This window comes from Engystomops pustulosus, chromosome 3 (assembly GCF_040894005.1).
Source record: "Engystomops pustulosus chromosome 3, aEngPut4.maternal, whole genome shotgun sequence".
Classification (NCBI taxonomy): domain Eukaryota; kingdom Metazoa; phylum Chordata; class Amphibia; order Anura; family Leptodactylidae; genus Engystomops; species Engystomops pustulosus.
In genome coordinates this window covers 236,411,675-236,555,853 of record NC_092413.1, presented here as the reverse complement: position 1 = coordinate 236,555,853, position 144,179 = coordinate 236,411,675, and the positions used below count along the sequence as shown (strand labels likewise).

Here is a 144,179-nt window from a genome sequence, read left to right as displayed (position 1 = left end):
TGGAGATCTCAGGTCCACATCTCCAGGACATGACAGGTCCTGTATTCATAGTAGAGCTGGAGGGCTGTGGAGATCTCAGGACCACATCTCCAGGACATGACAGGTCCTATATTCATAGTAGAGCGGGAGGGTTGTGGAGATCTCAGGTCCACATCTCCAGGACATGACAGGTCCTGTATTTATAGTAGAGCTGGAGGGTTGTGGAGATCTCAGGACCACATCTCCAGGACATGACAGGTCCTGTATTCATAGTAGAGCTGGAGGGCTGTGGAGATCTTAGGTCCATATATCCAGGACATGACAGGTCCTGTATTTATAGTAGAGCTGGAGGGCTGTGGAGATCTCAGGTCCACATCTCCAGGACATGACAGGTCCTGTATTTATAGTAGAGCTGGAGGGCTGTGGAGATCTCAGGTCCACATCTCCAGGACATGACAGGTTCTGTATTTATAGTAGAGCTGGAGGACTGTGGAGATCTCAGGTCCACATCTCCAGGACATGACGGGTCCTGTATTCATAGTAGAGCTGGAGGGTTGTGGAGATCTCAGGTCCACATCTCCAGGACATGCCGGGTCCTGTATTCATAGTAGAGCTGGAGGGCTGTGGAGATCTCAGGTCCACATCTCCAGGACATGACAGGTTCTGTATTTATAGTAGAGCTGGAGGGCTGTGGAGATCTCAGGTCCACATCTCCAGGACATGACAGGTTCTGTATTTATAGTAGAGCTGGAGGGTTGTGGAGATCTCAGGTCCACATCTCCAGGACATGCCGGGTCCTGTATTCATAGTAGAGCTGGAGGGCTGTGGAGATCTCAGGTCCACATCTCCAGGACATGACAGGTTCTGTATTTATAGTAGAGCTGGAGGGCTGTGGAGATCTCAGGTCCACATCTCCAGGACATGACAGGTCCCGTATTTATAGTAGAGCTGGAGGGCTGTGGATATCTCAGGTCCACATCTCCAGGACATGACGGGTCCTGTATTCATAGTAGAGCGGGAGGGCTGTGGAGATCTCAGGTCCACATCTCCAGGACATGACAGGTCCTGTATTCATAGTAGAGCTGGAGGGTTCTGGTGATCTCAGGTCCACATCTCCAGGACATGACGGGTCCTGTATTTATAGTAGAGCTGGAGGGTTGTGGAGATCTCAGGTCCACATCTCCAGGACATGACAGGTCCTGTATTCATAGTAGAGCTGGAGGGCTGTGGAGATCTCAGGTCCACATCTCCAGGACATGACAGGTCCTGTATTTATAGTAGAGCTGGAGGGTTGTGGAGATCTCAGGTCCACATCTCCAGGACATGACAGGTCCTGTATTCATAGTAGAGCTGGAGGGCTGTGGAGATCTCAGGTCCACATCTCCAGGACATGACAGGTCCTGTATTCATAGTAGAGCTGGAGGGTTGTGGAGATCTCAGGTCCACATCTCCAGGACATGACGGGTCCTGTATTTATAGTAGAGCTGGAGGGCTGTGGAGATCTCAGGTCCTGTATTATAGTAGAGCTGGAGGGTTGTGGAGATCTCAGGTCCTGTATTATAGTAGAGCTGGAGGGTTGTGCAGATCTCAGGTCCACATCTCCAGGACATGACAGGTCCTGTATTTATAGTAGAGCTGGAGGGTTGTGGAGATCTCAGGTCCAAACCTCCAGAACATGACAGGTCCTGTATTTATAGTAGAGCTGGAGGGCTGTGGAGATCTCAGGACCACATCTCCAGGACATGACAGGTCCTGTATTTATAGTAGAGCTGGAGGGCTGTGGAGATCTCAGGTCCACATATCCAGGACATGACAGGTCCTGTATTCATAGTAGAGCTGGAGGGCTGTGGAGATCTCAGGTCCACATCTCCAGGACATGACAGGTCCTGTATTATAGTAGAGCTGGAGGGTTGTGGAGATCTCAGGTCCACATCTCCAGGTCATGACGGGTCCTGTATTTATAGTAGAGCTGGAGGGCTGTGGAGATCTCAGGTCCTGTATTATAGTAGAGCTGGAGGGTTGTGCAGATCTCAGGTCCACATCTCCAGGACATGACCGGTCCTGTATTTATAGTAGAGCTGGAGGGTTGTGGAGATCTCAGGTCCACATCTCCAGGACATGACAGGTCCTGTATTTATAGTAGAGCTGGAGGGCTGTGGAGATCTCAGGACCACATCTCCAGGACATGACCGGTCCTGTATTTATAGTAGAGCTGGAGGGTTGTGGAGATCTCAGGTCCACATCTCCAGGACATGACAGGTCCTGTATTTATAGTAGAGCTGGAGGGTTGTGGAGATCTCAGGTCCAAACCTCCAGAACATGACAGGTCCTGTATTTATAGTAGAGCTGGAGGGCTGTGGAGATCTCAGGACCACATCTCCAGGACATGACAGGTCCTGTATTCATAGTAGAGCTGGAGGGTTGTGGAGATCTCAGGTCCACATCTCCAGGACATGACAGGTCCTATATTTATAGTAGAGCTGGAGGGTTGTGGAGATCTCAGGTCCACATCTCCAGGACATGACGGGTCCTGTATTCATCGTAGAGCTGGAGGGTTGTGGAGATCTCAGGTCCACATCTCCAGGACATGACGGGTCCTGTATTTATAGTAGAGCTGGAGGGTTGTGCAGATCTCAGGTCCTCATCTCCAGGACATGACAGGTCCTGTATTTATAGTAGAGCTGGAGGGTTGTGGAGATCTCAGGTCCACATCTCCAGGACATGACAGGTCCTGTATTTATAGTAGAGCTGGAGGGTTGTGGAGATCTCAGGTCCACATCTCCAGGACATGACGGGTCCTGTATTCATAGTAGAGCTGGAGGGCTGTGGAGATCTCAGGTCCACATCTCCAGGACATGACAGGTCCTATATTTATAGTAGAGCTGGAGGGCTGTGGAGATTTCAGGTCCACATCTCCAGGACATGACAGGTCCTATATTTATAGTAGAGCTGGAGGGCTGTGGAGATCTCAGGTCCACATCTCCAGGACATGACAGGTCCTATTTTTATAGTAGAGCTGGAGGGCTGTGGAGATCTCAGGTCCACATCTCCAGGAAATGACAGGTCCTGTATTCATAGTAGAGCTGGAGGGCTGTGGAGATCTCAGGTCCACATCTCCAGGACATGACAGGTCCTGTATTCATAGTAGAGCTGGAGGGTTGTGGAGATCTCAGGTCCACATCTCCAGGACATGACAGGTCCTGTATTTATAGTAGAGCTGGAGGGCTGTGGAGATCTCAGGTCCACATCTCCAGGACATGACAGGTCCTGTATTTATAGTAGAGCTGGAGGGCTGTGGAGATCTCAGGTCCACATCTCCAGGACATGACAGGTCCTGTATTTATAGTAGCGCTGGAGGGTTGTGGAGATCTCAGGTCCACATCTCCAGGACATGACAGGTCCTATATTTATAGTAGAGCTGGAGGGTTGTGGAGATCTCGGGTCCACATCTCCAGGACATGACAGGTCCTGTATTCATAGTAGAGCTGGAGGGCTGTGGAGATCTCGGGTCCACATCTCCAGGACATGACGGGTCCTATATTTATAGTAGAGCTGGAGGGTTGTGGAGATCTCGGGTCCACATCTCCAGGACATGACAGGTCCTGTATTTATAGTAGAGCTGGAGGGCTGTGGAGATCTCGGGTCCACATCTCCAGGACATGACAGGTCCTGTATTCATAGTAGAGCTGGAGGGTTGTGGAGATCTCAGGTCCACATCTCCAGGACATGACGGGTCCTGTATTTATAGTAGAGCTGGAGGGCTGTGGAGATCTCAGGTCCACATCTCCAGGACATGACAGGTCCTGTATTCATAGTAGAGCTGGAGGGCTGTGGAGATCTCAGGTCCACATCTCCAGGACATCTCAGGTCCTGTATTCATAGTAGAGCTGGAGGGCTGTGGACATCTCAGGTCCTGTATTATAGTAGAGCTGGAGGGCTGTGGAGATCTCAGGTCCTGTATTATAGTAGAGCTGGAGGGCTGTGGAGATCTCAGGTCCTGTATTATAGTAGAGCTGGAGGGCTGTGGAGATCTCAGGTCCTGTATTCATAGTAGAGCTGGAGGGCTGTGGACATCTCAGGTCCTGTATTATAGTAGAGCTGGAGGGCTGTGGAGATCTCAGGTCCTGTATCATAGTAGAGCTGGAGGGCTGTGGAGATCTCAGGTCCTGTATCATAGTAGAGCTGGAGGGCTGTGGAGATCTCAGGTCCTGTATTCATAGTAGAGCTGGAGGGCTGTGGAGATCTCAGGTCCTGTATTCATAGTAGAGCTGGAGGATTGTGGAGATCTCAGGTCCTGTATTCATAGTAGAGCTGGAGGGCTGTGGAGATCTCAGGTCCACATCTCCAGGACATGACAGGTCCTGTATTCATAGTAGAGCTGGAGGGCTGTGGAGATCTCAGGTCCACATCTCCAGGACATCTCAGGTCCTGTATTCATAGTAGAGCTGGAGGGCTGTGGACATCTCAGGTCCTGTATTATAGTAGAGCTGGAGGGCTGTGGACATCTCAGGTCCTGTATTATAGAAGAGCTGGAGGGTTGTGGAGATCTCAGGTCCTGTATTATAGTAGAGCTGGAGGGCTGTGGAGATCTCAGGTCCTGTATTATAGTAGAGCTGGAGGGCTGTGGACATCTCAGGTCCTGTATTATAGTAGAGCTGGAGGGCTGTGGAGATCTCAGGTCCTGTATTATAGTAGAGTTGGAGGGCTGTGGAGATCTCAGGTCCTGTATTCATAGTAGAGCTGGAGGGCTGTGGACATCTCAGGTCCTGTATTATAGTAGAGCTGGAGGGCTGTGGAGATCTCAGGTCCTGTATCATAGTAGAGCTGGAGGGCTGTGGAGATCTCAGGTCCTGTATCATAGTAGAGCTGAAGGGCTGTGGACATCTCAGGTCCTGTATTATAGTAGAGCTGAAGGGCTGTGGAGATCTCGGGTCCTGTATTATAGTAGAGCTGGAGGGCTGTGGAGATCTCAGGTCCACATCTCTAGGACATGACAGGTCCTGTATTCATAGTAGAGCTTGAGGGCTGAGGACATCTCAGGTCCTGTATTCATAGTAGAGCTGGAGGGCTGTGGACATCTCGGGTCTTCTGGACATGACATTGTTGAGTCAGGTGTTATATCACGTCCTGCTTCCTCATTTATCTTTCGGGACATCTGGGTTTGGCCAGGAACGTCCGGCAGTGATTAGTGACTGTACAGTGACGGCTTTATCCCTGGCAGCTATTTCTTGCACTTGTTGTACCGGAGCGGTGGAGAGGGCAGGGGGTTCCCATCCCCACCACATGTTATGAGCTGAGACTCTTTGTTCCTTCCCATTGTTCATTCCACCCCTGTCCTGTGTGGCTTATAATCCAGATGAGGGACAATGAGCTAATAACAGGGCACAGCAGGGGGGAGGCACGGAAACATCTAGAATAACACGGCAGGGTCTGGTGTACCGCCCCTCACATACGGTGCTACACTATGCACATGCACCAAGTATGAGGCCCTCTGCTCTGACCAAACACGACTGGACCATAGAAACTGCAGGAGATAAACCTTTATGTTCCAACATGAGAGGAAAGAAAGTATAAAAATGTGAAGAAAGTGCTAAAAAAGAGGAGACATCTAATACATAAAGCTGAGTTACCATTTCTATGTATGTATGTGTCTGTGTATGTATGAATATGTATATTTGTGTATGTGTGTATAAATATATGTGTGTGTATTTGTGTATGTATGCGTATGTATATGTGGATGTGTAGTTATGTATGTATGTGTGCATGTGTGTATGAATATATGTATGTAGGTTGTTTATATTGTGAGCCTGCTTCTCTTTGCTTCTTCCCTGGTCCCTGCGCGATCCCTGAAGTGTGTTGTCCGGTGAGGATGATGTCTTCTGCAATTCAACAATTCACCTGAGATGCTGCATGTGTTGCTTCCTTGCTCAGGTATGCCGGAGTTCACCTTCCTCTTCCCGGTATATGTAAGCGCATGTCTTGAAACACAATTTGACTCTATGCTTCTCCCTGCTTCTCCCTGCTTCTCCTTGCTTCTCCTTGCTTCTTTCTGCTTCTCCTTGCTTCTTTCTGCTTCTCCCTGCTTCTCTCTGCCTCTCCCTGCTTCTCTCTGCTTCTCCTTGCTTCTCCCTGCTTCTCCTTGCTTCTCTCTGCTTCTCCTTGCTTCTCTCTGCTTCTCCCTGCTTCTCTCTGCCTCTCCCTGCTTCTCTCTGCTTCTCCTTGCTTCTCCCTGCTTCTCCTTGCTTCTCCCTGCTTCTCCTTGCTTCTTTCTGCTTCTCCTTGCTTCTCTCTGCTTCTCCTTGCTTCTCTCTGCTTCTCCCTGCTTCTCTCTGCCTCTCCCTGCTTCTCTCTGCTTCTCTCTGCTTCTCCTTGCTTCTCCCTGCTTCTCCCTGCTTCTCCTTGCTTCTCCCTGCTTCTTTCTGCTTCTCCCTGCTTCTCTCTGCCTCTCTCTGCTTCTCCTTGCTTCTCCCTGCTTCTTTCTGCTTCTCCCTGCTTCTCTCTGCCTCTCTCTGCTTCTCCTTGCTTCTCCCTGCTACTCTCTGCTTCTCCCTGCTTCTCCTTGCTTCTTTCTGCTTCTCCTTGCTTCTTTCTGCTTCTCTCTGCTTCTCCTTGCTTCTCCTTGCTTCTTTCTGCTTCTCCTTGCCTCTCCCTGCTTCTTTCTGCTTCTCTCTGCTTCTCTCTGCTTCTCCCTGCATCTCCCTGCTTCTCTCTGCATCTCCCTGCTTCTTCCTGCTTCTCTCTGCACCTCCCTGCTTCTCTCTGCTTCTCCTTGCCTCTCCCTGCTTCTTTCTGCTTCTCTTTGCTTCTCCATGCATCTCCCTGCTTCTCTCTGCTTCTCCTTGCCTCTCCCTGCTTCTTTCTGCTTCTCCTTGCTTCTTTCTGCTTCTCTCTGCTTCTCTCTGCATCTCCCTGCTTCTCTCTGCATCTCCCTGCTTCTTCCTGCTTCTCTCTGCTTCTCCTTGCCTCTCCCTGCTTCTTTCTGCTTCGCTTTGCTTCTCCCTGCTTCTCTCTGCATCTCCCTGCTTCTTCCTGCTTCTCTCCGCATCTCCCTGCTTCTTCCTGCTTCTCTCTGCTTCTTCCTGCTTCTCTCTGCATCTCCCTGCTTCTCTCTGCACCTCCCTGCTTCTCCTTGCCTCTCCCTGCTTCTCTCTGCCTCTCCCTGCTTCTCTCTGCCTCTCCCTGCTTCTCCTTGCCTCTCCCTGCTTCTCTCTGCCTCTCCCTGCTTCTCTCTGCTTCTCCCTGCTTCTTCCTGCTTCTCTATGCATCTCCCTGCTTCTTCCTGCTTCTCTCTGCATCTCCCTGCTTCTTCCTGCTTCTCTCTGCACCTCCCTGCTTCTCTCTGCTTCTCCTTGCCTCTCCCTGCTTCTCTCTGCCTCTCCCTGCTTCTCCCCGCCAGCTAACAAACACAGTGGGGCACATTTACTTACCAGGTCCTTGCGCGATCCCTGAGGTCTGTTGTCCAGTGATGATGATGTCTTCTGCAATTCAACAAGATTGTGCACCTGAGATGCTGCATGTGTTGCTTCCCCGCTCAGGTCCACCGGAGTTCACCTTCCTCTTCCCGGTATATGGGAGTGTATGTCTTGCAACACAATTTGACTTGTTAAATCCCGCATCGTAGTCCGAATCCGCCGGATCGTCCCCCGATTTGTGTTGCGTGAAAGCAGGTGCGTTTGCAACGCAATCCCTGGAACGGTCCCCAAAAAACGTCGGAAAAGACAGAAATGCGCCTGCGGGACCTTAGTAAATAAGCCCCAGCATTTTACAACCTTACTTGCATGTGGCTCTCGCACAGACAGGTAGAGAGAGAGATGCCCACATGACTTTCCTTAAATACCTACATTGTGATCACCTCGATAATTAGGCAGCAGGTAAGTCTCTGGACTGCTACCTCACATATGAGAGGAACCTTGGAGAAATATACCTCCCCTCTAAAACCTGCCCTGCAGAGGTGCCACAGTGGGGGTCATTTACTAAGGGGCTGAATCACGTTTTTCCGTCTGGTTTCACGAATATTACCGTTTTGCGCCGAATTGCCCCAGGTTTTTGGCGCACACGATCGTATTGTGTCGCATCGGTGCCGGCTTGCATGGGACAGAAATTGGGGGGCGTGGCCATCGGAAAACCTGACGGATTCGGAAAAACTGCAGTATTTTAAAAACAAATGTGTCGCTTGACACGCGCTTACATGCACCAGGAAGAGGATGGTGAACTCCAGGGGACCTCGCCGCAGCAGCGACACCTGGTGGATATTGGGCGCACGACCTTAGTGAATCTTGGCAGACCCAAATCAATGTCGGACAACGCGCCACGGGATCGCGACCGGACAGGGGAAGTAAATGAGCCCCAATGTGTTTTAAGTGGAAGTTTCTCTCTCTCCCTTAGTAACCGAATGCAAATGACAGGACCCATTGGCTGTTGTGGTAGTTATCTTGGATAGCAACCAATCACAGCTCAGCTTCTATTTTGCTAAAGGTCATTAATATGATTGCTATAGTGTAAGGCAGCTTATGTGTGAGTGTTTGTAATGTGTCTGTAAGTGGGAACGGGGGGGGGGGGGCGGCAGGGTATTGGGTCTTTCCTGTATCCAAAAACAAGACTATAACCGTGATCAAGAATCTCCAATGTTATTTGTTCTTTATCAATTCAAGAGAAACACATTGACAGATTCTCCATACAGTCCTTAGCTAGAGGAATGGGGTCCAGGCCGTACATATCACCCTAGTGGGGTGCCCCCTCGCCCGCCACAATTCCCTCTCCCCCCCCCTGCGTGAACAGCCTGCGAACACATGACTATGGAGTCACCTTCCTAGTGACGTCACTTCTAACTAACCCAATAGTTTTCCATCAAGGGCAAAGACAATAATCCACTTTCTTCTTAGTAACTTTTACAGCGAGTTATTGTATCTCAATCTTCTCCAGCTCCGGTACAGATCTTATTGTAGCACAATCTTCTCCAGCTCCGGTACAGATCTTATTGTAGCTCAATCTTCCCGAGCTCCGGTACAGATCTTATTGTAGCTCAATCTTCCCGAGCTCCGGTACAGATCTTATTGTAGCACAATCTTCTCCAGCTCCGGTACAGATCTTATTGTAGCTCAATCTTCTCCAGCTCCGGTGCAGATCTTATTGTAGCGCAATCTTCCCGAGCTCCGGTACAGATCTTATTGTAGCTCAATCTTCTCCAGCTCCGGTGTAGATCTTATTGTAGCACAATCTTCTCCAGCTCCGGTGCAGATCTTATTGTAGCACAATCTTCTCCAGCTCCGGTACAGATCTTATTGTAGCACAATCTTCTCCAGCTCCGGTGCAGTTCTTATTGTAGCTCAATCTTCTCCAGCTCTGGCACAGATCTTATTGTAGCACAATCTTCTCCAGCTCCGGTACAGATCTTATTGTAGCACAATCTTCTCCAGCTCCGGTGCAGATCTTATTGTAGCACAATCTTCTCCAGCTCCGATACAGATCTTATTGTAGCTCAATCTTCCCGAGCTCCGGTACAGATCTTATTGTAGCACAATCTTCTCCAGCTCCGGTGCAGATCTTATTGTAGCACAATCTTCTCCAGCTCCGGTGCTGATCTTATTGTAGCACAATCTTCTCCAGCTCCGGTGCAGATCTTATTGTAGCACAATCTTCTCCAGCTCCGGTGCAGATCTTATTGTAGCACAATCTTCTCCAGCTCCGGTACAGATCTTATTGTAGCACAGTCTTCTCCAGCTCCGGTACAGATCTTATTGTAGCACAATCTTCCCAAGCTCCGGTGCAGATCTTATTGTAGCTCAATCTTTTCCAGCTCTGGTGCAGATCTTATTGTAGCACAATTTTTTCCAGCTCCGGTACAGATCTTATTGTAGCACAATCTTCCCGAGCTCCGGTACAGATCTTATTGTAGCTCAATCTTCTCCAGCTCCGGTACAGATCTTATTGTAGCTCAATCTTCTACAGCTCTGGTACAGATCTTATTGTAGCACAATCTTCCCGAGCTCCGGTGTAGATCTTATTGTAGCTCAATCTTCTCCAGCTCCGGTGTAGATCTTATTGTAGCTTAATCTTCCCGAGCTCCGGTGTAGATCTTATTGTAGCTCAATCTTCTCCAGCTCCGGTGCAGATCTTATTGTAGCATAATCTTTCTGAGCTCCGGTGCAGATCTTATTGTAGCTCAATCTTCTCCAGCTCCGATACAGATCTTATTGTAGCTCAATGTTCTCCAGCTCCGGTACAGATCTTATTGTAGCACAATCTTCTCCAGCTCTGGTACAGATCTTATTGTAGCACAATCTTCCCAAGCTCCGGTGCAGATCTTATTGTAGCACAATCTTCTCCAGCTCCGGTGCAGATCTTATTGTAGCACAATCTTCTTCAGCTCTGGTACAGATCTTATTGTAGCACAATCTTCTCCAGCTCCGGTGCAAATCTTATTGTAGCTCAATCTTCTCCAGCTCCGGTACAGATCTTATTGTAGCACAATCTTCCCAAGCTCCGGTGCAGATCTTATTGTAGCTCAATGTTCTCCAGCTCTGGTACAGATCTTATTGTAGCACAATCTTCCCAAGCTCCGGTGCAGATCTTATTGTAGCTCAATCTTCTCCAGCTCCGGTGCAGATCTTATTGTCGCTCAATCCTCCCGAGCTCCGGTGCAGATCTTATTGTAGCACAATCTTCCCGAGCTCCGGTACAGATCTTATTGTACCTCAACCTTCCCATGCTCCGGTACAGATCTTATTGTATCTCAATCTTCTCCAGCTCTGGTACAGATCTTATTGAAGTACAATCTTCCCGAGCTCCGGTGCAGATCTTATTGTAGCTAAATCTTCCCAAGCTCCGGTGCAGATCTTATTGTAGCTCAATCTTCCCAAGCTCCAGTGCAGATCTTATTGTAGCTCAATCTTTCCGAGCTCCGGTGCAGATCTTATTGTAGCCGGGGATGAAACTTCCACCATTACCCCATGAAGGCTTCTGATGGATTTTGTGGAACACTCCCTGTTATGTCCAAAAACATAAGAGTCTGTGCTTATAGATGGTGAGTGAAGTGCAAATTAATATCATTGAGGTAATACACAAAATTTGGTTCGGGAGATGGTAGGGGCTGTAGATGTATTGCCCCTAACAAAATTTGGATATATGTGTTTGCTGCCACCTAGTGGTTCATTTTTAAACTTCAATGCAGTCAGGGCCCCTGCTCCAGCAGGTATTAGGACATATTGGGGCACATTTAGTTGCCTGGTCCTGTCGCGATCCCCGATCTGGACGGTCCGATGAAGAGGAAGTCCGGCGCGATTCACCAACATTTCCTGCATGTGTCGCTTCCCTGCTGAGGTCCGCCGGAGTTCACCTGCTTCTTCCCGGTGCATGTAAGTGCATTGTCTTGCGACACAATTTACAATGTTAAATCCTGCACGTTGTCCGAATCTGTCGGATCATCCAACGGCCCAACCCCTGATTTGTGTCGTGTGAAAGCCGGGGCCGATGCACCAACTTCCGATCTTATGCGCCAACCCCTGTTAAATGCAGCGCTAAGTGGAAATCATCTGGAAACCCGATGAAAATGCGCTCCACAGACCCTTAGTAAATAAGCCCCAATGTGCGTATTAGCACCTACCGTCATGTGTATCACCTACCATCATGACTATAGAGAGTATGGAGAATTGGGAGAATTTTGTTGCACGTTGTCATCTATGCTGCATTATTTTGTACCATGCGTTTTCACTTCTGATCTATTTTTGTATATTTTTGTGTTGTTGATTTGTCCTTTTGTAGTTTTACAATATTTGCATGTTATGAATATACCTTTATATTGATTGGAAGCTTTCGGTTTCTGTATGTTTGGAGAATCACCCAGACCCAATGGGGGTCATTTACTAAGGGCCCGATTCGCGTTTTCCCGACATGTTACCCGAATATTTCCTATTTGCGCCGATTTCCCCTGAATTGCCCCGGGATTTTGGCGCACGCGATCGGATTGTGGCGCATCGGCGCTGGCATGCACGCGACGGGAATCGGGGGGGGGGTGTGGCTGAATGAAAACCCGCCGGATTCGGAAAAACCGCCGCATTTAAAAAAAAATGTGTCGCGGAGCTTGCACTTATCTTCATTAGGAATAGGCCGGTGAACTCAAGCGCGTTCCGATGCTCTTCAGTGCAGCAGCGCCACCTGGTGGACGTCAGAGGAACTGCCTTAATGAATCGCCGGAAGACCCGAATCCAGCACAGAGAAGGCGCCGCTGGATTGCGAATGGACCGGGTAAGTAAATCTGCCCCAATGTTTTTGTATCTGTACACATAATGGTCGCACTTACGGACCAGCTATGACTAGGGGCATGTGATTTTTTTTTCTTTTGCCCTGAAACGCCTCAGCTGCTTAGTACGGGGGGTGATGTCACCGTATTTTAATTTTTCAATAAAAAAAAGTTTTATTTTTAATGGAGAACATAATGTCCACGCAAATTTTTGCTTGGAATGTAAGGGGCATGAATGACCGCCGGAAACGCTGTATAGTGAATGATGTCGTGGTCCGGCATCTCCCTGGGATTGTGTCTAGTACAGACGCATCTCCTGAAACTATTGGTTGGCTTGATGGACATCCATGACATCTCACTCTTGTGGCTCCGCATTCTCCAGGGGAGTATCGCTCCTTATTCACCATAAGGTTCACATTAAATCTCAGCATATAAAAGCGACCAGAAGGGTAGATTTATTTCTTGTTTTGCTTATTGTATAGAATTCCTTGTATTCTGGCATTTATATATGTCCCTCCGTCATTCTTATTTTTGATCTTGAATGGATTGATTAATTTTGCAGCCGACAGGGAAGACAATCCAATTATGGATATTGGGGATTTTAATGCAGTCATTTCACTGGATAGACGTAACTTGAGGGACTCGCGAGTACAGATCACTAGGGGCTCCCCCGGTTTGAGAATATTTTGTGAGAATTGGCACTTGAGGGATGTACGGCGGATTAGGTATTATGATAGGCCTACCTTTTCCTGCGTTAGTCGCACCCACTGCACAGTGTCCAGGATCGATCTGTGTTTAGCCAATGATGTCCTCCTGGGATGTATTGGAAAAATGAAGTATGAATCCATTGCGGTGTCTGACCACGGGCCTATTGCCCTCCTATTGAGGATGGAGAGGGGTCCGTGCTTGGACAGGAGGAGTTTAGGTTGAATCCTCATTGGCTCTTGATCCTGGACAACGAAGAGAAGATAACGAGATTGATTCAGGAATTTGGACTAATTGGTTTTGGACTCATTGAAGGCCTATTTACGGGGCATCTTCTTTTCTGAAATTAACTGGAAAAAAAGGCAAAAGGAGACCAAATTAAAGAAAAATCTTGGGCCGCTTCTGCGACAGAAGAAGAAAGAGACAGATTTATTGAAGCCCAATCTGCCTGTAACTCTTACGTAGCAGAAAAGGCTCAACATAAAATCTTCTTTGCAGGACAAAGACATTACTTCGAAGGGGGTAAACCGGGTAAAGTCCTGGCCAATCTCCAAAAAATAGTGATGAGGGATCAGAAATCCCGCAGGGGATATGGTGCAAGAACAGGGGGCGATCCTGGAGAGTTCTAGGCCTTTCTACCAGTCGTTATACAAGTCAGAAATAGAATATTCGGATAGCCAATTAGACAATTATTTAGATTCTATTCCTTTTTTGAGTTGTCCGAGGGGCAGAGGTCATCCCTGAACAACCCTACAGGGGTTATGGAGCTAGCTGATGCCATTAGAAGCTCCTTGAATGATTCTACCCCAGGGTTGGTCGCTTGCCCTTTGCTTTTTATAAAACAATACATAAAGGTCTTGTTCCCTGTATTGGAGACTGTTTATGCTGCGGCTTTTTCCGCTGGGGCCGTTCATGGGTCAATGGCGGAGGCATCCGTAGTTTTGATCTTGAAAAAAGACAACAATGCCATAGAGATGGGATCATATAGACCAACCTCTTTATTAAACCCCGATATAAAAAATTCTAGCAAAAATCTCACTGAGGCTCAAAAAAGTGACCCCCCTCATTGTCCATCCAGACCAGAATGGATTTATCCCATCCAGGGGAATGGGGTTCAATCTCCACAGGTTGTTTTCAGATATGCAGTTGGGGTGAAGGGTAGCCGCTCCATTCTGTATATAGTTGCAGTTAAAGCGTTTGACAGGGTGTGGTTGCGGTACCTCTGGAAGGTCTTGGAAAGATTCCGGCTCAGCAATGAGTTTAGATGGGTTAAAATAATGTGTCATTCCCCCACAGCACGAATGTGTGCAGATGTCTATATTCTGAGTCATTTCAGCTGCACACAGGTACTCGTCAAGGATGTCCCTCTCCCCCCCCCCTCTTCACCCTATTTGTAGAGTCATTGGTAATTATGATTCGTGAAACAGATTGGACAAGGGTCTGGGGGGAGAGATATTACTCTATGCGGATGATATTCAGAATACCGGTACTACTATACAGGATGTCATCCAGTTGGTTCATGGGTTCGGATTTTTCTCAAGTTTGAGAATAAACTGGGAAAAGTCGACTCTTCTTCCCCTCGATAATGTTGATCAGGAGGGCAATAATCAGGTTGTGGTTCTCAAAAGGGACGAGTCCTTTAAATCTCTCGGGATTAGAATCTCAGCTGATCTGGGGCGCTTTGTTGAATTGAATATCACCCCCCTTATTGCTAAGATTAGGCATTAGATTACGGGTTGGCTTAAGATGCCTTATTCTAGGGCAGACAGGATGGGGATAGTAGAAATAAAACTTCTTCCCCAGCTGTTGTAATCATTATCGGTCTCTCCAGTACGGCTTCCCCAGAAATTATTTAGAGTGTTGGAGGGGTTATAAGTAGCGATAAGCGAACATACTCGTCCGAGCTTGATGCTGGTTCGAGCATTAGCGTACTCGAAACTGCTCGTTGCTCGGACGAATACTTCGCCCGCTCGAGAAAATGGCAGCTCCCGCCGTTTTGCTTTTTGGCAGCCAGAAACAGAGCCAATCACAAGCCAGGAGACTCTGCACTCAACCCAGCATGACGTGGTACCCCTACACGTCGATAGCAGTGGTTGGCTGGCCAGATCAGGTGACCCTGGGATAGACTAGCCGCTGCCCGCGCTGCTCGGATCATTCTCTGTCTGGATGCCGCTAGGGAGAGAGCTGCTGCTGCAGGGAAAGCGTTAGGGTGTTCTATTAGAATAGTGTTAGGCAGGAGTGATTCTACAAGAACCCAACAGCCCTTCTTAGGGCTACAATAACGTTATACTTTTTTTATTTTATTTGCAGCTACTACCATATTGTGAGGAATTTGCAGGGGGACTTGCTACCGTTGTGTTTAGCTCTTAGTGACACACATATCCACCTCAAACACCAAAGTGGGACAATTTATTAGGGGTTGTATTTCAATTAGGCACAGTCTGCCATTTACTTTTTATTTTATGTTTATTTTTTCATAACTCAGCGTCATCTCATCTGGCATAGCAGTGTGCTTTCATACTTGGCTAGAAAATAGCCATAGCAATAGGATAGCATCGTTTGGTTTTAAAAACTAAAAAACACAAAAAAAAGTTAAAAAAAAAATTAAAGTTATAACTTTCATTTTCAAAATGTTTAACCCGAGGGCTAGGGGTAGAGGACGAGGGCGGGGACGTGGGCGTCCAACTACTGCAGGGGTCAGAGGCCGTGGTCCTGGGCGGGGTGAGACACCACCTGCTGATGAGGGAGCAGGGGAACGCCGCAGAGCTACACTTCCTAGGTTCATGTCTGAAGTTACTGGGACTTGTGGTAGAGCACTGTTGAGGCCAGAACAGTGCGAACAGGTGATGTCGTGGATTGCCGACAATGCTTCGAGCAATTTGTCCACCAGTCAGTCTTCCACGCAGTCCACCCATGTCACCGAAATCGGCACTCCTCCAGCTCCTGCACCTCAGCCTCCTCCCCCCCAGTCTGCCCCCTCCCAGGAAAATTTGGCATTTGAACCGGCATACTCTGAGGAACTGTTTTCTGGACCCTTCCCACAGTCACAAACCACTTGTCCGGTTTCTGCTGAGCAATTTTCCGATGCCCAGGTTTTCCACCAGTCGCAGTCTGTGGGTGATGATGACCTTCTTGACGTAGTGGAAGAAGTGTGTAAAGAGGTTTCGGATGATGAGGAGACACGGTTGTCAGACAGTGGTGAAGTTGTTGTCAGGGCAGGAAGTCCGAGGGGGGAGCAGACTGAGGGATCGGAGGATGATGAGGTGACAGACCCAAGCTGGGTTGAGAGGCCGGGTGAACACAGTGCTTCTGAGACGGAGGAGAGTCCTTGACCAGAACAGGTTGGAAGAGGCAGTGGTGGGGCCAGACGGAGAGGCAGGGCCAGAGCAGGTGCATCAGCGCCAAATGTTGCCCGTAGTCAAGCTCCCGTGGCGAGGGCTAGATTTTCAGAAGTCTGGAGGTTCTTTAAGGAAACACCGGATGACCGACGGACTGTGGTGTGCAACCTTTGCCAAACCAGGATCAGCAGGGGTTCCACCACTACTAGCTTAACTACCACCAGTATGCGCAGGCATATGAATGCTAAACACCCCACTCAGTGGCACCAAGCCCGTTCACCTCCGGCCGTGCACACCACTGCTCCTTCCCCTGTGTCAGCTGATAGTCAGCCCCCTGCCCAGGACCCTGGCACAAAAACCCCATCGTCGCCTCCACGATCCTCCACAGCATCCACCAGCGTTCAGCTCTCCATACCCCAGACGCTGGAGCGGAAACGGAAATATAGTGCAACCCACCCGCACGCCCAAGCCCTTAATGTCCACATCTCCAGATTGCTTAGCCTGGAGATGCTGCCCTATAGGCTAGTAGAGACCGAGGCCTTTCACAACCTCATGGCGGCGGCCGCCCCTCGGTATTCGGTCCCCAGCCGCCACTACTTTTCCCGATGTGCCGTCCCAGCCCTGCACCAGCACGTGTCAGACAACATCATCCGTGCCCTGACCAACGCCGTTTCTGACAAGGTCCACCTGACCACGGACACGTGGACGAGTGCTGCCGGGCAGGGCCACTATATATCGCTGACGGCACATTGGGTTAACTTGGTGGAGGCTGGGACCGAGTCTGACCCTGCGGCTGGTCATATACTCCCGACGCCGAGGATTGCGGGGCCTACCTCGGTCCAGATCTTTCAGGCATACTATGCCTCCTCCTCCTCCCACCCCTCCTCCACCTCCTCCTCCGAACTACCATCCGTGGGCATGGCGCCATCCGTCGCTATCTCTAGGCACAGAAGCAGTGCCGTCGCTAAGCGACAGCAGGCGGTGCTCAAACTGCTGAGCCTAGGCGATAAAAGGCACATCGCCCAAGAACTATTACAGGGCATCACGGCGTAGACTGATCTGTGGCTGGCACCGCTGAACCTGAAGCCAGGCATGGTTGTGTGTGACAACGGCCGTAACCTGGTGGCGGCTCTGCAACTCGGCAGACTGACACATGTGCCATGCCTGGCCCATGTGTTAAATCTGATAGTTCAGCGTTTCCTCAAGACATACCCCAATCTGTCTGATTTGCTCACGAAGGTGCGCCGCATCTGTGCGCATTTCAGGAAGTCCAGCACAGATGCTGCCACTCTCAGGGCAGCGCAGCGCCGCCTCCAACTGCCCGCTCACCGACTGTTATGCGACGTGCCCACGAGGTGGAATTCAACATTAACCATGTTATCCAGAGTTTACCAGCAGCGCAGAGCGATTGTAGACTGCCAGATGTCAACTTCCACCAGAACTGGTAGTCAGGTCAGTCAGCTTCCTCAAGTCTACAATGAGGAGTGGACGTGGATGTCTGATATCTGTCAGGTGCTGAGTAACTTCGAGGAGTCAACACAGATGGTCAGTGGCGATGCCGCCATCATCAGCCTCACCATCCCGCTGCTTGGCCTGTTGAAAAACTCTCTGATCAGCATGAAGTCGGAAGCTTTGCGCTCGTCACAAGAGACGGGGGAAGAAGATTCCCTTGTTGATAGCCAAAGCACCCTTAGGTCTGTTTCTCAGCGCATATCGGAGGAGGTGGAGGAGGAAGAGGAGGAGAATGTTGGCGAGACACAAGAGGGGACCATTGTTCAGTCCTTCACTGTTCAGCGTGTATGGACAGAAGAAGAGGAGTTGGAGGAGGAGGAAATGGACAGTCAGGCCAGTGAGGGGAGTATATTCTTGCGCTTTGGGACTCTGGCACATATGGCAGATTTCATGCTAGGCTGCCTATCCCGTGACCCTTGCGTTCAAAGAATTTATTCCAGCACCGATTACTGGGTATTCACTCTCCTGGACCCACGGTACAAGCAAAACCTTTCCACTCTCATCCCTGGAGAGGAAAGGAGTGTGAGAATGCATGAATACCAGCAGGCCCTGGTGCACAAGCTGAAACAGTATTTCCCTTCTGACAGCGCTAGCGGCAGAGTGCGTAGTTCTGCGGGACAAGTAGCGAGGGAGAGTAGGCGAGCAGGCAGCTTGTCCAGCACTGGCAAGGGTACGCTTTACAAGGCCTTTGCCAGTTTTATGTCACCCCAGCAAGACACTGTCACCTGTCCCCAGTCTCGGCAGAGTAGCGCTAATCTTTACAGAAAGATGGTGAGGGAGTACGTAGCTGACCATACCATCGTCCTAAATGATCACACAGCTCCCTACAACTACTGGGTTTCAAAGCTGGACATGTGGCACGAACTGGCGCTGTACGCCTTGGAGGTTCTTGCCTGCCCTGCCGCTAGCGTGTTGTCCGAGCGGGTTTTCAGTGCAGCTGGTGGCATCATCACCGATAAGCGTACACGCCTGTCGACTGACAGCGCTGACAGGCTGACGCTTATCAAGATGAATAAAGCCTGGATTTCTCATAATTTCCAATCTCCACCAGGTGAAGGAAGCTCAACCTGAATAATTCATGCACTCCTCCTCCTCCTCCTCCTCCTCATTTTCCTCCTTCTCCTCCTCTTTGTACACTAAAGCAGAGGAAACTGGCTATTTTTTGACAGGGCCCACTGGCTCTAGCTATAGTACTTTATGCATTTAATTTTAAACTTTTTTGGACTGCCACATACAGGCACTATCCAAATTAAATTGTCTCCATAGCAGCCTCCACACGTTGTCTCCATTGCGACCTCCAAAAGTCGTCCATATAGCTGCCTCCATACATCGTCCCCTTATCAAACGAGGTGTGTCAGGCCGAAATTTGGGTTGTTTTCATGGATTCCACATCAAAGTTGTTAACTTTGTCGCCACCCTGCTGTGTTATCCACAAAATATACTGGCAAACTTTTACCATTTACGGATATTATTTCAGCGCTTCTTGCGCATCTGTTTACATTCCCCTCACCCGCCATATCCCAAACTTATAAGAACGCTACTACACTTGATCTTATACAAAAGGTTCTTAGAAGTGCTGTTTGGGGAGTAGCCTAGAGACAGGGACTTGGATTGGCTAACGCTCGCCTGGCAGCGGAGCGCCAGCTCCATGCCAAGATCCAATTAACATAGTTTTAAGTGCAGCACCTTTAATCTACTACTAGTTCACTGCCTCCATAATAATAATAATAATAATCTTTATTTATATAGCGCCATCATATTCCGTAGCGCTTTACAAATCATAGGAAACAAATACAAATGTAATGTAACAGAGCACAACATTTGTATGGAACAACAGGAGTGAGGTCCCTGCTCGCCAGAGCTTACGGTTTATGAAGATGATGGGGTAACACGAGGTAAAAGAATATATAATGGTCAAGCCATTCTTCTTAGGGAATAGAACAAAATATAATAAATGGAATTTCTGTAGCTTGAACCACTCAGCCGTCATCTTATATACCAGGTCCAGGGTGAATGGGACTGCAGAGAAGTCTGGTGCCTGTTGGTTGCTGGATAACAGATCGGAGGATCACACAGGACGGGTTAGTAGAAGAGTTAAAACTTCATGCAGTTAATGAGTGTTATAGGCTTGCCTAAAGAAATGGGTTTTAAGAGCACGTTTGAAACTTTGGAGGTTAGGTATTAGTCTGATAGTCCGGGGCAGAGCATTCCATAGAATTGGTGCAGCTCTAGAGAAGTCTTGGAGACGCGAGTGGGAGGTCCGCACTAGGGTAGAGGTTAATCTAAGATCACTGGCGGATCTAAGAGCACGGGTTGGGTGATAGACTGAGATAAGAGAGGAGAGGTAGGGGGGTGCAGCATTATACAGAGCTTTATGGATGAGGGTTATTATTTTAAACTGTATTTGAAAGGAGACTGGCAGCCAGTGCAGCGACTGGCATGAACTGTAGGCATACATGGTCCCCTTATCAAACGAGCTGTGTCAAGCAGAATTTTGGGTTGTTTTCATGGCTTCCACAACAAACTTGTTAACTTTGTCGCCACCCTGCTGTGTAATCCACAAAATATACTGGCAAACTTTTATCATTTACCAATATTATTTCAGCGTTTCTTGCGCATCTGTTTACATTCCCCTCACCCGCCATATCCTAAACTTATAAGAACGCTACTACACTTGATCTTATACAAAAGGTTCTTAGAAGTGCTGTTTGGGGAGTAGCCTAGAGACAGGGGCTTGGATTGGCGAAAGCTCGCCTGGCAGCGGAGCGCCAGCTCCATGCCAAGATCCAACTAACATAGTTTTAACTGCAGCACCTTTAATCTACTACTAGTTCACTGCCTCCATACATGGTCCCCTTATCAAACGAGCTGTGTCAGGCAGAATTTTGGGTTGTTTTCATGGCTTCCATGTCAACTTTGTCGCCACCTTCTGTGTAATCCACAAAATATACTGGCAAACTTTTATCATGTACCGATATTATTTGAGCGCTTCTTGCTCACCTCCTTTGGTTCCTCTCTGCCACCCATTGGTTTGAAGCCTGAGTCCATTTAGGGTATGTCGCCATGCCACTCTCTAGCCTGCCGCTGCTGCCGCTGCCTCTGCATGCCGTCCCTTTAGTGTCAGAGTCAATTATTGGATGTTTTAGATGCTATCTAGCCTCACTCGGTCACTCTGTCATGGCCATGCTGTTTCCCATAATTTTGGCATAATGGTGCGATTAAGCAGCCTCAGAGGCATCCATGCATGCTGCCCCTGCTGTTTCCTGTCCATTTCCGTGGTGTTTCCATCCTTTTCTGAGGTTCCCAGGTGTTTAGCCAAGCTTCCCTGTGCAGAGCCTTGGTCCCCTTGAAAAATGCTCGAGTCTCCCATTGACTTCAATGGGGCTCGTTATTCGAGACGAGAACTCAAGCATCGGGAAAAGTTCGTCTCGAATAACGAGTACCCGAGCATTTTAGTGCTCGCTCATCTCTAGTTATAAGGGATTTAATATGGGGGGAAAAATGTGCTAGGATTAGGATGTCTTCTATCTATTGTCCCCCCTGAAGAGGGTTTAGGGGTCCCCCTATCTCAAATTTTCACTTTGATGAATATAGATCCATTACAGGTAGCGGGTACTGGATAAAAAAGGGGGTTCAATTTTTCTCACAAATTCTTAGTAATTTGCACCTATGTGATAAGTTTATTAGCCGATTTGGTGGGTTTGATTCAAGTTTTTTTTAGATTTCAGCATGCCTTTAAGTCAGTGGCTGAGAAAGGTAGGTTCATTTTGTGCACAGCCGTAGGCATAGAATTGGTTAGCACTTCGACACTTAATAATGTGATTCTGCACTTTTATAGACACATAATTCACGGGTTTGCAAAGGGAGTCACACATCCGTCTAAGAAAAAGTGGCTTGATCAAGTGAGACTAATGTCTAATGAAGACTGGGAAAAGTGCCATAGGGGTATCGGGTTGTCTTCCCTCTCCTGGAACCATAGAATGGTACAATTTAATTTTTTTCATTTATTATATTACTCCATGTCACGGGTGCTCCTGCGACCTATCTCCTGGGTCGCAGGTGCACCCATGCCCCTCTGCGCTGCCCCAGTCCGCCAGTGAGTCACTCACCTCGCCGCGATCCAGCACCAAATCCAGTGGTGTGCTCGTGTCCGCCTCCTAGGGCACGGGCGCCGCTTTTAGTAAGTTTAAAAGGCCAGCGTGCCATTAATTGGCGCTGGCCATTTTCAACAAATTTATTTAAGCCTGCCCCTTTCTGCACTCCCTGCCGGATCTATGTACCTACGCCTTAGAGAAAGCTGTCCTGTGATATTTCTGTGTCTCCTGCGTTCCTGTGATCTGCCTGGACCTCCCGTTGATGACCCTGGATTGGACTTGACGTTGCATCTTTGCTGCCTGCCCTGACCCTGTGTCTGGACCTGACCACGAGACTGTCTTCCGCTAAGGAACCTCGACCCCAGCTGCCACCACGGGCTAGTCACACCTGTGGAACAGCCTGTGGTATCCTGCCGCAGCAAGTCCAACCCGCTTTGTGGCAGGCTCTGGTGAAGACCAGGTGCCACTTAGACTCTGGCCCCAGGTGTCAGCTAGTATTACCTCCCACGGTGGTCCAGAGGATCCACTGATCCCGGATCCTGACAGTAGATCCGACCATCGTGGTCCAGCAATCTCGGCAGATTGCCGCACATCGTGGACAGCTGGGACAGGTCACCGCCTTGCTACAACAGCTGTACCCAGGTTACGGTTGTCAATGCCCGGCAAGTATGATGGAGATCCTAAGTTGTGCAGGGGCTTTATAACCCAGTGCTCCCTACACATAGAACTCATGCCTTTTCAATTTATCACGGAGTGATCCAAGGTGGCAGAGACGACCCAGTCACGGCTACTTTAATAGCATTTCTGGCAGAGTTCCGATCCGTGTTTGAAGAACCTGCACAGGCCTCCCCTGCTGAGACTGTGATGTAGAATCTGCACCAGGGGAGCTCTTCCATGGGAGAATATTCTGTCTAGTTCCATACCTTGGCCTCGGAACTCTCCTGGAACAGACGCTCTGGCCTCTCGTGACCTGCCGTCTACCCTGGGTGGTCTCATCACCCTAGCTACTCGGATTGATGAGCGGTTTAGGGAGCGTGCCGAAGAGTTACGCCTTAAACAACCCCAAGTCCGCCCACGTCGTCTTCCTAGTCTGGCACCTGCTTTCCAAAGGCCGCTCCAGCCTCCGATCGTACCATCTCTGAAGGAGCCTATGGAGGTGGACCGAGCCAGACTCTCTTCCCAGGAGAGTTTGAGAAGACGTCAGGAAAACCTCTGCCTTTATTGTGCCAGTCCTGAACACTTCATTGGGTCTTGTCCTGTCCATCCCCAATGTCAGGGAAACGCCAGCACCTAGGGTTCTCAACATTAGCACCTGTACCCAGACTTAGGTCGCTGCTTTTCTGGACTCTGGTTCTGCGGGGAACTTTTTGGATGCTGCTCTGATCTCCCAGCATCACATTACTGAGTTCCGCCTCGAAAAGCCTCTGGTCATCTCCTCAGTAAGCTGATAAATACTCTCTAACCCGGCCCGGTACCGCACTGAGCCTGTCTCCTTGCAGGTCGGAGCTCTTTGTAAAGAGAGACTGTCTTTCTACGTGCTGCCTCGCTCCACCTCATCTCTCCTGCTGGGCCTTCCATGGCTGCAGCTTCACGCACCAGTCCTTAATTGGAAGACGGAGGAGATCCTTTGATGGGGTTCGGAGTGCCAGTCTCGAAACATGGTAACACCTCCACCAGTACCTGTCCTTGTGTCCTCTGTAGCTCCCAAGCCTCTGGCGGGCCTAACAACGTGTTACCAGGACTTTGCAGATGTGTTCTCCAAGAAACAAGCAGAGACTTTGCCGCCACACCATCCCTACAACTGTCCTGTGGATCTCCTGCTGAGTGCCTCCCCTCCCCAGGGTCGGGTGTATCCGCTTTCAGTTGCCGAGACTGCAGCAATGTCAGAGTACATCCAAGAGAACCTGCAGAGAGGGTTTATGTGTTAGTACTCCTCTCCAGCTGGTGCAGGCTTCTTTTTCCATGACCAAGAAGGATGGGTCACTCTGCCCTTGCATTGACTATCACAGTCTTAACAAGATCACGGTTAAGAACCGCTATCCGTTGCTGTTGATCACAGAACTCTTTGAGCCTGCGTGGCTCCAAGGTTTTCTCCAAGCTGGATCTCCGTGGAGCCTACAACCTCATCCAAATCCGCAAGGGTGACGAGTGGAAGACTGCTTTTAACACTCGTGATGGACATTTTGAGTACTCGGTGATGCCGTTCGGACTGTGTAACACGCCAGCCGTATTTCAAGAATTTTATATCTTCAGGGATATGCTCTATGCTTGTGTCGTAGTCTATCTTGATGACATTCTGCTATTCTCCCTGGACTTTGAGTCCCACCAGTCCCAAGTACAGCAAGTTCTTGGATGCCTCTGGGCCGACCGGCTCCACGCCAAACTTGAGAAATGTCAATTTCACCAGTGGAGTCTTCCTTTCCTCGGCTATATTATCTCAGACAGGGGTCTCCAGATGGATCCAGCCAAACTGTCTGATGTTCTATAATGGCCATGTCTGGAGGGTCTGTGTACCATACATAGGTTCCTGGGCTTTGTGAACTAATTACCGGCAGTTTATCCTGCATTTCTACACTCTGGTGTCCACCATCGTGGCACTCACCAAGAGGGGCGCCAATCCCCGCCTATGGTCTTCAGCGGCTGAAGAAGCCTTCTCAAGGTTAAAAGCCGCAGTTTCTTCATCCCCAGTTCTCACTAGGCCTGATACTGAAAAGCCCTTTCATCTGGAAGTTAAAGCACTCTCTGTAGGAGGTGGGCAGTGCTCACCCTGAAAGGGCCAAAGGCCGAATTGGTGCAATTAGCAGTATCAAATATATTACACTACTTCATGCCACTCCCTTATGAAATGGCAGGACCAGTATACAATCTCCTATACATCATGCGCCCCCCCTTCATCCTCATAGACTATAAGCTCTGGTGAGCAGGGCCATATTGCGGCGTATGACTGTTATTCTATAATTCAGTAATTGATTTGTATATGTTCCCTAAAATCTAAATTTGGGTTCCATCTAAATCATAGCCCTAAAACCTCAATACGTTCCCTGGTGACCTTAAAATTCCCAGCAAAACCTCAAGCGCTCTGTATGTAGAAAGGAAAACCACTAAACCCTGCTGCAGCTGCTCGCCGCCTCTTCATCAGGATGCTGGCCAAGCCATGGCACCATCTCTAAGACACTCATCAGCATCTTTGTGCTCCGAGGGAAGCTGAGACCTAGACCCTGCCCGTTATGGGGTGTTGGGGCGCCGGACAGAAGCCACCTTCATATACAGAATGGGGAGCAGACAGGACCAGATCTCATATTCAGGAACTCAGTGATGTGAAGCAAAACCTGGTTTATTTACCTCAGATACAGCGACAGTCCCCGATACAGCCATAGCCACCGATACAGCCATAGCCACCGATACAGCCATAGCCACCGATACAGCCATAGCCACCGATACAGCCATAGCCACCGATACAGCCATAGCCACCGATACAGCCACCTACACAGCCACAGATACAGCCACAGTCACCGATACAGCCATAGCCACCGATACAGCCATAGCCACCGATACAGCCATAGCCACCGATACAGCCACAGCCACCGATACAGCCACAGTCACCGATACAGCCACAGCCACCGATACAGCCACAGCCACCGATACAGCCATAGCCACCGATACATCCATAGTCACTGATACAGCCATAGTCACTGATACAGCCACAGCCACCGATACAGCCATAGCCACCGATACAGCCATAGCCACCGATACAGCCACAGTCACCGATACATCCATAGTCACTGATACAGCCACAGCCACCGATACAGCATTGTGTTCGCTCTGTGATTGTTCATTCTGTAGTAGCTGCTCTTGCTGTAGCTATTGACACTTGTCGCTGCTGGTCAGAAATTGAGGCTTCGGTAGCCCAAAAACATGTGTGTTCCCAGTTACAGACAACCGAAAATGGCTGCCACAGGAAAACCAGGGAACAGTGCTCCAGAAACCACACCCACTTAGAAAACTATCACCCTGAGCAGAGGGAGCACATGTACTTCCTGACCAGCAGGTGGCAGCGTAGCCCCAATATATACAACAAGAGTGGAGGCACAACACAACGCAGTAATGTGAACATCTGCATAACAATGTATATAACTGAGGAGAGCAGCACCGGGGGAACAGAAGACACCGACAGGGGAGTCCCCGGAACGGGAGAGGGTGATGGAGGAGGACAACGATCTAACAACTACCTAAGGAACATTACCGGATCAGAACCCACAGTAATAATGTCAGCACCTGTCCAGCAATCCGCGCAAGCACAACCAAGTTTGGCGCCAGCTGTCAGACTAGGTAGGTGGTGGCGAACTCACCATGTGACGTCCCTGCGAGCTAAGGCCCTGCCTAAAGCATATAAACCGCCCTGGCAAGGGCGAACCCACCATCAGGATCTTAACTGACGGTCCCTGAGCGACCCTACAGGATGACAGGGAAGACTTACTGGCAGCTGCTGGATGGTGGAGCGGACAGGTAACTGGAATACAGGAATAGGTCAGTGTTCATACTGGTAACAGAAACTGACACTAGGCAGACAGGAAGGCGGGGTCACACTGGGAGATAACGATACTGAGGGACAAACAACAGATACAGGAAGAAAGGCAGGTATACACAGGTCAGGTCAAGATCAAGCGGCTTATATACAGGTCAGGTCAGATACAGGCAGACAAGTGGAGACAAACAAACCAGGTGAAAACCAAGATGGCGGCAAAGAATACCAGACAAGAAAGCAAGAGCACTAGATACACAGGTAGGACTAGAAGAATAACCAGCAAGGTATGATGGGAACAGGCAGGTATATAAGGCTGCTCCCGGACACCTCCTGCAGGACACTGGGGGAACTGTCCATCAGGCTAGTAACCCTTGCTGGGCAGGACAGAAATGCAAGGAGCCGGGTGTGGCTCAGTTAATCCAAACACAAGCAGTAAGCCACAGTTCACACACAAATAAACGTCCATCTATTCTGCCGACTGCGGATAGTGTGACATTAAGACACGGACATTACAAATACCCTCCCCAGCACCCAACATACTTGAAAGTTTCTTGCGGAGTAGCAACCGTGGCAGAAACCACGGGCGATGATGCTTGCACCACCGAAACCAGGCTGGCTGCCCTGGATGACCCACTGCGGTTCCGCTGCTGCTGTACACGGCGACGTGGACCAGGCCTCACTAAGAGCTCGATGAACCGCCTGAAAATGAAGGGTAGAGCACCCATGACGCCCTGGATCTCCGCTGAATTCTAGACGACCTGAAGCGGCCACTGTGCTACGACTGCGCCGGCGGTTCACCCGGAAGGAGCAGACAGTGTGTAAGGCAGAGAGGGAGCAGGGGGAGCAGATAGAGGAGCAGCAGGGAGAACATGTTCCCGCACTCCTGAAGCCCGAGTCAGACAAGGCAGCGGTGGGCATGACAGGGGCATCCGGACCAGCAGAAACACCAGCAGGCTCGCTGGCAAACCCCACAGCCTCCTGGGAAGGAGAGGGGTGTCAGTGGAGGAGAGGGCAGATGCTGTGGCTCTCATTGTAAATGGCCACAATGTGCACGTCTAAGACCCAATAAAACTGGTAGTGAGGAAGGAAGTCCCGCCCACAGAGATGGAACTGCATCAGCGATAGGAGCGCACGCAACCGGGCCTTGCACCCCCTATCGCTGCTAGAGCGGAAGGAACGCCACCCTGACACAGGAGTAGGCGCAGGGGAGGAGAAAGGGCGGGCTAAGGCGCTCCAGCGGTCTAGAGACCCGACCAGACCACCGAGCAGCGGCACTACGTGCAAGAGGCAGGGGGAGCACAGGAGGAAGTCGGGGCAGAGGGAGCATCAGGTAAAAGAAGGTGAGCCAGCCAACCCTCCGCTCTAATACGGGCGACAATCACAGCAAAATGGGGGTCATACACACTAATTACCAGTCACTGGACACTGGGAGCTCTCAGCGCACCAACTGCTACAGGTGCCCCAGATCCAAGAGGAAGTAGGAGTAGATGACAGCCCCTTATAAAGCCAGGAAACAGGAAGCAGAGGGGAGGAGCAAACACTCAGCAACACCCAGCTCAATAACACGCTAAGCTATCCCTATAGTGCAGAGACTTAGTTAGAACCACTGGTCAGGAGTCACCACAGGATGTGGCTTGGCTGTGACCCCCGGGCTGTGACCCCAAGGGATGTGATATTACATGGCTGTGACCCCAGGGGATGTGATACCACATGGCTGTGACCCCAGGGGGATGTGATACCACATGGCTGTGACCCCAGGGGGATGTGACACCACATGGCTGTGACCCCAGGGGGATGTGATACCACATGGCTGTGACCCCAGGGGGATGTGATACCACATGGCTGTGACCCCAGGGGGATGTGATACCACATGGCTGTGACCCCAGGGGGATGTGATACTACATGGCTGTGACCCCAGGGGGATGTGATACTACATGGATGTGACCCCAGGGGGATGTGATACTACATGGCTGTGACCCCAGGGGGATGTGATACTACATGGCTGTGACCCCAGGGGGATGTGATACCACATGGCTGTGACCCCAGGGGGATGTGATACTACATGGCTGTGACCCCAGGGGGATGTGATACCACATGGCTGTGACCCCAGGGGGATGTGACACCACATGGCTGTGACCCCAGGGGGATGTGATACCACATGGCTGTGACCCCAGGGGGATGTGATACTACATAGCTGTGACCCCAGGAGGTTGTGATACTACATGTCTGTGACCCCAGGGGGATGTGATACCACATGGCTGTGACCCCAGGGGGATTTGATACTACATGGCTGTGACCCCAGGGGGATGTGATACTACATGGCTGTGACCCCAGGGGGATGTGATACTACATGGCTGTGACCCCAGGGGGATGTGACACCACATGGCTGTGACCCCAGGGGGATGTGATACTACATGGCTGTGACCCCAGGGGGATGTGATACCACATGGCTGTGACCCCAGGAGGATGTGATACTACATGGCTGTGACCCCAGGGGGATGTGATACTACATGGCTGTGACCCCAGAGGGATGTGATACTACATGGCTGTGACCCCAGAGGGATGTGATACTACATGGCTGTGACCCCAGAGGGATGTGATACCACATGGCTGTGACCCCAGGGGGATGTGATACTATATGGCTGTGACCCCAGGGGGATGTGATACTACATGGCTGTGACCTAAGAGGATGTGATACCACATGGCTGTGACCCCAGGGGGATGTGATACCACATGGCTGTGACCCCAGGGGGATGTGATACCACATGGCTGTGACCCCAGGGGGATGTGATACTACATGTCTGTGACCCCAGGGGGATGTGATACTACATGGCTGTGACCCCAGGGGGATGTGATACTACATGGCTGTGACCCCAGGGGGATGTGATACTACATGGCTGTGACCCCAGGGGGATGTGATACTACATGGCTGTGACCCCAGGGGGATGTGATACTACATGGCTGTGACCCCAGGGGGATGTGATACTACATGGCTGTGACCCCAGGAGGATGTGATACTACATGGCTGTGACCCCAGGGGGATGTGATACTACATGGATGTGACCCCAGGGGGATGTGATACTACATGGCTGTGACCCCAGGGGATGTGATACTACATGGCTGTGACCCCAGGGGATGTGATACTACATGGCTGTGACCCCAGGGGGATGTGATACTACATGGCTGTGACCCCAGGGGGATGTGATACTACATGGCTGTGACCCCAGGGGGATGTGATACTACATGGATGTGACCCCAGGGGGATGTGATACTACATGGATGTGACACTATATGGCTGTGACCCAAGGGGATGTGATACTACATGGCTGTGACCCCAGGGGGATGTGATACTACATGGCTGTGACCCGAGGGGGATGTGATACTACATGGCTGTGACCCCAGGGGATGTGATACTACATGGCTGTGACCCCAGGGGGATGTGATACTACATGGCTGTGACCCCAGGGGGATGTGATACTACATGGCTGTGACCCCAGGGGGATGTGATACTACATGGCTGTGACCCCAGGGGGATGTGATACTACATGGCTGTGACCCCAGGGGGATGTGATACTACATGGCTGTGACCCAAGGGGATGTGATACTACATGGCTGTGACCCCAGGGGGGTGTGATACTACATGGCTGTGACCCCAGGGGGATGTGATACTACATGGCTGTGACCCCAGGGGGATGTGATACTACATGGCTGTAACCCCAGGGGATGTGATACTACATGGCTGTGACCCCAGGGGATGTGATACTACATGGCTGTGACCCCAGAGGGATGTGATACTACATGGCTGTGACCCCAGAGGGATGTGGTACTACATGGCTGTGACCCAAGGGGATGTGATACTACATGGCTGTGACCCCAGGGGGGTGTGATACTACATGGCTGTGACCCCAGAGGGATGTGATACTACATGGCTGTGACCCCAGGGGGATGTGATACTATATGGCTGTGACCCAAGGGGATGTGATACTACATGGCTGTGACCCCAGGGGGGTGTGATACTACATGGCTGTGACCCCAGGGGGATGTGATACTACATGGCTGTGACCCCAGGGGGATGTGATACTACATGGCTGTAACCCCAGGGGATGTGATACTACATGGCTGTGACCCCAGGGGATGTGATACTACATGGCTGTGACCCCAGAGGGATGTGATACTACATGGCTGTGACCCCAGAGGGATGTGGTACTACATGGCTGTGACCCAAGGGGATGTGATACTACATGGCTGTGACCCCAGGGGGATGTGCTACTACATGGCTGTGACCCGAGGGGATGTGATACTACATGGATGTGACACCAGGTGGATGTGATACTACATGGCTGTGACCCCAGGGGATGTGATACTACATGGCTGTGACCCCAGGGGGATGTGATACTACATGGCTGTGACCCCAGGGGATGTGATACTACATGGCTGTGACCCAAGGGGATGTGATACTACATGGCTGTGACCCCAGGGGGATGTGATACTACATGGCTGTGACCCCAGGGGATGTGATACTACATGGCTGTGACCCCAGGGGGATGTGATACTACATGGCTGTGACACCAGGGGGATGTGATACTACATGGCTGTGACACCAGGGGGATGTGATACTACATGGCTGTGACACCAGGGGGATGTGATACTACATGGCTGTGACACCAGGGGGATGTGATACTACATGGCTGTGACCCCAGGGGGATGTGATACTACATGGCTGTGACCCCAGGGGGATGTGATACTACATGGCTGTGACCCCAGGGGGATGTGATCCTACATGGCTGTGACCCCAGGGGATGTGATACTACATGGCTGTGACCCCAGGGGGATGTGATACTACATGGCTGTGACCCCAGGGGGATGTGAAACTACATGGCTGTGACCCCAGGGGGATGTGATACTACATGGCTGTGACCCCAGGGGGATGTGATACTACATGGCTGTGACCCCAGGGGGATGTGATACTACATGGCTGTGACCCAAGGGGATGTGATACTACATGGCTGTGACCCCAGGGGGATGTGATACTACATGGCTGTGACCCCAGGGGGATGTGCTACTACATGGCTGTGACCCCAGGGGGATGTGATACTACATGGCTGTGACCCAAGGGGATGTGATACTACATGGCTGTGACCCCAGGGGGATGTGATACTACATGGCTGTGACCCCAGGGGGATGTGATACTACATGGCTGTGACCCCAGGGGGATGTGATACTACATGGCTGTGACCCCAGGGGGATGTGATACTACATGGCTGTGACCCCAGGGGAATGTGATACTACATGGCTGTGACCCCAGGGGATGTGATACTACATGGCTGTGACCCCAGGGGATGTGATACTACATGGCTGTGACCCCAGGGGGATGTGATACTACATGGATGTGACCCCAGGGGGATGTGATACTACATGGCTGTGACCCCAGGGGATGTGATACTACATGGCTGTGACCCAAGGGGATGTGATACTACATGGATGTGACCCCAGGGGGATGTGATACTACATGGCTGTGACCCCAGGGGGATGTGATACTACATGGCTGTGACCCAAGGGGATGTGATACTACATGGCTGTGACCCCAGGGGGATGTGATACTACATGGCTGTGACCCGAGGGGGATGTGATACTACATGGCTGTGACCCCAGGGGGATGTGATACTACATGGCTGTGACCCCAGGGGGATGTGATACTACATGGCTGTGACCCCAGGGGGATGTGATACCACATGGCTGTGACCCCAGGGGGATGTGATACTACATGGATGTGACCCCAGGGGGATGTGATACTACATGGCTGTGACCCCAGGGGATGTGATACTACATAGCTGTGACACCAGGGGGATGTGATACTACATGGCTGTGACACCAGGTGGATGTGATACTACATGGCTGTGACCCCAGGGGGATGTGATACTACATGGCTGTGACCCCAGGGGGATGTGATACTACATGGCTGTGACCCCAGGGGGATGTGATACTACATGGCTGTGACCCCAGGGGGATGTGATACTACATGGCTGTGACCCCAGGGGGATGTGATACTACATGGCTGTGACCCCAGGGGGATGTGATACTACATGGCTGTGACCCCAGGGGGATGTGATACTACATGGCTGTGACCCCAGGGGGATGTGATACTACATGGCTGTAACCCCAGGGGGATGTGATACTACATGGCTGTGACCCCAGGGGAATGTGATACTACATGGCTGTGACCCCAGGGGGATGTGATACTACATGGCTGTGACCCCAGGGGGATGTGATACTACATGGATGTAACCCCAGGGGGATGTGATACTACATGGCTGTGACCCCAGGGGGATGTGATACTACATGGCTGTGACCCCAGGGGAATGTGATACTACATGGCTGTGACCCCAGGGGGATGTGATACTACATGGCTGTGACCCCAGGGGGATGTGATACTACATGGATGTAACCCCAGGGGGATGTGATACTACATGGCTGTGACCCCAGGGGGATGTGATACCACATGGCTGTGACCCCAGGGGGATGTGATACTATATGGCTGTGACCCCAGGGGGATGTGATACTACATGGCTGTGACCCCAGGGGGATGTGATACTACATGGCTGTGACCCCAGGGGGATGTGATACTACATGGCTGTGACCCCAGGGGGATGTGATACTACATGGCTGTGACCCCAGGGGGATGTGATACTACATGGCTGTGACCCCAAGGGGATGTGATACTACATGGCTGTGACCCCAAGGGGATGTGATACTACATGGCTGTGACCCCAGGGGGATGTGATACTACATGGCTGTAACCCCAGGGGAATGTGATACTGTATATACATGCAATGCACATTATACAGCGCACCTCCAGCCACCTGGACTTAGATCCCTAACAAAAGGGAACATTAATATGTCATGTATTAACCCAATCCTGACAAACACTTGGGAATCTTATTATACAGAGACACAAAGTATTATACAGAGACCCAGAGTCACACAGAGTATTGTACAGAGACCCAGAGCCACACAGAGTATTATACAGAGACCCACAGAGTATTAGATAGAGACACACAGAGTATTATACAGAGATCCAGAGTCACATAGAGGATTATACAGAGATCCAGAGTCACACAGAGTATTATACAGAGACCCAGAGTATTAGATAGAGACCCACAGAGTATTATACAGAGATCCAGAGTCACATAGAGGATTATACAGAGATCCAGAGTCACACAGAGTATTATACAGAGACCCACAGAGTATTAGATAGAGACCCACAGAGTATTATACAGAGATCCAGAGACCCACAGAGTATTATACAGAGACCCACAGAGTATTAGATAGAGACACACAGAGTATTATACAGAGACCCAGAGCCACACAGAGTATTATACAGAGACCCACAGAGTATTATACAGAGACCCACAGAGTATTATACAGAGACCCACAGAGTATTAGATAGAGACACACAGAGTATTATACAGAGACCTAGAGTCACATAGAGGATTATACAGAGACCCAGAGTCACACAGTGTATTAGATAGAGACCCACAGAGTATTATACAGAGATCCAGAGACCCACAGAGTATTATACAGAGACCCACAGAGTATTCTACAGAGACCCAGAGTCACACAGAGTATTATACAGAATCACACAGAGCATTATACAGAGACCCAGAGTCACACAGTGTATTAGATAGAGACCCACAGAGTATTATACAGAGATCCAGAGACCCACAGAGTATTATACAGAGACCCACAGAGTATTCTACAGAGACCCAGAGTCACATAGAGGATTATACAGAGACCCAGAGTCACATAGAGTATTACACAGAGTCACACAGAGTAATATACTGAGACCCACACAGGGTATTATACAGAGACCGAGTCACATGGAGTATTATACAGAGACCCAGAGTCTATTATACAGAGTATTATACAGAGACACACAGAGTATTGTACAGAGACCCACAGAGTATTAGATAGAGACACACAGAGTATTATACAGAGACCCAGAGTCACATAGAGTATTATACAGAGACCCCGAGTCACACAAAGTATTATACAGATTCACACGGAGTATTATACTGAGACCCACACAGAGTATTATACAGAGACCGAGTCACAAGGAGTATTATACAGAGACCCAGAGAGTATTATACAGAGACACACAGAGTATTCTACAGAGACCCAGAGTCACATAGAGGATTATACAGAGACCCAGAGTCACATAGAGTATTACACAGAGTCACACAGAGTAATATACTGAGACCCACACAGGGTATTATACAGAGACCGAGTCACATGGAGTATTATACAGAGACCCAGAGTCTATTATACAGAGTATTATACAGAGACACACAGAGTATTGTACAGAGACCCACAGAGTATTAGATAGAGACACACAGAGTATTATACAGAGACCCAGAGTCACATAGAGTATTATACAGAGACCCCGAGTCACACAGAGTATTATACAGATTCACACGGAGTATTATACTGAGACCCACACAGAGTATTATACAGAGACCGAGTCACAAGGAGTATTATACAGAGACCCAGAGAGTATTATACAGAGACACACAGAGTATTATACAGAGAACCACAGAGTATTCTACAGAGACCTAGAGTCACACAGAATATTATACAGAGACCCAGAGTCACACAGAGTATTATACAGAGACCCAGAGTCACACAGAGTATTATAGAGAGTCAAACAGAGTATTATACAGAGACCTAGAGTATTATAAAGAGTCACACGAAGTATTATACTGAGACCCACACAGAGTATTATACAGAGACCGAGTCACACAGACTATTATAAAGAGTCACACAGCGTATTATACAGAGACCCAGAGTCACACAGGGTATTATACAGAGACACAAAGAGTATTATACAGAAACCACGAGTCACACAGAGTATTATACAGAGACACACAGATTATTATACAGAGACCCACAGAGTATTATACAGAGACCCACAGAGTATTATACAGAGACCGAGAGTCACACAGAGTATTATACAGAGACCGAGAGTCACACAGAGTATTATACAGAGACCCACAGAGTATTACACAGAGACAGAGAGTCACACGGAGTATTATACAGAAACACACCGAGTATTATACAAAGACCCACAGAGTATTATACAGAGACACACAAAGTATTATAGAGAGTCAAACAGAGTATCAAACAGAGTTTCACAGAGTATTTTACAGAGATCCAGAGTCAAACAGAGTATCAAACAGAGTCACACAGAGTATTATACAGAGACCCACATAGTATTATGGAGAGTCACACAGAGTATTATACAGAGACCCAGAGTCACACAGAGTATTATACAGAGACCCACAGTCACACAGAGTATTATACAGAGACCCAGAGTCACACAGAGTATTATACAGAGACCAAGAATCACACAGAGTATTATACACAGACACACATAGTATTATAGAGAGTCACACAGAGTATTATACAAAGACCCAGCGTCACACGGAGTATTACACAGAGACCCAGAGTCAAACAGAGTATTATACAGAGACCCACAGAGTATTATACAGAGTCACACAGAGGTTTATGGAGAGTCACACAGAGTATTATACAGAGACCCAGAGTCACACGGAGTATTATACAGAGACCCAGAGCCACACAGAGTATTATACAGAGACCCAGAGTCACACAGAGTATTATACAGAGACCAACAGAGTATTATACAGAGACACACAAAGTATTATAGAGAGTCACACAGAGTATTATATATAGACACACAGAGTATTATACACAGACACACATAGTATTATACAAAGACCCAGCGTCACAAGGAGTATTATACAGAGACCCAGAGTCAAACAGAGTATTATACAGAGACCCAGAGTCACAGAGAGTATTATACAGAGACCAAGAGTCACACAGAGTATTATACAGAGACCCAGAGTCACACAGAGTATTATACAGAGACCCAGAGTCACACAGAGTATTATACAGTGACCCAGAGTCACACAGAGTATCAGAGTCACACAGAGTATTATATAGAGACCAAGAATCACACAGAGTATTATACAGAGACCCAGAATCACAAAGAGTATTATACAGAGACCCAGAGTCACACAGAGTATTATACAGAGACCAAGAATCACACAGAATATTATACACAGACACACATAGTATTATAGAGAGTCACACGGAGTATTATACAAAGACCCAGAGTCACACTGAGTATTATACAGAGACCCAGAGTCAAACAGAGTATTATACAGAGACCAAGAGTCACACAGAGTATTATACAGAGACCCAGAGTCACACAGAGTATTATACAGAGACCAAGAATCACACAGAGTATTATACACAGACACACATAGTATTATAGAGAGTCACACAGACTATTATACAAAGACCCAGCGTCACACGGAGTATTATACAGAGACCCAGAGTCAAACAGAGTTTTATACAGAGACCCAGAGTCACAGAGAGTATTATACAGAGACCAAGAGTCACACAGAGTATTATACAGAGACCCAGAGTCACAAAGAGTATTATACAGAGACCCAGAATCACAAAGAGTATTATACAGAGACCAAGAATCACATAGAATATTATACACAGACACACATAGTATTATAGAGAGTCACATTGAGTATTATACAGAGACCCAGAGTCAAACAGAGTATTACACAGAGACCAAGAGTCACACAGAGTATTATACAGAGACCCAGAGTCACATAGAGGATTATACAGAGACCTAGAATCACACAGAGTATTATACAGAGACCCAGAGTCACAAAGAGTATTATACAGAGACCCAGAGTCACACAGAGTATTATACAGTGACCAGAGTCACACAGAGTATTACACAGAGACCCAGAGTCACAAAGAGTATTATACAGAGACCCAGAGTCACACAGAGTATTATACAGTGACCCAGAGTCACACAGAGTATTATACAGAGACCCAGAGTCACACAGAGTATTATACAGAGACCCAGAGTCACACAGAGTATTATACAGAGACCCAGAGTCACACGGAGTACTATAAAGAGACCCAGAGTCACACAGAGTATCAGAGTCACACAGAGTATTATACAGAGACCCAGAGTCACATAGAGGATTATACAGAGACCCAGAAACACACAGAAAATTATACAGAGACCCAGAGTCACAAAGAGTATTATACAGTGACCCAAAGTCACACAGAGTATTATACAGTGACGCAGAGTCACACAGAGTATTATACAGAGACCAAGAATCACACAGAGTATTATACAGAGACAGTCACACAGAGTATTATACAGAGACACACAGAGTATTATACAGAGACACACAAAGTATTATAGAGAGTCACACAGAGTATTAAATATAGACACACAGAGTATTATACAGAGACACACAGAGTAATATACAGAGACCCAGTCAAACAGAGTATTATACACAGACACACATAGTATTATAGAAAGTCACACAGAGACCCAGAGTCACAGGGAGTATTATACAGAGACCCAGAGTCACACAGAGTATTATACAGAGACCCAGAGTCACACGGAGTATTATACTGAGACCCACACAGAGTATTATACAGAGACCGAGTCACAAGGAGTATTAGACAGAGACCCAGAGAGTATTATAAAGAGACACACAGAGTATTATAGAGAGTCACACAGAGTATTAGATAGAGACCCACAGAATATTATACAGAGACACACAGATTATTATACAGAGACCCACAGAGTATTATACAGAGACCAAGAGTCACACAGAATATTATACAGAGACCCAGAGTCACACAGAGTATTATACAGAGACCCAGAGTCACACAGAGTATTATACAGAGACCTAGAGTCACACAGAGTATTATTAAGAGTCACAGAGAGTATTATACAGAGACCGAGTCACACAGACTATTATAAAGAGTCACACAGCGTATTATACAGAGACCCAGAGTCACACGGAGTACTATAAAGAGACCCAGAGTCACACGGAGTATTATACAGAGACAGCCACACAGAGTATTATACAGAGACACACAGAGTATTATACAGAGACCCAGAGTCACACAGAGTATTATACAGAGACAGTCACACATAGTATTATACAGAGACACACAGAGTATTATACAGAAACCCAGAGTCACACAGAGTATTATACAGAGACCCAGAGTCACAAAGAGTATTATACAGAGACCCAGAGTCACAAAAAGTATTAAACAGAGACCCAGAATCACACAGAGTATTATACAGAGTCACACAGAGCATTATACAGAGACCCAGAGTCAAACAGTGTATTATACAGAGTCACACAGAGTATTATTCAGAGACCCAGAGTCACACAGAGAATTATACAGAGTCACACAGCGTATTATACAGAGACCCAGAGTCACACGGAGTATTATACAGAGACAGTCACACAGAGTATTATACAGAGACACACAGAGTATTATACAGAGACCCAGAGTCACACAGGGTATTATACAGAGACCCAGAGTCACACAGAGAATTATACAGAGACACACAGAGTATTATACAGAGACCGAGAGTCACACAGAGTATTATACAGAGACCGAGAGTCACACAGAGTATTATACAGAGACCCACAGAGTATTATACAGAGACACACAAAGTATTATAGAGAGTCACACAGAGTATTAGATATAGACACACAGAGTATTATACAGAGACACACAGAGTAATATACAGAGACCCAGTCACACAGAGTATTATACACAGACCCACATAGTATTATAGAGAGTCACACAGAGTATTATAGAGAGTCATACAGAGTATTATACACAGACACACATAGTATTTTAAAGAGTCACACAGAGTATTATGGAGAGTTACACAGAGTATTATACACAGACACACATAGTATTATAGAGAGTCACACGGAGTATTATTCAGAGACCCAGAGTCACACAGAGTATTATACAGAGACCCACAGTCACACAGAGTATTATAGAGAGTCACATGGAGTATTATACAGAGACCCAGAGTCACACAGAGTATTATACAGAGACCCACAGTCACACAGAGTATTATACAGAGACCCAGAGTCACATGGAGTATTATATAGAGACCCAGAGTCACACAGAGTATTATACAGAGACCCAGAGTCACACAGAGTATTATACAGAGACCTACAGTCACACAGAGTATTATAAAGAGACCCACAGTCACACAGAGTATTATACAGAGACACACAGAGTATTATACAGAGACCCAGAGTCACACAGAGTATTATACAGAGACCCAGAGTCAAACAGAGTATTATACAGAGACCCAGAGTCACACAGAGTATTATACAGAATCACACAGAGCATTATACAGAGACCCAGAGTCACACAGAGTATTATACAGAGTCACACAGAGCATTATACAGAGACCCAGAGTCAAACAGTGTATTATACAGAGTCACACAGAGTATTATACAGAGACCCAGAGTCACACAGAGAATTATACAGAGACCCAGAGTCACACGCAGTACTATACAGAGACCCACAGAGTATTATACAGAGACCCACAGAGTATTAGATAGAGACACACAGAGTATTATACAGAGACCCACAGAGTATTAGATAGAGACACACAGAGTATTATACAGAGACCCACAGAGTATTATACAGAGACCCACAGAGTATTAGATAGAGACACACAGAATATTATACAGAGACACAAAAAGTATTATAGAGAGTCACACAGAGTATTATATATAGACCAAAAGAGTATTATACAAAGACACACAGAGTATTATACAGAGACCCAGAGTCACACAGAGTATTATACAGAGACACGCAGAGTATTATAGAGAGACCCAGAGTCACACAGAGTATTATACAGAGACCCAGAGTCAAACAGAGTATTATACAGAGAACCACATAGTATTATAGAGAGTCACACAGAGTATTATACACAGACACACATAGTATTATAGAGAGTCACACAGACTATTATACAAAGACCCAGCGTCACACGGAGTATTATACAGAGACCCAGAGTCAAACAAAGTTTTATACAGAGACCCAGAGTCACAGAGAGTATTATACAGAGACCAAGAGTCACACAGAGTATTATACAGAGACCCAGAGTCACAAAGAGTATTATACAGAGACCCAGAATCACAAAGAGTATTATACAGAGACCAAGAATCACATAGAATATTATACACAGACACACATAGTATTATAGAGAGTCACATTGAGTATTATACAGAGACCCAGAGTCAAACAGAGTATTACACAGAGACCAAGAGTCACACAGAGTATTATACAGAGACCCAGAGTCACATAGAGGATTATACAGAGACCTAGAATCACACAGAGTATTATACAGAGACCCAGAGTCACAAAGAGTATTATACAGAGACCCAGAGTCACACAGAGTATTATACAGTGACCAGAGTCACACAGAGTATTACACAGAGACCCAGAGTCACAAAGAGTATTATACAGAGACCCAGAGTCACACAGAGTATTATACAGAGACCCAGAGTCACACAGAGTATTATACAGTGACCCAGAGTCACACAGAGTATTATACAGTGACCCAGAGTCACACAGAGTATCAGAGTCACACAGAGTATTATACAGAGACCCAGAGTCACATAGAGGATTATACAGTGACCCAGAGTCACACAGAGTATCAGAGTCACACAGAGTATTATACAGAGACCCAGAGTCACACAGAGTATTATACAGTGACCCAGAGTCACACAGAGTATTATACAGTGACCCAGAGTCACACAGAGTATTATACAGAGACCGAGTCACACAGACTATTATAAAGAGTCACACAGCGTATTATACAGAGACCCAGAGTCACACGGAGTACTATAAAGAGACCCAGAGTCACACGGAGTATTATACAGAGACAGCCACACAGAGTATTATACAGAGACACACAGAGTATTATACAGAGACCCAGAGTCACACAGAGTATTATACAGAATCACACAGAGCATTATACAGAGACCCAGAGTCACACAGAGTATTATACAGAGTCACACAGAGCATTATACAGAGACCCAGAGTCAAACAGTGTATTATACAGAGTCACACAGAGTATTATACAGAGACCCAGAGTCACACAGAGAATTATACAGAGACCCAGAGTCACACGCAGTACTATACAGAGACCCACAGAGTATTATACAGAGACCCACAGAGTATTAGATAGAGACACACAGAGTATTATACAGAGACCCACAGAGTATTAGATAGAGACACACAGAGTATTATACAGAGACCCACAGAGTATTATACAGAGACCCACAGAGTATTAGATAGAGACACACAGAATATTATACAGAGACACAAAAAGTATTATAGAGAGTCACACAGAGTATTATATATAGACCAAAAGAGTATTATACAAAGACACACAGAGTATTATACAGAGACCCAGAGTCACACAGAGTATTATACAGAGACCCAGAGTCAAACAGAGTATTATACACAGACACACATAGTATTATAGAGAGTCACACAGACTATTATACAAAGACCCAGCGTCACACGGAGTATTATACAGAGACCCAGAGTCAAACAGAGTTTTATACAGAGACCCAGAGTCACAGAGAGTATTATACAGAGACCAAGAGTCACACAGAGTATTATACAGAGACCCAGAGTCACAAAGAGTATTATACAGAGACCCAGAATCACAAAGAGTATTATACAGAGACCAAGAATCACATAGAATATTATACACAGACACACATAGTATTATAGAGAGTCACATTGAGTATTATACAGAGACCCAGAGTCAAACAGAGTATTACACAGAGACCAAGAGTCACACAGAGTATTATACAGAGACCCAGAGTCACATAGAGGATTATACAGAGACCTAGAATCACACAGAGTATTATACAGAGACCCAGAGTCACAAAGAGTATTATACAGAATCACACAGAGCATTATACAGAGACCCAGAGTCACATAGAGGATTATACAGAGACCTAGAATCACACGGAGTATTATACAGAGACCCAGAGTCACACAGAGTATTATACAGTGACCAGAGTCACACAGAGTATTATACAGAGACCCAGAGACCCACAGAGTATTATACAGAGATCCAGAGTCACACAGAGTATTATACAGAGACCCAGAGTCACACAGAGTATTACACAGAGACCCAGAGTCACAAAGAGTATTATACAGAGACCCAGAGTCACACAGAGTATTATACAGAGACCCAGAGTCACACAGAGTATTATACAGTGACCCAGAGTCACACAGAGTATTATACAGAGACCCAGAGTCACACAGAGTATTATACAGAGACCCAGAGTCACAAAAAGTATTATACAGAGACCCAGAGTCACACAGAGTATTATACAGTGACCCAGAGTCACACAGAGTATCAGAGTCACACAGAGTATTATACAGAGACCCAGAGTCACATAGAGGATTATCCAGAGACCCAGAAACACACAGAAAATTATACAGAGACCCAGAGTCACAAAGAGTATTATACAGTGACCCAGAGTCACACAGAGTATTATACAGTGACCCAGAGTCACACAGAGTATTATACAGAGACCAAGAATCACACAGAGTATTATACAGAGACAGTCACACAGAGTATTATACAGAGACACACAGAGTATTATACAGAGACACACAAAGTATTATAGAGAGTCACACAGAGTATTAAATATAGACACACAGAGTATTATACAGAGACACACAGAGTAATATACAGAGACCCAGTCAAACAGAGTATTATACACAGACACACATAGTATTATAGAAAGTCACACAGAGACCCAGAGTCACAGGGAGTATTATACAGAGACCCAGAGTCACACAGAGTATTATACAGAGACCCAGAGTCACACGGAGTATTATACTGAGACCCACACAGAGTATTATACAGAGACCGAGTCACAAGGAGTATTAGACAGAGACCCAGAGAGTATTATAAAGAGACACACAGAGTATTATAGAGAGTCACACAGAGTATTAGATAGAGACCCACAGAATATTATACAGAGACACACAGATTATTATACAGAGACCCACAGAGTATTATACAGAGACCAAGAGTCACACAGAATATTATACAGAGACCCAGAGTCACACAGAGTATTATACAGAGACCCAGAGTCACACAGAGTATTATACAGAGACCTAGAGTCACACAGAGTATTATTAAGAGTCACAGAGAGTATTATACAGAGACCGAGTCACACAGACTATTATAAAGAGTCACACAGCGTATTATACAGAGACCCAGAGTCACACGGAGTACTATAAAGAGACCCAGAGTCACACGGAGTATTATACAGAGACAGCCACACAGAGTATTATACAGAGACACACAGAGTATTATACAGAGACCCAGAGTCACACAGAGTATTATACAGAGACAGTCACACATAGTATTATACAGAGACACACAGAGTATTATACAGAAACCCAGAGTCACACAGAGTATTATACAGAGACCCAGAGTCACAAAGAGTATTATACAGAGACCCAGAGTCACAAAGAGTATTATACAGAGACCCAGAGTCACAAAAAGTATTAAACAGAGACCCAGAATCACACAGAGTATTATACAGAGTCACACAGAGCATTATACAGAGACCCAGAGTCAAACAGTGTATTATACAGAGTCACACAGAGTATTATTCAGAGACCCAGAGTCACACAGAGAATTATACAGAGTCACACAGCGTATTATACAGAGACCCAGAGTCACACGGAGTATTATACAGAGACAGTCACACAGAGTATTATACAGAGACACACAGAGTATTATACAGAGACCCAGAGTCACACAGGGTATTATACAGAGACCCAGAGTCACACAGAGAATTATACAGAGACACACAGAGTATTATACAGAGACCGAGAGTCACACAGAGTATTATACAGAGACCGAGAGTCACACAGAGTATTATACAGAGACCCACAGAGTATTATACAGAGACACACAAAGTATTATAGAGAGTCACACAGAGTATTAGATATAGACACACAGAGTATTATACAGAGACACACAGAGTAATATACAGAGACCCAGTCACACAGAGTATTATACACAGACCCACATAGTATTATAGAGAGTCACACAGAGTATTATAGAGAGTCATACAGAGTATTATACACAGACACACATAGTATTATAGAGAGTCACACGGAGTATTATTCAGAGACCCAGAGTCACACAGAGTATTATACAGAGACCAACGTTCACACAGAGTATTATAGAGAGTCACACAGAGTATTATACAGAGACCTACAGTCACACAGAGTATTATAAAGAGACCCACAGTCACACAGAGTATTATACAGAGACACACAGAGTATTATACAGAGACCCAGAGTCAGTCACACAGAGTATTATACAGAGACCCAGAGTCAAACAGAGTATTATACAGAGACCCAGAGTCACACAGAGTATTATACAGAATCACACAGAGCATTATACAGAGACCCAGAGTCACACAGAGTATTATACAGAGTCACACAGAGCATTATACAGAGACCCAGAGTCAAACAGTGTATTATACAGAGTCACACAGAGTATTATACAGAGACCCAGAGTCACACAGAGAATTATACAGAGACCCAGAGTCACACGCAGTACTATACAGAGACCCACAGAGTATTATACAGAGACCCACAGAGTATTAGATAGAGACACACAGAGTATTATACAGAGACCCACAGAGTATTAGATAGAGACACACAGAGTATTATACAGAGACCCACAGAGTATTAGATAGAGACACACAGAATATTATACAGAGACACAAAAAGTATTATAGAGAGTCACACAGAGTATTATATATAGACCAAAAGAGTATTATACAAAGACACACAGAGTATTATACAGAGACCCAGAGTCACACAGAGTATTATACAGAGACACGCAGAGTATTATAGAGAGACCCAGAGTCACACAGAGTATTATACAGAGACCCAGAGTCAAACAGAGTATTATACAGAGAACCACATAGTATTATAGAGAGTCACACAGAGTATTATACACAGACACACATAGTATTATGAAGAGTCATACAGAGTATTATACAGAGACCCAGAGTCACACTGAGTATTATACAGAGACCCAGAGTCACACAGAGTATTATACAGAGACCCAGAGTCAAACAGAGTATTATACAGAGACCCAGTCACACAGAGTATTATACACAGACACACAGAGTATTATAGAGAGTCACATAGAGTATTATACAGAGACCCAGAGTCAAACAGAGTATTATACAGAGACCCAGAGTCACAAAGAGTATTATACAGAGACCCAGAGTCACACAGAGTATTATACAGAGACCCAGAGTCACACAGAAAATTATACAGAGACCAAGAGTCACACAGAGTATTATACAGAGACCCAGAGTCACACAGAAAATTATACAGAGACCAAGAGTCACACAGAGTATTATACAGACACCCAGAGTCACACAGAGTATTATACAGAGACACGCAGAGTATTATAGAGAGACCCAGAGTCACACAGAGTATTATACAGAGACCCAGAGTCAAACAGAGTATTATACAGAGAACCACATAGTATTATAGAGAGTCACACAGAGTATTATACACAGACACACATAGTATTATGAAGAGTCATACAGAGTATTATACAGAGACCCAGAGTCACACTGAGTATTATACAGAGACCCAGAGTCACACAGAGTATTATACAGAGACCCAGAGTCAAACAGAGTATTATACAGAGACCCAGTCACACAGAGTATTATACACAGACACACAGAGTATTATAGAGAGTCACATAGAGTATTATACAGAGACCCAGAGTCAAACAGAGTATTATACAGAGACCCAGAGTCACAAAGAGTATTATACAGAGACCCAGAGTCACACAGAGTATTATACAGAGACCCAGAGTCACACAGAAAATTATACAGAGACCAAGAGTCACACAGAGTATTATACAGAGACCCAGAGTCACACAGAAAATTATACAGAGACCAAGAGTCACACAGAGTATTATACAGACACCCAGAGTCACACAGAGTATTATACAGAGACCCAGAGTCACAAAAAGTATTAAACAGAGACCTAGAATAACACAGAGTATTATGCAGAGTCACACAGAGTATTATTCAGAGACCCAGAGTCACACAGAGAATTATACAGAGACCCAGAATCACACAGAGTATTATAGAGAGTCACACAGAGTATTAGATAGAGACCCACAGTCACACGGATTATCATACAGAGACCCAGAGTCACACAGAGAATTAAACAGAGTCACACAGAGTATTAGAAAATGTTGCAGTTTGTGCATCTATGATGCATAATGAGCGTTTGTAGGCGCTAGGAAGCTATAATTGCTCAGTTTAAAAGATATATATAATTTATTGGTACATAGTTGTAACAATTTAAAAATTAAATAAAATAAATAAATAAATAGAACTACGCGTTTCGCGCTCGAACTGAGCGCTTCCTCTGGTTCATAAATTGTGTATGGGATGAGTGTCAGATTTATAGTGTCTGGTAGATGATCATCTTCACAGGTGAAGATGATCACTTCCGGTTGTCAGGTGTAGTGCGATCACCTGTCACAAATACACATTCCTTTGATGAACAGGCAAAAACGCTACAAAAACGATTCACAGAAAAAGGATACCCACAATATCTCCTAAAAAATGCATACCAACGAGTAAGACCCTTGAAACAGATAGAATGTGTAACAAACAAAGATGTGACTGTGAAGGAAAACAACTCCTGTCACGAAATGAATTTCATTACAAGATTTAACGATAAATCAAACGATATTAAAAGCATTATGCAAAAGCATTGGCATATATTACAGAGTGATACGTATCTAAGGGATCTACTTCCCAAACAGCCGAATATAACATATAGAAAATCCGCCACCATCAAAAATATACTAGCCCCCAGTATCCTAAGACAACACAGAAGAAAAAAGACACATAAAGAAAGAGGATACGTAAACAAATGTGGAAAATCTAAATGTTTATGCTGCCAGTCCATCAGAACAGGCTCTATTTTCACATGCACCAACACAGGAGAAGAATTCCCTATTAAAAACAAAATGTCTTGTAACAGTAGATATGTAATTTACCTGATAAAATGCAACATATGCCAACTACAATATGTGGGCAGAACAGTCCAAACTCTACGGAACCGTCTAAACAAACACCGTGAAAACGTTAAGAAAAACTCCCTCCTACAAGGAGTATCCAAACACTGTGCTCTACACCACCCTAAAGCATCATTTCCCATCACCATTATGCCAATAGATCACGTCCCTAACACAATTCCTAACCGCTTTCAGATGCTATGCAAACGAGAAGTATATTGGATTTTTAAATTAAACACATTAACGCCCGATGGGCTCAACGAAGTAAGTGAAACCATCTTGTAACAAGACAGGCATTACCACTTTCTCACTATCTAATTTAATCTACCTTATTCCTCTACCTTTAAAACATTCATCGATATAAGACACTATATATACAATCAGTGCCCATCCTCGAAAAGAACTATCTACGGTGGTTTTTTCTATACAAATTAAATATATAGTGAGACAATACAATACAAAACTCTCCACACAAGAACAAGCATAAGAGCACTTACAACAAAACAAGGAACAATGCTTATAGATCTTCTCCTAAACCATTAGTTCCCCAGATCACCGCGGACCTTCCATTCATCTCTTGAACACATTACCTTTTTGACACTTATCGGCATCCGTACTTGTAGTTCCGAGCATCAAGCCTCCTTTTTGTCCCTCCACCACTTCCTTACTTGTAGTTCCAAACCTGTCTAAAACGAGCTACTACCTAAAACACCGTTATGGTAAATTATTACATCATATTCCCTTGCACATTCCCTACATTGTATCCATTTCCAAGGACTACTTATTAATAACAATATTCTTCAAGTATTTTGAAATGAACAAAATGACAGGCGATCGCACTACACCTGACAACCGGAAGTGATCATCTTCACCTGTGAAGATGATCATCTACCAGACACTATAAATCTGACACTCATCCCATACACAATTTATGAACCAGAGGAAGCGCTCAGTTCGAGCGCGAAACGCGTAGTTCTATTTATTTATTTATTTTATTTAATTTTTAAATTGTTACAACTATGTACCAATAAATTATATATATCTTTTAAACTGAGCAATTATAGCTTCCTAGCGCCTACAAACGCTCATTATGCATCATAGATGCACAAACTGAAACATTTTCTGAACCTTGGAGTTTTTCCCATGGAAAAAGAATAAACCCCAGGAGCGTGGCTGCAAGGAGACGCTAACGGAAAAAACCACTAAACGCTGTTCAGAGTTGTGCCTGTCAGCACAACTCGACAAGGTTAGTAGCCTTACCATTATCTATTTTGAAACCAACCTGAGGATACTACACCATAGGAGCGCCCCTTCTTCCTTACTATTGTTTCAGATTTACACAGAGTATTATACAGAGACCCAGAGTCACACGGAGTATTATACAGAGACCCAGAGTCACACGGAGTATTATACAGAGACCCAGAGTCACACGGAGTATTATACAGAGACCCAGAGTCACACGGAGTATTATACAGAGACCCAGAGTCACACGGAGTATTATACAGAGACCCAGAGTCACACGGAGTATTATACAGAGACCCAGAGTCACACGGAGTATTATACAGAGACCCAGAGTCACACGGAGTATTATACAGAGACCCAGAGTCACACGGAGTATTATACAGAGACAGCCACACAGAGTATTATACAGAGACCCAGAGTCACACGGAGTATTATACAGAGACAGCCACACAGAGTATTATACAGAGACCCAGAGTCACACAGAGTATTATACAGAGACCCAGAGTCACACGGAGTATTATACAGAGACCCAGAGTCACACGGAGTATTATACAGAGACCCAGAGTCACACGGAGTATTATACAGAGACAGCCACACAGAGTATTATACAGAGACCCAGAGTCACACGGAGTATTATACAGAGACCCAGAGTCACACAGAGTATTATACAGAGACCCAGAGTCACACGGAGTATTATACAGAGACCCAGAGTCACACAGAGTATTATACAGAGACCCAGAGTCACACGGAGTATTATACAGAGACCCAGAGTCACACGGAGTATTATACAGAGACCCAGAGTCACACGGAGTATTATACAGAGACCCAGAGTCACACAGAGTATTATACAGAGACCCAGAGTCACACGGAGTATTATACAGAGACCCAGAGTCACACGGAGTATTATACAGAGACCCAGAGTCACACAGAGTATTATACAGAGACCCAGAGTCACACGGAGTATTATACAGAGACCCAGAGTCACACGGAGTATTATACAGAGACCCAGAGTCACACAGAGTATTATACAGAGACCCAGAGTCACACAGAGTATTATACAGAGACCCAGAGTCACACGGAGTATTATACAGAGACCCAGAGTCACACAGAGTATTATACAGAGACCCAGAGTCACACAGAGTATTATACAGAGACCCAGAGTCACACGGAGTATTATACAGAGACCCAGAGTCACACAGAGTATTATACAGAGACCCAGAGTCACACGGAGTATTATACAGAGACCCAGAGTCACACGGAGTATTATACAGAGACCCAGAGTCACACAGAGTATTATACAGAGACCCAGAGTCACACGGAGTATTATACAGAGACCCAGAGTCACACAGAGTATTATACAGAGACCCAGAGTCACACAGAGTATTATACAGAGACCCAGAGTCACACGGAGTATTATACAGAGACCCAGAGTCACACAGAGTATTATACAGAGACCCAGAGTCACACGGAGTATTATACAGAGACCCAGAGTCACACGGAGTATTATACAGAGACCCAGAGTCACACAGAGTATTATACAGAGACCCAGAGTCACACGGAGTATTATACAGAGACCCAGAGTCACACGGAGTATTATACAGAGACCCAGAGTCACACAGAGTATTATACAGAGACCCAGAGTCACACGGAGTATTATACAGAGACCCAGAGTCACACAGAGTATTATACAGAGACCCAGAGTCACACAGAGTATTATACAGAGACCCAGAGTCACACAGAGTATTATACAGAGACCCAGAGTCACACAGAGTATTATACAGAGACCCAGAGTCACACAGAGTATTATACAGAGACCCAGAGTCACACAGAGTATTATACAGAGACCCAGAGTCACACAGAGTATTATACAGAGACCCAGAGTCACACGGAGTATTATACAGAGACCCAGAGTCACACGGAGTATTATACAGAGACCCAGAGTCACACGGAGTATTATACAGAGACCCAGAGTCACACAGAGTATTATACAGAGACCCAGAGTCACACAGAGTATTATACAGAGACCCAGAGTCACACGGAGTATTATACAGAGACCCAGAGTCACACGGAGTATTATACAGAGACCCAGAGTCACACAGAGTATTATACAGAGACCCAGAGTCACACGGAGTATTATACAGAGACCCAGAGTCACACGGAGTATTATACAGAGACCCAGAGTCACACAGAGTATTATACAGAGACCCAGAGTCACACAGAGTGTTATACAGAGACCCAGAGTCACACGGAGTATTATACAGAGACCCAGAGTCACACAGAGTATTATACAGAGACCCAGAGTCACACGGAGTATTATACAGAGACCCAGAGTCACACGGAGTATTATACAGAGACCCAGAGTCACACGGAGTATTATACAGAGACCCAGAGTCACACGGAGTATTATACAGAGACCCAGAGTCACACAGAGTATTATACAAAGACCCACAGAGTATTATACAGAGACACACAAAGTATTATAGAGAGTCAAACAGAGTATCAAACAGAGTCACACAGAGTATTATACAGAGACCCACATAGTATTATGGAGAGTCACACAGAGTATTAGATAGAGACACACAAAGTATTATACAGAGACCCAGAGTCACATAGAATATTATACAGAGACACACAGAGTATTATAGAGTCACACAGAGTATTAGATAGAGACACACAAAGTATTATACAGAGTCACACAGAGTATTATACAGAGACCAGCAGAGTATTAAACAGAGACACACAGAGTATTAGATAGAGACACACAGAGTATGTGTGCAGTGTGTATGCGGTGTGCACTGTGTGTCTTATGTGTGTGTGCAGTGTGTGTATATGGTGTGTGCGCGCAGTGTATGTGGTGTGTGCAGTGTGTGTATATGGTGTGTGCGCGCAGTGTATGTGGTGTATGCAGCGTGTGTTTATGGTGTGTGCGCGCAGTGTATGTGGTGTGTGTGTATAGTGTATGTATGTGGTTTGCACTGTGTGTCTGGTGTGTGCGTGCATTGTATGTGGTGTGTGCAGTGTGTGTATATGGTGTGTGCGCGCAGTGTATGTGGTGTATGCAGTGTGTGTATATGGAGTGTGCGCGCAGTGTATGTGGTGTATGCAGTGTGTGTATATGGAGTGTGCGCGCAGTGTATGTGGTGTATGCAGTGTGTGTATATGGTGTGTGCGCGCAGTGTATGTGGTGTATGCAGTGTGTGTATATGGTGTGTGCGCGCAGTGTATGTGGTGTGTGCAGTGTGTGTATATGGTGTGTGCGCGCAGTGTATGTGGTGTATGCAGTGTGTGTATATGGTGTGTGCGTGCAGTGTATGTGGTGTGTGCAGTGTGTGTATATGGTGTGTGCGCGCAGTGTATGTGGTGTGTGCAGTGTGTGTATATGGTGTGTGCGCGCAGTGTATGTGGTGTGTGCAGTGTGTGTATATGGTGTGTGCGCGCAGTGTATGTGGTGTGTTCAGTGTGTGTGTATATGGTGTGTGCGCGCAGTGTATGTGGTGTATGCAGTGTGTGTATATGGTGTGTGCGCGCAGTGTATGTGGTGTATGCAGTGTGTGTATATGGTGTGTGCGCGCAGTGTATGTGGTGTATGCAGTGTGTGTATATGGTGTGTGCGTGCAGTGTATGTGGTGTGTGCAGTGTGTGTATATGGTGTGTGCGCCCAGTGTATGTGTTGTATGCAGTGTGTGTATATGGTGTGTGCGCGCAGTGTATGTGGTGTGTTCAGTGTGTGTGTATAGTGTATGTGGTGTGCATTGTGTGTCTGATGTGTGTGCAGTGTATGTAGTGTGTGTGCAGTGTATGTGGTGTGTGTGCAGTGTATGTGGTGTGTGTGCAGTGTATGTGGTGTGTGTGCAGAGTATGTGGTGTTGGCAATGTGTGTGTATGTGGTGTATGTAGTGGCCAGCACTATGGGTAGGCAAAGTGGGCTATAGCCCATGGCCCCTTGAAAGGTTAGAATTTCTTCTTTCGAATGAATCTTGAATTGTGTTTCTAGGTGCCGGGGATCCAGAGATATTCAGGTTTATATTGAGAGAATATCAGGTGCCATTTTTATATATAAAAATCACGCCCGACAGCATTTTAACAGTTAATATCGCCAATTTCCTGACACTTGGAAACACAAATTTAGATTCATATAAAAGAGGAGACTCTTCTTTCACAAGAAAAAAGAAGTGAGGTTCTATGTGCAACATCCCCCACCGGGGCCTAGCCTTTTCTCGGGGCCTGGAGTCAGCCGGGGCCCGCAGTACCTGAGTGGCTGGAGGTTGCGGCCTAGGCACGCTAGTGTCACGGTGCTTGGTACGGGGGAACCGGAGGGCTGTCCTACAGCCTGGCAGCTCTCCAGCAGGGTGGTGTTGGCAAGAAATGATGAGGGAGAGGCTGCTATAGCGGTTCTCCCTGGGCAACCCTTTGGCGTTTAGAGTATGAGTCCCAGTGTAGTGGATAGGGTGCCTGTGATGGTGACAGCCGTAGTAGCAGGGACCAGACGGAGGCAGACATTGTATAAAAGTAACTTACAGTTCTTTATTGGAACCGACAGGAACAGTAGCAACGTGCCTTAACAGGATGGTGGAGTGCTGGGGCTGCAGTTGGAGATGGAACCACAGGGATAGATCATCAGCCTGGATGCAGAGGGCAGGCTGGGAGGTAGCTGTGTCCTGGAAGGAAGCTTCAGCTTGTCCTGGATTGCTTCAGGTATCACCCTTGAAGGTAGGATGATACCCCTTTCCTCACTCACTAACTCACTACACTCAGGCAGGGAGCTGGGCTCTGGCCGCACTGCTCTGTCTCCCTGTATAACTAGACTGGACTTCCCTCTAGAACTTTCCTGACTAGGGGTTTTATTACTCCCACTGGTCAGGTGGTGGTTCCTCCTCCAATCGCATCCCAGCTCACAGATACAATATCAGAACACATGTGATTGGCTGACACATATTACATCACATTCTACACTTAACTCCTGCCTTACCAGGCAGACTCTACCGCTGCAGTGCTCATCTGTGTTATGTAGTGACCTGCTGTGGGGTTGATCAGACCCTTCACAGGCTGCAAGCTACATGGTGGGGCGAATTCGCAACAACCCTTCTGCCTTGCATCAGCAGGCGTGTTGCATATGTGTCACAGAGCCAGAGATACAGCCCCCTGATTGTGTCCCCCCTCCAGACTCTTAGCCATCAGGCTGCAGGGAGAGTTTGCTGCACACAGGAGCTGCTGCACCTCACAGATAATGGAAATAATCACTTTATATCTTACTACATTCTGATAATATCAACTAATATTCATGTTTTTAACCCTTCTCTGTGCAGAACTATCTAAGAACTTTCCCTCTTATTGCCTTTTATTTCGTGATAGTTTTTTTTTTTTTGTGAATATTGACTGATCCGATGAACATTTGATCCTCTTCCCCTAATGTCGCTACATAGTAACACCGCAACCCAGAACATGTCCATAAAGTTATATGTAACACCAAAAACACACACATGTTCCCCCATCCTCCATTACTTACCCCCATGTTATAAGGTTCTCCCTCTCATTCCTATGAAGCGCGGAGGGCTCTGTTATTGTGCGGATAATACAATGGTCACATCTATAAGTGACTTGTATTATGTCATTAGCTTGGGTTATGGATATATAGTTATTATTCCCCCCCATCCTCCATTACTTACCCCCATGTTATAAGGTTCTCCTCTCATTCCTATGAAGCGGGGAGGGCTCTGTTATTGTGCAGATAATACAATGGTCACATCTATAAGTGACTGGTATTATGTCATTAGCTTGGGCTATGGATATATAGTTATTATTCCCCCCATCCCCCATTACTTACCCCCATGTTATAAGGTTCTCCCTCTCATTCCTATGAAGCGCGGAGGGATCTGTTATTGTGCAGATAATACAATGGTCACATCTATAAGTGACTTGTATTATGTCATTAGCTTGGGTTATGGATATATAGTTATTATTCCCCCCATCCTCCATTACTTACCCCCATGTTATAAGGTTCTCCTCTCATTCCTATGAAGCGCGGAGGGCTCTGTTATTGTGCAGATAATACAATGGTCACATCTATAAGTGACTTGTATTATGTCATTAGCTTGGGTTATGGATATATAGTTATTATTCCCCCCCATCCTCCATTACTTACCCCCATGTTATAAGGTTCCCCCTCTCATTCCTATGAAGCGCGGAGGGCTCTGTTATTGTGCGGATAATACAATGGTCACATCTATAAGTGACTTGTATTATGTCATTAGCTTGGGTTATGGATATATAGTTATTATTCCCCCCCCCCCCCCATTACTTACCCCCATGTTATAAGGTTCTCTTCTCATTCCTATGAAGCGCGGAGGGCTCTGTTATTGTGCGGATAATACAATGGTCACATCTATAAGTGACTTGTATTATGTCATTAGCTTGGGTTATGGATATATAGTTATTATTCCCCCATCCCCCATTACTTACCCCCATGTTATAAGGTTCTCCTCTCATTCCTATGAAGCGCGGAGGGCTCTGTTATTGTGCGGATAATACAATGGTCACATCTATAAGTGACTTGTATTATGTCATTAGCTTGGGTTATGGATATATAGTTATTATTCCCCCTCATCCCCCATTACTTACCCCCATGTTATAAGGTTCTCCTCTCATTCCTATGAAGTGCGGAGGGCTCTGTTATTGTGCGGATAATACAATGGTCACATCTATAAGTGACTTGTATTATGTCATTAGCTTGGGTTATGGATATATAGTTATTATTCCCCCCATCCCCCATTACTTACCCCCATGTTATAAGGTTCTCCCTCTCATTCCTATGAAGCGTGGAGGAGTCTGTTATTGTGCGGATAATACAATGGTCACATCTATAAGTGACTTGTATTATGTCATTAGCTTGGGTTATGGATATATAGTTATTATTCCCCCATCCCCCATTACTTACCCCCATGTTATAAGGTTCTCCCTCTCATTCCTATGAAGCGTGGAGGAGTCTGTTATTGTGCGGATAATACAATGGTCACATCTATAAGTGACTTGTATTATGTCATTAGCTTGGGTTATGGGTATATAGTTATTATTCCCCCCCATCCTCCATTACTTACCCCCATGTTATAAGGTTCTCCTCTCATTCCTATGAAGCGCGGAGGGCTCTGTTATTGTGCAGATAATACAATGGTCACATCTATAAGTGACTTGTATTATGTCATTAGCTTGGGTTATCGATATATAGTTATTATTCCCCCTATCCTCCATTACTTACCCCCATGTTATAAGGTTCTCCTCTCATTCCTATGAAGCGCGGAGGGCTCTGTTATTGTGCGGATAATACAATGGTCACATCTATAAGTGACTTGTATTATGTCATTAGCTTGGGTTATGGATATATAGTTATTATTCCCCCCCATCCCCCATTACTTACCCCCATGTTATAAGGTTCTCCTCTCATTCCTATGAAGCGCGGAGGGCTCTGTTATTGTGCGGATAATACAATGGTCACATCTATAAGTGACTTGTATTATGTCATTAGCTTGGGTTATGGATATATAGTTATTATTCCCCCCCATCCTCCATTACTTACCCCCATGTTATAAGGTTCTCCCTCTCATTCCTATGAAGCGCGGGGGGCTCTGTTATTGTGCAGATAATACAATGGTCACATCTATAAGTGACTTGTATTATGTCATTAGCTTGGGTTATGGATATATAGTTATTATTCCCCCCCATCCCCCATTACTTACCCCCATGTTATAAGGTTCCCCTCTCATTACTATGAAGCGCGGAGGGCTCTGTTATTGTGCAGATAATACAATGGTCACATCTATAAGTGACTTGTATTATGTCATTAGCTTGGGTTATGGATATATAGTTATTATTCCCCCATCCCCCATTACTTACCCCCATGTTATAAGGTTCTCTCTCATTCCTATGAAGCGCGGAGGGCTCTGTTATTGTGCGGATAATACAATGGTCACATCTATAAGTGACTTGTATTATGTCATTAGCTTGGGTTATCGATATATAGTTATTATTCCCCCCATCCTCCATTACTTACCCCCATGTTATAAGGTTCTCCCTCTCATTCCTATGAAGCGCGGAGGGCTCTGTTATTGTGCGGATAATACAATGGTCACATCTATAAGTGACTTGTATTATGTCATTAGCTTGGGTTATGGATATATAGTTATTATTCCCCCCATCCTCCATTACTTACCCCCATGTTATAAGGTTCTCCTCTCATTCCTATGAAGCGCGGAGGGCTCTGTTATTGTGCGGCTGATACAATGGTCACATCTATAAGTGACTTGTATTATGTCATTAGCTTGGGTTATGGATATATAGTTATTATTCCCCCCATCCTCCATTACTCACCCCCATGTTATAAGGTTCTCCCTCTCATTCCTATGAAGCGCGGAGGGCTCTGTTATTGTGCGGATAATACAATGGTCACATCTATAAGTGACTTGTATTATGTCATTAGCTTGGGTTATGGATATATAGTTATTATTCCCCCATCCCCCATTACTTACACCCATGTTATAAGGTTCTCCTCTCATTCCTATGAAGCGCGGACGGCTCTGTTATTGTGCAGATAATACAATGGTCACATCTATAAGTGACTTGTATTATGTCATTAGCTTGGGTTATGGATATATAGTTATTATTCCCCCCATCCTCCATTACTTACCCCCATGTTATAAGGTTCTCCTCTCATTCCTATGAAGCGCGGAGGGCTCTGTTATTGTGCGGCTGATACAATGGTCACATCTATAAGTGACTTGTATTATGTCATTAGCTTGGGTTATGGATATATAGTTATTATTCCCCCCATCCTCCATTACTCACCCCCATGTTATAAGGTTCTCCCTCTCATTCCTATGAAGCGCGGAGGGCTCTGTTATTGTGCGGATAATACAATGGTCACATCTATAAGTGACTTGTATTATGTCATTAGCTTGGGTTATGGATATATAGTTATTATTCCCCCATCCCCCATTACTTACCCCCATGTTATAAGGTTCTCCTCTCATTCCTATGAAGCGCGGAGGGCTCTGTTATTGTGCGGATAATACAATGGTCACATCTATAAGTGACTTGTATTATGTCATTAGCTTGGGTTATGGATATATAGTTATTATTCCCCCTCATCCCCCATTACTTACCCCCATGTTATAAGGTTCTCCCTCTCATTCCTATGAAGCGCGGAGGGTCCTGTTATTGTGCGGATAATACAATGGTCACATCTATAAGTGACTTGTATTATGTCATTAGCTTGGGTTATAGATATATAGTTATTATTCCCCCCATCCTCCATTACTTACCCCCATGTTATAAGGTTCTCCTCTCATTCCTATGAAGCGCGGAGGGCTCTGTTATTGTGCGGATAATACAATGGTCACATCTATAAGTGACTTGTATTATGTCATTAGCTTGGGTTATGGATATATAGTTATTATTCCCCCCATCCTCCATTACTTACCCCCATGTTATAAGGTTCTCCTCTCATTCCTATGAAGCGCGGAGGGCTCTGTTATTGTGCGGATAATACAATGGTCACATCTATAAGTGACTTGTATTATGTCATTAGCTTGGGTTATGGATATATAGTTATTATTCCCCTCATCCCCCATTACTTACCCCCATGTTATAAGGTTCTCCTCTCATTCCTATGAAGCGCGGAGGGCTCTGTTATTGTGCGGATAATACAATGGTCACATCTATAAGTGACTTGTATTATGTCATTAGCTTGGGTTATGGATATATAGTTATTATTCCCCCATCCCCCATTACTTACCCCCATGTTATAAGGTTCTCCCTCTCATTCCTATGAAGCGCGGACGGCTCTGTTATTGTGCAGATAATACAATGGTCACATCTATAAGTGACTTGTATTATGTCATTAGCTTGGGTTATGGATATATAGTTATTATTCCCCCCATCCTCCATTACTTACCCCCATGTTATAAGGTTCTCCCTCTTATTCCTATGAAGCGCGGAGGGCTCTGTTATTGTGCAGATAATACAATGGTCACATCTATAAGTGACTTGTATTATGTCATTAGCTTGGGTTATGGATATATAGTTATTATTCCCCCCATCCTCCATTACTTACCCCCATGTTATAAGGTTCTCCTCTCATTCCTATGAAGCGCGGAGGGCTCTGTTATTGTGCGGATAATACAATGGTCACATCTATAAGTGACTTGTATTATGTCATTAGCTTGGGTTATGGATATATAGTTATTATTCCCCCCCATCCCCCATTACTCACCCCCATGTTATAAGGTTCTCCCTCTTATTCCTATGAAGCGCGGAGGGCTCTGTTATTGTGCAGATAATACAATGGTCACATCTATAAGTGACTTGTATTATGTCATTAGCTTGGGTTATGGATATATAGTTATTATTCCCCCATCCTCCATTACTTACCCCCATGTTATAAGGTTCTCCTCTCATTCCTATGAAGCGCGGGGGGCTCTGTTATTGTGCAGATAATACAATGGTCACATCTATAAGTGACTTGTATTATGTCATTAGCTTGGGTTATGGATATATAGTTATTATTCCCCCCCATCCCCCATTACTTACCCCCATGTTATAAGGTTCTCCTCTCATTCCTATGAAGCGCGGGGGGCTCTGTTATTGTGCGGATAATACAATGGTCACATCTATAAGTGACTTGTATTATGTCATTAGCTTGGGTTATGGATATATAGTTATTATTCCCCCCATCCCCCATTACTTACCCCCATGTTATAAGGTTCTCCTCTCATTCCTATGAAGCGCGGAGGGCTCTGTTATTGTGCGGCTGATACAATGGTCACATTTATAAGTGACTTGTATTATGTCATTAGCTTGGGTTATGGATATATAGTTATTATTCCCCCATCCTCCATTACTTACCCCCATGTTATAAGGTTCTCCCTCTCATTCCTATGAAGCGCGGAGGGCTCTGTTATTGTGCGGATAATACAATGGTCACATCTATAAGTGACTTGTATTATGTCATTAGCTTGGGTTATGGATATATAGTTATTATTCCCCCCCATCCTCCATTACTTACCCCCATGTTATAAGGTTCTCCTCTCAGTCCTATGAAGCGTGGAGGGCTCTGTTATTGTGCAGATAATACAATGGTCACATCTATAAGTGACTTGTATTATGTCATTAGCTTGGGTTATGGATATATAGTTATTATTCCCCCCCATCCTCCATTACTTACCCCCATGTTATAAGGTTCTCCTCTCATTCCTATGAAGCGCGGAGGGCTCTGTTATTGTGCGGATAATACAATGGTCACATCTATAAGTGACTTGTATTATGTCATTAGCTTGGGTTATGGATATATAGTTATTATTCCCCCCCATCCTCCATTACTTACCCCCATGTTATAAGGTTCTCCTCTCATTCCTATGAAGCGCGGAGGGTCCTGTTATTGTGCGGATAATACAATGGTCACATCTATAAGTGACTTGTATTATGTCATTAGCTTGGGTTATGGATATATAGTTATTATTCCCCCCCATCCCCCATTACTTACCCCCATGTTATAAGGTTCTCCCTCTCATTCCTATGAAGCGCGGAGGGTCCTGTTATTGTGCGGATAATACAATGGTCACATCTATAAGTGACTTGTATTATGTCATTAGCTTGGGTTATGGATATATAGTTATTATTCCCCCCCCCATTACTTACCCCCATGTTATAAGGTTCTCCTCTCATTCTTATGAAGCGCGGAGGGTTCTGTTATTGTGCGGATAATACAATGGTCACATCTATAAGTGACTTGTATTATGTCATTAGCTTGGGTTATGGATATATAGTTATTATTCCCCCCATCCCCCATTACTTACCCCCATGTTATAAGGTTCTCTCTCATTCCTATGAAGCGCGGAGGGCTCTGTTATTGTGCGGATAATACAATGGTCACATCTATAAGTGACTTGTATTATGTCATTAGCTTGGGTTATGGATATATAGTTATTATTCCCCCCCATCCTCCATTACTTACCCCCATGTTATAAGGTTCTCCCTCTCATTCCTATGAAGCGCGGAGGGCTCTGTTATTGTGCGGATAATACAATGGTCACATCTATAAGTGACTTGTATTATGTCATTAGCTTGGGTTATGGATATATAGTTATTATTCCCCCCATCCTCCATTACTTACCCCCATGTTATAAGGTTCTCCTCTCATTCCTATGAAGCGCGGAGGGCTCTGTTATTGTGCAGATAATACAATGGTCACATCTATAAGTGACTTGTATTATGTCATTAGCTTGGGTTATGGATATATAGTTATTATTCCCCCATCCCCCATTACTTACCCCCATGTTATAAGGTTCTCCTCTCATTCCTATGAAGGGCGGAGGGCTCTGTTATTGTGCAGATAATACAATGGTCACATCTATAAGTGACTTGTATTATGTCATTAGCTTGGGTTATGGATATATAGTTATTATTCCCCCCCATCCCCCATTACTTACCCCCATGTTATAAGGTTCTCCTCTCATTCCTATGAAGTGCGGAGGGCTCCGTTATTGTGCGGATAATACAATGGTCACATCTATAAGTGACTTGTATTATGTCATTAGCTTGGGTTATGGATATATAGTTATTATTCCCCCCCCCCCCATTACTTACCCCCATGTTATAAGGTTCTCCTCTCATTCCTATGAAGTGCGGAGGGCTCTGTTATTGTGCGGATAATACAATGGTCACATCTATAAGTGACTTGTATTATGTCATTAGCTTGGGTTATGGATATATAGTTATTATCCCCCCCCCCCCATCCCCCATTACTTACCCCCATGTTATAAGGTTCTCCTCTCATTCCTATGAAGTGCGGAGGGCCCTGTTATTGTGCGGATAATACAATGGTCACATCTATAAGTGACTTGTATTATGTCATTAGCTTGGGTTATGGATATATAGTTATTATTCCCCCCCCCCCCGTCCCCCATTACTTACCCTTATGTTATAAGGTTCTCCTCTCATTCCTATGAAGTGCGGAGGGCTCTGTTATTGTGCGGATAATACAATGGTCACATCTATAAGTGACTTGTATTATGTCATTAGCTTGGGTTATGGATATATAGTTATTATTCCCCCCCATCCTCCATTACTTACCCCCATGTTATAAGGTTCTCCTCTCATTCCTATGAAGTGCGGAGGGCTCTGTTATTGTGTGGATAATACAATGGTCACATCTATAAGTGACTTGTATTATGTCATTAGCTTGGGTTATGGATATAGTTATTATTCCCCCCATCCCCCATTACTTACCCCCATGTTATAAGGTTCTCCTCTCATTCCTATGAAGCGCGGAGGGCTCTGTTATTGTGCGGATAATACAATGGTCACATCTATAAGTGACTTGTATTATGTCATTAGCTTGGGTTATGGATATATAGTTATTATTCCCCCCATCCTCCGTTACTTACCCCCATGTTATAAGGTTCTCCCTCTCATTCCTATGAAGCGCGGAGGGCTCTGTTATTGTGCAGATAATACAATGGTCACATCTATAAGTGACTTGTATTATCTCATTAGCTTGGGTTATGGATATAGTTATTATTCCCCCATCCTCCATTACTTACCCCCATGTTATAAGGTTCCCCCTCTCATTCCTATGAAGCGCGGAGGGCTCTGTTATTGTACGGATAATACAATGGTCACATCTATAAGTGACTTGTATTATGTCATTAGCTTGGGTTATGGATATATAGTTATTATTCCCCCCCATTACTTACCCCCATGTTATAAGGTTCTCCTCTCATTCCTATGAAGCGCGGAGGGCTCTGTTATTGTGCGGATAATACAATGGTCACATCTATAAGTGACTTGTATTATGTCATTAGCTTGGGTTATGGATATATAGTTATTATTCCCCCCATCCCCCATTACTTACCCCCATGTTATAAGGTTCTCCTCTCATTCCTATGAAGCGCGGAGGGATCTGTTATTGTGCAGATAATACAATGGTCACATCTATAAGTGACTTGTATTATCTCATTAGCTTGGGTTATGGATATAGTTATTATTCCCCCCATCCTCCATTACTTACCCCCATGTTATAAGGTTCTCCTCTCATTCCTATGAAGCACGGAGGGTTCTGTTATTGTGCAGATAATACAATGGTCACATCTATAAGTGACTTGTATTATGTCATTAGCTTGGGTTATGGATATATAGTTATTATTCCCCCCATCCTCCATTACTTACCCCCATGTTATAAGGTTCTCCTCTCATTCCTATGAAGCACGGAGGGTTCTGTTATTGTGCAGATAATACAATGGTCACATCTATAAGTGACTTGTATTATGTCATTAGCTTGGGTTATGGATATATAGTTATTATTCCCCCCATCCTCCATTACTTACCCCCATGTTATAAGGTTCTCCCTCTCATTCCTATGAAGCGCGGGGGGCTCTGTTATTGTGTGGATAATACAATGGTCACATCTATAAGTGACTTGTATTATGTCATTAGCTTGGGTTATGGATATATAGTTATTATTCCCCCCCCCCATCCCCCATTACTTACCCCCATGTTATAAGGTTCTCCTCTCATTCCTATGAAGCGCGGAGGGCTCTGTTATCGTGCAGATAATACAATGGTCACATCTATAAGTGACTTGTATTATGTCATTAGCTTGGGTTATGGATATATAGTTATTATTCCCCCCATCCCCCATTACTTACCTCCATGTTATAAGGTTCTCCTCTCATTCCTATGAAGCGCGGAGGGCTCTGTTATTGTGCGGATAATACAATGGTCACATCTATAAGTGACTTGTATTATGTCATTAGCTTGGGTTATGGATATATAGTTATTATTCCCCCCCATCCTCCATTACTTACCCCCATGTTATAAGGTTCTCCTCTCATTCCTATGAAGCGCGGAGGGCTCTGTTATTGTGCGGATAATACAATGGTCACATCTATAAGTGACTTGTATTATGTCATTAGCTTGGGTTATGGATATATAGTTATTATTCCCCCCCATCCTCCATCACTTACCCCATGTTATAAGGTTCTCCCTCTCTTTCCTATGAAGTGCGGAGGGCTCTGTTATTGTGCGGATAATACAATGGTCACATCTATAAGTGACTTGTATTATGTCATTAGCTTGGGTTATGGATATAGTTATTATTCCCCCATCCCCCATTACTTACCCCCATGTTATAAGGTTCTCCTCTCATTCCTATGAAGCGCGGAGGGTCCTGTTATTGTGCGGATAATACAATGGTCACATCTATAAGTGACTTGTATTATGTCATTAGCTTGGGTTATGGGTATATAGTTATTATTCCCCCCATCCTCCATTACTCACCCCCATGTTATAAGGTTCTCCTCTCATTCCTATGAAGCGCGGAGGGCTCTGTTATTGTGCAGATAATACAATGGTCACATCTATAAGTGACTTGTATTATGTCATTAGCTTGGGTTATGGATATATAGTTATTATTCCCCCCCATCCCCCATTACTTACCCCCATGTTATAAGGTTCTCCCTCTCATTCCTATGAAGCGTGGAGGAGTCTGTTATTGTGCGGATAATACAATGGTCACATCTATAAGTGACTTGTATTATGTCATTAGCTTGGGTTATGGATATATAGTTATTATTCCCCCCCATCCTCCATTACTTACCCCCATGTTATAAGGTTCTCCTCTCATTCCTATGAAGCGCGGAGGGCTCTGTTATTGTGCAGATAATACAATGGTCACATCTATAAGTGACTTGTATTATGTCATTAGCTTGGGTTATGGATATATAGTTATTATTCCCCCCCATCCCCCATTACTTACCCCCATGTTATAAGGTTCTCCTCTCATTCCTATGAAGCGCGGAGGGCTCTGTTATTGTGCAGATAATACAATGGTCACATCTATAAGTGACTTCTATTATGTCATTAGCTTGGGTTATGGATATATAGTTATTATTCCCCCCATCCTCCATTACTTACCCCCATGTTATAAGGTTCTCCTCTCATTCCTATGAAGCGTGGAGGGCTCTGTTATTGTGCGGATAATACAATGGTCACATCTATAAGTGACTTGTATTATGTCATTAGCTTGGGTTATGGGTATATAGTTATTATTCCCCCCATCCTCCATTACTTACCCCCATGTTATAAGGTTCTCCTCTCATTCCTATGAAGCGCGGAGGGCTCTGTTATTGTGCAGATAATACAATGGTCACATCTATAAGTGACTTGTATTATGTCATTAGCTTGGGTTATGGATATATAGTTATTATTCCCTCCATCCTCCATTACTTACCCCCATGTTATAAGGTTCTCCCTCTCATTCCTATGAAGCGCGGGGGGCTCTGTTATTGTGCAGATAATACAATGGTCACATCTATAAGTGACTTGTATTATGTCATTAGCTTGGGTTATGGATATATAGTTATTATTCCCCCCCATCCTCCATTACTTACCCCCATGTTATAAGGTTCTCCCTCTCATTCCTATGAAGCGCGGGGGGCTCTGTTATTGTGCAGATAATACAATGGTCACATCTATAAGTGACTTGTATTATGTCATTAGCTTGGGTTATGGATATATAGTTATTATTCCCCCATCCCCCATTACTTACCCCCATGTTATAAGGTTCTCCTCTCATTCCTATGAAGCGCGGAGGGCTCTGTTATTGTGCGGATAATACAATGGTCACATCTATAAGTGACTTGTATTATGTCATTAGCTTGGGTTATGGATATATAGTTATTATTCCCCCCCATCCCCCATTACTTACCCCCATGTTATAAGGTTCTCTCTCATTCCTATGAAGCGCGGAGGGCTCTGCTATTGTGCAGATAATACAATGGTCACATCTATAAGTGACTTGTATTATGTCATTAGCTTGGGTTATGGATATAGTTATTATTCCCCCATCCTCCATTACTTACCCCCATGTTATAAGGTTCTCCCTCTCATTCCTATGAAGCGCGGAGGGCTCTGTTATTGTGCGGATAATACAATGGTCACATCTATAAGTGACTTGTATTATGTCATTAGCTTGGGTTATGGATATATAGTTATTATTCCCCCATCCCCCATTACTTACCCCCATGTTATAAGGTTCTCCTCTCATTCCTATGAAGTGCGGAGGGCTCCGTTATTGTGCGGATAATACAATGGTCACATCTATAAGTGACTTGTATTATGTCATTAGCTTGGGTTATGGATATATAGTTATTATTCCCCCATCCCCCATTACTTACCCCCATGTTATAAGGTTCTCCTCTCATTCCTATGAAGTGCGGAGGGCCCTGTTATTGTGCGGATAATACAATGGTCACATCTATAAGTGACTTGTATTATGTCATTAGCTTGGGTTATGGATATATAGTTATTATTCCCCCCCATCCCCCATTACTTACCCCCATGTTATAAGGTTCTCCTCTCATTCCTATGAAGTGCGGAGGGCTCCGTTATTGTGCGGATAATACAATGGTCACATCTATAAGTGACTTGTATTATGTCATTAGCTTGGGTTATGGATATAGTTATTATTCCCCCCATCCTCCATTACTTACCCCCATGTTATAAGGTTCTCCTCTCATTCCTATGAAGCACGGAGGGTTCTGTTATTGTGCGGATAATACAATGGTCACATCTATAAGTGTCTTGTATTATGTCATTAGCTTGGGTTATGGATATATAGTTATTATTCCCCCCCATCCTCCATTACTTACCCCCATGTTATAAGGTTCTCCTCTCATTCCTATGAAGCGCGGAGGGCTCTGTTATTGTGCAGATAATACAATGGTCACATCTATAAGTGACTTGTATTATGTCATTAGCTTGGGTTATGGATATATAGTTATTATTCCCCCCATCCTCCATTACTTACCCCCGTGTTATAAGGTTCTCCTCTCATTCCTATGAAGCGTGGAGGGCTCTGTTATTGTGCAGATAATACAATGGTCACATCTATAAGTGACTTGTATTATGTCATTAGCTTGGGTTATGGATATATAGTTATTATTCCCCCCATCCCCCATTACTTACCCCCATGTTATAAGGTTCTCCTCTCATTCCTATGAAGCGCAGAGGGTCCTGTTATTGTGCGGATAATACAATGGTCACATCTATAAGTGACTTGTAATATGTCATGGCTTGGGTTATGGATATATAGTTATTATTCCCCCATCCCCCATTACTTACCCCCATGTTATAAGGTTCTCCTCTCATTCCTATGAAGCGCGGAGGGCTCTGTTATTGTGCGGATAATACAATGGTCACATCTATAAGTGACTTGTAATATGTCATGGCTTGGGTTATGGATATATAGTTATTATTCCCCCCCATCCTCCATTACTTACCCCCATGTTATAAGGTTCTCCTCTCATTCCTATGAAGCGCGGAGGGCTCTGTTATTGTGCGGATAATACAATGGTCACATCTATAAGTGACTTGTACTATCTCATTAGCTTGGGTTATGGATATAGTTATTATTCCCCCCATCCTCCATCACTTACCCCCATGTTATAAGGTTCCCCTCTCATTCCTATGAAGCGCGGAGGGCTCTGTTATTGTGCAGATAATACAATGGTCACATCTATAAGTGACTTGTATTATGTCATTAGCTTGGGTTATGGATATAGTTATTATTCCCCCCATCCTCCATTACTTACCCCCATGTTATAAGGTTCTCCTCTCATTCCTATGAAGCGCGGAGGGCTCTGTTATTGTGCAGATAATACAATGGTCACATCTATAAGTGACTTGTATTATGTCATTAGCTTGGGTTATGGATATATAGTTATTATTCCCCCCCCCCCCATTACTTACCCCCATGTTATAAGGTTCTCCCTCTCATTCCTATGAAGCGCGGAGGGCTCTGTTATTGTGCAGATAATACAATGGTCACATCTATAAGTGACTTGTATTATGTCATTAGCTTGGGTTATGGATATATAGTTATTATTCCCCCCCATCCCCCATTACTTACCCCCATGTTATAAGGTTCTCCCTCTCATTCCTATGAAGCGCGGAGGGCTCTGTTATTGTGCAGATAATACAATGGTCACATCTATAAGTGACTTGTATTATGTCATTAGCTTGGGTTATGGGTATATAGTTATTATTCCCCCCATCCTCCATTACTCACCCCCATGTTATAAGGTTCTCCTCTCATTCCTATGAAGCGCGGACGGCTCTGTTATTGTGCGGATAATACAATGGTCACATCTATAAGTGACTTGTATTATGTCATTAGCTTGGGTTATGTATATATAGTTATTATTCCCCCCCATCCCCCATTACTTACCCCCATGTTATAAGGTTCTCCTCTCATTCCTATGAAGCGCGGACGGCTCTGTTATTGTGCGGATAATACAATGGTCACATCTATAAGTGACTTGTATTATGTCATTAGCTTGGGTTATGTATATATAGTTATTATTCCCCCCCATCCCCCATTACTTACCCCCATGTTATAAGGTTCTCCTCTCATTCCTATGAAGCGCGGACGGCTCTGTTATTGTGCGGATAATACAATGGTCACATCTATAAGTGACTTGTATTATGTCATTAGCTTGGGTTATGGATATATAGTTATTATTCCCCCCCCCCCCATTACTTACCCCCATGTTATAAGGTTCTCCTCTCATTCCTATGAAGCGCGGAGGGCTCTGTTATTGTGCAGATAATACAATGGTCACATCTATAAGTGACTTGTATTATGTCATTAGCTTGGGTTATGGATATATAGTTATTATTCCCCCCCATCCCCCATTACTTACCCCCATGTTATAAGGTTCTCCTCTCATTCCTATGAAGCGCGGAGGGCTCTGTTATTGTGCAGATAATACAATGGTCACATCTATAAGTGACTTGTATTATGTCATTAGCTTGGGTTATGGATATATAGTTATTATTCCCCCATCCCCCATTACTTACCCCCATGTTATAAGGTTCTCCCTCTCATTCCTATGAAGCGCGGAGGGTCCTGTTATTGTGCGGATAATACAATGGTCACATCTATAAGTGACTTGTATTATGTCATTAGCTTGGGTTATGGATATATAGTTATTATTCCCCCCCATCCTCCATTACTTACCCCCATGTTATAAGGTTCTCCCTCTCATTCCTATGAAGCGCGGAGGGTTCTGTTATTGTGCGGATAATACAATGGTCACATCTATAAGTGACTTGTATTATGTCATTAGCTTGGGTTATGGATATATAGTTATTATTCCCCCCCCCCATCCCCCATTACTTACCCCCATGTTATAAGGTTCTCCTCTCATTCCTATGAAGCGCGGAGGGCTCTGTTATTGTGCGGCTGATACAATGGTCACATGTATAAGTGACTTGTATTATGTCATTAGCTTGGGTTATGGATATATAGTTATTATTCCCCCCCCCCATCCCCCATTACTTACCCCCATGTTATAAGGTTCTCCCTCTCATTCCTATGAAGCGTGGAGGGTTCTGTTATTGTGCGGATAATACAATGGTCACATCTATAAGTGACTTGTATTATGTCATTAGCTTGGGCTATGGATATATAGTTATTATTCCCCCCCATCCCCCATTACTTACCCCCATGTTATAAGGTTCTCCCTCTCATTCCTATGAAGCGTGGAGGGTTCTGTTATTGTGCGGATAATACAATGGTCACATCTATAAGTGACTTGTATTATGTCATTAGCTTGGGCTATGGATATATAGTTATTATTCCCCCCCATCCCCCATTACTTACCCCCATGTTATAAGGTTCTCCTCTCATTCCTATGAAGCGCGGAGGGCTCTGTTATTGTGCAGATAATACAATGGTCACATCTATAAGTGACTTGTATTATGTCATTAGCTTGGGTTATGGATATATAGTTATTATCCCCCCCATCCCCCATTACTTACCTCCATGTTATAAGGTTCTCCCTCTCAGTCCTATGAAGCGCGGAGGGCTCTGTTATTGTGCGGATAATACAATGGTCACATCTATAAGTGACTTGTATTATGTCATTAGCTTGGGTTATGGATATATAGTTATTATTCCCCTCCATCCCCCATTACTTACCCCCATGTTATAAGGTTCTCCCTCTCATTCCTATGAAGCGCGGAGGGCTCTGTTATTGTGCAGATAATACAATGGTCACATCTATAAGTGACTTGTATTATGTCATTAGCTTGGGTTATGGATATATAGTTATTATTCCCCCCCATCCTCCATTACTTACCCCCATGTTATAAGGTTCTCCCTCTCATTCCTATGAAGCGCGGAGGGCTCTGTTATTGTGCGGATAATACAATGGTCACATCTATAAGTGACTTGTATTATGTCATTAGCTTGGGTTATGGATATATAGTTATTATTCCCCCCCATCCCCCATTACTTACCCCCATGTTATAAGGTTCTCCCTCTCATTCCTATGAAGCGCGGAGGGCTCTGTTATTGTACAGATAATACAATGGTCACATCTATAAGTGACTTGTATTATGTCATTAGCTTGGGTTATGGATATATAGTTATTATTCCCCCCCATCCTCCATTACTTACCCCCATGTTATAAGGTTCTCCTCTCATTCCTATGAAGCGCGGAGGGCTCTGTTATTGTGCAGATAATACAATGGTCACATCTATAAGTGACTTGTATTATGTCATTAGCTTGGGTTATGGATATATAGTTATTATCCCCCCCATCCCCCATTACTTACCCCCATGTTATAAGGTTCTCCTCTCATTCCTATGAAGCGCGGAGGGTTCTGTTATTGTGCAGATAATACAATGGTCACATCTATAAGTGACTTGTATTATGTCATTAGCTTGGGTTATGGATATATAGTTATTATTCCCCCATCCTCCATTACTTACCCTTATGTTATAAGGTTCTCCTCTCATTCCTATGAAGCGCGGAGGGCTCTGTTATTGTGCAGATAATACAATGGTCACATCTATAAGTGACTTGTATTATGTCATTAGCTTGGGTTATGGATATATAGTTATTATTCCCCCCCATCCTCCATTACTTACCCCCATGTTATAAGGTTCTCCCTCTCATTCCTATGAAGCGCGGGGGGCTCTGTTATTGTGCAGATAATACAATGGTCACATCTATAAGTGACTTGTATTATGTCATTAGCTTGGGTTATGGATATATAGTTATTATTCCCCCCCATCCTCCATTACTTACCCCCATGTTATAAGGTTCTCCCTCTCATTCCTATGAAGCGCGGAGGGTCCTGTTATTGTGTGGATAATACAATGGTCACATCTATAAGTGACTTGTATTATGTCAGTAGCTTGGGTTATGGATATATAGTTATTATTCCCCCATCCCCCATTACTTACCCCCATGTTATAAGGTTCTCCTCTCATTCCTATGAAGCGCGGAGGGCTCTGTTATTGTGCGGATAATACAATGGTCACATCTATAAGTGACTTGTATTATGTCATTAGCTTGGGTTATGGATATATAGTTATTATTCCCCCCCATCCCCCATTACTTACCCCCATGTTATAAGGTTCTCTCTCATTCCTATGAAGCGCGGAGGGCTCTGCTATTGTGCAGATAATACAATGGTCACATCTATAAGTGACTTGTATTATGTCATTAGCTTGGGTTATGGATATAGTTATTATTCCCCCATCCTCCATTACTTACCCCCATGTTATAAGGTTCTCCCTCTCATTCCTATGAAGCGCGGAGGGCTCTGTTATTGTGCGGATAATACAATGGTCACATCTATAAGTGACTTGTATTATGTCATTAGCTTGGGTTATGGGTATATAGTTATTATTCCCCCATCCCCCATTACTTACCCCCATGTTATAAGGTTCTCCTCTCATTCCTATGAAGTGCGGAGGGCCCTGTTATTGTGCGGATAATACAATGGTCACATCTATAAGTGACTTGTATTATGTCATTAGCTTGGGTTATGGATATATAGTTATTATTCCCCCCCATCCCCCATTACTTACCCCCATGTTATAAGGTTCTCCTCTCATTCCTATGAAGTGCGGAGGGCTCCGTTATTGTGCGGATAATACAATGGTCACATCTATAAGTGACTTGTATTATGTCATTAGCTTGGGTTATGGATATAGTTATTATTCCCCCCATCCTCCATTACTTACCCCCATGTTATAAGGTTCTCCTCTCATTCCTATGAAGCACGGAGGGTTCTGTTATTGTGCGGATAATACAATGGTCACATCTATAAGTGACTTGTATTATGTCATTAGCTTGGGTTATGGATATATAGTTATTATTCCCCCCCATCCTCCATTACTTACCCCCATGTTATAAGGTTCTCCTCTCATTCCTATGAAGCGCGGAGGGCTCTGTTATTGTGCAGATAATACAATGGTCACATCTATAAGTGACTTGTATTATGTCATTAGCTTGGGTTATGGATATATAGTTATTATTCCCCCCATCCTCCATTACTTACCCCCATGTTATAAGGTTCTCCTCTCATTCCTATAAAGCGTGGAGGGCTCTGTTATTGTGCAGATAATACAATGGTCACATCTATAAGTGACTTGTATTATGTCATTAGCTTGGGTTATGGATATATAGTTATTATTCCCCCCATCCCCCATTACTTACCCCCATGTTATAAGGTTCTCCTCTCATTCCTATGAAGCGCAGAGGGTCCTGTTATTGTGCGGATAATACAATGGTCACATCTATAAGTGACTTGTATTATGTCATTAGCTTGGGTTATGGATATATAGTTATTATTCCCCCATCCCCCATTACTTACCCCCATGTTATAAGGTTCTCCTCTCATTCCTATGAAGCGCGGAGGGCTCTGTTATTGTGCGGATAATACAATGGTCACATCTATAAGTGACTTGTAATATGTCATGGCTTGGGTTATGGATATATAGTTATTATTCCCCCCCATCCTCCATTACTTACCCCCATGTTATAAGGTTCTCCTCTCATTCCTATGAAGCGCGGAGGGCTCTGTTATTGTGCGGATAATACAATGGTCACATCTATAAGTGACTTGTACTATCTCATTAGCTTGGGTTATGGATATAGTTATTATTCCCCCCATCCTCCATCACTTACCCCCATGTTATAAGGTTCCCCTCTCATTCCTATGAAGCGCGGAGGGCTCTGTTATTGTGCAGATAATACAATGGTCACATCTATAAGTGACTTGTATTATGTCATTAGCTTGGGTTATGGATATAGTTATTATTCCCCCCATCCTCCATTACTTACCCCCATGTTATAAGGTTCTCCTCTCATTCCTATGAAGCGCGGAGGGCTCTGTTATTGTGCAGATAATACAATGGTCACATCTATAAGTGACTTGTATTATGTCATTAGCTTGGGTTATGGATATATAGTTATTATTCCCCCCCATCCCCCATTACTTACCCCCATGTTATAAGGTTCTCCCTCTCATTCCTATGAAGCGCGGAGGGCTCTGTTATTGTGCAGATAATACAATGGTCACATCTATAAGTGACTTGTATTATGTCATTAGCTTGGGTTATGGATATATAGTTATTATTCCCCCCCATCCCCCATTACTTACCCCCATGTTATAAGGTTCTCCCTCTCATTCCTATGAAGCGCGGAGGGCTCTGTTATTGTGCAGATAATACAATGGTCACATCTATAAGTGACTTGTATTATGTCATTAGCTTGGGTTATGGGTATATAGTTATTATTCCCCCCATCCTCCATTACTCACCCCCATGTTATAAGGTTCTCCTCTCATTCCTATGAAGCGCGGACGGCTCTGTTATTGTGCGGATAATACAATGGTCACATCTATAAGTGACTTGTATTATGTCATTAGCTTGGGTTATGTATATATAGTTATTATTCCCCCCCATCCCCCATTACTTACCCCCATGTTATAAGGTTCTCCTCTCATTCCTATGAAGCGCGGACGGCTCTGTTATTGTGCGGATAATACAATGGTCACATCTATAAGTGACTTGTATTATGTCATTAGCTTGGGTTATGTATATATAGTTATTATTCCCCCCCATCCCCCATTACTTACCCCCATGTTATAAGGTTCTCCTCTCATTCCTATGAAGCGCGGACGGCTCTGTTATTGTGCGGATAATACAATGGTCACATCTATAAGTGACTTGTATTATGTCATTAGCTTGGGTTATGGATATATAGTTATTATTCCCCCCCCCCCATTACTTACCCCCATGTTATAAGGTTCTCTCTCATTCCTATGAAGCGCGGACGGCTCTGTTATTGTGCGGATAATACAATGGTCACATCTATAAGTGACTTGTATTATGTCATTAGCTTGGGTTATGGATATATAGTTATTATTCCCCCCCCCCCATTACTTACCCCCATGTTATAAGGTTCTCCTCTCATTCCTATGAAGCGCGGAGGGCTCTGTTATTGTGCAGATAATACAATGGTCACATCTATAAGTGACTTGTATTATGTCATTAGCTTGGGTTATGGATATATAGTTATTATTCCCCCCCATCCCCCATTACTTACCCCCATGTTATAAGGTTCTCCTCTCATTCCTATGAAGCGCGGAGGGTCCTGTTATTGTGCGGATAATACAATGGTCACATCTATAAGTGACTTGTATTATGTCATTAGCTTGGGTTATGGATATATAGTTATTATTCCCCCCCATCCTCCATTACTTACCCCCATGTTATAAGGTTCTCCCTCTCATTCCTATGAAGCGCGGAGGGTTCTGTTATTGTGCGGATAATACAATGGTCACATCTATAAGTGACTTGTATTATGTCATTAGCTTGGGTTATGGATATATAGTTATTATTCCCCCCCCCCATCCCCCATTACTTACCCCCATGTTATAAGGTTCTCCTCTCATTCCTATGAAGCGCGGAGGGCTCTGTTATTGTGCGGCTGATACAATGGTCACATGTATAAGTGACTTGTATTATGTCATTAGCTTGGGTTATGGATATATAGTTATTATTCCCCCCCCCATCCCCCATTACTTACCCCCATGTTATAAGGTTCTCCCTCTCATTCCTATGAAGCGTGGAGGGTTCTGTTATTGTGCGGATAATACAATGGTCACATCTATAAGTGACTTGTATTATGTCATTAGCTTGGGCTATGGATATATAGTTATTATTCCCCCCCATCCCCCATTACTTACCCCCATGTTATAAGGTTCTCCCTCTCATTCCTATGAAGCGTGGAGGGTTCTGTTATTGTGCGGATAATACAATGGTCACATCTATAAGTGACTTGTATTATGTCATTAGCTTGGGCTATGGATATATAGTTATTATTCCCCCCCATCCCCCATTACTTACCCCCATGTTATAAGGTTCTCCTCTCATTCCTATGAAGCGCGGAGGGCTCTGTTATTGTGCAGATAATACAATGGTCACATCTATAAGTGACTTGTATTATGTCATTAGCTTGGGTTATGGATATATAGTTATTATCCCCCCCATCCCCCATTACTTACCTCCATGTTATAAGGTTCTCCCTCTCAGTCCTATGAAGCGCGGAGGGCTCTGTTATTGTGCGGATAATACAATGGTCACATCTATAAGTGACTTGTATTATGTCATTAGCTTGGGTTATGGATATATAGTTATTATTCCCCTCCATCCCCCATTACTTACCCCCATGTTATAAGGTTCTCCCTCTCATTCCTATGAAGCGCGGAGGGCTCTGTTATTGTGCAGATAATACAATGGTCACATCTATAAGTGACTTGTATTATGTCATTAGCTTGGGTTATGGATATATAGTTATTATTCCCCCCCATCCTCCATTACTTACCCCCATGTTATAAGGTTCTCCCTCTCATTCCTATGAAGCGCGGAGGGCTCTGTTATTGTACAGATAATACAATGGTCACATCTATAAGTGACTTGTATTATGTCATTAGCTTGGGTTATGGATATATAGTTATTATTCCCCCCCATCCTCCATTACTTACCCCCATGTTATAAGGTTCTCCTCTCATTCCTATGAAGCGCGGAGGGCTCTGTTATTGTGCAGATAATACAATGGTCACATCTATAAGTGACTTGTATTATGTCATTAGCTTGGGTTATGGATATATAGTTATTATCCCCCCCATCCCCCATTACTTACCTCCATGTTATAAGGTTCTCCCTCTCAGTCCTATGAAGCGCGGAGGGCTCTGTTATTGTGCGGATAATACAATGGTCACATCTATAAGTGACTTGTATTATGTCATTAGCTTGGGTTATGGATATATAGTTATTATTCCCCTCCATCCCCCATTACTTACCCCCATGTTATAAGGTTCTCCCTCTCATTCCTATGAAGCGCGGAGGGCTCTGTTATTGTGCAGATAATACAATGGTCACATCTATAAGTGACTTGTATTATGTCATTAGCTTGGGTTATGGATATATAGTTATTATTCCCCCCCATCCTCCATTACTTACCCCCATGTTATAAGGTTCTCCCTCTCATTCCTATGAAGCGCGGAGGGCTCTGTTATTGTGCGGATAATACAATGGTCACATCTATAAGTGACTTGTATTATGTCATTAGCTTGGGTTATGGATATATAGTTATTATTCCCCCCCATCCTCCATTACTTACCCCCATGTTATAAGGTTCTCCTCTCATTCCTATGAAGCGTGGAGGGCTCTGTTATTGTACAGATAATACAATGGTCACATCTATAAGTGACTTGTATTATGTCATTAGCTTGGGTTATGGATATATAGTTATTATTTCCCTCCATCCTCCATTACTTACCCCCATGTTATAAGGTTCTCCTCTCATTCCTATGAAGCGCGGAGGGCTCTGTTATTGTGCAGATAATACAATGGTCACATCTATAAGTGACTTGTATTATGTCATTAGCTTGGGTTATGGATATATAGTTATTATTCCCCCCCATCCTCCATTACTTACCCCCATGTTATAAGGTTCTCCTCTCATTCCTATGAAGCGCGGAGGGCTCTGTTATTGTGCAGATAATACAATGGTCACATCTATAAGTGACTTGTATTATGTCATTAGCTTGGGTTATGGATATATAGTTATTATGGGTCACCATTGTGTAAGGAGCAGACAATGATACATGTGGGTGACGCTCACGTAGTTTGGTGTCCCCTGTGGATGTGACGTTCCCTTTGCTGCATATTTTGGGGTCTGTATGATCCCCTCACATCTCACTGGTTTAGTAGATTTTCTGTAAGTATCCGGATTTGTGCAGATTTTAGAGGAAACTTTGAATGTTATTTGCCAGATGCATGGCCTGGCTGTCTCTTCCTATTTTATAGGTTTTATGGCGCGGTTTTTATTCTGTTTTATTGATATTGTGCAGGTTGTGACTTTCAGAGCTCCGGTTATTACAGTTACTGATATTATGTGCATGTATTTATGTGACCTCTACACGTCCATCTATTACACTCAGGAGACGTGAAGGGAAATACTTTCTGTTTGGAAAACATTTTTTGCCATCAAACACAAATTTTAATTTTTAATTTTAAGTATTTTTTCTAAAATATTTCAGTTTGAATCAAAATTGCATGAAGGCGCCTCTGTCTATTAACTCTTTCATGCAGTTTAGAAAATGGGGCAGTGTCTGCTTACCGGAAATCTGTGGTTTTCTGTGGTTACTTTAATTCTTTTTGCTGTAATTTCGATTTTATTTTTAAACGTCAAAATTGTAAAAATTGCTCTGGTCCATAACGTGTAGTGCTAACCACTGAGCCGCCGTGCTACAAGGCTCTAGTGCTAACCACTGAGCCTCCGTGCTGCAAGGCTGTAGTGCTAACCACAGAGCCACCGTGCTGCAAGGCTATAGTGCTAACCACTGAGCCCCCTGCTGCAAGGCTGTAGTGCTAACCACTGAACCTCCGTGCTGCAAGGCTGTAGTGCTAACCACTGAACCTCCGTGCTGCAAGGCTGTAGTGCTAACCACAGAGCCACCGTGCTGCAAGGCTGTAGTGCTAACCACAGAGCCCCCGTGCTGCAAGGCTGTAGTGCTAACCACCGAGCCCCCGTGCTGCAAGGCTATAGTGCTAACCCCTGAGCCCCCTGCTGCAAGGCTGTAGTGCTAACCACTGAACCTCCGTGCTGCAAGGCTGTAGTGCTAACCACAGAGCCACCGTGCTGCAAGGCTGTAGTGCTAACCACAGAGCCACCGTGCTGCAAGGCTGTAGTGCAAACCACTGAGCCCCCGTGCTGCAAGGCTATAGTGCAAACCACTGAGCCCCCGTGCTGCAAGGCTATAGTGCAAACCACTGAGCCCCCATGCTGCAAGGCTGTAGTGCTGACCACTGAGCCGCCGTGCTGCCCATCAATCTCCCATATTACAGATTGTTTTTCCATACTAAAGGAACCGCTTGCTGACTGTGACTGTGGTCAGAAAATAGTTTTATTTTGGGGCCCCACTTTTAGTATTGCCCAGGGCCCCCCTTTGTCTAGCGCCGGCCCTGGGTGTGTGTTATTTTTGATCCTAGAAATGTCTGAATGGTTCCTGATGTTTTCGCTTCTATCTGGAGAAATTGTTTTGCTCGGGGCAGAAAGTTTGAAGTTTAACCAGAAAGTTTAATGATTACAACGAGATCTGATAACAATGAGAAAAACAAGACTTTGTGGGATTTCAGCGGAGACGCGGGAGACGCAGGGAAGACGCGGGAGACGCAGGGAAGACGCGGGAGACGCAGGGAAGACGCGGGAGACGCAGGGAAGACGCGGGAGACGCAGGGAAGACGCAGGAGACGCAGGGAAGACGCGGCGAAGACGTCTGAGCCTCCGACCCCAGGTGTGTCCAACGGCCTTCAGGGAGGACTGGGGGGGCACCCGCTGTAAAGGGGGTGTGGGTTATATTAAAATGAGGGGTGCACCCAGTGTATTGGGGGCAGGTCATATTAGAATGAGGGGTGCACCCGGTGTATTGGGGGTGTGGGTTATATTAGAATGAGGGGTGCACCCGGTGTATTGGGGGCAGGTCATATTAGAATGAGGGGTGCACCCGGTGTATTGGGGGCAGGTCATATTAGAATGAGGGGTGCACCCGGTGTATTGGGGGCAGGTCATATTAGAATGAGGGGTGCACCCGGTGTATTGGGGGCAGGTCATATTAGAATGAGGGGTGCACCCAGTATATTGGGTGTATGGGTTATATTAGAATGAGGGGTGCACCCAGTGTATTGGGGGCAGGTCATATTGGAATGAGGGGTGCACCCGGTGTGTTTGGGGGCAGGTCATATTGGAATGAGGGGTGCACCCGGTGTATTGGGGGCAGGTCATATTAGAATGAGGGGTGCACCCAGTATATTGGGTGTATGGGTTATATTAGAATGAGGGGTGCACCCAGTGTATTGGGGGCAGGTCATATTGGAATGAGGGGTGCACCCGGTGTGTTTGGGGGCAGGTCATATTGGAATGAGGGGTGCACCCGGTGTATTGGGGGCAGGTCATATTGGAATGAGGGGTGCACCTGGTGTATTGGGGGCAGGTCATATTGGAATGAGGGGTGCACCTGGTGTATTGGGGGCAGGTCATATTAGAATGAGGGGTGCACCCAGTGTATTGGGGGCAGGTCATATTAGAATGAGGGGTGCACCCGGTGTATTGGGGGCAGGTCATATTGGAATGAGGGGTGCACCCGGTGTATTGGGGGCAGGTCATATTAGAATGAGGGGTGCACCCGGTGTATTGGGGGCAGGTCATATTAGAATGAGGGGTGCACCCGTTGTAATGGTAGACACTAGATTTGGGATGGTTTGAAGGAGATATCAAGGTGTCATGGAAGTTCTGAGTTGGGGTGAAGCAGATGAGATGCTTTGAGGTATGAAATCAGTGATGGACGCGAGATGTTTGAGGGATTAGTAATGTTGGAGGACAGAAGTTCGGAGGGTTGAGATTGTCTCCTGGGGGTCCATGCTGTCTGGGGTTGTGTTCTCTTGTGGAGAGAGTGGAATTCTGGGTCACTGGTGTTCATCATATCTTGTTTATAGATAAAAAATCTGGATTACTGAGGAGCAGGGTGGGCTGTGCTGGTGACACTGTTGGCTGTGATGGTGTGGAGGGGGGCTATGCTGGTGACACTGTTGGGTGTGATGGAGTGGGGGACTTTGGTGACACTGTTGGGTGTGATGATGTGGGGGGGGGGGCTATGCTGGTGACACTGTTGGGTGTGATGGTGTGAGGGGCTGTGCTGGTGACACTGTTGGGTGTGATGGTGTGGGGGGCTGTGCTGGTGACACTGTTGGGTGTGATGATGTGGGGGGGCTGTGCTGGTGACACTGTTGGGTGTGATGGTGTGGGGGGGCTGTGCTGGTGACACTGTTGGGTGTGATGGAGTGGGGGACTTTGGTGACACTGTTGGGTGTGATGATGTGGGGGGGGCTATGCTGGTGACACTGTTGGGTGTGATGGTGTGGGGAGGCTGTGCTGGTGACACTGTTGGGTGTGATGGTGTGGGGGGCTGTGCTGGTGACACTGTTGGGTGTGATGGTGTGGGGAGGCTGTGCTGGTGACACTGTTGGTTGTGATGGTGTGGGGGACTTTGGTGACACTGTTGGGTGTGATGATGTGGGGGGGCTGTGCTGGTGACACTGTTGGGTGTGATGGTGTGGGGAGGCTGTGCTGGTGACACTGTTGGGTGTGATGGTGTGGGGGGCTGTGCTGGTGACACTGTTGGGTGTGATGGTGTGGGGAGGCTGTACTGGTGACACTGTTGGCTGTGATGGTGTGGAGGGGGGCTATGCTGGTGACACTGTTGGGTGTGATGGTGTGGGGAGGCTGTGCTGGTGACACTGTTGGTTGTGATGGTGTGGGGGACTTTGGTGACACTGTTGGGTGTGATGATGTGGGGGGGCTGTGCTGGTGACACTGTTGGGTGTGATGGTGTGGGGAGGCTGTGCTGGTGACACTGTTGGGTGTGATGGTGTGGGGGGCTGTGCTGGTGACACTGTTGGGTGTGATGGTGTGGGGAGGCTGTGCTGGTGACACTGTTGGGTGTGATGGTGTGGGGGGCTGTGCTGGTGACACTGTTGGGTGTGATGGTGTGGGGGGCTGTGCTGGTGACACTGTTGGGTGTGATGGTGTGGGGAGGCTGTGCTGGTGACACTGTTGGTTGTGATGGTGTGGGGGACTTTGGTGACACTGTTGGGTGTGATGATGTGGGGGGGGGGCTATGCTGGTGACACTGTTGGGTGTGATGGTGTGGGGAGGCTGTGCTGGTGACACTGTTGGGTGTGATGGTGTGGGGAGGCTGTGCTGGTGACACTGTTGGGTGTGATGATGTGGGGGACTTTGGTGACACTGTTGGGTGTGATGATGTGGGGGGGGGGGCTATGCTGGTGACACTGTTGGGTGTGATGGTGTGGGGAGGCTGTGCTGGTGACACTGTTGGGTGTGATGGTGTGGGGGGCTTTGCTGGTGATACTGTTGGGTGTGATGATGTGGGGGCTGTGCTGGTGACACTGTTTAGTGTGATGGTTTGGGGGGCTTTGCTGGTGACACTTTTGGGTGTGATGTTGTGGGGGGAGGCTTTGCTGGTGACACTGTTGGGTGTGATGGTGTGGAGGGGGGCTATGCTGGTGACACTGTTGGGTGTGATGGTGTGGGGGGCTGTACTGCTGACACTGTTGGGTGTAATGGTGTGTGGGGCTTTGCTGGTGATACTGTTGGGTGTGATGATGTGGGGGCTGTGCGGATGACACTGTTGGGTGTGATGGTGTGGGGGGCTTTGCTGGTGACACTGTTGGGTGTGATGGTGTAGGGGGAGGGTTTGCTGGTGACCCTGTTGGGTGTGATGGTGTGGGGGGCTGTGCTGGTGACATTGTTGGGAGTGATAGTGTGAGGGGCTTTGCTTGTGACACTGTTGGGTGTGATGATGTGGGGGGATTTGCTGGTGACACTGTTGGGTGTGATGGTGTGGTGGCCTTTGCTGGTGACACTGTTGGGTGTGATGATGTAGGGGGGGGAGCGTTGCTGGTGACACTGTTGGCTGTGATGGTGTGGGTGGCTGTGCTGGTGACACTGTTGGCTGTGATGGTGTGGGTGGCTGTGCTGGTGACACTGTTGTGTGTTGTGGTGCAGGGGGCTTTGCTGGTGACACTGTTGGCTGTGATGGTGTGGGGGGCTTTGCTGGTGACACTGTTGGGTGTGATGGTGGGGGGAACTGTGCTGGTGACACTGTTGGGTGTGATGGTGTGGGGTGATTTGCTGGTGACACTGTTGTCTGTGATGGTGTGGGGGGATTTGCTGGTGACACTGTTGGGTGTGATGATGTGGTGGCTCTGTGCTGGTAACACTGTTGGGTGTGATGGTGTGGGGGGCTTTGCTGATGACACTGTTGGGTGTGATGGTGTGGGGGGCTTTGCTGGTGACACTGTTGGGTGTGATGATGTGGTGGCTCTGTGCTGGTAACACTGTTGGGTGTGATGGTGTCAGGGGCTTTGCCGGTGATACTGTTGTGTGCGATGGTGTGGGGGCTTTGCTGGTGACACTGTTGGGTGTGATGGTGTGGGGGGCTTTGCTGGTGACACTGTTGGGTGTGATGGTTTGGGGGGCTTTGTTGGTGACACTGTTGGTTGTGATGGTGTTGGGGCTTTGCTGGTAACACTGTTGTCAGTGGTAGTGTTGGGGGGCATTGCTGGTGACACTGTAGGGTGTGATGATGTGAGGGGCTTTGCTGATGACACTGTTGGATGTGATGGTGTGAGGGGCTTTGCTGATGACACTGTTGGATGTGATGGTGTGGGGGGCTTTGCTGGTGACACTGTTGGCTGTGATGGTGTGGGGGGCTTTGCTGGTGACACTGTTGGGTGTGATGATGTGGTGGGGCTGTGCCGGTAACACTGTTGGATGTGATGGTGTGGGGGGCTTTGCTGGTGACACTGTTGGGTGTGATGGTGTGGGGGGCTGTGTTGGTGACACTGTTGGGTGTGATGGTGTGGGGGGCATTGCTGGTGACACTGTTCGGTGTGAAGGTGTGGGGGGATTTGCTGGTGACACTGTTGAATGTGATGGTGTCAGGGGCTTTGCCGGTGACACTGTTGGCTGTGATTGAGTGGGGGCTTTGTTGGTGACACTGTTGGGTATGATGGTGTGGGGGGCTGTGTCAGTGACACTTTTGGGTGTGATGGTGTGGGGGACTTTGCCTGTGATACTTTTAGGTGTGGTGGTGTGTGGGGGGCTTTGCTGGTGGCACTGCTGGGTGTGATGGTGTGGGGGGCTTTGTTGGTGACACTGGTAAATGTGATGGTGTGGGGGCTTTGCTGGTGACACTGTTGTCTGTGATGGTGTGGGGGTGGGGCTGTGTCGGTGACACTTTTGGGTGTGATAATGTGGGGAGGCTTTGCTAGTGACACTGTTGGGTGTGATGGTGTGGGGGGCTGTGCTGGAGACACTGTTGGATGTGATGGTGTGGGGGGTTTCTGGAGACACTGTTGGGCGTGATGGTGTCGGGGACTTTGCTGGTGACACTGTTGGATGTAATGGTGTGGGGGGCTTTGCTGGTGACACTGTTGGGTGTATTGCTGTTGGGGGGGGGGCTGTGCTGGTGACACTGTTGGGTGTGATGGTGTGGTGGGCTTTGCTGATGACGCTGTTGGGTGTGATGGTGTGAGGGGCTTTGCTGGTGACACTGTTGGGTGTGATGGTGTGGGGGGCTTTGTTGGTGACACTGTTGGGTGTGATGGTTTGGGGGACTTGGCTGGTGACACTGTTGGGTGAGATGGTGTGGGGGCTGTGCTGGTGACCTTGTTGGGTGAGATGGTGTTGGGGACTTTGCTGGTGACACTGTTGGGTGTGATGGTGTGGGGGACGTTGCTGGTGATGGTGTGGGGGGGGTCTTTGCTGGTGACACTTTTGGGTGTGATGGTGTGGGGAGGCTTTTCTGGTGAGACTGTTGGGTGTCATGGTGTGTGGGGCTGTGCTGGTGACCCTGCTGTGTGTTTAGGCGTGGGAGGCTTTGCTGGTGACACTGTTGTGTGTGTAGGCGTCGGAGGCTCTGCTGGTGACACTGTTGGCTGTGATGGTGTGGGAGGCTTTGCTGGTGACACTGTTGGCTGTGATGGCGTGGGAAGCTTTGCTGGGGACACTGTTGGGTGCAATGGTGTTGGGACTTTGCTGGTGACTTTGTTGGGTGTGATGGTGTGGGGGGCTTTGCTGTTGACACTGTTGGGTGAGATGGTATGGGGGGCTTTGCTGTTGACACTGTTGGCTGTAATGGTGTGAGGGGCTTTGCTGGTGACACTGTTGGCTGTGATGGTGTGGGGGACTTTGCTGGTGACACTTTTGGGTCTGATGGTGTGGGAGGTTTTGCTGGTGACTCTGTTGGGTGTGATGGTTTGGGGGGCTTTGCTGGTGACAATATTGGGTGTGATGGTGTGGGGGGCTTTGCTGTTGACACTGTTGGGTGAGATGGTGTGAGGGGCTTTGCTGTTGACACTGTTGGGTGAGATGGTGTGGGGGGCTGTGCTGGAGACACTGTTGGATGTGATGGTGTGGGGGGTTTCTGGAGACACTGTTGGGCGTGATGGTGTCGGGGACTTTGCTGGTGACACTGTTGGATGTAATGGTGTGGGGGGCTTTGCTGGTGACACTGTTGGGTGTATTGCTGTTGGGGGGGGGCTGTGCTGGTGACACTGTTGGGTGTGATGGTGTGGTGGGCTTTGCTGATGACGCTGTTGGGTGTGATGGTGTGAGGGGCTTTGCTGGTGACACTGTTGGGTGTGATGGTGTGGGGGGCTTTGTTGGTGACACTGTTGGGTGTGATGGTTTGGGGGACTTGGCTGGTGACACTGTTGGGTGAGATGGTGTGGGGGCTGTGCTGGTGACCTTGTTGGGTGAGATGGTGTTGGGGACTTTGCTGGTGACACTGTTGGGTGTGATGGTGTGGGGGACGTTGCTGGTGATGGTGTGGGGGGGGTCTTTGCTGGTGACACTTTTGGGTGTGATGGTGTGGGGAGGCTTTTCTGGTGAGACTGTTGGGTGTCATGGTGTGTGGGGCTGTGCTGGTGACCCTGCTGTGTGTTTAGGCGTGGGAGGCTTTGCTGGTGACACTGTTGTGTGTGTAGGCGTCGGAGGCTCTGCTGGTGACACTGTTGGCTGTGATGGTGTGGGAGGCTTTGCTGGTGACACTGTTGGCTGTGATGGCGTGGGAAGCTTTGCTGGGGACACTGTTGGGTGCGATGGTGTTGGGACTTTGCTGGTGACTTTGTTGGGTGTGATGGTGTGGGGGGCTTTGCTGTTGACACTGTTGGGTGAGATGGTATGGGGGGCTTTGCTGTTGACACTGTTGGCTGTAATGGTGTGAGGGGCTTTGCTGGTGACACTGTTGGCTGTGATGGTGTGGGGGACTTTGCTGGTGACACTTTTGGGTCTGATGGTGTGGGAGGTTTTGCTGGTGACTCTGTTGGGTGTGATGGTTTGGGGGGCTTTGCTGGTGACAATATTGGATGTGATGATGTGGGGGGCTTTGCTGTTGACACTGTTGGGTGAGATGGTGTGAGGGGCTTTGCTGTTGACACTGTTGGGTGAGATGGTGTGAGGGGCTTTGCTGGTGACACTGTTGGCTGTGATGGTGTGAGGGGCTTTGCTGGTAATGTTGTTGGCTGTGATGGTGTGGGGGACTTTGCTGTTGACACTTTTGGGTGTGATGGTGTGGGAGGTTTTGCTGGTGACTCTGTTGGGTTAGATGGTGTGATGGGCTTTGCTGGTGACACTGTTGGCTGTGATGGTGTGTGAGGCTTTGCTGCTGACTCTATTGGTTATGTGGGGGGCTTTTCGGGTGACACTGTTGGGTGTGATGGTGTGGGGGGCTGTGCTGGTAACACTGTTGGGTGTGATGGTGTGGGGGGCTTTGCTGGTGACACTGTTGGGTGTGATGGTGTGGGGGGCTGTGCTGGTGACACTGTTGGGTGTGATGGTGTGGGGGGCTTTGCTGTTGACACGGTTGGGTGAGATGGCGGGAGGGCCTTTGCTGTTGACACTGTTGGATGTGATGGTGTGTGGGGGGCTTTGCTGGTGACACTGTTGGGTGTGATGTTGTGAGTGGCTTTGCTGGTGACACTGTTGGCTGTGATGGTGTGAGGGGCTTTGCTGGTGACACTGTTGGCTGTGATGGTGTGAGGGGCTTTGCTGGTGACACTGCTGGCTGTGGTGGTGTGGGGGGCTTTGCTGGTGACACTGTTGGCTGTGATGGTGTTTGGGAATGTGCTGGTGACACTGTTAGGTGTGATGGTGTGGGGGGCTTTGCTGATGACTCTTTTGGGTGTGATGGTGTGGGGGGCTTTGCTGTTGACACTGTTGGCTGTGATGGTGTGGGGGCTTTGCTGATGACTCTGTTGGGTGTGATGGTGTGGGGGGGCTTTGTTGGTGACACTGTAACGTGTGATGTTGTGGGGGCTTTGCTGATGACACATTTTTGGAATCGTAATCACCGGGTTATTGTATAGATATGTCTCATTAGGTTTTAGCATCTTTGGGTCCAGAGATGTAAATATCTCGGAATGGGAGCATAGCAAATGGATCAGGTTTGGTATCAATGCGATCCTGGGATTCAGCCGGATTCAATGATATCAGAACCCTGAACCTATGACTACTCCAAGGTGATAGGAGGGTCCTATGAGCCCTCCTGGGGGTGTGCGGGGGGGTGTCTGCACTTAATATAAATAGTGTCTTTTGGTCAGCTCTACCTCCCCCGTCTGATTGGAGACTGGTCAGTGACATTTGAACCACACAGGTCTTTAAAGATCTTTACTAGAAATAAGCAAACACACTCGTCCGAGCTTGATGCTGGTTGGAGCATTAGCGTACTCGTAACTGCTCGTTGCTCGGACAAATACTTTGCCAGCTCGAGAAAATGGCAGCTCCCGCCGTTGTCATTTTTGGCGGCCAGAAACAGAGCCAATCACAAGCCAGGAGACTCTGCACTCCACCCAGCATGACGTGGTACCCTTACACGTAGATAGCAGTGGTTGGCTGGCCAGATCAGGTGACCCTGGGATAGACTAGCCGCTGCCCGCGCTGCTCGGATCATTCTCTGTCTGGATGCCGTTAGGGAGAGAGCTGCTGCTGGTCAGGGAAAGCGTTAGGGTGTTCTATTAGAATAGTGTTAGGCAGGAGTGATTCTACAAGAACCCAACAGCCCTTCTTAGGGCTACAATAGCGTTATACATTTTATTTATTTTTGTTTGCTTGTGGCTGGGCTTGCTGGCACTAGTAGTGCAGCTAGTACCATATTGTGAGGAATTTGCAGGGAGACTTGCGACTGTTGTGTTTAGCTCTTAGTGACGCACATATCCACCTCAAACACCTAAGTGGGAAAATTTATTAGGGGTTTGATTGAATTAGGCAGAGTCTGCTTTTTCTTTTCCTTTTTTTTTTATTTTAAACTAAAAGTCTTCAGGCCCAGCACAAAAATCCTGTTGTGTGCTGTCAGTGTAGGTTAGAAACTAGCCAAAGCAATAGGATAGCATCGTTTTGTTTAAAACAAAAACCCCAAAAAACACAAAAAAAACAAAAAAAAAAACACAAAGAAAATTTACAGTTTACACTTTAATTTTGAAAATGTTGAACCCGAGGGCTAGGGGTAGAGGACGAGGGCGTGGACGTGGGCGTCCAACTACTGCAGGGGTCACGGGCCGTGGTCCTGGGTGGGGTGAGACACCACCTGCTGATGAGGGAGCAGGGGAACGCCGCAGAGCTACACTCCCTAGCTTCATGTCTCAAGTAACTGGGACTCGTGGTAGAGCACTGTTGAGGCCAGAACAGTGCGAACAGGTGATGTCGTGGATTGCGGACAATGCTTCTAGCCATTTGTCCACCAGTCAGTCTTCCACGCAGTCCACCCATGTCACCGAAATCAGCACTCCTCCAGCTCCTCCACCTCAGCCACCTTCCCCCCAGTCTGCCCCCTCCCAGGAAAATTTGTCATTTGAACCGGCATACTCTGAGGAACTGTTTTCTGGACCCTTCCCACAGTCACAAACCACTTGTCCGGTTGCTGCTGAGCAATTTTCCGATGCCCAGGTTTTCCACCGGTCGCAGTCTGTGGGTGATGATGACATTGTTGACGTAGTGGAAGAAGTGTGTAAAGAGGTGTCCGACGATGAGGAGACACGGTTGTCAGACAGTGGGGAAGTTGTTGTCAGGGCAGGAAGTCCGAGGGAGGAGCAGACTGAGGGATCGGAGGATGATGTGACGACAGACCCAAGCTGGGTTGATAGGCCGGGTGAACACAGTGCTTCTGAGACGGAGGAGAGTCCTCATGTTGGAAGAGGCAGTGGTGGGGCCAGACGGAGAGGCAGGGCCAGAACTGGTGCATCAGCGCCAAATGTTTCACGTAGTGAAGCTCCCGTGGCGAGGGCTTGATTTTCTCAAGTCTGGAGGTTCTTTAAAGAAACACCGGATTACCGATGGACTGTGGTGTGCAACCTGTGCCACACCAGGATCAGCAGGGGTTCCACCACTACTAGCTTAACTACCACCAGTATGCGCAGGCATATGAATGCTAAACACCCCACTCAATGGCATCAAGCCCGTTCACCTCCGGCCGGGCACACCACTGCTCCTTCCCCTGTGTCATCTGCTAGTCAGCCCCCTGCCAAGGACCCCAGCCCAAACACTTCCCATGCGAAAACCACACCTTTGCCTCCACGATCCTCCACAGCATCCACCAATGTCTCTATGCGCAGCGTTCAGCTCTCCATACCCCAGATGCTGGAGCGCACGAGGAAGTACAGTGCAACCCACCCACACGCCCAACCCCTCAACGTCCACATCTCCAAACTGCTTAGCCTGGAGATGCTGCCCTATAGGCTGGTAGAGGCCGAGGCCTTTCGCAGCCTCATGGCGGCGGCCGCCCCTCGGTATTCGGTCCCCAGCCGCCACTACTTTTCCCGATGTGCCGTCCCAGCCCTGCACAAGCACGTTTCAGACAACATCATCCGTGCCCTGACCAACGCCGTTTCTGACAAGGTCCACCTGACCACGGACACGAGGACGAGTGCTGCCGGGCAGGGCCACTATATATCGCTGACGGCACATTGGGTTAACTTGGTGGAGGCTGGGCCGAGTCTGACCCTGGGGCTGCTCATATACTGCCGACGCAGAGGATTGCGGGGCCTACCTCGGTCCAGGTCTCTCAGGCCTACTATGCCTCCTCCTCCTACCACCCCTCCTCCACCTCCTCCTCCGAATTACCATCCGTGGGCATGGCGCCATCAGTCAGTATCTCTAGACACAGCAGCAGTGCCGTCGCTAAGCGACAACAGGCGGTGCTCAAAATGCTGAGCCTAGGAGATAAAAGGCACACCGCCCAAGAGTTATTACAGGGCATCACGGCGCAGACTGATCTGTGGCTGGCACCGCTGAACCTGAAGCCAGGCATGGTTGTGTGTGACAACGGCCGTAACCTGGTGGCGGCTCTGCAACTCGGCAGACTGACACATGCGCCATGCCTGGCCCATGTGTTAAATCTGATAGTTCAGCGTTTCCTCAAGACATACCCCAATCTGTCTGATTTGCTCACGAAGGTGCGCCGCATCTGTGCGCATTTCAGGAAGTCCAGCACAGATGCTGCCACTCTCCGGGCAGCGCAGCGCCGCCTCCAACTGCCCGCTCACCGACTGTTGTGCGACGTGCCCACGAGGTGGAATTCAACATTAACCATGTTATCCAGAGTTTACCAGCAGCGCAGAGCGATTGTAGACTGCCAGATGTCAACTTCCACCAGAAATGGTAGTCAGTCAGCTTCCTCAAGTCTACAATGAGGAGTGGACGTGGATGTCTGATATCTGTCAGGTGCTGAGTAACTTTGAGGAGTCAACACAGATGGTCAGTGGCGATGCCGCCATCATCAGCCTCACCATCCCGCTGCTTGGCCTGTTGAAAAACTCTCTGATCAGCATGAAGTCGGAAGCTTTGCGCTCGTCACAAGAGACGGGGGAAGAAGATTCCCTTGTTGATAGCCAAAGCACCCTCAGGTCTGTTTCTCAGCGCATATCGGAGGAGGTGGAGGAGGATGAGGAGGAAGAGGAGGAGAATGTTGGCGAGACAGAAGAGGGGACCATTGTTCAGTCCTTCACTGTTCAGCGTGTATGGGTAGAAGAAGAGGAGTTGGAGGAGGAGGAAATGGACAGTCAGGCCAGTGAGGGGAGTGAATTCTTGCACGTTGGGACTCTGGCGCATATGGCAGATTTCATGCTAGGCTGCCTATCCCGTGACCCTCACGTTCAAAGAATTTATTCCAGCACTGATTACTGGGTGTTCACTCTCCTGGACCCACGGTACAAGCAAAATCTTTCCACTCTCATCCCTGGAGAGGAAAGGAGTGTGAGAATGCATGAATACCAGCAGGCCCTGGTGCACAAGCTGAAACAGTATTTCCCTTCTGACAGCGCTAGCGGCAGAGTGCGTAGTTCTGCGGGACAAGTAGCGAGGGAGAGTAGGCGAGCAGGCAGCTTGTCCAGCACTGGCAGGGGTACGCTTTACAAGGCTTTTGCCAGCTTTATGTCACCCCAGCAAGACACTGTCACCTGTCCCCAGTCTCGGCAGAGTAGGGCTGATCTTTACAGAAAGATGGTGAGGGAGTACGTAGCTGACCATACCATCGTCCTAAATGATCACACAGCTCCCTACAACTACTGGGTTTCAAAGCTGGACATGTGGCACGAACTGGCGCTGTACGCCTTGGAGGTTCTTGCCTGCCCTGCCGCTAGCGTGTTGTCTGAGCAGGTTTTCAGTGCAGCTGGTGGCATCATCACCGATAAGCGTACACGCCTGTCGACTGACAGCGCTGACAGGCTGACGCTTATCAAGATGAATAAAGCCTGGATTTCTCAGGATTTCCATTCTCCACCAGGTGAAAGAAGCTCAACCTGAATAATTTATGCACTCCTCCTCCTCATTGTCCTCCTTCTCCTCCTCTTTGTACACTAAAGCAGAGGAAACTGGCTATTTTTTGACAGGGCCAACTGGCTCTAGCTATAGTACTCTATGTATTTAATTTTTCTGGAGGACCACCCACCGGGTCCTCTGGTTTGAAAACTTTTTTGGACTACCACATACAGGCACTATCCAAATTTAATTGTCTTCATAGCTGCCTCCACACGTCTTCCATATAGCTGCCTCGATACATCGTCCCCTTAGCAAACGAGCAGAATTTTGGGTTGTTTTCATGGCTTCCACATCAAACTTGTTAACTTTGTTGCCACCCTGCTGTGTTATCCACAAAATATACTGGCAAACTTTTATCATTTACCGATATTATTTCAGGGCTTCTTGCTCATCTGTTTACATTCCCCTCACCCGCCATATCCCAAACTTATAAGAACACTACTACACGTGATTTTATCCAAAAGGTTCTTAGAAGTGCTGTTTGTAGCCCCCGCCTGCTTTGAAAATTATAATTTTTTCAAAGTAAACGCTTCTGGCCCCCAGGCCCATTTTGGGTGGGGAGGAGCCGAGAGACAGGGGCTTGGACAGGCGAAAGCTCACCTGGCAGTGGACCGCCAGCTCCATCCCAAGATTAGGCAGCCTCAGAGGCATCCATGCATGCTGCCCCTGCTGTTTCCTGTCCATTTTGCCTCCACGATCCTCCACAGCGTCCACCAATGTCTCATTTCAACTCTCTACACCCCAGACGCTGGAGCACGAGAGCATATGCAGCACATCATCCCCTTATCAAACGAGCTGTGTCAGGCAGAATTTTCAGGTGTTTCACCAGATACATAGTGGAACTCGGCGCATCTGTCGCCGCCATGCTGGAGACCTGAAGTTTCAATCATAGCAGCGCAGTATGAATGCCCCATTCTGTCGCTCTTAATCATGGAAGTCGTCTCCATGGCTGCCTCCACATGTCATCCCCTTATCAAAGGAGCTTTGTCAGGCTCATTTTTCGGGTGTTTCACCAGATACGTTATGGAACTTGGTCACTATGTCGCCACCATGCTGTGTTATCGACTAAATATACCGTCAACCTTTTGTTCACATAGGAAATCATTTCAGCACTTCTTGCTCACCTCCTTTGGTCCATTTAGGGTATGTCGCCATGACACTCTCTAGCCTGTCAGGTTCAATTATTGGATGTTTTAGATGCTATCTAGCTTCATTCTGTCACTCTGTCATGGCCATGCTGTTGCCCATAATTTTGGCATAATGGTGCGATTAAGCAGCCTCAGAGGCATCCATGCATGCTGCCCCTGCTGTTTCCTGTCCATTTCCGTGGTGTTTCCATCCTTTTCTGAGGTTCCCAGGTGTTTGGCCAAGCTTCCCTGTGCAGAGCCTTGGTCCCCTTGAAAAATGCTCGAGTCTCCCATTGACTTCAATGGGGCTCGTTATTCGAGACGAGCACTCGAGCATCGGGAAAAGTTCGTCTCGAATAACGAGTACCCGAGCATTTTAGTGCTCGCTCATCTCTAATCTTTACCTGTGTTTTAGCCCATGTACTTTACCAATAAAGTATTTGGAAGATCCCGGAGCCTGCGCTGGAGTTTTTTTCCTTTGTGGTTCTGTTTTCTGGGTCACCATAGCATCACATGTGCAGGAAGGATTGTAAGGTGTGGTCTATCAGTTCCCATTAGGCCCTCAAAAGGTAACAAACATAAGAATTCATAAAAAAGAACAAGAAAATGTCCGGCTTATCTTGTCTCACGTATCACAGAAAATCCACTGCACGAAACTCTCCCCAGACGCTCCGGGGTGCGTACAGCAGATGGGAGGAAGGAATATAAGTCCAGCACTCGGCAGTTCAATGTCTTCACACTCACACGTTTTGGCAATAAGCCTTAGTCCTGATCTAAAGTTACCATCGCAAGATGACAATTTAAAATCCCTCCTTGGGTGGTAATGACTTCCGGTGGGAGGAAAACCCCCCAGGCATCAACATGCTACAAAATGCATTTATCAACAATACATTAAAAATATGTATAACATTTACTGTGGATAAATGCATTTTTTAGCGTGTTGATGCCTAGTGCGTTAATTTTTTCCGAGTATGTTGTACTCTGCTTAACTGTATATATCTATTGTATGAACCGTTTGTCTAGTCTGCCCTTAAGGCAATTAAATATAACATTTTATCTGTTATCTCGATCCGTGAATCCCCACGTCCATGTCTTGGTTATATACAAGCTGCCGGGTTGGTCCCTGACTCTTTGTGATCCCATTACGGGATTCTATTAAAGGAAAACTGGTGGCAGCTTATTTGGGTTGATAAGGTTCTGTTTTGCTGAGGCCGGTGAATGGGGTCCTATAGCCATTCAGGCTTGTGATTTATTGTTGTGCCATATCCAGAGGTTGTGACGACAGCTCTATATCATTTCCTGCGCCTTTCAGAACCCATGCATTCTGGGAGTGTCTATTAAACGATTATTAATTGACCTTGTGTATTCCTCAGAGGTCAGAAACGTCATGTTTTCCTTCACATGACAATGACCCCAAACACACCTCCAGGCTGTGTAAGGACTCTCCCAAGAAGGAGAGTGATGGGGGCTACACCACATGACCTGGCCTCCACAGTCACCAGACCTAAACCCAATAGAAGGCAAAGGTGCAACAGCAAGTGCTAGGTATCTCTGGGAACTCCACCAAGACTGTGGGAGACCATTCCAGGTGACTAACTCTTACAGCTCATCAAGAGAAGCCAAGACTGTGCAGAGCAGTGACCACAGCAGAAGGACCTGGAGGATAAGAGATTCTCCGGGTCTCACACTGTGGACCTTCCCTTACACATTTTACATAACTGATCCCTTGTTGGTCATATTTTGCCACTGTCTCTGTATATAACACAAACAATGGGCGGCTCCAGAAGAGGACGGTCGGCTCCAAGGCCCATGAAGTTTATGGTTGTCTTCAGATGTTGTTGAGGCCTTATTGAGACTGTGTTCCCAGTTTTCTTGGATATCTCAGGGGAAGGGTCTCCCAGTGTTTGGCAGCAAGATGGATGAAGTTCCAGACTTTCTTTAACCCAAATGTTTGTATCTGCATCTTTTGACAGAGACCACTAATCGCAGCCATGAGAGGGACACGCAAATACAAACACGTCATCGACACCCCGGATCCTGGAAAGTGGGAGGTAAGTCCTGGTACATATAGATAGATCGGTGTATGGTCATACATTATACATCGATCACCAGGTGTTGACTGAAGGTCTCACACATCTCCTGCTCCCTTCTATCTAGCTGGCTGGCTATGAGGAATCTTTACCCATCAGCGAAAAGTCTAATCCGATCACCAGAGAACTGGACAAGGCGGATCCCAGCACAATAGTCCAGCTCCTGCGGGACTGCGATGCTGAGATCTTCCAGGAAGAAGATGAGACCATCATCAACTATCAGGTGGGTCTAAGGAAAGGACAACCAGGCCCCAAGAGATGGGGATTTCATGTGGTAAGAGACCAGAGCAGAACCAGGAAACCAGCAATAGAGGAACCACGAGGAGAATCGGGGAGATGAAAGGCCCAACAAGGGGTAAAGGTCTGGAGGAGAACTAGTGGTCATCAGAGCCAGAATACAGCAGAATTGTGAGCGAGGACTATGGGTACAAGAGGCTGAAGAAACAAATAGGGTAACGGAGCTTGAGGAGAGGAATGAAATCCAGGGATTGAGGGACAGATAACAAGGATCAGGGGTCACAGGTCATAGTTGTATCCGGGGTCATCAATCAGAGAAAATAGAGAGCGATAGACAAGAGGAGAATAGTGGGATGAGGTCAAGAATGAGAACCACAAGAGAAGATATGAGGGACAAAAACGAGAACTAGGAAGCCACAAAGAGGAAACACTGAATAAAGGAGAATCAGGAACATGATGAGAACCAGGGGACAAGGGACATCCATGGGGTGAACTCTATGAAAGATAACTGTGACCATGACGATGGGGATTATTAAGGGGTGAGGGACAAGAGAAGAACCAGGAGAACCAGAAATGAGAGAAAACTAGAGAGCGAATGCAAAGAGTGAGAACCTGAGAGATAGAAACATAAGATTAAGAAGTAGGACAGAGAGTAAAGGACGAGAGAAGAAGCCGGTGACGAGGAACTGTACCAGAAACAACAGGCAGAACATCAAGGACTAAAGGAGTCAGGAGAAAACTATGAAGAAGTAAAGGGGAGGGACACAAGAGCTTACAGTCTATGAGGATGAGGGGAGGACACAAGAGCTTACAGTCTATGAGGATGAGGGAGGACACAAGAGCTTACAGTCTATGAGGATGAGGGGGGTGACACAAGAGCTTACAGTCTATGAGGATGAGGGGGTGACACAAGAGCTTACAGTCTATGAGGATGAAGGGGGGGGCATAAGATGAGGAGGTGACACAAGGGCTGACAGTCTATGAGGATGAAGGGGGGGCATAAGATGAGTAGGTGACACAAGAGCTTACAGTCTATGAGGATGAGGGGGTGACACAAGAGCTTACAGTCTATGAGGATGAGGGGGAGACACAAGAGCTTACAGTCTATGAGGATGATGGGGGACACAAGAGCTTACAGTCTATGAGGATGAGGGGGAGACACCAGATGTATAAGGGAACAGAATAAAATATAAGTGCAGATGTTGCTTGTATCAGTCATCAGCATCTTCTATATAGAGTCCGGGTGATCAGTAGACTGAGAAGTTAATAATATTAACCCCGTCTTCCCCAGAGACTATACAGCGAGTCCATCCTGAAGACAGTGGGAGACATCGCTAAGAGGGTGCAGCAGATCATAGAGGTAACTCCAGCTCATGGCACCTTGTTGTATACGGTATATCCTGCCCGGATGAGGGGCTGACACATCTTCTTCTGTCGATGTCCTGCAGAATCCAGATGATGGTCTCGTGGTCCTCAGTGGATGCGGCACGTCTGGGCGGCTGGCGTTACTCCTCGCGGTGAGTCCTTGTCCTCTGACTCACCACCACAGGTAGACACTGGGCTCATCGTGTGCCTGTCGAGTGGTGATTGTTCTTGTCTGTCTTGTCTGATTGATGGGGACGGGTCGTTCACAGATTTTGGGGTCAAGGGGCATTTGTTTTTTTATTATGATTTCTGAGTCTCCCACTGGTGGTGATGGAGCCCCAAAGACATCTTCTAGTCCCTCATCTTCCTCTACCATCGTCTTGTCTCTGCAGAACTCCTTCAACCACCTGATGAGAGGCCTCCACCACCGCCCCTGCTACACCTACCTCATAGCCGGAGGGGACAGGTAGGTGGCATCTCCTAGGACGTCCAGTGTGATGTAGGACTCGCAGATTGTTCCGGTAGAGATTGGACTTTTCTGGGGATTTATTTTATCTGCAGATCTATTGTGACGGCGCAGGAAGTACCCGAGGACGACCCTACCTGGGGACAGAAGGAGCTCCAGCGGGTAAGTGACCACCGGATCTATGTAGGGTGGTCGTATACAATATATAGGGTGTCCTGGTGTCTGTGACCCCCCTCCATATCATCACCCTGGTCCTCTGTGACCCCTCCATATCATCACCCTGGTCCTCTGTGACCCCTCCATATCATCACCCTGGTCCTCTGTGACCCCCCTCCATATCATCACCCTGGTCCTCTGTGACCCCTTCAAATCATCACCCTGGTCCTCTGTGACCCCTTCAAATCATCACACTGGTCCTCTGTGACCCCTCCATATCATCACCCTGTTCCTGTGTCACCCCCTCCATATAACCACCCTGGTCCTCTGTGACCCCTCCCTATCATCACCCTGGTCCTCTACGACCCCTCCATATCATCACCCTGGTCCTCTGTGACCCCTACATATCATCACCCTGGTCCTCTGTGACCCCTCCATATCATCACCCTGGTCCTCTGTGACCCCCCTCCATATCATCACCCTGGTCCTCTGTGACCCCTCCATATCATCACCCTGGTCCTCCGTGACCCCTCCATATCATCACCCTGGTCCTCTGTGACCCCTCCATATCATCACCCTGGTCCACTGTGACCCCTCCATATCATCACCCTGGTCCTCTGTGACCCCTCCATATCATCACCCTGGTCCTCTGTGACCCCTCCCTATCATCACCCTGGTCCTCTGTGACCCCCCTCCATATCATCACCCTGGTCCTCTGTGACCCCTCCATATCACCACCCTGGTCCTCTGTGACCCCTCCATATCATCACCCTGGTCCTCTGTGACCCCTCCATATCACCAACCTGGTCCTCTGTGACCCCTCCATATCATCACCCTGGTCCTCTGTGACCCCTCCCTATCATCACCCTGGTCCTCTGTGACCCCTCCATATCATCACCCTGGTCCTCTGTGACCCCCCTCCATATCATCACCCTGGTCCTCTGTGACCCCTCCATATCATCACCCTGGTCCTCTGTGACCCCTCCATATCATCACCCTGGTCCTCTGTGACCCCTCCATATCATCACCCTGGTCCTCTGTGACCCCTCCATATCATCACCCTGGTCCTCTGTGACCCCTCCATATCATCACCCTGGTCCTCTATGACCCCTCCATATCACCAACCTGGTCCTCTGTGACCCCTCCATATCATCACCCTGGTCCTCTGTGACCCCTCCCTATCATCACCCTGGTCCTCTGTGACCCCTCCATATCATCACCCTGGTCCTCTGTGACCCCCCTCCATATCATCACCCTGGTCCTCTGTGACCCCTCCATATCATCACCCTGGTCCTCTGTGACCCCTCCATATCATCACCCTGGTCCTCTGTGACCCCTCCATATCATCACCCTGGTCCTCTGTGACCCCTCCATATCATCACCCTGGTCCTCTGTGACCCCTCCATATCATCACCCTGGTCCTCTATGACCCCTCCATATCATCACCCTGGTCCTCTGTGACCCCTCCATATCATCACCCTGGCCCTCTGTGACCCCTCCATATCATCACCCTGGTCCTCTGTGACCACTCCATATCATCACTCTGGTCCTCTGTGACCCCTCCATATCATCACCCTGGTCCTCTGTGACCACTCCATATCATCACTCTGGTCCTCTGTGACCCCTCCATATCATCACCCTGGTCCTCTGTGACCACTCCATATCATCACCCTGGTCCTCTGTGACCCCTCCATATCATCACCCTGGCCCTCTGTGACCCCTCCATATCATCACCCTGGTCCTCTGTGACCCCCCCTCCATATCATCACCCTGGTCCTCTGTAACCCCCCCTCCATATCATCACCCTGGTCCTCTGTGACCCCTCCCTATCATCACCCTGGTCCTCTGTGACCCCCCTCCATATCATCACCCTGGTCCTCTGTGACCCCTCCCTATCATCACCCTGGTCCTATGTGACCCCTCCATATCATCACCCTGGTCCTCTGTGACCACTCCATATCATCACCCTGGTCCTCTGTAACCCCCCCTCCATATCATCACCCTGATCCTCTGTAACCCCCCCTCCATATCATCACCCTGGTCCTCTGTAACCCCCCCTCCATATCATCACCCTGGTCCTCTGTGACCCCTCCATATCATCACCCTGGTCCTCTGTGACCCCCCCTCCCTATCATCACCCTGGTCCTCTGTGACCCCTCCTCCCTATCATCACCCTGGTCCTCTGTGACCCCTCCCTATCATCACCCTGGTCCTATGTGACCCCTCCATATCATCACCCTGGTCCTCTGTGACCACTCCATATCATCACCCTGGTCCTCTGTGACCCCTCCATATCATCACCCTGGTCCTCTGTGACCCCTCCATATCATCACCCTGGTCCTCTGTGACCTCTCCATATCATCACCCTGGTCCTCTGTGACCCCTCCATATCATCACCCTGGTCCTCTGTGACCTCTCCATATCATCACCCTGGTCCTCTGTGACCCCTCCATATCATCACCCTGGTCCTCTGTGACCCCTCCATATCATCACCCTGATCCTCTGTGACCCCTCCATATCATCACCCTGGTCCTCTGTGACCACTCCATATCATCACCCTGGTCCTCTGTGACCCCTCCATATCATCACCCTGGTCCTCTGTGACCACTCCATATCATCACCCTGGTCCTCTGTAACCCCCCCTCCATATCATCACCCTGGTCCTCTGTGACTCCTCCATATCATCACCCTGGTCCTCTGTAACCCCCCCTCCATATCATCACCCTGGTCCTCTGTGACCCCTCCCTATCATCACCCTGGTCCTCTGTGACCCCCCCATCCCTATCATCACCCTGGTCCTCTGTGACCCCCCCTCCCTATCATCACCCTGGTCCTCTGTGACCCCCCCTCCCTATCATCACCCTGGTCCTCTGTGACCCCTCCATATCATCACCCTGGTCCTCTGTGACCCCCCCTCCCTATCATCACCCTGGTCCTCTGTGACCCCTCCCTATCATCACCCTGGTCCTCTGTGACCCCTCCCTATCATCACCCTGGTCCTCTGTGACCCCTCCATATCATCACCCTGGTCCTCTGTGACCCCTCCATATCATCACCCTGGTCCTCTGTAACCCCCCCTCCATATCATCACCCTGATCCTCTGTAACCCCCCCTCCATATCATCACCCTGGTCCTCTGTAACCCCCCCTCCATATCATCACCCTGGTCCTCTGTGACCCCTCCATATCATCACCCTGGTCCTCTGTGACCCCCCCTCCCTATCATCACCCTGGTCCTCTGTGACCCCTCCCTATCATCACCCTGGTCCTCTGTGACCCCTCCCTATCATCACCCTGGTCCTCTGTGACCCCTCCATATCATCACCCTGGTCCTCTGTGACCCCTCCATATCATCACCCTGGTCCTCTGTAACCCCCCCTCCATATCATCACCCTGATCCTCTGTAACCCCCCCTCCATATCATCACCCTGGTCCTCTGTAACCCCCCCTCCATATCATCACCCTGGTCCTCTGTGACCCCTCCATATCATCACCCTGGTCCTCTGTGACCCCCCCTCCCTATCATCACCCTGGTCCTCTGTGACCCCTCCCTATCATCACCCTGGTCCTCTGTGACCCCTCCATATCATCACCCTGGTCCTCTGTGACCCCTCCCTATCATCACCCTGGTCCTCTGTGACCCCTCCATATCATCACCCTGGTCCTCTGTGACCCCTCCATATCATCACCCTGGTCCTCTGTGACCCCTCCATATCATCACCCTGGTCCTTCCCTTCTTCAGACAGTATCTCTTGTCCCCCATTTCTTGCCTCTGTCTCATCCTTCTGACCTTCTTATGCCTCCAGGTCTGTGCAGGAAAGAAGAAGGTGGTGTTTTTCGGGATCTCGTGCAGTCTGTCTGTGAGTACTCGGCCGCCTCCACCCATACAGGACAGCAGGGACTGCCTGTAGTGATGGATTATGGAGATACTTACCCCAATATGAGCTCTGGTGACCATATGTTCTGCCATATTGAGACGGCTTTGATGTTGGGTGGAGATGTTCCCAACCCTTCTTCACTCTCTGATCAGTTCACTGCCCCAGTCCTGTACCTACCTTTCACAACCCAGGCACAGCAGCGTGTATCTGGTGAACATGACACATGGGGTGTGAAGGGTGAGGTAGGTGACTCCTTAATCCTGTCCCTGTCTACAGGCTCCATTCATCGCTGGTCAACTGGAATACTGCATGAAGAACCTTGATGTGTTCCTTCCGGTCCTGGTGGGGTTTAATCCAATCTCCATGGCCAGGTGATTGTCAGGGGACAGGTGGGGGTGTGACCAGGGACAGGTGGGGGCGTGACCAGGGCCAGGTGAGTGACCGGGGTCTGGTGAGTGTCCGGGGAAAGGCGTGGGATGTGACCAGGGTCTGGTGAGTGATCGTGGACAGGCGGGGGATGTGACCGCGGTCTGGTCAGTGATCGGGGACAGGTGGGGGTGTGACCAGGGCCAGGTGAGTGTCCGGGGACAGGTGGGGGTGTGACCAGGGCCAGGTGAGTGTCCGGGGACCGGTGGGGGTGTGACCAGGGCCAGGTGAGTGTCCGGGGTCTGGTGAGTGATTGGGGACAGGCAGGGGGATGTGACCGGGGTCTGGTCAGTGATCGGGGACAGGCGGGGGATGTGACCTGGGTCTGGTCAGTGATCGGGGACAGGCGGGGGATGTGACTGCGGTCTGGTCAGTGATCGGGGACAGGCGGGGGATGTGACCGCGGTCTGGTCAGTGATCGGGGACAGGCGGTGGATGTGACCAAGGTCTGGTGAGTGTCTGGGGACAGGCAGGGGATGTGACCAGGGTCTGGTGAGTGATTGGGGATAGGCGGGGGATGTGACCGGGGTCTGGTCAGTGATTGGGGACAGGCGGGGGATGTGACCGGGGTCTGGTCAGTGATCGGGGACAGGCGGGGGATGTGACCGCGGTCTGGTCAGTGATCGGGGACAGGCGGGGGATGTGACCGGGGTCTGGTGAGTGATTGTGGACAGGCGGGGGATGTGACCGCGGTCTGGTCAGTGATCGGGGACAGGCGGGGGATGTGACCGGGTCTGGTCAGTGATCGGGGACAGGCGGGGGATGTGACCTGGGTCTGGTCAGTGATCGGGGACAGGCGGGGGATGTGACCGCGGTCTGTTGAGTGATCGTGGACAGGCGGGGGATGTGACTGCGGTCTGGTCAGTGATCGGGGACAGGCGGGGGATGTGACCGCGGTCTGGTCAGTGATCGGGGACAGGCGGTGGATGTGACCAAGGTCTGGTGAGTGTCTGTGGACAGGCAGGGGATGTGACCAGGGTCTGGTGAGTGATTGGGGATAGGCGGGGGATGTAACCGGGGTCAGGCGAGTGATTGGGGATAGGCGGGGATGTGACCGGGGTCTGGTGAGTGATCGGGGACAGGCGGGGGATGTGACCGGGGTCTGGTGAGTGATCGGGAACAGGCGGGGGATGTGACCGGGGTCAGGCAAGTGATCGGGGACAGGCGGGGGATGTGACCAGGGTCTGGTCAGTGATCGGGGACAGGCGGGGGATGTGACCAGGGTCTGGTCAGTGATCGGGGACAGGCGGGGGATGTGACCGTGGTCAGGCGAGTGATCAGGGACAGGCAGGGGATGTGACCAGGGTCCCGTGAGTGATCTAGGACAGGCGGGGGATGGGACTGGGGTCAGGCGAGTGATCGGGGATAGGCGGGGGATGTGACCGGGGTCTGGTCAGTGATCGGGGACAGGTGGGGGATGTGACAGTGGTCAGGCAAGTGATCGGGGACAGGCAGGGATGTGACTGGGGTCTGGTGAGTGATCGGAGACAGGGGGGATGTGACCAGGGACTGGTCAGTGATCGGGGAAAGGCGGGGATGTGACCAGGGACTGGTCAGTGATCGGGGACAGGCGGGGGATGTGACCGGGGTCTGGTGAGTGATCGGAGACAGGGGGGGATGTGACCGGGGTCTGGTGAGTGATCGGAGACAGGGGGGGATGTGACCAGGGACTGGTCAGTGATCGGGGACAGGCAGGGATGTGACTGGGGTCTGGTCAGTGATCGGGGACAGGCGGGGATGTGACTGGGGTCTGGTGAGTGATCGGGGACAGGCAGGGATGTGACTGGGGTCTGGTGAGTGATCGGAGACGGGGGGATGTGACCAGGGACTGGTCAGTGATCGGGGACAGGCAGGGATGTGACTGGGGTCTGGTCAGTGATCGGGGACAGGCGGGGATGTGACTGGGGTCTGGTGAGTGATCGGGGACAGGGGGGGATGTGACCAGGGACTGGTCAGTGATCGGGGACAGGCGGGGGATGTGACCGGGGTCTGGTGAGTGATCGGAGACAGGGGGGGATGTGACCAGGGACTGGTCAGTGATCGGGGACAGGCAGGGATGTGACTGGGGTCTGGTCAGTGATCGGGGACAGGCAGGGATGTGACTGGGGTCTGGTCAGTGATCGGGGACAGGGGGGGATGTGACCAGGGACTGGTCAGTGATCGGGGACAGGCAGGGATGTGACTGGGGTCTGGTCAGTGATCGGGGACAGGCGGGGATGTGACTGGGGTCTGGTCAGTGATCGGGGACAGGCGGGGATGTGACTGGGGTCTGGTGAGTGATCGGGGACAGGGGGGGATGTGACCAGGGACTGGTCAGTGATCGGGGACAGGCAGGGATGTGACTGGGGTCTGGTCAGTGATCGGGGACAGGCGGGGATGTGAGGAAGGTCTGGTGAGTGATCGGGGACAGGCAGGGATGTGACTGGGGTCTGGTGAGTGATCGGAGACGGGGGGATGTGACCAGGGACTGGTCAGTGATCGGGGACAGGCGGGGATGTGACCGGGGACTGGTGAGTGATCGCGGACAGGCGGGGGATGTGACCGGGGTGAGGCGTGTATCTGGGTGGCCTTGGATACTCTCATGGTTGACCTTCCTCCAGGAATGACAGGATAGATGGCTGGAGCTCCACATTTCGGCAGGTGGCAGAACAAATGCAGAACCTCCAGGACGCGCAGAGGGCATATGTGCTGAACCCTGCAGTGGGGGTAAGTGACCACGACCTACAGACCCGTCTGGTGGCTTGTGCAGCCTCCTCCATACTCTGATGTTGGAGTCTTCCATATATTAACCCTTTGTTTTCCGTGTGCCAGCCTGAAGGTCTCTGCGGCTCCTCACACATGAAGGGTGGAAGCGCCACCAAGATCCTTCTAGAAACTCTGTTCCTGGTGGCACACAAGGCCAGCGCAAAGGTGGATGTGACAGAGAAGTGAGTGCGGGGTCTGTAGGGGGTGATGTCACTGCTGCCCGAGGTGACGGCCTCATCTCTATACCTGCAGGTGTCTACTGGAGATCCTCAGGACATACGAGAGGGCGCACAAGGTCACCTACTCACAAAGCAAGAAGATTGCGGCCCTCCTCAAGCAATCCGCCAGCAGGTAACAAAGTGACCACCAGGAGGCAGCGGAGAGGTCCTGCACGCCCGTTTAAGCCCAGAACATGCAGAAAGGTCCTACACACCCACCACTGTAATGACAACACATGACCACAAGATGGCAGCAGAGAGGTATCTGGAGGTCTGGAGCCTCTCCCTACACTGTGCTGATGAGGTGCAGCGACATTGAGACAGCGCCCTCTACAGCTCCTCTGGAATACATATAAATGCATGATAATAAGGGGGCAAAGAGGCAAAGTATAGCCCCTGTGTGTGTGACCGTGTAACCCCAGGGGGATCTATAGCCCCTGTGTGTGTGACCGTGTAACCCCAGGGGGATCTATAGCCCCTGTGTGTGTGACCGTGTAACCCCAGGGGGATCTATAGCCCCTGTGTGTGTGACCGTGTAACCCCAGGGGGATCTATAGCCCCTGTGTGTGTGACCGTGTAACCCCAGGGGGATCTATAGCCCCTGTGTGTGTGACCGTGTAACCCCAGGGGGATCTATAGCCCCAGTGTGTTGGTGACTGTGCAACCCCAGGGGGATCTATAGCCCCTGTGTGTGTGACCGTGTAACCCCAGGGGGATCTATAGCCCCTGTGTGTGTGACCGTGTAACCCCAGGGGGATCTATAGCCCCAGTGTGTTAGTGACCATACTGCCCCACTCATGGTCTGCTCCAGGTATCGGAAGGCCCCTGGGTGACTGAGCCTCAGTGGGCCCCTATGCAGTGAACTTACGTGGCGGCATTAAAAATTCAGTCTCCTGTTCTCTAAAATATTGCCTAGTTTATAACTCCAAACAGCCCCCTCATGGTAATTTTATATACAGCCCCCCTCTCCCCTATAGATTCCTTAAGTACAGCCTCATGTGGGCCCCCCCAGGGGCTCTGGGCCCGGCACTTGTCCAGGTATGCCCAGTACTAGTGCCGGCCCTGACCCCACTAATTGTCATGTCTTCCTTTCAGCCTACAGAAGAAGGGGCACCTGTACATCCTGGGCTGGGGGACGCTGGGGATGGTGGGGATCATGGACGCTGTGGAATGTGTCACGTCCTATAATGCAGGTGAGATGGCATCTGATCCCTATATACAGCTGCTGTAAGGCACAGCTTTCCTTTTCACTCCATAGAAATTGCATATTCCTTCCAATTAATCGCCAGCGCAAAACGCGTGGCCTTTGTAACGCCGTAATGACGTGTGACATATCTGTCATGGGCTAAGCCCTCCCCATATCCCCCCCGGGAACACTGGCTGTATACAGGATGTGTCCAGTAGTACTGGCTGTATACAGGATGTGTCCAGTAGTACTGGCTGTATACAGGATGTGTCCAGTAGTACTGGCTATATACAGGATATGTCTGGTAGTAGCCGGGCTGAGGTAGTACTGGCTGTATACAGGATGTGTCTGGTAGTAGCAGGGCTGAGGTAGTACTGGCTGTATACAGGATGTGTCTGGTAGTAGCCGGGCCTAGGTAGTACTGGCTGTATACAGGATGTGTCTGGTAGTAGCTGGGCTGAGGTAGTACTGGCTGTATACAGAATGTGTCTGGTAGTAGTTGGGATGAGGTAGTACTGGCTGTATACAGGATGTGTCTGGTAGTAGCTGGGCTGAGGTAGTACTGGCTGTATACAGGATGTGTCTGGTAGTAGCAGGGCTGAGGTAGTACTGGCTGTATACAGGATGTGTCTGGTAGTAGCCGGGCCTAGGTAGTACTGGCTGTATACAGGATGTGTCTGGTAGTAGCTGGGCTGAGGTAGTACTGGCTGTATACAGAATGTGTCTGGTAGTAGTTGGGATGAGGTAGTACTGGCTGTATACAGGATGTGTCTGGTAGTAGCTGGGCTGAGGTAGTACTGGCTGTATACAGGATGTGTCTGGTAGTAGCCGGGCTGAGGTAGTACTGGCTGTATACAGGATGTGTCTGGTAGTAGCTGGGCTGAGGTAGTACTGGCTGTATACAGGATGTGTCTGGTAGTAGCTGGGCTGAGGTAGTACTGGCTGTATACAGGATGTGTCTGGTAGTAGCCGGGCTGAGGTAGTACTGGCTGTATACAGGATGTGTCTGGTAGTAGCTGGGCTGAGGTACTACTGGCTGTATACAGGATGTGTCTGGTAGTAGCTGGGCTGAGGTAGTACTGGCTGTATACAGGATGTGTCCAGTAGTACTGGCTGTATACAGGATGTGTCTGGTAGTAGCTGGGCTGAGGTAGTACTGGCTGTATACAGGATGTGTCTGGTAGTAGCTGGGCTGAGGTAGTACTGGCTGTATACAGGATGTGTCTGGTAGTAGCCGGGCTGTGGTAGTACTGGCTGTATACAGGATGTGTCTGGTAGTACTGGCTGTATACAGGATGTGTCTGGTAGTAGCCGGGCTGAGGTAGTACTGGCTGTATACAGGATGTGTCTGGTAGTAGCCGGGCTGAGGTAGTACTGGCTGTATACAGGATGTGTCTGGTAGTAGCCGGGCTGAGGTAGTACTGGCTGTATACAGGATGTGTCTGGTAGTACTGGCTGTATACAGGATGTGTCTGGTAGTAGCTGGGCTGAGGTAGTACTGGCTGTATACAGGATGTGTCTGGTAGTAGCCGGGCTGAGGTAGTACTGGCTGTATACAGGATGTGTCTGGTAGTAGCTGGGCTGAGGTAGTACTGGCTGTATATAGGATGTGTCTGGTAGTAGCCGGGCTGAGGTAGTACTGGCTGTATACAGGATGTGTCTGGTAGTAGCCGGGCTGAGGTAGTACTGGCTGTATACAGGATGTGTCTGGTAGTAGCTGGGCTGAGGTAGTACTGGCTGTATACAGGATGTGTCTGGTAGTAGCCGGGCTGAGGTAGTACTGGCTGTATACAGGATGTGTCTGGTAGTAGCTGGGCTGAGGTACTACTGGCTGTATACAGGATGTGTCTGGTAGTAGCTGGGCTGAGGTAGTACTGGCTGTATACAGGATGTGTCCAGTAGTACTGGCTGTATACAGGATGTGTCTGGTAGTAGCCGGGCTGAGGTAGTACTGGCTGTATACAGGATGTGTCTGGTAGTAGCTGGGCTGAGGTAGTACTGGCTGTATACAGGATGTGTCTGGTAGTAGCCGGGCTGTGGTAGTACTGGCTGTATACAGGATGTGTCTGGTAGTAGCCGGGCTGAGGTAGTACTGGCTGTATACAGGATGTGTCTGGTAGTAGCCGGGCTGAGGTAGTACTGGCTGTATACAGGATGTGTCTGGTAGTACTGGCTGTATACAGGATGTGTCTGGTAGTAGCTGGGCTGAGGTAGTACTGGCTGTATACAGGATGTGTCTGGTAGTAGCCGGGCTGAGGTAGTACTGGCTGTATACAGGATGTGTCTGGTAGTAGCTGGGCTGAGGTAGTACTGGCTGTATATAGGATGTGTCTGGTAGTAGCCGGGCTGAGGTAGTACTGGCTGTATACAGGATGTGTCTGGTAGTAGCTGGGCTGAGGTAGTACTGGCTGTATACAGGATGTGTCTGGTAGTAGCCGGGCTGAGGTAGTACTGGCTGTATACAGGATGTGTCTGGTAGTAGCCGGGCTGAGGTAGTACTGGCTGTATACAGGATGTGTCTGGTAGTAGCTGGGCTGAGGTAGTACTGGCTGTATACAGGATGTGTCTGGTAGTAGCCGGGCTGAGGTAGTACTGGCTGTATACAGGGTGTGTCTGGTAGTAGCTGAGCTGAGGTAGTACTGGCTGTATACAGGATGTGTCTGGTAGTAGCTGGGCTGAGGTAGTACTGGCTGTATACAGGATGTGTCTGGTAGTAGCCGGGCTGAGGTAGTACTGGCTGTATACAGGATGTGTCTGGTAGTACTGGCTGTATACAGGATGTGTCTGGTAGTACTGGCTGTATACAGGATGTGTCTGGTAGTACTGGCTGTATACAGGATGTGTCTGGTAGTACTGGCTGTATACAGGATGTGTCTGGTAGTACTGGCTGTATACAGGGTGTGTCTGGTAGTAGCTGGGCTGAGGTAGTACTGGCTGTATACAGGATGTGTCTGGTAGTAGCCGGGCTGAGGTAGTACTGGCTGTATACAGGATGTGTCTGGTAGTAGCTGGGCTGAGGTAGTACTGGCTGTATACAGGATGTGTCTGGTATTAGCCGGGCTGAGGTAGTAGTGGCTGTATACAGGATGTGTCTGGTAGTAGCCGGGCTGAGGTAGTACTGGCTATATACAGGATATGTCTGGTAGTAGCTGGGCTGAGGTAGTACTGGCTGTATACAGGATGTGTCTGGTAGTACTGGCTGTATACAGGATGTGTCTGGTAGTAGCCGGGCTGAGGTAGTACTGGCTGTATACAGGATGTGTCTGGTAGTAGCTGGGCTGAGGTAGTACTGGCTGTATATAGGATGTGTCTGGTAGTAGCCGGGCTGAGGTAGTACTGGCTGTATACAGGATGTGTCTGGTAATAGCCGTTCTGAGGCAGTACTGGCTGTATACAGGATGTGTCTGGTAGTAGCCGGGCTGAGGTAGTACTGGCTGTATACAGGATGTGTCTGGTAGTAGCTGGGCTGAGGTAGTACTGGCTGTATACAGGATGTGTCTGGTAGTAGCTGGGCTGAGGTAGTACTGGCTGTATACAGGATGTGTCTGGTAGTAGCTGGGCTGAGGTAGTACTGGCTGTATACAGGATGTGTCTGGTAGTAGCTGGGCTGAGGTAGTACTGGCTGTATACAGGATGTGTCTGGTAGTAGCTGGGCTGAGGTAGTACTGGCTGTATACGGGATGTGTCTGGTAGTAGCCGGGCTGAGGTAGTACTGGCTGTATATAGGATGTGTCTGGTAGTAGCCGGGCTGAGGTAGTACTGGCTGTATACAGGATGTGTCTGGTAGTAGCTGGGCTGAGGTAGTACTGGCTGTTTACAGGATGTGTCTGGTAGTAGCCGGGCTGAGGTAGTACTGGCTGTATACAGGATGTGTCTGGTAGTAGCAGGGCTGAGGTAGTACTGGCTGTATACAGGATGTGTCTGGTAGTAGCCCGGCTGAGGTAGTACTGGCTGTATACAGGATGTGTCTGGTAGTAGCAGGGCTGAGGTAGTACTGGCTGTATACAGGATGTGTCTGGTAGTAGCAGGGCTGAGGTAGTACTGGCTGTATACAGGATGTGTCTGGTAGTAGCCGGGCTGAGGTAGTACTGGCTATATACAGGATATGTCTGGTAGTAGCCGGGCTGAGATAGTACTGGCTGTATACAGGATGTGTCTGGTAGTAGCTGGGCTGAGGTAGTACTGGCTATATACAGGATATGTCTGGTAGTAGCTGGGCTGAGGTAGTACTGGCTGTATACAGGATGTGTCTGGTAGTAGCTGGGCTGAGGTAGTACTGGCTGTATACAGGATGTGTCTGGTAGTAGCCGGGCTGAGGTAGTACTGGCTGTATACAGGATGAGTCTGGTAGTAGCTGGGCTGAGGTAGTACTGGCTGTATACAGGATGTGTCTGGTAGTAGCCGGGCTGAGGTAGTACTGGCTGTATACAGGAGGTTTCTGGTAGTAGCCGGGCTGAGGTAGTACTGGCTGTATACAGGATATGTCTGGTAGTAGCTGGGCTGAGGTAGTACTGGCTGTATACAGGATGTGTCTGGTAGTAGCCGGGCTGAGGTAGTACTGGCTGTATACAGGATATGTCTGGTAGTAGCTGGGCTGAGGTAGTACTGGCTGTATACAGGGTGTGTCTGGTAGTAGCCGGGCTGAAGTAGTACTGGCTGTATACAGGATGTGTCTGGTAGTAGTTGGGCTGAGGTAGTACTGGCTGTATACAGGATGTGTCTGGTAGTAGCTGGGCTGAGGTAGTACTGGCTGTATACAGGATGTGTCTGGTAGTAGCTGGGCTGAGGTAGTACTGGCTGTATACAGGGTGTGTCTGGTAGTAGCTGGGCTGAGGTAGTACTGGCTGTATACAGGATGTGTCTGGTATTAGCTGGGCTGAGGTAGTACTGGCTGTATACAGGCTGTGTCTGGTAGTATCCGGGCTGAGGTAGTACTGGCTGTATACAGGATGTGTCTGGTAGTAGCTGGGCTGAGGTAGTACTGGCTGTATACAGGATGTGTCTGGTAGTAGATGGGCTGAGGTAGTACTGGCTGTATACAGGATGTGTCTGGTAGTAGCTGGGCTGAGGTAGTACTGGCTGTATACAGGATGTGTCTGGTAGTAGCCGGGCTGAAGTAGTACTGGCTGTATACAGGATGTGTCTGGTAGTAGTTGGGCTGAGGTAGTACTGGCTGTATACAGGATGTGTCCGGTAGTAGCTGGGCTGAGGTAGTACTGGCTGTATACAGGATGTGTCTGGTAGTAGCTAGGCTGAGATAGTACTGGCTGTATATAGGATGTGTCTGGTAGTAGTTGGGCTGAGGTAGTACTGGCTGTATACAGGATGTGTCTGGTAGTAGCTGGGCTGAGGTAGTACTGGCTGTATACAGGATGTGTCTGGTAGTAGCCGGGCTGAGGTAGTACTGGCTGTATACAAGATGTGTCTGGTAGTAGCTGGGCTGAGGTAGTACTGGCTGTATACAGGATGTGTCTGGTAGTAGCCGGGCTGAGGTAGTACTGGCTGTATACAGGATGTGTCTGGTAGTAGCCGGGCTGAGGTAGTACTGGCTGTATATAGGATGTGTCTGGTAGTAGCTTGGCTGAGGTAGTACTGGCTGTATACAGGATGTGTCCGGTAGTAGCTGGGCTGAGGTAGTACTGGCTGTATACAGGATGTGTCTGGTAGTAGCTGGGCTGAGGTAGTACTGACTGTATATAGGATGTGTCTGGTAGTAGCTGGGCTGAGGTAGTACTGGCTGTATACAAGATGTGTCTGGTAGTAGCCGGGCTGAGGTAGTATTGGCTGTATACAGGATGTGTCTGGTAGTAGCCGGGCTGAGGTAGTACTGGCTGTATACAGGATGTGTCCAGTAGTACTGGCTGTATACAGGATGTGTCTGGTAGTAGCTGGGCTGAGGTAGTACTGGCTGTATATAGGATGTGTCTGGTAGTAGCTGGGCTGAGGTAGTACTGGCTGTATACAGGATGTGTCTGGTAGTAGCTGGTCTGAGGTAGTACTGGCTGTATACAGGATGTGTCTGGTAGTAGCTGGTCTGAGGTAGTACTGGCTGTATACAGGATGTGTCTGGTAGTAGCTGGGCTGAGGTAGTACTGGCTGTATACAGGATGTGTCTGGTAGTAGCTGGGCTGAGGTAGTACTGGCTGTATACAGGATGTGTCTGGTAGTAGCAGGGCTGAGGTAGTACTGGCTGTATACAGGATGTGTCTGGTAGTAGGCGGGCTGAGGTAGTACTGGCTGTATACAGGATGTGTCTGGTAGTAGCTGCGCTGAGGTAGTACTGGCTGTATACAGGATGTGTCTGGTAGTATCTGGGCTGAGGTAGTACTGGCTGTATACAGGATGTGTCTGGTAGTAGCCGGGCTGAGGTAGTACTGGCTGTATACAGGATGTGTCTGGTAGTAGTTGAGCTGAGGTAGTACTGGCTGTATACAGGATGTGTCTGGTAGTAGCCGGGCTGAGGTAGTACTGGCTGTATACAGGATGTGTCTGGTAGTAGTTGGGCTGAGGTAGTACTGGCTGTATACAGGATGTGTCTGGTAGTAGCCGGGCTGAGGTAGTACTGGCTGTATACAGGATGTGTCTGGTAGTAGCCGGGCTGAGGTAGTACTGGCTGTATATAGGATGTGTCTGGTAGTAGCTTGGCTGAGGTAGTACTGGCTGTATACAGGATGTGTCTGGTAGTAGCTGCGCTGAGGTAGTACTGGCTGTATACAGGATGTGTCTGGTAGTATCTGGGCTGAGGTAGTACTGGCTGTATACAGGATGTGTCTGGTAGTAGCCGGGCTGAGGTAGTACTGGCTGTATACAGGATGTGTCTGGTAGTAGTTGAGCTGAGGTAGTACTGGCTGTATACAGGATGTGTCTGGTAGTAGCCGGGCTGAGGTAGTACTGGCTGTATACAGGATGTGTCTGGTAGTAGTTGGGCTGAGGTAGTACTGGCTGTATACAGGATTGGTCTGGTAGTAGCCGGGCTGAGGTACTACTGGCTGTATACAGGATGTGTCTGGTAGTAGTTGGGCTGAGGTAGTACTGGCTGTATACAGGATGTGTCTGGTAGTAGTTGGGCTGAGGTAGTACTGGCTTTATACAGGATATGTCTGGTAGTAGCCGGGCTGAGGTAGTACTGGCTGTATACAGGATGTGTCTGGTAGTAGCCGGGCTGAGGTAGTACTGGCTGTATACAGGATGTGTCTGGTAGTAGCCGGGCTGAGGTAGTACTGGCTGTATACAGGATATGTCTGGTAGTAGCTGGGCTGAGGTAATACTGGCTGTATACAGGATGTGTCTGGTAGTAGCTGGGCTGAGGTAGTACTGGCTGTATACAGGATGTGTCTGGTAGTAGCTGGGCTGAGGTAGTACTGGCTGTATACAGGATGTGTCTGGTAGTAGGCGGGCTGAGGTAGTACTGGCTGTATACAGGATGTGTCTGGTAGTAGCTGCGCTGAGGTAGTACTGGCTGTATACAGGATGTGTCTGGTAGTAGCCGGGCTGAGGTGGTACTGGCTGTATACAGGATGTGTCTGGTAGTAGCCGGGCTGAGGTAGTACTGGCTGTATACAGGATGTGTCTGGTAGTAGCCGGGCTGAGGTAGTACTGGCTGTATACAGGATGTGTCTGGTAGTAGCCGGGCTGAGGTAGTACTGGCTGTATACAGGATGTGTCTGGTAGTAGCCGGGCTGAGGTAGTACTGGCTGTATACAGGATATGTCTGGTAGTAGCTGGGCTGAGGTAATACTGGCTGTATACAGGATGTGTCTGGTAGTAGCTGGGCTGAGGTAGTACTGGCTGTATACAGGATGTGTCTGGTAGTAGCTGGGCTGAGGTAGTACTGGCTGTATACAGGATGTGTCTGGTAGTAGCTGGGCTGAGGTAATACTGGCTGTATACAGGATGTGTCTGGTAGTAGCTGGGCTGAGGTAGTACTGGCTGTATACAGGATGTGTCTGGTAGTAGCCGGGCTGAGGTAGTACTGGCTGTATACAGGATGTGTCTGGTAGTAGCCGGGCTGAGGTAGTACTGGCTGTATACAGGATGTGTCTGGTAGTAGCTGGGCTGAGGTAGTACTGGCTGTATACAGGATGTGTCTGGTAGTAGCCGGGCTGAGATAGTACTGGCTGTATACAGGATGTGTCTGGTAGTAGCCGGGCTGAGGTAGTACTGGCTGTATACAGGATGAGTCTGGTAGTACCTGGGCTGAGGTAGTACTGGCTGTATATAGGATGTGTCTGGTAGTAGCCGGGCTGAGGTAGTACTGGCTGTATATAGGATGTGTCTGGTAGTAGCCGGGCTGAGGTAGTACTGGCTGTATATAGGATGTGTCTGGTAGTAGCCGGGCTGGGGTAGTACTGGCTGTATATAGGATGTGTCTGGTAGTAGCCGGGCTGAGGTAGTACTGGCTGTATACAGGATGTGTCTGGTAGTAGCCGGGCTGAGGTAGTACTGGCTGTATACAGGATGTGTCTGGTAGTAGCTGGGCTGAGGTAGTACTGGCTGTATACAGGATGTGTCTGGTAGTAGCCGGGCTGAGGTAGTACTGGCTGTATACAGGATGTGTCTGGTAGTAGCCGGGCTGAGGTAGTACTGGCTGTATACAGGATGTGTCTGGTAGTAGTCGGGCTGAGGTAGTACTGGCTGTATACAGGATGTGTCTGGTAGTAGCTGGGCTGAGGTAATACTGGCTGTATACTGGAGGTGTCTGGTAGTAGCTGGGCTGAGGTAGTACTGGCTGTATACAGGATGTGTCTGGTAGTGCTGGCTGTATACAGGATGTGTCTGGTAGTAGCCGGGCTGAGGTAATACTGGCTGTATACAGGATGTGTCTGGTGGTAGCCGGGCTGAGGTAGTACTGGCTGTATACAGGATGTGTCTGGTAGTAGCCGGGCTGAGGTAGTACTGGCTGTATACAGGATGTGTCTGGTAGTAGCCGGGCTGAGATAGTACTGGCTGTATATAGGATGTGTCTGGTAGTAGCCGGGCTGAGGTAGTACTGGCTGTATATAGGATGTGTCTGGTAGTAGCCGGGCTGAGGTAGTACTGGCTGTATATAGGATGTGTCTGGTAGTAGCTGGGCTGGGGTAGTACTGGCTGTATATAGGATGTGTCTGGTAGTAGCCGGGCTGAGGTAGTACTGGCTGTATACAGGATGTGTCTGGTAGTAGCTGGGCTGAGGTAGTACTGGCTGTATACAGGATGTGTCTGGTAGTAGCTGGGCTGAGGTAGTACTGGCTGTATACAGGATGTGTCTGGTAGTAGCTGGGCTGAGGTAATACTGGCTGTATACTGGAGGTGTCTGGTAGTAGCTGGGCTGAGGTAGTACTGGCTGTATACAGGATGTGTCTGGTAGTGCTGGCTGTATACAGGATGTGTCTGGTAGTAGCCGGGCTGAGGTAGTACTGGCTGTATACAGGATGTGTCTGGTAGTAGCTGGGCTGAGGTAGTACTGGCTGTATACAGGATGTGTCTGGTAGTAGCTGGGCTGAGGTAGTACTGGCTGTATATAGGATGTGTCTGGTAATAGCTGGGCTGAGGTAGTACTGGCTGTATATAGGATGTGTCTGGTAGTAGCAGGGCTGAGGTAGTACTGGCTGTATACAGGATGTGTCTGGTAGTAGCTTGGCTGAGGTAGTACTGGCTGTATACAGGATGTGTCTGGTAGTAGCTGATCTGAGGTAGTACTGGCTGTATACAGGATGTGTCTGGTAGTAGCCGGGCTGAGGTAGTACTGGCTGTATACAGGATGTGTCTGGTAGTAGCTGGGCTGAGGTAGTACTGGCTGTATACAGGATGTGTCTGGTAGTAGCTGGTCTGAGGTAGTACTGGCTGTATACAGGATGTGTCTGGTAGTAGCCGGGCTGAGGTAGTACTGGCTGTATACAGGATGTGTCTGGTAGTAGCCGGGCTGAGGTAGTAATGGTTGTATACAGGATGTGTATGGTAGTAGTTGGGCTGAGGTAGTACTGGCTGTATACAGGATGTGTCTGGTAGTAGCTGGGCTGAGGTAGTACTGGCTGTATACAGGATGTGTCTGGTAGTAGCTGGGCTGAGGTAGTACTGGCTATATACAGGATGTGTCTGGTAGTAGCTGGGCTGAGGTAGTACTGGCTGTATACAGGATGTGTCTGGTAGTTGCCGGGTTGAGGTAGTACTGGCTGTATACAGGATGTGTCTGGTAGTAGCTGGGCTGAGGTAGTGCTGGCTGTATACAGGATGTGTCTGGTAGTAGCCGGGCTGAGGTAGTACTGGCTGTATACAGGATGTGTCTGGTAGTAGCTGGGCTGAGGTAGTACTGGCTGTATATAGGATGTGTCTGGTAGTAGCAGGGCTGAGGTAGTACTGGCTGTATATAGGATGTGTCTGGTAGTAGCAGGGCTGAGGTAGTACTGGCTGTATACAGGATGTGCCTGGTAGTAGCTTGGCTGAGGTAGTACTGGCTGTATACAGGATGTGTCTGGTAGTAGCTGATCTGAGGTAGTACTGGCTGTATACAGGATGTGTCTGGTAGTAGCCGGGCTGAGGTAGTACTGGCTGTATACAGGATGTGTCTGGTAGTAGCTTGGCTGAGGTAGTACTGGCTGTATACAGGATGTGTCTGGTAGTAGCTTGGCTGAGGTAGTACTGGCTGTATACAGGATGTGTCTGGTAGTAGCTGGTCTGAGGTAGTACTGGCTGTATACAGGATGTGTCTGGTAGTAGCCGGGCTGAGGTAGTACTGGCTGTATACAGGATGTGTCTGGTAGTAGCTGGGCTGAGGTAGTACTGGCTGTATACAGGATGTGTCTGGTAGTTGCCGGGTTGAGGTAGTACTGGCTGTATACAGGATGTGTCTGGTAGTAGCTGGGCTGAGGTAGTGCTGGCTGTATACAGGATGTGTCTGGTAGTAGCCGGGCTGAGGTAGTACTGGCTGTATACAGGATGTGTCTGGTAGTAGCTGGGCTGAGGTAGTACTGGCTGTATATAGGATGTGTCTGGTAGTAGCAGGGCTGAGGTAGTACTGGCTGTATATAGGATGTGTCTGGTAGTAGCAGGGCTGAGGTAGTACTGGCTGTATACAGGATGTGCCTGGTAGTAGCTTGGCTGAGGTAGTACTGGCTGTATACAGGATGTGTCTGGTAGTAGCTGATCTGAGGTAGTACTGGCTGTATACAGGATGTGTCTGGTAGTAGCCGGGCTGAGGTAGTACTGGCTGTATACAGGATGTGTCTGGTAGTAGCTTGGCTGAGGTAGTACTGGCTGTATACAGGATGTGTCTGGTAGTAGCTTGGCTGAGGTAGTACTGGCTGTATACAGGATGTGTCTGGTAGTAGCTGGTCTGAGGTAGTACTGGCTGTATACAGGATGTGTCTGGTAGTAGCCGGGCTGAGGTAGTACTGGCTGTATACAGGATGTGTCTGGTAGTAGCCGGGCTGAGGTAGTAATGGCTGTATACAGGATGTGTCTGGTAGTAGCCGGGCTGAGGTAGTACTGGCTGTATACAGGATGTGTCTGGTAGTAGCTGGGCTGAGGTAGTACTGGCTGTATACAGGATGTGTCTGGTAGTAGCTGGGCTGAGGTAGTACTGGCTGTATACAGAATGTGTCTGGTAGTAGCTGGGCTGAGGTAGTACTGGCTGTATACAGGATGTGTCTGGTAGTTGCCGGGCTGAGGTAGTACTGGCTGTATACAGGATGTGTCTGGTAGTAGCTGGGCTGAGGTAGTACTGGCTGTATACAGGATGTGTCTGGTAGTAGCTGGGCTGAGGTAGTACTGGCTGTATACAGGATGTGTCTGGTAGTAGCCGGGCTGAGGTAGTACTGGCTGTATACAGGATGTGTCTGGTAGTAGCTGGGCTGAGGTAGTACTGGCTGTATACAGGATGTGTCTGGTAGTAGCCGGGCTGAGGTAGTACTGGCTGTATACAGGATGTGTCTGGCAGTAGCTGGGCTGAGGTAGTACTGGCTGTATACAGGATGTGTCTGGCAGTAGCTGGGCTGAGGTAGTACTGGCTGTATACAGGATGTGTCTGGTAGAAGCCGGGCTGAGGTAGTTCTGGCTGTATACAGGATGTCTGGTAGTAGCCGGGCTGAGGTAGTACTGGCTGTATACAGGATGTGTCTGGTAGTAGCTGGGCTGAGGTAGTACTGGCTGTTTACAGGATGTGTCTGGTAGTAGCTGGGCTGAGGTAGTACTGGCTGTATACAGGATGTGTCTGGTAGTAGCTGGGCTGAGGTAGTACTGGCTGTATACAGGATGTGTCTGGTAGTAGCTGGGCTGAGGTAGTACTGGCTGTATACAGGATATGTCTGGTAGTAGCTGGGCTGAGGTAGTACTGGCTGTATACAGGATGTGTCTGGTAGTAGCTGGGCTGAGGTAGTACTGGCTGTATACAGGATATGTCTGGTAGTAGCTGGGCTGAGGTAGTACTGGCTGTATACAGGATGTGTCTGGTAGTAGCTGGGCTGAGGTAGTACTGGCTGTATACAGGAGGTGTCTGGTAGTAGCTGTGCTGAGGTAGTACTGGCTGTATACAGGATGTGTCTGGTAGTACTGGCTGTATACAGTATGTGTCTGGTAGTAGCCGGGCTGAGGTAGTACTGGCTGTATACAGGATGTGTCTGGTAGTATCCGGGCTGAGGTAGTACTGGCTGTATACAGGATGTGTCTGGTAGTAGCCGGGCTGAGGTAGTACTGGCTGTATACAGGATGTGTCAGGTAGTAGCTGGGCTGTGGTAGTACTGGCTGTATACAGGATGTGTCTGGTAGTAGCCGGGCTGAGGTAGTACTGGCTGTATACAGGATGTGTCTGGCAGTAGCTGGGCTGAGGTAGTACTGGCTGTATACAGGATGTGTCTGGCAGTAGCTGGGCTGAGGTAGTACTGGCTGTATACAGGATGTGTCTGGTAGTAGCCGGGCTGAGGTAGTACTGGCTGTATACAGGATGTGTCTTGTAGTAGCCGGGCTGAGGTAGTACTGGCTGTATACAGGATGTGTCTGGTAGTAGCTGGGCTGAGGTAGTACTGGCTGTATACAGGATGTGTCTGGTAGTAGCTGGGCTGAGGTAGTACTGGCTGTATACAGGATGTGTCTGGTAGTAGCTGGGCTGAGGTAGTACTGGCTGTATACAGGATGTGTCTGGTAGTAGCCGGGCTGAGGTAGTACTGGCTGTATACAGGATGTGTCTGGTAGTAGCCGGGCTGAGGTAGTACTGGCTGTATAGAAGATGTGTCTGGTAGTAGCCGGGCTGAGGTAGTACTGGCTGTATAGAAGATGTGTCTGGTAGTAGCCGCGCTGAGGTAGTACTGGCTGTATACAGGATGTGTCCAGTACTACTGGCTGTATACAGGATGTGTCTGGTAGTACTGGCTGTATACAGGATGTGTCTGGTAGTAGTCGGGCTGAGATAGTACTGGCTGTATACAGGATGTGTCTGGTAGTAGCCGGGCTGAGGTAGTACTGGCTGTGTACAGGATGTGTCTGGTAGTAGCCGGGCTGAGGTCGTACTGGCTGTGTATAGGATGTGTCTGGTATTAGCCGGGCTGAGGTAGTACTGGCTGTGTATAGGATGTGTCTGGTAGTAGCCGGGCTGAGGTAGTACTGGCTGTATACAGGATGTGTCTGGTGGTAGCCGGGCTGAGGTAGTACTGGCTGTGTACAGGATGTGTCTGGTAGTAGCCGGGCTGAGGTAGTACTGGCTGTGTATAGGATGTGTCTGGTAGTAGCCGGGCTGAGGTAGTACTGGCTGTGTATAGGATGTGTCTGGTAGTAGCCGGGCTGAGGTAGTACTGGCTGTATACAGGATCTGTCTGGTAGTAGCCGGGCTGAGGTAGTACTGGCTGTATACAGGATGTGTCTGGTAGTAGCCGGGCTGAGATAGTACTGGCTGTATATAGGATGTGTCTGGTAGTAGCCGGGCTGAGGTACTACTGGCTGTATACAGGATGTGTCCAGTACTACTGGCTGTATACAGGATGTGTCCAGTACTACTGGCTGTATACAGGATGTGTCCAGTAGTACTGGCTGTATACAGGATGTGTCTGGTAGTAGCCGGGCTGAGGTAGTACTGGCTGTATACAGGATGAGTCTGGTAGTAGTTGGGCTGAGATAGTACTGGCTGTATACTGGATGTGTCTGGTAGTAGCTGGGCTGAGGTAGTACTGGCTGTATACAGGATGTGTCTGGTAGTAGCCGGGCTGAGGTAGTACTGGCTGTATACAGGATGTGTCTGGTAGTAGCCGGGCTGAGATAGTACTGGCTGTATACAGGATGTGTCTGGTAGTAGCCGGGCTGAGGTAGTACTGGCTGTATACAGGATGAGTCTGGTAGTAGTTGGGCTGAGGTAGTACTTGCTGTATACTGGATGTGTCTGGTAGTAGCTGGGCTGAGGTAGTACTGGCTGTATACAGGATGTGTCTGGTAGTAGCCGGGCTAAGGTAGTACTGGCTGTATACAGGATGAGTCTGGTAGTAGTTGGGCTGAGGTAGTACTGGCTGTATACTGGATGTGTCTGGTAGTAGCTGAGCTGAGGTAGTACTGGCTGTATACAGGATGTGTCTGGTAGTAGCCCGGCTGAGGTAGTAATGGCTGTGTACAGGATGGGTCTGGTAGTTGCCGGGCTGAGGTACTACTGGCTGTATACAGGATGTGTCTGGTAGTAGCTGGGCTGAGGTAGTACTGGCTGTATACAGGATGTGTCTGGTAGTAGCCGGGCTGAGGTAGTACTGGCTGTATATAGGATGTGTCTGGTAGTAGCTGGGCTGAGGTAGTACTGGCTGTATACAGGATGTGTCTGGTAGTAGCTGGGCTGAGATAGTACTGGCTGTATACAGGATGTGTCTGGTAGTAGCCGGGCTGAGGTAGTACTGGCTGTATACAGGATGTGTCTGGTAGTAGCCGGGCTGAGGTAGTACTGGCTGTATATAGGATGTGTCTGGTAGTAGCTGGGCTGAGGTAGTACTGGCTGTATACAGTATGTGTCTGGTAGTAGCTGGGATGAGGTAGTACTGGCTGTATACAGGATGTGTCTGGTAGTAGCCGGGCTGAGGTAGTACTGGCTGTATACAGGATGTGTCTGGTAGTAGCCGGGCTGAGGTAGTACTGGCTGTATACAGGATGTGTCTGGTAGTAGCTGGGCTGAGGTAGTACTGGCTGTATACAGGATGTGTCTGGTAGTAGCTGGGCTGAGGTAGTACTGGCTGTATACAGGATGTGTCTGGTAGTAGCCGGGCTGAGGTAGTACTGGCTGTATACAGGATGTGTCTGGTAGTAGCCGGGCTGAGATAGTACTGGCTGTATACTGGATGTGTCTGGTAGTAGCTGAGCTGAGGTAGTACTGGCTGTATACAGGATGTGTCTGGTAGTAGCTGGGCTGAGGTAGTACTAGCTGTATACAGGATGTGTCTGGTAGTAGCTGGGGTGTGGTAGTACTGGCTGTATACAGAATGTGTCTGGTAGTACAGGCTGTATACAGGATGTGTCTGGTAGTAGCCGGGCTGAGGTAGTACTGGCTGTATACAGGATGTGTCTGGTAGTACTGGCTGTATACAGGATGTGTCTGGTAGTAGCCGGGCTGAGGTAGTACTGGCTGTATACAGGATGTGTCTGGTAGTAGCCGGGCTGAGGTAGTACTGGCTGTATACAGGATGTGTCTGGTAGTACTGGCTGTATACAGGATGTGTCTGGTAGTAGCCGGGCTGAGGTAGTACTGGCTGTATACAGGATGTGTCTGGTAGTACTGGCTGTATACAGGATGTGTCTGGTAGTAGCCGGGCTGAGGTAGTACTGGCTGTATACAGGATGTGTCTGGTAGTAGCCGGGCTGAGGTAGTACTGGCTGCATACAGGATGTGTCTGGTAGTAGCTGGGCTGAGGTAGTACTGGCTGTGTAAGGGATGTGTCTGGTAGTAGCTGGGCTGAGGTAGTACTGGCTGTATACAGGATGTGTCTGGTAGTAGCTGGGCTGAGGTAGTACTGGCTGTATACAGGATGTGTCTGGTAGTACTGGCTGTATACAGGATGTGTCTGGTAGTACTGGCTGTATACAGGATGTGTCTGGTAGTAGCCGGGCTGAGGTAGTACTGGCTGTATAAGGGATGTGTCTGGTAGTAGCCGGGCTGAGGTAGTACTGGCTGTGTAAGGGATGTGTCTGGTAGTAGCTGGGCTGAGGTAGTACTGGCTGTTTACAGGATGTGTCTGGTAGTACTGGCTGTATACAGGATGTGTCTGGTAGTAGCTGGGCTGAGGTAGTACTGGCTGTATACAGGATGTGTCTGGTAGTAGCTGGGCTGAGGTAGTACTGGCTGTATACAGGATGTGTCTGGTAGTAGCTGGGCTGAGGTAGTACTGGCTGTATACAGGATGTGTCTGGTAGTAGCTGGGCTGAGGTAGTACTGGCTGTATACAGGATGTGTCTGGTAGTAGCCGGGCTGAGGTAGTACTGGCTGTATACAGGATGTGTCTGGTAGTAGCTGGGCTGAGGTAGTACTGGCTGTATACAGGATGTGTCTGGTAGTAGCCGGGCTGAGATAGTACTGGCTGTATACAGGATGTGTCTGGTAGTACTGGCTGTATAAGGGATCTGTCTGGTAGTAGCTGGGCTGAGGTAGTACTGGCTGTATACAGGATGTGTCTGGTAGTAGCTGGGCTGAGGTAGTACTGGCTGTATAAGGGATGTGTCTGGTAGTAGCTGGGCTGAGGTAGTACTGGCTGTATACAGGATGTGTCTGGTAGTAGCCGGGCTGAGGTAGTACTGGCTGTATAAGGGATGTGTCTGGTAGTAGCCGGGCTGAGGTAGTACTGGCTGTGTAAGGGATGTGTCTGGTAGTAGCTGGGCTGAGGTAGTACTGGCTGTTTACAGGATGTGTCTGGTAGTACTGGCTGTATACAGGATGTGTCTGGTAGTAGCTGGGCTGAGGTAGTACTGGCTGTATACAGGATGTGTCTGGTAGTAGCTGGGCTGAGGTAGTACTGGCTGTATACAGGATGTGTCTGGTAGTAGCTGGGCTGAGGTAGTACTGGCTGTATACAGGATGTGTCTGGTAGTAGCTGGGCTGAGGTAGTACTGGCTGTATACAGGATGTGTCTGGTAGTAGCCGGGCTGAGGTAGTACTGGCTGTATACAGGATGTGTCTGGTAGTAGCTGGGCTGAGGTAGTACTGGCTGTATACAGGATGTGTCTGGTAGTAGCCGGGCTGAGATAGTACTGGCTGTATACAGGATGTGTCTGGTAGTACTGGCTGTATAAGGGATCTGTCTGGTAGTAGCTGGGCTGAGGTAGTACTGGCTGTATACAGGATGTGTCTGGTAGTAGCTGGGCTGAGGTAGTACTGGCTGTATACAGGATGTGTCTGGTAGTAGCCGGGCTGAGGTAGTGTTGGCTGTATACAGGATGTGTCTGGTAGTAGCTGGGCTGAGGTAGTACTGGCTGTATACAGGATGTGTCTGGTAGTAGCTGGGCTGAGGTAGTACTGGCTGTATACAGGATGTGTCTGGTAGTACTGGCTGTATAAGGGATCTGTCTGGTAGTAGCTGGGCTGAGGTAGTACTGGCTGTATACAGGATGTGTCTGGTAGTAGCTGGGCTGAGGTAGTACTGGCTGTATACAGGATGTGTCTGGTAGTAGCCGGGCTGAGGTAGTGTTGGCTGTATACAGGATGTGTCTGGTAGTAGCTGGGCTGAGGTAGTACTGGTTGTATAAGGGATGTGTCTGGTAGTAGCTGGGCTGCGGTAGTACTGGCTGTATACAGGATGTGTCTGCTAGTAGCCGGGCTGAGGTAGTACTGGCTGTATACAGGATGTGTCTGGTAGTACTGGCTATATACAGGATGTGTCTGGTAGTACTGGCTGTATACAGGATGTGTCTGGGAGTAGCCAGGCTGCGGTAGTACTGGCTGTATACAGGATGTGTCTGGTATTACTGGCTATATACAGGATGTGTCTGGTAGTACTGGCTGTATACAGGATGTGTCTGGTAGTAGCTGGGCTGAGGTAGTACTGGCTGTATACAGGATGTGTCTGGTAGTAGCCGGGCTGAGGTAGTACTGGCTGTATACAGGATGTGTCTGGTAGTAGCCGGGCTGAGGTAGTACTGGCTGTATATAGGATGTGTCTGGTAGTAGACGTGCTGAGGTAGTACTGGATGTATACAGGATGTGTCTGGTAGTAGCTGGGCTGAGGTAGTACTGGCTGTATACAGGATGTGTCTGGTAGTACTGGCTGTATACAGGATGTGTCTGGTAGTAGCTGGGCTGAGGTAGTACTGGCTGTATACAGGATGTGTCTGTTAGTAGCTGAGCTGAGGTAGTACTGGCTGTATACAGGATGTGTCTGTTAGTAGCCGGGCTGAGGTAGTACTGGCTGTATACAGGATGTGTCTGGTAGTAGCTGGGCTGAGGTAGTACTGGCTGTATACAGGATGTGTCTGTTAGTAGCTGAGCTGAGGTAGTACTGGCTGTATACAGGATGTGTCTGTTAGTAGCCGGGCTGAGGTAGTACTGGCTGTATACAGGATGTGTCTGGTAGTAGCTGGGCTGAGGTAGTACTGGCTGTATACAGGATGTGTCTGGTAGTAGCCGGGCTGAGGTAGTACTGGCTGTATACAGGATGTGTCTGGTAGTAGCTGGGCTGAGGTAGTACTGGCTGTATACAGGATGTGTCTGGTAGTAGCCGGGCTGAGGTAGTACTGGCTGTATACAGGATGTGTCTGGTAGTAGCAGGGCTGAGGTAGTACTGGCTGTATACAGGATGTGTCTGGTAGTAGCTGAGCTGAGGTAGTACTGGCTGTATACAGGATGTGTCTGGTAGTAGCCGGGCTGAGGTAGTACTGGCTGTATACAGGATGTGTCTGGTAGTAGCCGGGCTGAGGTAGTACTGGCTGTATACAGGATGTGTCTGGTAGTAGCTGGGCTGAGGTAGTACTGGCTGTATAAGGGATGTGTCTGGTAGTAGCTGGGCTGAGGTAGTACTGGCTGTATACAGGATGTGTCTGGTAGTAGCTGGGCTGAGGTAGTACTGGCTGTATAAGGGATGTGTCTGGTAGTAGCTGGGCTGAGGTAGTACTGGCTGTATACAGGATGTGTCTGGCAGTAGTTGGGCTGAGGTAGTACTAGCTGTATACAGGATGTGTCTGGTAGTAGCCGGGCTGAGGTAGTACAGGCTGTATACAGGATGTGTCTGGTAGTAGCTGGGCTGAGGTAGTACTGGCTGTATACAGGATGTGTCTGGTAGTAGCTGGGCTGAGGTAGTACTGGCTGTATACAGGACGTGTCTGGTAGTAGCTGGGCTGAGGTAGTACTGGCTGTATACAGGAGGTGTCTGGTAGTAGCCGGGCTGAGGTAGTACAGGCTGTATACAGGATGTGTCTGGTAGTAGCCGGGCTGAGGTAGTACTGGCTGTATACAGGATGTGTCTGGTAGTAGCTGGGCTGAGGTAGTACTAGCTGTATACAGGATGTGTCTGGTAGTAGCTGGGGTGTGGTAGTACTGGCTGTATACAGAATGTGTCTGGTAGTACAGGCTGTATACAGGATGTGTCTGGTAGTAGCCGGGCTGAGGTAGTACTGGCTGTATACAGGATGTGTCTGGTAGTAGCTGGGCTGAGGTAGTACAGACTGTATACAGGATGTATCTGGTAGTAGCCGGGCTGAGGTAGTACTGGCTGTATACAGGATGTGTCTGGTAGTAGCCGGGCTGAGGTAGTACTGGCTGTATACAGGATGTGTCTGGTAGTAGCTGGGCTGAGGTAGTACTGGCTGTATACAGGATGTGTCTGGTAGTAGCCGGGCTGAGGTAGTACTGGCTGTATACAGGATGTGTCTGGTAATAGCTGGGCTGAGGTAGTACTGGCTGTATACAGGATGTGTCTGGTAATAGCTGGGCTGAGGTAGTACTGGCTGTATACAGGATGTGTCTGGTAATAGCTGGGCTGAGGTAGTACTGGCTGTATACAGGATGTGTCTGGTAATAGCTGGGCTGAGGTAGTACTGGCTGTATACAGGAGGTGTCTGGTAGTAGCTGGGCTGAGGTAGTACTGGCTGTATACAGGATGTGTCTGGTAGTAGCTGGGCTGAGGTAGTACTGGCTGTATACAGGATGTGTCTGGTAGTAGCTGGGCTGAGGTAGTACTGGCTGTATATAGGATGTGTCTGGTAATAGCTGGGCTGAGGTAGTACTGGCTGTATACAGGATGTGTCTGGTAGTAGCCGGGCTGAGGTAGTTCTGGCGGTATACAGGATGTGTCTGGTAGTAGCTGATCTGAGGTAGTACTGGCTGTATACAGGATGTGTCTGGTAGTAGCTGGGCTGAGGTAGTACTGGCTGTATACAGGATGTGTCTGGTAGTAGCTGGGCTGAGGTAGTACTGGCTGTATACAGGATGTGTCTGGTAGTAGCTGGGCTGAGGTAGTACTGGCTGTATACAGGATGTGTCTGGTAGTAGCTGGGCTGAGGTAGTACTGGCTGTATACAGGATGTGTCTGGTAGTAGCTGGGCTGAGGTAGTACTGGCTGTATACAGGATGTGTCTGGTAGTAGCTGGGCTGAGGTAGTACTGGCTGTATACAGGATGTGTCTGGTAGTAGCTGGGCTGAGGTAGTACTGGCTGTATACAGGATGTGTCTGGTAGTAGCTGGTCTGAGGTAGTACTGGCTGTATACAGGATGTGTCTGGTAGTAGCTGGGCTGAGGTAGTACTGGCTGTATACAGGATGTGTCTGGTAGTAGCTGGGCTGAGGTAGTACTGGCTGTATACAGGATGTGTCTGGTAGTAGCCGGGCTGAGGTAGTACTGGCTGTATACAGGATGTGTCTGGTAGTAGCTGGGCTGAGGTAGTACTGGCTGTATACAGGATGTGTCTGGTAGTAGCCGGGCTGAGGTAGTGTTGGCTGTATACAGGATGTGTCTGGTAGTAGCTGGGCTGAGGTAGTACTGGCTGTATACAGGATGTGTCTGGTAGTAGCTGGGCTGAGGTAGTACTGGCTGTATACAGGATGTGTCTGCTAGTAGCCGGGCTGAGGTAGTACTGGCTGTATACAGGATGTGTCTGGTAGTACTGGCTATATACAGGATGTGTCTGGTAGTTCTGGCTGTATACAGGATGTGTCTGGGAGTAGCCAGGCTGCGGTAGTACTGGCTGTATACAGGATGTGTCTGGTATTACTGGCTATATACAGGATGTGTCTGGTAGTACTGGCTGTATACAGGATGTGTCTGGTAGTAGCTGGGCTGAGGTAGTACTGGCTGTATACAGGATGTGTCTGGTAGTAGCCGGGCTGAGGTAGTACTGGCTGTATACAGGATGTGTCTGGTAGTAGCCGGGCTGAGGTAGTACTGGCTGTATATAGGATGTGTCTGGTAGTAGACGTGCTGAGGTAGTACTGGATGTATACAGGATGTGTCTGGTAGTAGCTGGGCTGAGGTAGTACTGGCTGTATACAGGATGTGTCTGGTAGTACTGGCTGTATACAGGATGTGTCTGGTAGTAGCTGGGCTGAGGTAGTACTGGCTGTATACAGGATGTGTCTGGTAGTAGCTGGGCTGAGGTAGTACTGGCTGTATACAGGATGTGTCTGGTAGTAGCAGGGCTGAGGTAGCACTGGCTGTATACAGGATGTGTCTGGTAGTAGCTGGGCTGAGGTAGCACTGGCTGTATACAGGATGTGTCTGGTAGTAGCTGGGCTGAGGTAGTACTGGCTGTATATAGGATGTGTCTGGTAGTAGCTGGGCTGAGGTAGTACTGGCTGTATATAGGATATGTCTAGTAGTAGATGGGCTGAGGTAGTACTGGCTGTATATAGGATGTGTCTGGTAGTAGCCGGGCTGAGGTAGTACTGGCTGTATACAGGATGTGTCTGGTAGTGGCAGGGCTGAGATAGTACTGGCTGTATACAGGATGTGTCTGGTAGTAGCAGGGCTGAGGTAGTACTGGCTGTATACAGGATGTGTCTGGTAGTAGCTGGGCTGAGGTAGCACTGGCTGTATACAGGATGTGTCTGGTAGTGGCAGGGCTGAGATAGTACTGGCTGTATACAGGATGTGTCTGGTAGTAGCCGGGCTGAGGTAGTACTGGCTGTATACAGGATGTGTCTGGTAGTAGCCGGGCTGAGGTAGTACTGGCTGTATACAGGATGTGTCTGGTAGTAGCCGGGCTGAGGTAGTACTGGCTGTATACAGGATGTGTCTGGTAGTAGCCGGGCTGAGGTAGTACTGGCTGTATACAGGATGTGTCTGGTAGTAGCCGGGCTGAGGTAGTACAGGCTGTATACAGGATGTGTCTGGTAGTAGCTGGGCTGAGGTAGTACTGGCTGTATACAGGATGTGTCTGGCAGTAGTTGGGCTGAGGTAGTACTAGCTGTATACAGGATGTGTCTGGTAGTAGCCGGGCTGAGGTAGTACAGGCTGTATACAGGATGTGTCTGGTAGTAGCCGGGCTGAGGTAGTACTGGCTGTATACAGGATGTGTCTGGCAGTAGTTGGGCTGAGGTAGTACTAGCTGTATACAGGATGTGTCTGGTAGTAGCCGGGCTGAGGTAGTACTGGCTGTATACAGGATGTGTCTGGTAGTAGCCGGGCTGAGGTAGTACTGGCTGTATACAGGATGTGTCTGGTAGTAGCTGGGCTGAGGTAGTACTGGCTGTATACAGGACGTGTCTGGTAGTAGCTGGGCTGAGGTAGTACTGGCTGTATACAGGAGGTGTCTGGTAGTAGCCGGGCTGAGGTAGTACTGGCTGTATACAGGATGTGTCTGGTAGTAGCTGGGCTGAGGTAGTACTGGCTGTATACAGGACGTGTCTGGTAGTAGCGGGGCTGAGGTAGTACTGGCTGTATACAGGATGTGTCTGGTAGTAGCCGGGCTGAGGTAGTACTGGCTGTATACAGGATGTGTCTGGTAGTAGCCGGGCTGAGGTAGTACTGGCTGTATACAGGATGTGTCTGGTAGTACTGGCTGTATACAGGATGTGTCTGGTAGTAGCCGGGCTGAGATAGTACTGGCTGTAAACAGGATGCATACAGGATGCCCCCATTGGTATTGTAGGGTATTTGTACTGCCACTGGTGGTTGTGTAGGGTATTTTTCCTTCCTGTGGTGGTGCTGCACGGTATTTTTCCTTCCTTTGGTGGTGGTGCAGGGTATTTTTCCTTCCTTTGGTGGTGGTGCAGGGTATTTTTCCTTCCTTTGGTGGTGGTGCAGGGTATTTTTCCTTCCTTTGGTGATGGTGCAGGGTATTTTTCCTTCCTTTGGTGGTGGTGCAGGGTATTTTTCCTTCCTTTGGTGGTGGTGCAGGGTATTTTTCCTTCCTTTGGTGGCGGTGCAGGGTATTTTTCCTTCCTTTGGTGGTGGTGCAGGGTATTTTTCCTTCCTTTGGTGGTGGTGCAGGGTATTTTTCCTTCCTTTGGTGGTGGTGCAGGGTATTTTTCCTTCCTTTGGTGATGGTGCAGGGTATTTTTCCTTCCTTTGGTGGTGGTGCAGGGTATTTTTCCTTCCTTTGGTGATGGTGCAGGGTATTTTTCCTTCCTTTGGTGATGGTGCAGGGTATTTTTCCTTCCTTTGGTGGCGGTGCAGGGTATTTTTCCTTCCTTTGGTGGTGGTGCAGGGTATTTTTCCTTCCTTTGGTGATGGTGCAGGGTATTTTTCCTTCCTTTGGTGGCGGTGCAGGGTATTTTTCCTTCCTTTGGTGATGGTGCAGGGTATTTTTCCTTCCTTTGGTGATGGTGCAGGGTATTTTTCCTTCCTTTGGTGATGGTGCAGGGTATTTTTCCTTCCTTTGGTGATGGTGCAGGGTATTTTTCCTTCCTTTGGTGATGGTGCAGGGTATTTTTCCTTCCTTTGGTGATGGTGCAGGGTATTTTTCCTTCCTTTGGTGATGGTGCAGGGTATTTTTCCTTCCTTTGGTGATGGTGCAGGGTATTTTTCCTTCCTTTGGTGGTGGTGCAGGGTATTTTTCCTTCCTTTGGTGGTGGTGCAGGGTATTTTTCCTTCCTTTGGTGGTGGTGCAGGGTATTTTTCCTTCCTTTGGTGATGGTGCAGGGTATTTTTCCTTCCTTTGGTGATGGTGCAGGGTATTTTTCCTTCCTTTGGTGATGGTGCAGGGTATTTTTCCTTCCTTTGGTGATGGTGCAGGGTATTTTTCCTTCCTTTGGTGGTGGTGCAGGGTATTTTTCCTTCCTTTGGTGGTGGTGCAGGGTATTTTTCCTTCCTTTGGTGGTGGTGCAGGGTATTTTTCCTTCCTTTGGTGGTGGTGCAGGGTATTTTTCCTTCCTTTGGTGGTGGTGCAGGGTATTTTTCCTTCCTTTGGTGGTGGTACAGGGTATTTTTCCTTCCTTTGGTGGTGGTGCAGGGTATTTTTCCTTCCTTTGGTGATGGTGCAGGGTATTTTTCCTTCCTTTGGTGATGGTTCAGGGTATTTTTCCTTCCTTTGGTGGTGCTGCAGGGTATTTTTCCTTCCTTTGGTGATGGTGCAGGGTATTTTTCCTTCCTTTGGTGGTGGTGCAGGGTATTTTTCCTTCCTTTGGTGGTGGTGCAGGGTATTTTTCCTTCCTTTGGTGATGGTGCAGGGTATTTTTCCTTCCTTTGGTGATGGTGCAGGGTATTTTTCCTTCCTTTGGTGGTGGTGCAGGGTATTTTTCCTTCCTTTGGTGGCGGTGCAGGGTATTTTTCCTTCCTTTGGTGGTGGTGCAGGGTATTTTTCCTTCCTTTGGTGGTGGTGCAGGGTATTTTTCCTTCCTTTGGTGGTGGTGCAGGGTATTTTTCCTTCCTTTGGTGGTGGTACAGGGTATTTTTCCTTCCTTTGGTGGTGGTGCAGGGTATTTTTCCTTCCTTTGGTGATGGTGCAGGGTATTTTTCCTTCCTTTGGTGATGGTTCAGGGTATTTTTCCTTCCTTTGGTGGTGCTGCAGGGTATTTTTCCTTCCTTTGGTGATGCTGCAGGGTATTTTTCCTTCCTGTGGTGGTGCTGCACGGTATTTTTCCTTCCTTTGGTGATGCTGCAGGGTATTTTTCCTTCCTTTGGTGATGCTGCAGGGTATTTTTCCTTCCTTTGGTGGTGCTGCACGGTATTTTTCCTTCCTTTGGTGATGCTGCAGGGTATTTTTCCTTCCTGTGGTGGTGGTGCAGGGTATTTTTCCTTCCTTTGGTGGTGCTGCAGGGTATTTCTGACCTTCCCTTTTCCCTCTCTAGACTGGCAGGAGGTGCGAGGCTTCGTTAATGGAGGATACCGCACCCTGGAGAACCAGGATGGGGAGCTGACATCGCTAGTGAGTACCACATACATGGACAACCTGCCCCTGGCCTGTAATATCTGGGTGGCCCCCAGTGCTCAGGGCCCCAAGGAGCACAGAGAGGGACAAGGAGTGTTGTCATATGAGCAGCTCTTCTTAAATGGCAATGCCCAGGTGTCTCCAGTAGGTGTGTCCCCGTGTACCTGTACATCTCTGATAACTCCGCCCTGTAAGCAGATATTTGCACTCCACAGATCTGATAGGAGTTCCGCCCTGAAGCCTCATATGAAAATGTCATCTGTTAATAAAATCCAGTGTCAGCCGGGCCCCTGCAGTCTCCATGTCCCCTCCTTCTGGTGGTCCCCCTTGGCTGACACTGTCCGGTGACCATCATTCTCCATGTCACTTTCTTCTGGTGGTCCCCCTTGGCTGACACTGTCCGGTGACTATCAGTCTCCATGTCCCCTCCTTCTGGTGGTCCCCCTTGGGTGACACTGTCCGGTGACTATCAGTCTCCATGTCCCCTCCTTCTGGTGGTCCCCCTTGGGTGACACTGTCCGGTGACCATCAGTCTCCATGTCCCCTCCTTCTGGTGGTCCCCCTTGGCTGACACTGTCCAATGACTATCAGTCTCCATGTCCCCTCCTTCTGGTGGTGCCCCTTGGCTGACACTGTCCAGTGACCATCAGTCTCCATGTCCCCTCCTTCTGGTGGTCCCCCTTGGCTGACACTGTCCAGTGACCATCATTCTCCATGTCACTTTCTTCTGGTGGTCCCCCTTGGCTGACACTGTCCAGTGACCATCATTTTCCATGTCCCCTTCTTCTGGTGGTCCCCCTTGGCTGACACTGTCCAGTGAATATCAGTCTCCATGTCACCTTCTTCTGGTGGTCCCCCTTGGGTGACACTGTCCAGTGACCATCAGTTTCCATGTCCCCTTCTTCTGGTGGTCCCCCTTGGCTGACACTGTCCAGTGAATATCAGTCTCCATGTCACCTTCTTCTGGTGGTCCCCCTTGGGTGACACTGTCCAGTGACCATCAGTTTCCATGTCCCCTTCTTCTGGTGGTCCCCCTTGGCTGACACTGTCCAGTGACCATCATTCTCCATGTCACTTTCTTCTGGTGGTCCCCCTTGGGTGACACTGTCCAGTGACCATCAGTTTCCATGTCCCCTTCTTCTGGTGGTCCCCCTTGGCTGACACTGTCCAGTGACTATCAGTCTCCATGTCACCTTCTTCTGGTGAAACCCTATTAGTTGACACCGTTGACCTCTATGTCACCTCTCTCCTTGTTTTTCCTAGGGTGCCGAATTTGCCATCTCACATGAAGACTTTGTGAAGAGTGTCCTCCCATCAGTGACCGAGACTGACACCATCATCTTTCTCTTCACGCTGGATGGTGAGTGGAGATCCCGCTTCCTCTTGACCACATGTAGCCCTAGCGATGGAGTTCTGTCTTCTATGCCCCATGGGCTTTACATTGTCTGATGTCTATTTCTTGTCAGATGAAGTCACAGAAGTAGAGAAACTGATAGAATCTGTGAAGGAGAAGACAATCAATATCCATGCCATCTGCCACGCCACTGCCGGACAATACCTACCGGTCAGTATACCCAGGATGCCCCGCCTACCTCACCGGCCAGTGACCTCACCAGGCTGACCACTCACTGCCGGACAATACCTACCGGTCAGTATACCCAGAATGCCCTGCCTACCTCACCGGCCAGTGACCTCACCAGGCTGACCACTCACTGCCGGACAATACCTACCGGTCAGTATACCCAGGATGCCCCGCCTACCTCACCGGCCAGTGACCTCACCAGGCGAACCGCACACTGCCAGCCCAGAATGGAGAGCCATGATGAGTTGGAGAAAATGTAGTCATTCTTCATTGTGACTCTGCCCCTAGATTATACTGTATTATAAATTACTCCCATGTAACTGAGAAGTAGTCATAGCCCCGCCTCCACAAACAGGACCAGTAATGTCATTGTGTATCTTCATATCTAGAACACAACCAAGAAGATGATCCCCAACCCCATTGTCATCACATGGCCCATCCTCTTCCTGGAGTACGAGGGCAACTTCATCCAGGTAAACTCTACCACCTGCTCTATAGGTGCAATGTATTCCTCCCAGCGCACAGGCTGCTCTCCTCTCCTCATGCCAGCGCACAGGCTGCTCTCCTCTCCTCATACCAGTGCACAGGCTGCTCTCCTCTCCTTATACCAGTGCACAGGCTGCTCTCCTCTCCTCATGCCAGCGCACAGGCTGCTCTCCTCTCCTCATGCCAGTGCGCAGGCTGCTCTCCTCTCCTTATACCAGTGCACAGGCTGCTCTCCTCTCCTCATACCAGTGCACAGGCTGCTCTCCTCTCCTCATGCCAGTGCACAGGCTGCTCTCCTCTCCTTATACCAGTGCACAGGCTGCTCTCCTCTCCTCATGCCAGCACACACGCTGCTCTCCTCTCCTCATGCCAGTGCACAGGCTGCTCTCCTCTCCTTATACCAGTGCACAGGCTGCTCTCCTCTCCTCATACCAGTGCACAGGCTGCTGTCCTCTCCCTATACCAGTGCACAGGCTGCTCTCCTCTCCTTATACCAGTGCACAGGCTGCTCTCCTCTCCTTATACCAGTGCACAGGCTGCTGTCCTCTCCTCATACCAGTGCACAGGCTGCTCTCCTCTCCTTATACCAGTGCACAGGCTGCTCTCCTCTCCTTATACCAGTGCACAGGCTGCTCTCCTCTCTTCATACCAGTGCACAGGCTGCTCTCCTCTCCTCATACCAGTGCACAGGCTGCTCTCCTCTCCTCATACCAGTGCACAGGCTGCTGTCCTCTCCTCATACCAGTGCACAGGCTGCTGTCCTCTCCTCATACCAGTGCACAGGCTGCTGTCCTCTCCTCATACCAGTGCACAGGCTGCTCTCCTCTCCTTATACCAGTGCACAGGCTGCTCTCCTCTTCTTATACCAGTGCACAGGCTGCTCTCCTCTCCTTATACCAGTGCACAGGCTGCTCTCCTCTCCTTATACCAGTGCACAGGCTGCTCTCCTCTCCTCATACCAGTGCGCAGGCTGCTCTCCTCTCCTCATACCAGTGCGCAGGCTGCTCTCCTCTCCTTATACCAGTGCACAGGCTGCTCTCCTCTCCTTATACCAGTACATAGGCTGCTCTCCTCTCCTTATACCAGTGCACAGGCTGCTCTCCTCTCCTCATACCAGTGCACAGGCTGCTCTCCTCTCCTCATACCAGTGCACAGGCTGCTCTCCTCTCCTTATACCAGTGCACAGGCTGCTCTCCTCTCCTCATACCAGTGCACAGGCTGCTCTCCTCTCCTCATACCAGTGCGCAGGCTGCTCTCCTCTCCTTATACCAGTGCGCAGGCTGCTCTCCTCTCCTTATACCAGTGCACAGGCTGCTCTCCTCTCCTCATACCAGTGCACAGGCTGCTCTCCTCTCCTTATACCAGTGCACAGGCTGCTCTCCTCTCCTTATACCAGTGCACAGGCTGCTCTCCTCTCCTTATACCAGTGCACAGGCTGCTCTCCTCTCCTTATACCAGTGCACAGGCTGCTCTCCTCTCCTTATACCAGTGCACAGGCTGCTCTCCTCTCCTTATACCAGTGCACAGGCTGCTCTCCTCTCCTTATACCAGTGCGCAGGCTGCTCTCCTCTCCTCATACCAGTGCGCAGGCTGCTCTCCTCTCCTCATACCAGTGCACAGGCTGCTCTCCTCTCCTCATACCAGTGCGCAGGCTGCTCTCCTCTCCTCATACCAGTGCGCAGGCTGCTCTCCTCTCCTTATACCAGTGCACAGGCTGCTCTCCTCTCCTCATACCAGTGCACAGGCTGCTCTCCTCTCCTCATACCAGTGCACAGGCTGCTCTCCTCTCCTTATACCAGTGCACAGGCTGCTCTCCTCTCCTTATACCAGTGCACAGGCTGCTCTCCTCTCCTTATACCAGTGCACAGGCTGCTCTCCTCTCCTCATACCAGTGCACAGGCTGCTCTCCTCTCCTTATACCAGTGCACAGGCTGCTCTCCTCTCCTTATACCAGTGCACAGGCTGCTCTCCTCTCCTCATACCAGTGCGCAGGCTGCTCTCCTCTCCTCATACCAGTGCACAGGCTGCTCTCCTCTCCTCATACCAGTGCACAGGCTGCTCTCCTCTCCTCATACCAGTGCACAGGCTGCTCTCCTCTCCTTATACCAGTGCACAGGCTGCTTTATCTTATGTTGCATTATTAACCCTTGCAGAGGTTCCAGTGGGAGTTGAGCAGTAAATGGATACTGGACACAGTGACGAGTGGAGCCCATGTTCTTAAAGGAAAGATTTATCGCAACCTTATTGTGGACTTTAAGATCTGCAATTCCAAACATTTCCATAGGGCGGTGTCTGTGCTGCAGGTGAGGCCTCCAGAGATAAAGCTGGTGCTATCTATAATAATAATCAGCATTTATATAGCGCCATCATATCCCATAGCGCTGTACGAAACATAGGGGACATGTAATATTACATTACAGAGCACACACAGTCATAGGAGGGAGGGCCCTGATCACAAGAGCTTACAGTCTATAAGGATGAGGGAGGACACAAGAGCTTACAGTCTATGAGGATGAGGACACAAGAGCTTACAGTCTATGAGGATGAGGACACAAGAGCTTACAGTCTATGAGGATGAGGACACAAGAGCTTACAGTCTATGTAAGCTCTTGTGTCACCTCCTCATCCTCATAGACTGTAAGCTCTTGTGTCCTCATCCTCATAGACTGTAAGCTCTTGTGTCCTCATCCTCATAGACTGTAAGCTCTTGTGTCCTCATCCTCATAGACTGTAAGCTCTTGTGTCCTCATCCTCATAGACTGTAAGCTCTTGTGTCCTCATCCTCATAGACTGTAAGCTCTTGTGTCCCCCCTCATCCTCATAGACTGTAAGCTCTTGTGTCCTCATCCTCATAGACTGTAAGCTCTTGTGTCACCCCCTCATCCTCATAGACTGTAAGCTCTTGTGTCCTCATCCTCATAGACTGTAAGCTCTTGTGTCACCCCCTCATCCTCATAGACTGTAAGCTCTTGTGTCACCTCCTCATCCTCAGTCTATGAGGATGCGAGTCTGCGATGACTTGTAAAGAATCAACATATCTTGTCCTGTTGGCCTTAAGTGTTTACATATGTACAGAATATGGAAAAAAAAGTAGACGAAAGTGCTAAATCACATAACAGCTTAGTAGAGGCGCAGTATAGACCGGAGAAAGAATGGTCCACATTGAAAGACAAGCTGGGGCACATCGAAGATACATCCCGTAGAAAGAATATTAGAATTAGAGTTATCCCCGAAACGGTAACTGACAAAGAGTTGGAGGGATTTGTAAATAAGATGTTGTCCGTAGTAATCACAGAGGAAGTAAACTTGGACAGACTACCTAAACCCAAAACTGTAAAACCTAAATTGCCCAGGGACACGATTGTGACATTCCACGATTGATGCACGCAAGGAAACAACGGTCTGAAACCCGGAGCCATTTCAAGATCTTGAAATCTTTGGAGAGAAGAAGAGAGTTTGGAGAAAATACAAAAGTGCTGAGGGAAAACAATACAGGTTATGAGTGTGGGCTCCCAGTTATACCATTTGTTTGGTATAAAGGCCAACAATATACAGAAGCTGTAATAAGCCAAAGGAATTGGACTCGCTTCTAGAAAGCTGGGACCTGAAACAAAGCACAAGGACAGAACAAAGTCAGATAGAAAAAACTCAGACGGAATGGACACGAGTAGTAAAGAAATAGACGGAAAGGGGAAGAGATTAATATAGCAAAAAGAAGCAAAAAGGTACCTCCAATGGAGTATAAGATCCCGAGATGGTTGGAGGTGCTTCCCCCGAAAGTAATCGGTGCTGAAACAGAATATATGTGGAGTAACCTGTAATGTTTGTGTATGGTTATGTGTGGAATTGGTACCGGCAGAGTCAATCTCGGAAAATAGAGAAAAAAATTGTATCTATAAATGTGCGAGGTTTGAACTCCCCTGTAGAAAGGCCCTGTGGACAGAGGCGGAGGAATCTAGGGCTGATATTGTATGTATTCAAGAATCACATTTATTAGCTAAGGATATATTTGGATTAACACAAAAGGATTTTAATATCAGGTTCCATTCAAATTCCGTAAGCAAAAAAGCAGGAGTGAGTATCCTCATATAATCCCCTGTGCAATGTGAACTAACAGAGTGGGTGAAAGATCAAGAAGGGCGCGATGTGATTGTAATCGGGGGGATAAATGGTACTCAATACACACTGGCCACAGTCTATGCACCAAATATGGGACAATGCGGCTTCCTATAGTCAGTGTTAAAAAAAATAGAAAAAACTAAACAAGGGAGATTAGTGATCTGCGGGGATTGTAACTGCACTGCAGTGGGAGGCAGAAGAGAGACGGGGAGCATAATCCGGGAGTGGGACCTGCATGATATTTAGAGATACCCTGTCTCCCCTAAAATAAGACATCCGCAAAAAATAAGACCTAGTACAATTTTGTTCAGGCTTAGAAGTATAAGGCCTCCCCTGAAAATAAGACCTAGCGGCCGCCATTGCAGCAGCAGACTTGTCAGAATATTATACTACAATGTATAACTGCAGCAGCATACTTGTCAGAATATCACACTGCAATGTATAACTGCAGCAGCATACTTGTCAGAATATCACACTGCAATGTATAACTGCAGCAGCATACTTGTCAGAATATTATACAGCAATGTATAACTGCAGCAGCATACTTGTCAGAATATTATACTGCAATGTATAACTGCAGCAGCATACTTGTCAGAATATTATACCGCAATGTATAACTGCAGCAGCATACTTGTCAGAATATTATACTGCAATGTATAACTGCAGCAGCATACTTGTCAGGATATTATACTGCAATGTATAACTGCAGCAGCATACTTGTCAGAATATTATACTGCAATGTATAACTGCAGCAGCATACTTGTCAGAATATTATACTGCAATGTATAACTGCAGCAGCATACTTGTCAGAATATTATACTGCAATGTATAACTGCAGCAGCATACTTGTCAGAATATTACACTGCAATGTATAACTGCAGCAGCATACTTGTCAGAATATTATACTACAATGTATAACTGCAGCAGCATACTTGTCAGAATATTATACTGCAATGTATAACTGCAGCAGCATACTTGTCAGAATATTATACTGCAATGTATAACTGCAGCAGCATACTTGTCAGAATATTATACTGCAATGTATAACTGCAGCAGCATACTTGTCAGAATATTATACTGCAATGTATAACTGCAGCAATATACTTGTCAGAATATCATACTGCAATGTATAACTGCAGCAGCATACTTGTCAGAATATTATACTGCAATGTATAACTGCAGCAATATACTTGTCAGAATATTATACTGCAATGTATAACTGCAGCAATATACTTGTCAGAATATTACACTGCAATGTATAACTGCAGCAGCATACTTGTCAGAATATTACACTGCAATGTATAACTGCAGCAACATACTTGTCAGAATATTATACTGCAATGTATAACTGCAGCAGCATACTTGTCAGAATATTATACTACAATGTATAACTGCAGCAGCATACTTGTCAGAATATTATACTGCAATGTATAACTGCAGCAGCATACTTGTCAGAATATTATACTGCAATGTATAACTGCAGCAACATACTTGTCAGAATATTATACTGCAATGTATAACTGCAGCAGCATACTTGTCAGAATATCATACTGCAATGTATAACTGCAGCAGCATACTTGTCAGAATATTATACGGCAATGTATAACTGCAGCAGCATACTTGTCAGAATATTATACGGCAATGTATAACTGCAGCAGCATACTTGTCAGAATATTATACTGCAATGTATAACTGCAGCAGCATACTTGTCAGAATATTATACTGCAATGTATAACTGCAGCAGCATACTTGTCAGAATATTATACTGCAATGTATAACTGCAGCAGCATACTTGTCAGAATATTATACTGCAATGTATAACTGCAGCAGCATACTTGTCAGAATATTATACTGCAATGTATAACTGCAGCAGCATACTTGTCAGAATATCATACTGCAATGTATAACTGCAGCAGCATACTTGTCAGAATATTATACTGCAATGTATAACTGCAGCAATATACTTGTCAGAATATTATACTGCAATGTATTACTGCAGCAGCATACTTGTCAGAATATTACACTGCAATGTATAACTGCAGCAGCATACTTGTCAGAATATTACACTGCAATGTATAACTGCAGCAACATACTTGTCAGAATATTATACTGCAATGTATAACTGCAGCAGCATACTTGTCAGAATATTATACTGCAATGTATAACTGCAGCAGCATACTTGTCAGAATATTATACTGCAATGTATAACTGCAGCAACATACTTGTCAGAATATTATACTGCAATGTATAACTGCAGCAGCATACTTGTCAGAATATCATACTGCAATGTATAACTGCAGCAGCATACTTGTCAGAATATTATACTGCAATGTATAACTGCAGCAGCATACTTGTCAGAATATCATACTGCAATGTATAACTGCAGCAGCATACTTGTCAGAATATTATACTGCAATGTATAACTGCAGCAGCATACTTGTCAGAATATTATACTGCAATGTATAACTGCAGCAGCATACTTGTCAGAATATTATACTGCAATGTATAACTGCAGCAGCATACTTGTCAGAATATTATACTGCAATGTATAACTGCAGCAGCATACTTGTCAGAATATTATACTGCAATGTATAACTGCAGCAGCATACTTGTCAGAATATTATACTTAGCAGAATATTATGCTAAGCAAACCATCAAAGAATGCAAGCATGTATCTGCCTGTAGTAATCCATATGATATGAGTATATTCCATCATCCACACAGAGGTTGGCCGGGCACCCCCAGACCCGCTGCACAGAGAACCTGCTTCAGTCTATCTATGAGGAACAGACCCTGAACCAGCAGATAATGAATGCTGAGATGTCGCAACACATCAGAGAGGCGGCATCCAGGGACAAGGTGAGAGGACCAGAGGCCAGGACCATATATAATGATGTATAGGACCATATGTAATGATCTATGAAGATCTTACGGAGGAGCAGTGTCCCCTATAAGCTCAGCGGGTGGGACCCTCACATCTCGGCTCTAAATCTTCCCCCCAGGTGCTGCCGGTGGCCATCGTGACTCTGCTGCGGAGCTGCTCAGTGGCAGAGGCCAGAACGCGTCTCGAGTCCTCAGAGAGTATCCGGGCGGCCATCGAATCGTCGCTCAATGTCCCGGGAAGGAAGCGCGTTGCAGACGGTGCGGAGACATCCGGGCGCAGACGTTAAGATTCCCTTCCATCTCTCGGGAGGAAATTTCTATATTTCCATTTTTTATATCTCTATTAAATTTTGTCACAATTGCAAATCTGTCTTTAATTTCTAGAAGTGTCCAATGAGATGACAGGAATCCATCACATGATCAGACTGTAGCGGCTCGGCTTAGCGTGCTGTAACGGAGAGTCCATGAGGGCACAAGTCCAGATACACCAGGACCCGAAGGGGTCCCGAGGCTCCACTATCCTCCCCTGGTGTGCTGGCCGCGTACATATCACGTTATTGGTATATGCTTATCGTATACATTGACAATTAGTGGCGGGGGGCGTGGCTGATGCCCCTGTCCGGCCTCTACACCTCCTACACGTCCTCCTACACGTCCTCCTACACGTCCTCCTACACGTCCTCCTACACGTCCTCCTACACGTCCTCCTACACGTCCTCCTACACGTCCTCCTACACGTCCTCCTACACGTCCTCCTACACGTCCTCCTACACGTCCTCCTACACGTCCTCCTACACGTCCTCCTACACGTCCTCCTACACGTCCTCCTACACGTCCTCCTACACGTCCTCCTACACGTCCTCCTACACGTCCTCCTACACGTCCTCCCCTGCAGGATGAAAGACGCAGCTACATTCTCCATCCTTCATGCGCCTAGCAGAGGTAATGGATGTACAAGGGGAGCAGACGCTCTATATTACACCCCTCCCCAGCGCATATGCATAGCTCCCAACCGTCCCGATTTTGACGGGAAAGTCCCAATTTTTTTTTACCTCAATCCCCCCCCTTCCTTTTCAGAGAAGTGTCAGCTTATCAGAGAGAGCAGGGACCACGTCATCAGCTTCAGATCACCATCTGTCCATATATGGTCACTGCATCTCCTAGGCTTCCCCAGAGCAGACATCGGGAGGGAATCCTTTTCAGAGAAGTGTCGGCTTAGCGGAGAGCAGGGACCACGTCATCAGGTCAGATCAGCATCTGTCCATATATGGTCACTGCATCTCCTAGGGTTCCCCAGAGCAGACATCGGGCAGGGAATCCTTTTCAGAGAAGTGTCGGGCTTAGCGGAGAGAGCAGGGACCACGTCATCAGGTCAGATCAGCATCTGTCCATATATGGTCACTGCATCTCCTAGGGTTCCCCAGATCAGACATCGGGCAGGGAATCCTTTTCAGAGAAGTGTCGGCTTAGCGGAGAGAGCAGGGACCATGTCATCAGGTCAGATCAGCATCTATCCATATATGGTCACTGCATCTCCTAGGCTTCCCCAGAGCAGACATCGGGAGGGAATCCTTTTCAGAGAAGTGTCGGCTTAGCGGAGAGCAGGGACCACGTCATCAGGTCAGATCAGCATCTGTCCATATATGGTCACTGCATCTCCTAGGGTTCCCCAGAGCAGACATCGGGAGCGAATCCTTTTCAGAGAAGTGTCGGCTTAGCGGAGAGAGCAGGGACCACGTCATCAGGTCAGATCAGCATCTATCCATATATGGTCACTGCATCTCCTAGGCTTCCCCAGAGCAGACATCGGGAGGGAATCCTTTTCAGAGAAGTGTCGGCTTAGCGGAGAGCAGGGACCACGTCATCAGGTCAGATCAGCATCTGTCCATATATGGTCACTGCATCTCCTAGGCTTCCCCAGAGCAGACATCGGGAGGGAATCCTTTTCAGAGAAGTGTCGGCTTAGCGGAGAGCAGGGACCACGTCATCAGGTCAGATCAGCATCTGTCCATATATGGTCACTGCATCTCCTAGGGTTCCCCAGAGCAGACATCGGGAGCGAATCCTTTTCAGAGAAGTGTCGGCTTAGCGGAGAGCAGGGACCACGTCATCAGGTCAGATCAGTATCTGTCCATATATGGTCACTGCATCTCCTAGGGTTCCCCAGAGCAGACATCGGGAGCGAATCCTTTTCAGAGAAGTGTCGGCTTAGCGGAGAGAGCAGGGACCACGTCATCAGGTCAGATCAGCATCTATCCATATATGGTCACTGCATCTCCTAGGCTTCCCCAGAGCAGACATCGGGAGGGAATCCTTTTCAGAGAAGTGTCGGCTTAGCGGAGAGCAGGGACCACGTCATCAGGTCAGATCAGCATCTGTCCATATATGGTCACTGCATCTCCTAGGCTTCCCCAGAGCAGACATCGGGAGGGAATCCTTTTCAGAGAAGTGTCGGCTTAGCGGAGAGCAGGGACCACGTCATCAGGTCAGATCAGCATCTGTCCATATATGGTCACTGCATCTCCTAGGGTTCCCCAGAGCAGACATCGGGAGCGAATCCTTTTCAGAGAAGTGTCGGCTTAGCGGAGAGAGCAGGGACCACGTCATCAGGTCAGATCAGTATCTGTCCATATATGGTCACTGCATCTCCTAGGGCTTCCCCAGAGCAGACATCGGGCAGGGAATCCTTTTCAGAGAAGTGTCGGCTTAGCGGAGAGAGCAGGGACCACGTCATCAGGTCAGATCAGTATCTGTCCATATATGGTCACTGCATCTCCTAGGGTTCCCCAAAGCAGACATCTGGAGGGAATCCTTTTCAGAGAAGTGTCGGCTTAGCAGAGAGAGCAGGGACCACGTCATCAGGTCAGATCAGTATCTGTCCATATATGGTCACTGCATCTCCTAGGGTTCCCCAGACACAAGCTCTTTATATAATTAAGTTAAAATAAATTGAATCCCAGACTGGGCAATTTAATCCTGGGACCCTCTGCACTGCAGACAGGAGCCTTTACTAACAGAGCTATAAGCCCAGTGATAAGAAGTGTTATCTGCCACTGTTACACTGTGACACAGATTTAATGCACTGATATATAGAGAGGGATCTTCTCAGAGGTGATTGTAATTATTGAGACTATTATTATTATTATGGAGATTATTATTATTATTATTATAAATTGTATTATATTTTTATTATGGAGACGATTATTAATAATAATAATAACAATAGCCTCAATAATTACAATAATAATCTCTGAGAAGATCCCTCTCTATATATCAGTGCATTAAATCTGTGTCACAGTGTAACAATAGTCACAGCTCTTAGTTCCCAAAATTCTTAAACTGGATTATCACTGAGGTCATAGCTCAGTGGGTTGGAGCACTGTGTCATAGATGATCATGGATCAAGTTCTAGGTTCACATCCCAATCAGGATAAAAAAAAAATTTTTTATTGAGATGATTTTTATTATTATCATATGGCTAAAATTTGGGGCGTGGCCAGGGAGTGATTGGGGGTGTGGCTTACCTGTGCCGCCATTTTGTCCCTCTTTCCCTTTCACAAATGTTGGTAGGTATGCATACGTCGCTCAGAAGGAGGGAGACCCGGAGATGTCACTGTCCAGATTATCACTGGCTGCGGCCAATGAACACTGCTCCCCCCGCAAACCGAATATCTGTACCATACGGGGTAAGGACATCCCCTGACATGTTTATACAAGGACTGGAAAATAACTGACTCTAATATTACATGGGGGGAGGGGGTGTATTACATGGGGGAGGGGGGTGTATTACATGTGTGATATTACATGGGGGGAGGGGGTGTATTACATGTGTGATATTACATGGGGGGAGGGGTGTATTACATGTGTGATATTACATGGGGGGAGGGGTGTATTACATGTGTGATATTACATGGGGGAGGGGGGTGTATTACATTTGTGATATTACATGGGGGGAGGGGGGTGTATTACATGTGTGATATTACATGGGGGGAGGGGGTGTATTACATGTGTGATATTACATGGGGGGAGGGGGTGTATTACATGTGTGATATTACATGGGGGGAGGGGGTGTATTACATGTGTGATATTACATGGGGGAGGGGGTGTATTACATGTGTGATATTACATGGGGGGAGGGGGTGTATTACATGTGTGATATTACATGGGGGGAGGGGGTGTATTACATGTGTGATATTACATGGGGGGGATGGGGTGTATTACATGGGGGGGATGGGGTGTATTACATGTGTGATATTACATGGGGGAGGGGGTGTATTACATGTGTGATATTACATGGGGAGGGGGTGTATTACATGTGTGATATTACATGGGGGAGGGGGGTGTATTACATGTGTGATATTACATGGGGGAGGGGATGTATTACATGTGTGATATTACATGGGGGAGGGGGTGTATTACATGTGTGATATTACATGGGGGGAGGGGTGTATTACATGTGTGATATTACATGGGGGGAGGGGGTGTATTACATGTGTGATATTACATGGGGGGAGGGTGTATTACATGTGTGATATTACATGGGGGGAGGGTGTATTACATGTGTGATATTACATGGGGGAGGGGGTGTATTACATGTGTGATATTACATGGGGGGAGGGGTGTATTACATGTGTGATATTACATGGGGGGGAGGGGTGTGTATTACATGTGTGATATTACATGGGGGGAGGGGGTGTATTACATGTGTGATATTACATGGGGGGAGGGGTGTATTACATGTGTGATATTACATGGGGGAGGGGGTGTATTACATGTGTGATATTACATGAGGGGAGGGGGTGTATTACATGTGTGATATTACATGGGGGGAGGGGGGTGTATTACATGTGTGATATTACATGGGGGAGGGGTGTATTACATGTGTGATATTACATGGGGGGGAGGGGTGTATTACATGTGTGATATTACATGGGGGGAGGGGTGTATTACATGTGTGATATTACATGGGGGGAGGGGTGTATTACATGTGTGATATTACATGGGGGGAGGGGTGTATTACATGTGTGATATTACATGGGGGAGGGGGGTGTATTACATGTGTGATATTACATGGGGGAGGGGGGTGTATTACATGTGTGATATTACATGGGGGGAGGGGTGTATTACATGTGTGATATTACATGGGGGGAGGGGGTGAATTACATGTGTGATATTACATGGGGGAGGGGGTGTATTACATGTGTGATATTACATGGGGGGAGGGGGTGTATTACATGTGTGATATTACATGGGGGGAGGGGGTGTATTACATGTGTGATATTACATGGGGGGAGGGGGTGTATTACATGTGTGATATTACATGGGGGGGAGGGGGTGTATTACATGTGTGATATTACATGGGGGGGAGGGGGTGTATTACATGTGTGATATTACATGGGGGGAGGGGGTGTATTACATGTGTGATATTACATGGGGGGAGGGGGTGTATTACATGTGTGATATTACATGGGGGGGAGGGG

General features: G+C 48.1%; 1 protein-coding gene across 1 annotated transcript; it reads left to right on the top strand.

The window, feature by feature from the left end:
* Nucleotides 1-78,262: 78,262 nt before the first annotated feature.
* Nucleotides 78,263-139,065, top strand: GCKR (glucokinase regulator). Its single transcript, XM_072144086.1, has 20 exons — nucleotides 78,263-78,421; nucleotides 93,617-93,694; nucleotides 93,801-93,956; nucleotides 95,262-95,330; nucleotides 95,419-95,487; nucleotides 95,728-95,801; nucleotides 95,897-95,963; nucleotides 99,763-99,816; nucleotides 100,111-100,205; nucleotides 102,861-102,966; nucleotides 103,072-103,187; nucleotides 103,258-103,356; nucleotides 104,319-104,416; nucleotides 129,550-129,626; nucleotides 130,893-130,989; nucleotides 131,096-131,193; nucleotides 131,601-131,684; nucleotides 133,851-134,000; nucleotides 138,541-138,675; nucleotides 138,819-139,065. Exons 2-20 carry the CDS (start codon nucleotides 93,635-93,637, stop codon nucleotides 138,984-138,986), a joined length of 1,872 nt encoding a protein of 623 aa, XP_072000187.1. The 5' UTR covers nucleotides 78,263-78,421; nucleotides 93,617-93,634; the 3' UTR covers nucleotides 138,987-139,065.
* Nucleotides 139,066-144,179: the final 5,114 nt, after the last annotated feature.

Coding starts and splice junctions, on each gene's coding strand:
- GCKR (XM_072144086.1), top strand. CDS start 93,635: ATGAGAGGGACACGCAAATACAAACACGTCATCGACACCCCGGATCCT. Junction 102,967..103,071: donor TGCTGAACCCTGCAGTGGGG/GTAAGTGACCAC, acceptor TCCGTGTGCCAG/CCTGAAGGTCTCTGCGGCTC. Junction 138,676..138,818: donor AGGCGGCATCCAGGGACAAG/GTGAGAGGACCA, acceptor TCTTCCCCCCAG/GTGCTGCCGGTGGCCATCGT.